The sequence below is a fragment of the Alosa sapidissima genome, chromosome 14, assembly GCF_018492685.1.
Source record: "Alosa sapidissima isolate fAloSap1 chromosome 14, fAloSap1.pri, whole genome shotgun sequence".
NCBI lineage: Eukaryota > Metazoa > Chordata > Actinopteri > Clupeiformes > Clupeidae > Alosa > Alosa sapidissima.
Genome location: NC_055970.1, coordinates 34,616,429 through 34,733,096, shown reverse-complemented (window position 1 = coordinate 34,733,096; position 116,668 = coordinate 34,616,429). Strand labels below are relative to the sequence as shown.

General features: G+C 39.3%; 1 protein-coding gene and 1 long non-coding RNA gene across 4 annotated transcripts; one reads left to right on the top strand and one right to left on the bottom strand.

Annotated features, from left to right (window-relative positions):
* Positions 1 to 18,447: 18,447 nt before the first annotated feature.
* Positions 18,448 to 110,068, top strand: gnao1b (guanine nucleotide binding protein (G protein), alpha activating activity polypeptide O, b). Of its 3 annotated transcripts, none has more exons than XM_042061068.1 (8): positions 18,448 to 19,107; positions 19,217 to 19,259; positions 38,593 to 38,734; positions 38,884 to 39,044; positions 44,645 to 44,770; positions 66,092 to 66,224; positions 66,374 to 66,527; positions 108,950 to 110,068. In XM_042061068.1, the coding sequence occupies exons 1-8, from the start codon at positions 18,990 to 18,992 to the stop codon at positions 109,135 to 109,137; spliced, it is 1,065 nt and encodes a 354-aa protein (XP_041917002.1). In that variant the 5' UTR covers positions 18,448 to 18,989; the 3' UTR covers positions 109,138 to 110,068. The 3 variants fall into 3 exon arrangements, with proteins under 3 accessions (XP_041917002.1, XP_041917001.1, XP_041917003.1); XM_042061067.1 differs by having other exon boundaries at positions 44,645 to 44,773; positions 66,095 to 66,224; XM_042061069.1 differs by lacking the exon at positions 108,950 to 110,068 and adding an exon at positions 68,085 to 68,201 and having other exon boundaries at positions 44,645 to 44,773; positions 66,095 to 66,224.
* LOC121681373 lies at positions 64,974 to 83,228 on the bottom strand. Its single transcript, XR_006022094.1, has 3 exons — positions 83,218 to 83,228; positions 80,821 to 80,824; positions 64,974 to 65,103 (listed from the first exon to the last, which is right to left on the bottom strand). It is a non-coding gene; the product is annotated as an uncharacterized LOC121681373 (long non-coding RNA).
* Positions 110,069 to 116,668: the final 6,600 nt, after the last annotated feature.

The following is a 116,668-nucleotide window of genomic DNA, read 5'->3' as shown; positions in this document are numbered from 1 at the left end:
CTTGAAATAGATGGGGGGGGGGGAAGAGACAGCTGTTAGATAAATATGTTCAACTGAGCAACAAACTAACAGCTAAGCCTACAATCAAGTAATTTTACGCCAGTGGTTCTCAAACTTTTTCTTTCATTCCCCACTTTGATCAAGGGGGCATTTTCGAGCCCCACCTGTCCCTCATCGCCCTCAATGTAAGTCGCCACACCAACTTAGAAAAACCTTAAAGGAACACGCCACCCAATGTCAGTAGTAATATATGTTCTTACTTTAACTTTTACGAGTTGAGTCATACCTCTCCCGTGTCGGTACGTGCACTCAAACGCTCTGGTGCGCGGCGCGAATGTGTTAGCATGTTGCTATGCTAGCGGGCTCAGACGTAGCCATAGATAGAAGTAATCAAAAACATCCACGTTTTCCCTACTTAAATACAGTTGCACGAGTAGTTGATAAAAATGTGTACGGTCACACAACATGAAACGTGGCGATTTTCCAAGCGAATAAACAGGAGAACTACAATGTGTGGCACAATAGCACTTGGGAGTACTTCGACCTAGCGTAGTAATATTAATTCATTTAGCTAAAAATGTGGAGAATGCAATGCAATCAAGCATTTTGGACGATATATTGGCACAAGCTGGCAGAATAGGTAACAGGCCGATGTGCATTTTATTTGGAGACTGTTTTGCGAGACAGAGACTGAGTTTGCTGCTGATATTCTGGGGATAGGCTACAACATAGCCAATGTAGGACTTTAGCCTTTTAATATATTTGCTGCATTGGATCAGTCTTTCTAGAACAGGCAAGAGCTTTCTAGCCTCACGTCAGCAGCGCTGCATCACCCATATACATTAAAACAACCAGCGGATGGTGGGCGGGTGCGGTTTTGAAAATTGGTCAAAAAACGTTGGTGCTGATGGATGGCGGATGGATGATAAGTTTTGCTATGCAGTTATGGTTGAAATAATAGCCCATCAGCGCATCTGTAGTGTGTGTGCCTCTCTCTCGCTCAGAGGGGAGGGGGAGGCTGAGGGGTCGATCAAGCATGGATTCTAAACTCTGTGGTGGATAGGATCTACAATTAGGTGTTAATTAATATTACTACGCTAGGTTGAAGTACTCCCAAGTGCTATTGCGCCACACATTGTAGTTCTCCTGTTTATTCGCTTGGAAAATCGCCACAGTTCATGTTGTGTGACCGTACACATTTTTATCAGCTACTCGTGCAACTGTATTTAAGTAGGGAAAACGTGGATGTTTTTGTTTACTTCTATCTGTGGCTACGTCTGAGACCGCTAGCATAGCAACATGCTAACATGCGCACCAGAGCGTTTGAGTGCACGTACTGACACGGGAGAGGTATGACTTAACTTGTGAAAGTTAAGGTAAGAACATATATTACTACTGACATTGGGTGGCGTGTTCCTTTAAATTTTAACCAAAAGCTGAGGCAAATAAATATGTTTTCAGTCTGTTTTTCTGAGGTCACTGATTGAGAAGATCTCAGTTCAGAAGGTAGGGAGTTCCAGAGTGTAGGGCATAGTGACTAAAAGCACCATAAGCGGAACTAGTATTTATTCTCGGGATTAAGAGGAGACCTTTGCTTGAGGACCGTAGGTATCTGGCTGGAGTATATGCAGTGATTATATCAGAGATATATGATGGGGCTAAGCCATTCAATGATTTAAAAACAATAAGAAGTATTTTAAAATCAATTCTTTGTTTTACTGGGAGCCAGTGTAGTGATGTTAGTACTGGCAATATGTGATCATATCTTCTCGTTCCAGTTAGTACTCTGGCAGCTGCATTATGAATTAGCTGGAGTTTGTATAATGTTTGCTTTGTTAGTCCAGCAAAAAGAGCATTACAGTAGTCTAATCGACTTCAGATGAAAGCATGTACTAGAGTCATGTTGAGAAAGGAGGCATCTAACTTTAGAAATGACTCTAAGGTAGTAAAAGGCAGTCTTTGAGATGCTTGATATATGCTTCTAGAAGTTGAGTTCAGCATCTAAAGTTACCCCTAGATTTCTGACATCCTCACGAGAATTTACTGACAGGGAGGTTAACAGAGGATGAAACTTTTGTCTTAGGGCCTTAGGGCCAACTAATAAGATCTCAGTCTTATTGTCGTTGAGTTTTAAAAAGTTCCGGGCCATCCAAGTTTTAATATCCGAAATACATTGGGTAAGATCATTTAAAGGGCTAGGATTATCTGAGGAAATAGAAATGTATAATTGTGTATCATCAGCATATGAGTGATAGGAGATGTTGTACTGCTGAATGATAGACCCAAGTGGAAGCATATATAAATTGAAGAGCAGAGGACCAAGAATTGATCCCTGAGGTACCCCATATAAAATATTAAATTGGAAGAAAAGTTTTCAATAGAGACAGAGAATGTCCAACCAAATGTTCAAGACAATGTAAAAGGATAACATGATCAACAGTATCAAACACTGCCCTGAGATCTTAGAGGACTAGAACTGAAACTTGGTGATTGTCTGTGGCGATTTTAAGATCATTAACAACTCTGATGAGAGCTGTTTCTGTTCTGTGGTTCGACCTAAAACCTGACTGATAGATGTCGAAAAGATTGTTTAGAGACAGAAACCTGAGAAGTTGTTTTTAGGCAACCTTCTCGTGTATTTTGCCTAAAAATAATAAGTTTGAGATTGGCCTATAGCTTTCATAGACAGAAGGATCAAGGTTAGTTTTTTTCAGTAGTGGGGTAACAATAGCATGCTTTAGACTGCTGGGGAAGATTCCAGACTGTAGTGAGGTGTTAACAATACCTAGGATGTCAGCAGCCATGCAGCTGAAGACCTTTTTAAAAAGCATAGTTGGTACGGGGTCAAGAGCACAAGTAGCTGAACTAAGTTGTTGTACAGTTTCTTCCAGCTCACTCAGGTATATAGGAGTAAAACTGCACAGAGTGCCAGTGGGCCTTAATTCACAGGGAGATGTATTGCTAAAATCAACAGATGTTATATTATCCCTAATAGTTGTGATTTTTTCATTAAAATAAGTTGCAAATTCATTACACTTTTCATGCGAGCGGAGTTCTGAAGGAAGCATTCGAGGGGGGTTGACAAGCCTATCAATGGTGTTAAATAATATTTTTGAGTTGTTCGAATGTTCCGCAATGAGCTGAGAGAAGTACTGCTGTCGGGACATTTCTTTATTATATTGACACAGCTGGTTCTTGACATGAATGAAGTCAGCCTGCAATTTGGTTTTACGCCATTTGCGTTCGGCTTTGTGCCAAGTTCTTTTTAATGCTTTAACCCTCTCAGCATTCCTCCAGGGTGCTTCACATTTACTAGAAGTAGACCTGATTCTCATTGGTGCAATATTATCCGTAATATTTGTTAAAGACGAGTTGAAGTACTCAACTAACTTGTTGCAGCAAGAATAGGGTGAATTCAAGTCAGAGACAGAATTAATAGAAAAGTCAGGATAGGAATTAGAATTAAAATTAAGGACAGGGCTCAGGTCAGAGAGTGGCCTAATGTTGGTGTAAGCAGTAATAAACTTGTCAACTGTGTTTTCTCGAATGTTGCGTCTTGTAATTATTTTTGAATCTTGAATTTTGAGTAGTCTTAGTAATCCAAGCAACATTAAAAAATATACAGTGGTGATCTGAGATACCCAAGACCTTTAGAGATGACAAGATCTACAGTAGAGTGTGACCTTGATTGTGAGTAGGTACAGAAATGTGTTGGACAAACTCAAACATTGACAATAAGTCAGTAAACTGACCAGCATAGCAATCTGCGGTAATATCAACATGAATATTAAAATCACCCGATATAAGAATAAAATCATACTTTACTGTAATGTTAGAGCCTTTGTGCTAAAGGCTATGAACTGAATAAAGTTGATGGTTAATTGTTGAGTTCCTTTTTTGTTTGGATGTATACCATCCGCTCTGTACAAACTGGGATTAGTCCAGAAAATATCAAAGTTTGAGATAAAGTCATGTCCAGCAGCATGGCAAAAGTTCTTGAACCAATTATGAAGACTGTAAAGTCTGCTAAATCGTTCAGACTCTCTAGAATTGAACGGAATAGGGCCAGACACGATACAATGTTTCCCCAAGCTTTCAATAGTGCAGCATAGATACTCGAGCTCTGCTTGGAGTCTGATGGAATTTCTGTCCATGACGTCATTCGTTCCCACGTGTGTGTGATGACAATGTTTATAGTCGGATGCCAGTCAAGGAGAGAGGGGATTAGTTTAATTATGTCATTAACTCTACCTCCAGATAGACAATAGGTGATTGCACCCGGTAAAATTCCAATGTCTTACAATGGAATCACCAACAACGAGGATTTCAGGCTTGCAGCGCACTTTACTATCGTAGTAGGTGGCTGTATTTGGTGGAAGTTGCAGGTATTGAGTGCTATCAGAGTTAGCGTAATTGGTGTCGGCGCCTGAGGAGTTTGGCGGTGCAGACCCCGGGCCAGACAGACCAGTGTCGGGAGAGTGATGGACATATAGGGCTGTCGGTGCTGCCGAAATGTTACTGTCAGGAGATGAAGTGCAGATTTGGAGACCACCGACAGCAGCTGAGGGCGAACTGGCGCAGAGTGGTGGATGCAGTGTTTCAGCCCGAGGGCCAGACAGACCATTGCCAGGAGGGTGGCTTCAGGTGAGGCAGCGGCTACTGGTGATTCAGGAGATGAAGAACAGATTCGGGGCCGTTTCTCGAGAGACGAAGGGAAACCACTGGGATCATAGCTCGGAGACCTGATTCTTTTGGAAGTACCTTTATGGCCATTACAGGCTTTATTCACTCGTGGCAGAGGCGATGTTGGATGTAATGCTAGAGGAGCAAAAGAGTTGGACAAGTTCAACTCTGGGCCGTCGCCATCCTGACGGGCAGAGATAGGAAAAGGAGGAGAGGAGCGTCGATTTGTGCCTCGGACCACAGTAGACCATGTGGAACAGCCAGGGAGCAGGGCTGGTGTGTCCGTTGTTGAAGGACTGGAGAGTGGACCCTCTAACGAGGTAAGCCGTGCGCCGAGATCAGATTGCCTTGTCTTTGCCTTATAACTGGAGATTTAACTCACTGAGCTTTCCAAATATATCGCTAAGATAGGCCAGCTTCGTCAAGAAATGTCCATTAGTGAACGTGCTTGCAGATTCAAACATGCGCTCTTCCTCCAAGAAGAGGCGACTCGGAGCTCAAACACGTGCGACAGCACTTTCCTCGGGAAAGCCACCTTGCCTCCCACAGCCTTTTGGTCAGCTACCATCTCTTCGCAAAGTGCGGAGAATAGACGCGCTTTTAAGGGCCGGGTCTTGATGAAATTCACCGCTCTCACAACCTCGTTCAAAATCTCATTCAGGTCGGGACTAACTAAGCTGCCTTGACACGAGCGCTTCCCTATGAATAACACAGTGCGTCCATTGCGCATCAGGTGCTACCTGGGCCTACGCTACAGATAAAAAAAGCAGATTTTAGATAATTAAGCTGCCGATGAGCTGCAGATAAATTTGACATTGCCAAGGTCTCTACTGCTTCGCCTGCTAATTGCCTAAAGGTCTCTACTGCACCACTTGCCCATTGCCCTGTATTTAAGTCGGGAAAACGTGGATGTTTTTGATTACTTCTACGTCTACTTCTACGTCTGATTGTATGCATTAGAAGCTGAAACAGTTGGATCAGAGAATGTCTAATGAAGGGAGAACTGCCACTCTCGGAAAACTTCCGGTTTTCTGAACTAGTTGCAGTTCCTCCTGTGGTTCCACATGAGGGCGCTCGTCCACGAGTGCAGAATGCATGGAGGTCTATGGAGCTGTACCCCTCAAAATCCACTTTTCTCGGGTTATATATTTTCAAGTAATTTGAATATTGTATTCGAAAGAGGGGGGGGCAAAGAAAATACACTTGGTTGAGTATTATATTTTTTAAAGTCACTTAATTGTTCTAAAAAGCCTTTCAAACGCGTCAATGACGTCATTCATTAGCACAATGCTAGCGTGTTATGGGCAACAACGACCCAACCTGTAAGAAATCAAAAGGACATAAGTACTCGTTCATTTAACTTTTGACCTATAACCCATGTTGAAGTTATACAAACTACAATCAAATCTGAGATTTGTCAACAACAATCAGGTGAAAGAGACAAATTTAGCCGTCTAGCTCCATTGACTCCCATTCATGGCAATCGCCCCCCAGTGGAACTCTGGTGGAACTGCAACCAAAATTCGGTACAATGGGACTTAATACGGAGTGGCCAGGCTCTCCGTAGACGGACCATGGTTGGATTCACAGGTGACACCTGTGCCAGTGTTCTGATTAGCCCGGGAACTACTCTGGGAGCTTAAGAAGCGCAGCTGGCTTTAGGCCATTATGACATCACAGCCATTCAAGTCTATGGGGGGAAAATTAGCTTTTTAACATTTTTAATCCCCTATTTAATATTTTTAATCCTACTATATAATCCCCCTCAAAATGTATAAACTTTTTAAAAAATCTGAAAAAAATTACTCTTGTCCAACTCCAGACCTACACAACGGTTATTTCAACATGTCTGTACGTTAAGCGGTTAGAGTCGCATTCATTCTTGAAAAGGTTATAATAAGGAGAAGAAGCCAGGAGATTTCAAGATAGTGGATTCCATCCACTATGAAAAATATGTGCCTATCTTTAATAATGTCTATCTTTTTTGACAAGGAAGATCATAGATTCAAAACAAAACAGCCACACACGAACAATCATAAACAAACATATGAATTAAAATAACATCTGGTCCAGCGGACCGAGATGGGAAATATAACTTGGAACCAAAATGCAAAAAAAAATTGCCTGGTTGATAGGGTCAAGTGGGGCTTGAAAATTCCCCACCTCCAAAGTGGAGAATGACAGAAAAAAGTTTGAGAACCACTGGTTTGGGCGCAGGAAAACTACTGATCCTTAAAGAGCACAGTTTAATGTTGAATTCACAAATACCAACGTATCCAACTTGTTCTAGTGCTCAGTTCAAAACCCAGCATATTAGTGCCTATTGCATAAACATCTTGCACATCTGGCAATGCATAATAAATTCTGTACATTGGTTTTGAACAATATATCGTGCCATCCAGACAATGTCTTTTACAGGGAAGGCCTTGAATATTTTCAGGAAAATAATGCAAAAATTATTTCTGCCCATATTTAGTGTTTCTCCAGAGAGGAAGAGTCCAGGTGCTAAAATGGCCTGTCTACGTCCAGACTTGTCAGATTGGGTGCATCATAGAATGAAAAAAATGATTAAGAAGACCCCAGACTGTTGAGCAGTTGAAATATAATTTTAACAACGTTTTTTGTTTGTGAAGTGATCTTGGGTGTCATGAAAGGCGCTTTAAATGAAATGTGTTGTTGTTATTATTATTATTATTATTATAATTATTAATATTTAAAATGTCATTCCGAAGAATTACCAGTGCATGAAAATGCAAAACATATATTAACATAAAATGCAAAACAAACTTTTATTTAGAAACAGTTGTGGACAGAGGAAACAGTTGGCGGGAGTCATAGGTGATGACAACTGGCATCGCTGGGGGCGCCTCATAGCCATCCCGCGGGCACCGTGTTGGAGACCACTGGAGTAGATAGTTTAAAAGTTGATGTAGATAGTGTAATGGATGTTGATATGCATGGTTTGAAGTAGTTGATAGACAATGGTTTGAAGTAGATGGATGGATAGAAGAGGATGAATGGATAGAAAGTTGGATGGAATGAGCCTTATATCCTTGTAGAATGGAGAGAGACAGCGAGAGTTGGCCTAGTTGAGCAGAAAGCAGTTGATACAGGTGCAGTCAGCTTAATTAGCTCTTTGAGGGGGCCTAGTTGTAGGCTGGGTGAACCTAGCCTGATCTGACGGCGGTTTCTTTTCCGCCCTGCAGCTCAGGCCTATACATCTCTTTCTCCTGCTTCCGTTACACTTTTGCAGGGGCCAATCACAAACTGGCTTATCCACCTGGTGCGCTATTGTCAGGTTTAAAACGATGACGATAGCGGGAGAGCCTGGAGTTTTCGCGTCGCTCTGCAAACATCACCCGGTTCGTTGGTCAGATTAATGAATGGCTATCCAATTGCGTACAGTCATTTGAACTATGCCCATTGATCACGCCTCCAGACTAGCCTAGTTGAGCAGCTGGAAGTTGATACAGGTGCTAAACAGTTTAATTAGCCCTTTATGATTTCATAGTGCCAATGCAAAGTCTATGGAGAAAAATAAGCTTGTTTTTTGTTAATATTTCAAAAAGTATAAAGTTTACAAAAACGAAAAAATACATTGCTCAAGTGTCCTTTTCAAGACCTACGTTACAAAGTTTGAACTAAGTTTCTACATTAAACAGTTGAAGCTGAATTAGACGCAGAAATTGTGGTTAGAAGAATACCTAGAACATGTAATTTCGGGGAAATTACCAGTGCATGAAAATGCAAAACATATTAACATAAAATGCAAAACTATTATTTGGAAACAGTTGTGGGCAGAGGAAACAGTTGTTGGGAGTCATAGTTGATGACAACTGGCATTTGAAATGGCTGAACAGTTAAATAGTTGAGTAGTTTAAATGGTTAAATGATTTAATAGGGAATTATTGTAGTGAGGACTTTTATTTTGAAACAGTTGTGGGCAGAGGAAACAGTTGTTGGGAGTCATAGTTGATGACAACTGGCATTTGAAATGGCTGAACAGTTAAATAGTTGAGTAGTTTAAATGGTTAAATGATTTAATAGGGAATTATTGTAGTGAGGACTTTTATTTTGAAACAGTTGTGGGCAGAGGAAATAGTTGAACAGGACCTGTAGTCTTAAGATAGCCAGATTGTTTGCTTAAAGCCTGAGACGGAGTATAGTTTAAAAGTTGAATGTAGATAGTGTAATGGATTTTGATAGACAGAAAGTTTAATGGATGTTGATAGATGTTGGTTGTTGCCAAATTAAGTGGTTGCTATGCTGGTTGCTTGGGTAATCCTGTTGGTTGCTATGGTGGTTGCTAGGTTGACATTGTGGTGGTTGCTAGGCTGTTGCTAGGGTATTTTGACATGGTTGCTAGGCTGTTGCTAGGGTACTTGAGGTGATTGCTATGCTGTTAATAATAATAATAATAAGCTTTATTTGTATAGCACCTTTCATACACAGAATGCAGCTCAAAGTGCTTTACGATTGAAGCATGTAACACGTTAATAGTCAGTCAGTCATTATCAATCACTTTCACTTTTCTTCATTGCTGTGGCCGTTTATGATCCAATCAGCAACATATCAGAAATATAGAAAATAACATGTAACACAGTTATTAGAGAAGAGTCAGTCGTTCCCCTTTTGCTGCTGTGGCCGTTTATGATCCAATCAGCATCAGAAATACTATTATACTACTATGGATATATTTTATTTTATGTAATGTCATGTTTATTTTTTGTATTGATTTGTCTAGTTAAATGTTTTCTCTCTTTATTTACGTTATTTTTGATAGTTTTCGTGTTATTCTCTTAGTCCTTTTTACTGCTTTCAAGTCGGCTGATGTTGTTAACGTCTGTCCATTGGGAGCTTGCTATGGCTAGCTTTTGCCCTGGGCCTCTTACATCCTTCCCATCCATCTGTGAGCCGGTGCTGCACTTCGCTGTCTGGTCGAGGGGATTTCTCGGGACAGCAGCTGGAGCTACTCTGCGAAAGATCTGCCGAGGCTGCCGAGCTGTTACTGACCTGTGAGCTGCCATGCCAACTGCCTGGAGTCTGGATTAAGCAGACTAACGTTAACGTTGAAGAACTCTGCATTACGGACCAACAAACTGTCGCTGTTATAAGTCCACCGAGTTGCTGATCTACAAGATCGCCCACGACTTTCGGACCGGTATGCTTCCAGTGATCTCCAGACTAACAAGGCCTAACGTTCACGTTATCTCCAGACTGCCAGTGAGTGTAAAGAACTTTGTTGGCGTTGCATCGGTTGTGGAGACACAGCTGTGCGCAGTTTCACGCGAGTCATCATTGCCCTTGGACATTTTCAGCCGGTTGGAAATTGGACTAATTCTATTTTTATTTTTGATTTATTTTATTTATTAATTTGTTTGTTGTCTGTCTTGTATGTCTTGGTGTCACGGGTACGCTGGCGATTACGCCGCTCCTTCAGGCATCTTTTGCGTTTGTTATTTCTTAAATGTTGTTCTATGTCTTGGTGTCACGGGTACGCTGGCGACTACGCCGCTCCGTCCGCTATTGTTTATGTTAGTCTATGTGTCAATGACAATGTCTTATATGTGGAGCGCTTTGGGTTGCACTTTGTGCATGTTAAATGCGCTATACAAATAAAACTGATTTGATTTGATTTGATTTAAAGCCTGAGAAACTGACAGTTGGTGCAGGTGGCCTGGCCACCTGGCCCAAGATTCTAATTGCTTAACGGCCCTATTGTGATGTCATCAGCCCAATGTTAAGTCTATGGGGACATTTTGAATAGTTTTTAATTAATAGTTTAAAAAGTATAAAAGTTACAAAAATAAAAAATACAAAGCACCCATGTCCTAAGTAAGACCTACGCAACACAGTTTGAATGAAGTTTCTATGTTAAACGGTTGAAGCTGCTGCCGTACTTTCTGTAAGTTTTATAGTAATTGTATGGGAGTTCCGTGTTGTTAAGGGAATTGTTTATGTAGTTGTCATAGTTACAAGTTGCTAAACTAGTTATTAGCTGTACTGGGTAGTTGATATTGTTTTCATTACGGTCGTCTGTTTAATTGCGCTTAGACTGGCCTTGGTGTCGTGAGTTTTTAGAGGGGGTGGTTTTCCGCGTGATCAATTAGGACTAGCATTTAAAGTGGTTATTGTACTGGAGCGTCAGCGGAGGCGCCAGCACTCGTGTGCAGCCGTCCTCATGTGAAGACTTACTCGTGTCAAGACGAATCGAGTCTACCTGCGACGAGTCCACCGAGAAAGGACACAAGCAAGGCACCTCTCAGACAAGTTTCACTCTTGTGTCACCTTGTCTTGTTATCTGATAATCCTTCTAATAATGTGCCTTCAACATATCCCTGTATCCGGTCAGGTTAATAAGCGCACTGATGTTGAAAGGCAACAATCAACTCAGCAGGCTCGTCCTACTTTTTCTGTGGGGTTGTGGAATTGCCAATCTGCAGTGAATAAAGCGGACTTCATTCCTGCTCTGGCCTCACAGTTATCGCTTCAATTGCTTGCGCTTACAGAGACGTGGATTAGGCCAGAGAATATTGCCACACCTGCAGCGTTGTCGACCAATTATTTTTTGCATACCAGTCGTTCGTCTGGTAGAGGAGGTGGGACAGGCTTTCTCGTCTCTGATGATTGGAGGTTTACACAGTTGCTGCCTGCTCAGGTCCACAGCTCGTTTGAATATCATACCATCATGATAACTGAGCCATACAAATTAAACTTGGTGGTTATTTATCGATCTCCAGGACAACTTGGGAACTTTGTGAATGAGTTGGACATTCTACTGTCTGCTATTCCAATGGATGCATGCCCATTATTAATACTTATATTAATTTTAATATTCATTTGGATAACTCGTCTTGAATTCTCTTCCTGTCCTTACTCTCCTCATTTAATATCACACGTGTCCACAGTCCTCCTACTCACAAGGCTGGTAAAGATCTTGATTTAATTCTGGTACGTAACTGTAATACAGACAACGTTTTGGTTAATCCATTGCATGTATCCATTACATGTATCGGATCATCACTTTATCAGATTCTCTGTGCGTCTCCTGGATAACCTAGCAGCTTTCGTTCCGGCGTAACCTCAGAAACCTCTCAAGCGACCATTTTGCAACATTAGTAACATCTGCTTTACCTACTCCTAGCTCATTCTCGGCACTTGAGGTTAATGACGCTACAGAGACTCTCTGCTCTACACTGGCATCTTGTCTGAATGCAGCATGTCCTCTTTCCTCAAGACCCACTCGTTCTAAACCTTGTCACCCATGGCTGACGAACAGTATAGTCTCGGTACGAAAGGAACTTAGAGCTGCTGAGAGGAAATGGCGTAAATCTAGAGATGGAAATGATCTTAGTAACTACCAGTTTTTGCCATCATCCTTTTCATGCACTGTTACACTTGCAAAAAAGGCATTCTGTCAAAGCAAGATTGAGAGTGCAATTGACAGTAGAAAACTTTTTTCCACTTTCAAGCCTCTTCTCAATCCTCCACTTCCAATCAACTAGTTCACTGTCAGCAGATGACTTTGCAACATTTTTCACTGAAAAAGTTGCTAAAATAAGTGCTCAGTTTGATGAACCTATAAGGAGGGCTTTGCCTTGTGTTAGTATGACAGCATCATTGGACTCTTTCTCTCGTCTTGATGAGGAAGCAGTCTCTCAATTACTTCAGCGAAGTCATCCAACAACATGCCCATTGGATCCTGTCCCGTCCACTCTTCTACAGTCTATCGCACCCGCTGTTCTACCAGCAGTCACACATGTATTTAATGCTTCACTCAGTTCTGGAATAGTTCCTTATTCTTTTAAACAGGCTACACCTCTGCTAAAGAAAAGTACACTTAATCCAACTGAGGTGAAGAACTACAGACCTGTCTCTCTTCTTCCTTTCTTGTCAAAGGTTTTGGAGAAAGTGGTCTTCAGGCAAGTATGTGACTTTCTTCATCAGAATAATTTACTAGACCCTATGCAGTCTGGTTTCAAGAGTGGTCATTCTACTGAAACTGCTCTTCTGTCTGTGACTGAAGCATTGAGAGTAGCTAAATCCTCTGCTCAGTCATCAGTATTAATTCTACTAGATTTATCTGCAGCCTTTGATACTGTTAACCATGCCATTCTCCTTTCTATACTATCTTAACTGGGGATTTCTGGAAAAGCTCTTGACTGGTTTGAATCTTACCTTAAAGGGCGTTCTTTCAACATGTCTTGGCAGGGACAGGTATCTAAGTCTCATGACCTCACCACAGGTGTGCCTCAGGGATTAGTATTAGGACCCTTGTTTTTCTCTATTTGCACCACTTCCTTAGGTGAGACCATTCGCTCCCATGGATTTGACTATCACTGTTATGCAGTCTTTCCCACCTGATGACTAACGTTTCCCACCGGATTTCTGCATGCCTTAAGGATATTTCAGACTGGATGAAAGATTGGCACCTTCAGCTTAATCTCTCAAAAACTGAGTTTTTGGTGTTTCCAGCTAAAACAGCTATTCCCCAACAGATTAACATCCAGCTTGACTCAACTTCTCTGACCCCAACTAGATCGTAACTCAGACCTTATCTGACACAGGATTCCACACAACTTCTTGTTCAAACCATGGTCATCTCCAAGCTGGACTATTGTAATTTACTATTAGTTGGCTTACCCGCTTGTGTAATAAGATCATTACAGCTGATTCAGAATGCTGGAGCACGCCTGGTCTTCAATCAGCCAAAGAGGACACATGTAACTTCTCTCCTAGTTACTCTCCATTGGCTCCCTATAGTAGCCAGAATTAAATTTAAATCTCTCACTTTGGCCTATAGGACACTGACTGGATCTGCTCCTAGTTATTTTAATTCAATAATCAAGGCATACATCCCCAACTGCCCACTGCGGTCTTCTGATGAGCGTCTGTTATGTTGACACTAGGTCTAATTCAAGACTCTTTTCCTCAGTGGTTCCATGTTGGTGGAATGAGTTGCCTAGTGCTCTCCGTTCCTGTGGTAGTTTTGGGTCGTTTAAGAGGGGTCTAAAGACATTCCTGTTCAACATGCACTTAGTTCTTTAAGCGCTTCTTATGCGTTATGGTTTGTATAATATTGTTTTATTTCCATTAGGCTGTTGATTAATTTGACATTATTGTTTATTATTGATATTCTTCTTAATATCACCATGTCATTGTTTTTTATATTAGTGATCGAATGGACATTATTGTTTATTATTGCTTTTTCTCTCATTTTCATTGCTTATTTTATTAAGCTATTGAACAGGTCTATTAATTCACTACATAGTACATATCTATATCAACTGTGTTGGTACACACTTATTGCTCTTTGATACAGTGGCATAAACCCATTAAAATTAAGTGTACCAGTTAAGTACTTACAATTACATATTACATGTATGTTGTGTCTTTGGTGTCTTGGAACATGTCTGCATGTCTGAACATTACCCTACATACTGTAGTATATGTATCAACTGTGTTGGTACACATTTATTAATCTTTTAATACAGTGGAATAAACCCATTAAAATAAAGTGTACCAGTTAAGTACTTACATGTACATATTATATACATCCTGTCAATGATGTCATGCATCCTGCAATTGATGTGTTGAAACGTGTCTGCTATTACACCACACAGTACATGTGAATTAGTAGACCTGTTCCAAGACATCGAAGACACAACATACATGTCATATGTACATGTAAGTAATTAACTGGTACACTTAATAGGTTTATTCCACTGTATCAAAGAGTAACAAGGTTGTAGCAGCACAGCTGTTACATGTACACTGAAGACAATGAGGCCTTGACTGGAGCTAAGAATGGTTTGTATATCAAATCTATCATGACCAGATTTACCCCATCCAGCAGGTCTCGGGTCAGCTCTTTGCCTCTGATGAAAATTTAGGCAAATTGGCAAAGTTTTGTAAAAGCACTCAGTATTACAATGTAACAACTATGTAGGTACCCATAAATACATAATGCAAGTACAATGATAGTACCTTATAGTACATGTTGTTACACAGGTTGTACACTGTACCTAATTAGGTACGTGTAGGTACACTGTAACAGCGACACATTAAAATAAAGTGTTTACCGAATGTTGTTAAATGAAGAGGTGAAGCAACACAGTGAAAAAATGCCTGTCTCAACTTGTTTGAGACATATTGCTGAAAAATGAACATTTTTTCCAAAAAACAATAACATCTCATTCAACAGTTGATCTATTGTTTTGGAACTATTCTTAATTAAATATAGGGTTGACATCATTTGTAAATCATAGCATTCTTTGAATCATATTTCAACTATCTGCCATTCCCATGAACATGATAACATGGTGCTATGGTGGTTGCTAGATTGACATTATGGTGGTTGTTGCTAGGTTGTTGGTAGGGTTAGGATAATTGAGATGGTTGTTCGGTTGATGCTAGGGTATATATGGTGGTTGCTATGCTAAATATGGAGGTTGCTATGCTGGTTGCTAGGGCAATCATTTTGGTTCCTATGTTGGTTGCTAGGTTGACATTATGATAGTCATTGTCAGGTTGTTGCTAGGGTAATTCAGATGGTTGCCAGGGTGTTGCTAGAGTAGATATGGTGGTTGCTGTGCTAAATAAAGCGGTGGCTATGCTGTAGGGCTGTTGGAATGCATTTCTGTAGTCAAATATAATTCCAATATTAAAAAAACGTTTGCCGTCTGTTTACTCTGGTGCTCTCAAGCTCTTTAGAATCTTTGATCGGAATAGCCATTGTTTTTTGCCTACTTTTCCTTGAGAAGATACAGTAGTCACTCCGAATGACTGTTTACATGGGTGTTCATTCGGAATAGGAGCAAACTACTTCACCTCTTTCATTCTGATTAAAATTCTGATCGGACCAGGGATTTTCATTCCAATTTGAATGTCACAAATGAGTGGTTATGGGAGAGAGAGAGAGAGAGAGAGAGAGAGCTAATGTAAGGTCATGTTTTTAAGAAGCTATTTGAAAGAGCTAAGTATACTGCCATGGCGACTCTTTATATCCACTAAATAAACATCAGTACATAATTGCCTGCAGTTATTACATTTTCAACGTTTTTTTTTTAACCCAGCCAATAATATAATAACTTACATAATAACTTACATTACATTATTGGCAAAAAGTTATTACATAATTGGCTTTAATACATTAAAATTATAACGTTATTGGCCATTATTGCATTATTGGCTGCTAAAGTGTAGACGCATAATCATGATCTCAAATGAAAGATAACACTCTGAAGTTGTATTACTGGTATTTTGATTGTACATTAGGGGTTCTGATATAGAAGGGCTACACAAAATATGGATGGACTATACATCACAACAGTATTATATTGGATTAAACAACATGAATATTCTATTTCTATGGATTCTTGTGGATATTTCAATGCTGCATCTACTTGATTGCCAAGGATATACACTGCAGCTAGAAGGTAGGGAAGGAGGAGGGGGAGGAGAACATTTAAATTAAATTTAATTGAGACATAGTAAGATTAATTTGACAATGTAAAGCACTATACTGATAAAAAAATGTTGTCATGTATGGACTCCCAAGTGTCCAAGCTTTCAAATGGTGTATGATATTGCTATGCTACATAGAAATATTGTGCATACAATTGATTTATTTTTAAGAATGTTGGGGGGAGGTGGGGGAGGTGTACCGTGGGTGGTAAACGATGAGCTTGTTAAATATACACTATATGCATATTATGTGTGCTTAAACATAGATAAATAAAATAGCATAAATAAATAGGCTAAATGAAGAAATATATTACACTTAATACTGATAAAACTATTGAATAATGATAAATAAAAAAATAATAGGCCAAATATTTGTCATCTCATTTGTCATATTCCATTAAATGATTGTTCAGCAATGCTATTGAATAGATTTAACCAAACCTTTCATTAATGAACTTACCTCATATTCTGCCTGTTTGTTTTTACAACAATGTGCGTCTTTACTTTCCATCTGCTGTGTTCACTCTCAAACTATAGGCCTACAGTATGTGTTAAATAAAAAGAACACAGTTTAGCTTTGAATATAGGCTACAAAGAATGTATTTGTGACTTACTGATCATACTGTGCTTTTCCCTGCAGGGGAGGACGCTGACTGATGGTGAACAACTCTCACTATGTCAGTGTCATGATGACAGTTGAGATATTGATCCATCTACTTATGTTATACATTATGTTATTCTTTTGTAGCGTTTGTCCATACAGAGACCAGATGTTGGAAAAGGTGGCATAACAGTAATGTCCAGTTGCACTGGGCATGGCCAAGTCTTGCAGGTGGACAAGTGGAAGCTGTCATCTGTCGTACTCAGCATACCACTTTATTCTTAGAAATGAAATGGAAGCTTAATGGTTTGTGTATACCGTGTGTACAGATTACTGTAATGGAGGAGGCTGCTCCACCATTTGGGGCATTACACTCTGCAGCTGCACCATTAAAGTATTACGCAGATAAGAGATGATTTTAGTTATGGGGATTTACTGGTTTTAAAAACTCGTTTTCTAAAGTGAAATTTAATGCGGAAGACCAAGAGGTAATCATGGGGCTTCTGTTATAGTATCCATCACTAGATTACACAGAATACATATGATGGTATAAATGCTAGAAGTGACATATTTTGGACCAGAATCAAACAAGTTTTTAGGCACTTCCTCTCCGAACACAATTTAATTGTACTGTCTTAAGTATTGTATTATATGGTATGTAGTGTGCTTGAAGTACGATATGTTAACCTAGACATTCCAATGCTGGAAGGGGGTTGGTCAAGTGGTTCGGTGAGGTTGTGCCGGTAATAAAGATAAAAGCGTGTTAAGCCGTGCACTCTACACTGGTTCTGAGCTGAGAGAAATAATCCATTTGTAAAACCTCTTGCTCTGTGCATGTTCTCTTGAAAATGCTCATCCATCAGTGCAGAGAAGCTAGATAGTGGCGCCCATTACTGTATATAGTCAAAAATGCTTTTCTGAGTTACATATGCAGATCTCTGAACTGGATTGGTTTGCCTCATGTGTTTAAAAATGTAGAAGCACTTTGGGCAGATCATGTGACAGAAAAGTGATCCTTAACATCTTCCCTTGACACTGTAGATTTTAACAATTCTAGGGGATTTTCATACATCTTTATATTCACCTTACACTGTCCAAATGCCCAAATGCTTCCAAAGGTTTCATTGTAGTGCTTCACTAATAAGGGGAAGACTCCATATGACTTAAGGACACATAGTCCTATTCTCACTTTCTGTGACTGTTATGCCTATGTTTTTGTAATTTTAGACAACGTTGTCTCATATTCAAATGTAACCAAATATTGTCTTTTCAATACATTCCTTTCAATATAAAAGCTATAAGGTATTCTGCTTGAACAACTAATGGTTCAATTGCAGATCTTTAGTATAGTATGTCTGTTTTGTTCTCATGGATTTATATTCAATTTATACCAACATGTGAAGTTGCACTATAAAAAACTGTAAAACATTAATATCAAGCTAGAGATTCATATATTTGCTGTTAATACAGTGCAGTAAATTAGTACTGACAGCTTAAAGTCATATGTGTTTTAACTGTTTAATTCTCTGAATTATTCATTACCAGGCAACAGCATGTCCCTTTCAATTCTATTAATCAATCTCAGTTTCAATAGCCACACTGATCGAGATTTCACCCTACTTCTAGATAGATTTGGAGTCATATACAACTTTTAGCATTTTGATCAAGTTTGTACAATTTCTATTTAACAAAAAATAACAATTTGAATACTCTCTGTGTCCATGCACAACAATTTAGAATTTCTCCTTTGGCTGAAGACTATGAATTCTTCAAATGCTAAAGCCATGTCACTTACAGTGGGTAAATTATAATGAATCCATTAACATAAGTCTATTAACTTTGACACTTCACTTTGCCAGTTCAATACATATGGAACACTGACCGATGTTTCACATTCATAGTTCAAAAAATGAAAGTGAATCTTGACATTAAAAGTCTTTACCATAAGGACAAAAGGACTATCTTCCTCATTCAGAATTTACCATTGGTAACTGAAAACACTGAAGCATCTAATCCCTCAATACCAAGCCCTGATCATGCCGGACAGCCCATCTGACGTCAGTGTGATATGACTGCCTTGTGGCAAATCCTTGTCACTGCTTGATCTGAGATAGGTGGCTTCAAATACAGTGTAGGGGCATCATCAGCTCTCTTTTCCAATTTCTTGTGTTTAAGGATTAAGAAATCAAGGGAAACGGTGTGGAAGAATACAAGAAGAATCGTTGTATTACATGTTGTCATGGGTTGTACGTTAAGTGCAGAGGAGCGTGCTGCTCTTGACCGAAGTAAAGCAATTGAGAAAAACTTGAAGGAGGACGGACTCACTGCAGCTAAGGAGGTCAAATTACTACTGCTTGGTGAGGACGAGACGATGAAAGGACATGTGTGATTCTGTGTCTATGGGGACTAGTGTGTGAACGCACCCCACTTTATCACTTCCACTCTCATGACTCTTCTTTTTTATAGGTGGTGGTGAATCCGGCAAAAGCACCATTGTCAAACAGATGAAGTAAGTGTAAATAAAATGACAATATTAAAATAATTGGTAGATGGTACCTGGAGATGTTGGGGAATGGTAACTAGGATTATTTTGTTGTCTACAATGTATCTTCTTGTGCTGGTGCTGACAATGTCAATTCTCTTTTAAAAATGTATCCATGTATCTGCCTATACAAGAATCCCCACATTAATCTTAATGGGGAGCTTTTAAAGCCTAATCTGCAGCTTGACTTTAAGCAGGCTGTAATGTAGCCATTGCATATACACAACTGCATACTGATTTACTACACATTAACATTTTCACAATAACTGCTATCAAATATACAATTGCACATTATAGCACAGTTATTTCAGCCTTTCACTTTAATAGGTTCCCTTCAAAAATATTTTAGATCATCATAAACTTTTTTGTACTGTAGTTTACACTGCATAGCATATTATGTAACACCTGTTATGGATAGTTATGGAGTTGCTTTTATAGTCAATGTTGTTTTGCTCTACATACTTTATAGCTTAACATAGCTCATTGTTCTCTCAGTTCCAGCATGATTGCTGGGTTTATTTATTTTGCTTTTTGACCATATTAGACCATTTTATTATATGACCAAATTAGTATCTAACTATTGTCTAGGCTAATATCTACAGCTAAAGATTTTTTGTAGATATTAGGTGTGGATGGTGAAAATAAGAGGAATATCTGTATAGGATGTGGGACAATCTGATTGGGTGTCTCTTCATGCATGACTTATGATATGCCCTCTACAGAGCAAGACCTGAACCAAATGTATGTCTTCATGAGTTCCCTTCTAGTGGAAAAACAAAGGTCTAAATAATGCCCTCTATGCCTTCCCTACAAGGCACTGGCATACAAGGCACTGGCACATACTTGGCTACAAATGTGAATTTACATCTGAAACCTTACTTTGTATGGCTGTTTATAGATATTTTCTGCATATTCGCAAGGGCCCAAATTAGTCTTATTTCTAGCTAACATCTAGCATTTTGATGTAATCTTATCTACTACACTGTCCTTTTTTTCATTGTATGTTGTAGGCAAGGGATCATTGTAAGGCCTTGGTACTGTATCCATATTAGGACTTCCTCTAATATCAGAGTCAGATGTCAGATATCAGATGAAAAGGCATCAGGTCGCATACTGTCAAGTTTATGAAATTGCCCAGTCAATTTACACCACAGTCTATGATGGTGTAATACTGTAGCATACCTTACCCTCATACTGTTCCTAGTAGTCTTACTGTACTTCTATAGTATGTCTCTACTACAATATTCCTATAGTTCAGGGGTGGCTAACCAGTCTAGCATGAAGAGCCAAAAAAAAAAAAAAAAAAAAAATCCACACCACTCAAAAGAGCTGCATAACAAAAAGGATGCCTACGCCTAATGAGACATAGGGTTACAGTTTAAATAGCTTGTCTCTTTTTCATTTAAAGTGAGACACTTGGCAGATGCTACAAATTATAATTTTCAGGAATGAGTAGCAAGCAACAAAAATATCTGAGACACATCACCAAATATCACATCGCCAATTCCCCCTCACTGAATGAGAGCGATGCACCAATATAACAACTGATATGATGCCAACGTGACAGTGTTCTGTTAATTTTCAAAATGAAAATGAACAAAAAGAAAACAAGTCTGCTTCTCTGACTGACATTTCAATAGCCTACCTTTACCTTGTCTTTTGGAAAACTCTTGGGACATTTTCAGGTTTAAAGCAAAATGACAAATCCTGCTTTTGAATGTCCTGTGTTCCTCGATTTGCACTTAGCTTCAGGCTACTTTTTCCTGATTGCAACAGTAGCATTAAACCTGGCTAAAGAATCAAATGCATTTGCTTATGTTTCTTTTGGGGCTAGATTTCTATCCATTTCTATCAAAGAGCGATTTTCCACATTGACTCAATGGTATGCTGCTAGCATGTTTCCCCCTCTTGAGGATGGCAAAATGGCGGTAACCTACATGCCGAACTAATCTATTGGGATTTATCTGGCCCTGCCCCCTTTCCACATGCTGCTTACCTGCTACTGGCTGCTGCAGCTCACACTTAAACTAGCTCATCTGTATCTTTATGAAGATTACCTAGGATTGAAAACTTGACAGGGAAACTGTAAATACTTCAATTAATACATTTTCAGTAATATAAGCATAGACCTCAGGTCTACACTCAATTTCTCAACTTCAATTCTCATGGGTTTTCTGGTTGGAACGTGCTGTTACCATTGTGGCTACAATCCAGGTGCAGAGCCAAAAGGGTGTCTGGGGTGGCACTGGACAACCCAGGATTCTGATCAGACACCCAGAAAGTTAATTGATGTTTGAAAGAGCGTATCACAATAGAAAATTCAACCACACAGTGGTATAAGTATGTATAATACACACACACATAATGTGTCAGCACACACATAATGCATCATAAAAGAAACATTTTGAGATATTGGGTTATTTCCTATCTCATGTGGGAGCCCTGTAGTTTGAAATATCAATGCAAGCTTTTTATATATTTATGTAGCACATACTTATGGGTAATTATATGTGCTTTACATAAACAAAAGCAAAAATAGTAAATAATAGTAAATACAATCTTCAAAGTGCAATAGTTTAAAAACTGACAACAGTTGCAGTGGCAGTGCAGGGATGTAGGTATTGGAGTAATATGGTCAGTTATTTGAGTTGTTTGAAAATCCATAACACGAATCAACCCTGCTGGAGATAAATGCATGATTGAGTCTTGCATGAGCACATAATACCTCAAAGTTTGGCAATGTTTTTTTAGGTTGTAAAAACCTCATTAAGTTATTGCTTTCAGGTTGCTATTGACATTTAGATTACACCTAACCTTAACCCTAGCCCTTTTGTGTTAATAACAGTGGTGATTAGTACCAACAAAGTTTTTTTCTTTGTTGAGCAACAGAAAATAAAGAGACATTCAGTTGTTTATTTGGTCAATACATTGACAGAGGGAACCATAGTCATTAGGCGATGGGTTTTGTTAAGCAAATTTGGGTCATAGGGTCCAGGTATACATCCTGATAAAGTTCCCTTGGCCTTTGGAATTAAAATAACCCCACATCATCACATACCCTTCAACATACCTAGAGATTGGGATGGTTTTTATTTCAGTTAACCTAATTTCTGGTTTGATTTGCATTGAGAGATGATCTTATGGAAAGTACCCCATGCCAATCTAGAGATATGGTAAAGAGTATGTGATGATGTGGGGTTATTTTAATTCCAAAGGCCAAGGGAACTTTATCAGGATGTATAGTACCCTGGATCCATGAAATAACTGGCCTTTAAAAATAAAAATTTGCCTGCCTCTATGGGAATTTAACATAGGTTTAACATAGGGGTATGAATACTTATGCACCCTGTATTTTAATGAAGAACATTTATTTATTTACGATACATTATTCATTCACAAAGAAAATTTGTGTCCTTAAATGTTGGATTTTTACTCATTTTTTTTAATTAAGGCATTAAGATCCAAAGATGATATTTTTTTATTCCTCTTTTTAGTCAACTTTAGCATGGGGCTGAAGATTTGTTCAAATGGGAATAATTATGGCCCAAAGGTCAACATCTGGGGAACACCACAGGTCAAGGATGATGGTGCTGAGGTAGAGTTGCCAATAGCAACAAAGAAGCTCCTTTCTCTCCAGATGAAAAAAATATATACTAAATATACTAAATCTTAACATACTTCAGTATACTTGCAGCTACACTAATGTTCATGACTGAGTGAGCTTCAAAGTGTGTTATTTTCGCTTAAATGAAATCATGCTTAGTGCTTAAACTTCTAGTTCACTTCATGCTACAAATGTGTTAAAGTGGAACAACTTCAAATACACTTACAACACTTAGGGCTCTATCGTGCACACCAGCGCAATTGACTTTGTATACTCGCGCATTTGTCTTTCCTATTTTGTAGTCAGCGCATATTGGAATTTTCCCTCCACAGGTACATGTGCGCCCAGGGGGCGTTTCAGCGAAAAGAGGGGGCGTGTTCCGGCGCAAACGGTCCCTGTTGATATTTTGCTGTTTCAGAAAACAATTCCGCCACAGACCAGGAACCTCATGGTCTAAAGTCAGTGGCGCAAATTCAGATGCTATTTTAAGGGCGCATACATGGCCACAGGCCTGCAGAAATGAATGCTATGCACACCGATCTACAGACACCCTGTGCACAGATGGAAACTTTCAAAGCCTTGATAATATTTGTCCATTTCCCGGTTTTGTTCGTGCATTGGTCAACTAAAAATGTATTAGCCTATATAGTTATATAACTTTATACAGCCCTATAAAGGCTAAAGTTACCTTTAGTTTTGTTCCAATTTACCGTTGTGTATGGCTTTAAACATCGTGTGCGCTTTAACATCAGCCTATAAGCATTATTCCAGCTGCGCTAAGGTCACAAAGCATCACAATTTTGCCTACCTTGTTGTAGCCCATCTAAAATAACTCCAAACTTTGGAACTTTGTTCCCTCCATCCTTTCGTTGTTTTCAAAAAACGTTTTATATCCATGATGGCCTTGAAGTCTTGAGTTTGTGAATTCGCTTAATTAAGCTTATTATGTGTTGTTAACCAGCAACCATAGACAGTAAAAGAAAGCAGCAAGTAGCCTTGGCTACAATTTCTGTAGTTGCTGCGTCCATTCATTGTTATTCTCTCTCCTGCTCAAACTAAAGTTGTGCGTGCATTAAGTTGATGATAACGTGTTTACAAACTCTACTTTACATAAAATATTGTAAATAGCCTATTGTCATGCAGTTAATGGGATACTGTGCACTGTGCAGAGTTGGAAAGGTCAACTTAGACTGTCAACTGTTTCTGTTGCCTGATGGTAAGGTACAGCTGTAGCTTACATCTGCAGGAGCGCTTGCTTGGGCGCCTGTGTTGCGCTCTCATCTATACGACGCCGTTCCCATTTCTCCAAACCATACATAATTACAAGGACACATATTGCTACACGAGGGAAATCAGTGTGGTGTCCGATGTGAAAAAATAGGTATAAATCTAGCGTACATTTCCACGAATCACGGATGTGTTGATGACATAAATTAGGAAATATTAGAGGACTTAATGAGACGTGATGTTGAACTGCATGCCAATGCCATTTAACCCAAATGCCCCAGCAGCAGCACGGGAGAGGAGAGCTTATCTGACAGATCTGCATTGTCTATACTCTATAGTGAGGTAGATTACATCATTACATCAATATCACCATGCATTCATAACCTCGTGATTCAGTGAGAGTGATCCCAAAACATCGGAAAGTGACATTTCTGTATTACATTTTGTCAAGAGGAAAAATCAATAGCAAACTGTTCCCAACTGACTATAGCGCTGTGAACCATTCCTGGCTGTGCCTGGCAATTCCGCCATCATAATAGCAATCCGCTATAGAACAAGCGTGCCTGTTGTTAAAGGGAATGTGAGATGACGCTCTGATTGGTTTATTGCACGTTACGCCCAAACCACACCCATGATTAATGTAGCTACTTCAGGCCACCCCATTTTAGATTTGCGTCGGGCGCAACAGTCATGATCCCGCCGGTAAAATAGAAACAGCGCCCAAGATCCGCCCACAAAGCAATTTGCGCGAAGTCAATTGCGCTAAAGTGCAAGATATAGCCCTTAAACTTATTTCACCTAATGCTGCTGCATACATTCTTAAATAGTGGCATTAAAGTGTATTTTGAATATGTTACCAGTAGATATGCGTTGTCAGTGTCACGCAGTTACACAAGAAAATGACATGGAGTATGTCGATATTTAAAGAAAGTATACTGTAACATAATGCAATTATTTATTCACTAAGCAGACACTTTCATCCAAAGTGTGCCTGTAAGCCCAGCTCTTTAGCCACTATGCCACCACCGCCTGTTTATTCATTTGGCTACTACATGCTAGCCCAGCTCCTAACCCACGCTTTTATTACAACTTGCCAATTATTACAACTTTTACTTTTACAAAAGTGCAGTTAGAGAGAGAGAGAGAGAGAGAGTGAGTGAGAGAGTATTGACAGACACTACTGGGCAATCTAAATCCTTGTCCAATTTATTATAATTGAACTCTGTGTGTTAGAGCTGCGAGCGTCTGTCTGTGAGAGTGATCAGACTTTCAGTTGTGGGTAATTAACACCCTTTTGAAAAATCGAAGCTGTGCTCACCGTTATCTGTTATCACCGACCATCACAGAAAACGCCATTATGGAAATTAGCAGAAATCTGGCTAACCTCCACTCATTATTACAGTCCTCACCTACAGAGCCTCCTTCTCCATGGGTTTGTGGAACTGCTAATCCGCCATAAACAAAACTGATTACAACTGCATATGCCAACCACTTTTCTTTGGAACTCCTTGCCCAAACCCAAAAGGGCACAAGCTACCCCGCTGCTCACCCAGCTACACAGGCTATCTATAGCCGCCCGCGTCAAATTCAAATCACTAACACTTGCCTAGTCTCCGGGTCTACTCCCACTTATTTGAATGTCCTCATACAGGCATATGTTACCTCCTGACCGTTGTGCTCCTAACCCGTACGCTCAGGGCAATCAAAACTTTTCTTATCTGTTGTGGGTGGAACACACTACTAGTTCCTACCAGAGCAGGAGCGACCGGCTGCTATGTATTTTTCATTTTTATAAAAGTCATACTTTTTTTAATATTAACAAAACAAAAAAAAATCCCATAGACTTTCTATTGGGCATTATGACATCATAAAGGATCTTTTAAACTGATTCGCACCTGTTCCAACTGCTTAACTAGGCCCCCCTGTTTGTATCTCTCTCTATTAACGTTTTTCATGTGACGTATTCTAGGTTCTATAGCTTTGTTTACATCCACCTGGTAGGCAAGGGACAAGTTGAACCTATTGAACGTCGTTGTCTGCAACAAAAACTTTACACAATGAAAGTATCCATGAAAAGTAACATTTTTTGTATTACAAGTTTCTTTGAAAATGAATTTGAATATGCAAATGAGCTATACACGAATCGAATATAGGCTGAATATACCCGCATAGGCTTAATTTTTTCCTTTACTCCTACCACAATAAAACTTTACACAATGTAAGTCTACATGAAAAGTAAAACATTTTGTATTAAAAGTTTGTTTGAAAATTAATTTGAATATGCAAATAAGCAACATACTAATCGCATATGCCCAAAATACACCCTAACGGGCTTATTTTTTTCTTTACTCCTATCACAATCAAACCTCGCAGTGAAAATATACATGGAAGGTAAAACATTTTTTTTACAAATTTCTTGGAAAAATCAATTTTAAATTAGCTCAACACTAGGCGTAATTGACTTATGGCCAAGAAGCCATAAAGTCACAAGTAGAAAAAACAGGGACCAAATAACTAACATATTCTTGTCCATTCAGTAAGTTAACGTATTGCATGAACGCGATAATTTGCCACACTTACCACCTGGGTCACTTGCCACAAAAAGACTTATGACATTCCCCCACAGATAACATCAGAAGAAAGTCAGAATAGCCATCTTAGTCATTACAAACTCACAGTTGCCTGATTTATCAGATGAATATGACCCAGAGGGGAAGAACTAAGCAAAGAACAAACCAGGAAGTGAGGGGTGCCAGAACCAAGAGCCACAGAGAAGGGCTCCAGGATCCAGGCTGGATTTTTAAAAGAAAAATATAAAAAAAACTAAAAAAAAGAAAAGAAAACTCCCCTGTTGTTGCTACCTTGTCGTGGTGGGGAGGCTTGTGTGTGTGCGCCTCAGTGACCCTGAAGACTATACTGGCGGGGGATATACCCCTGGCAGGTACTACCAAGCCAGGCACTTTTCAGGTTAGAGGCCAGTCTAAAAGCAGCATTGCCATCACCCATTGGCAGTAGGATGTAGGATGATTGGGGAAGATTGCTGCCCCCCCCCCCCCCCACACACACACACCCACACACACCCACACACACACACACTACTAGACTGGTATTTTCTTGTAGCCCTGGTCCCAGAGTTTAAGAAAAAACATGTTTCAACATGTTTCAACAAGAAATAAACTCATTCCCACTGTACCTGGTAGACCACTAAGTAAATTTCCCATTGAAATGAATGGGATTTTATGGATTTAGGTGAAGAGAGTGTACACATAATACATTTTGGTTTGTACCATGAAGGGAAAACTGATTCAACTACTGTATATACCATATATTTTCAGGATGTGATCTAACCCTCAGGATGTGATCTAACATGAGATGAGACATGTCCCACCCTCCTCATTAGTATGCTGTCCATGCATAATACATTGGGTATTGGTAAATAGTGTATATGGCTAATACCTTTTTGGGCTGTCATGTCATGAGGAGGGTGACAAATGTCAAAACCCATGTTAGTTCACATCTTGAGGGTATATGCTTTCAGACAATATATGGTTTAGGTGGTTTAATTAGTTTTCTCTTTATGGTACAGCTCAAAATGTATCAGAACACACTTAATTTACCAATACCCCATGTGTTATGCATGGGCAGCATACTAATGAGGAGGATGGGACATGTTTCATGTCATGTAAGATCACATCCTGAGGGTATAAGCTTTCAGAAAATATATGGTTTATATGGTTGAAACAGTTTTTCCTAAATGGCACAGACCCAAAGGTATGAGCCATATAAATAATAATAATAATAATAATAATAATAAGCTTTATTTGTATAGCACCTTTCATACACAGAATGCAGCTCAAAGTGCTTTACATTTGAAGCATGTAACACAATAATAGTCAGTCAGTCATTATCAATCACTTTTCTTCATTGCTGGGGCCGTTTATGATCCACTCAGCAACATATCAAAAATATAGAAAATAACGTCATAAGACTGGCAGCCTTAACCCTCTTACCTCCCACAAGCACGCCATATGGCAACTGTGGCAAGGAAAAACTCCCATATTCCAGGAAGAAACCTTGAGCAGAACCTGACTTAATAGGGGGAGCCCATCTGCTTCTGGCTGGCTGCGCCCTCCAATGGCAGCAGATGTAGAACTAGACTGCATTTCCGGCGGGAACTGCGAAAGTGTGCTTGCCCTGGTCCGGTCAGCAACGTGAGCAGACAGTGGCATACGCTATGCTGAACCTGGCTTGATCCAGGCATTGTAACAGTGCCTTTCAGTGTTGGAGCAGTGGCAATATCTCAAAAGCTCTAGGAGAGGGCTATTCAACTATTGGCTTGCGGGTTGAATGTGATTCGTTGGATTTTACCTTTGGCCTGCCTTCGAACTTAGCTTCTATGACTGAGATCAAATCAATAAAATAAAATGACAGCAATGATTGGCTGCAAAAATAAATAATGTCACGCGTCTTGTGCCTCTCAAACTGGGCTATCAGGTAACCTACAGAGGAATTGAAATTATGAAATATGACCAAGGCATTAAAAAGCTGTTTGTTTGTCAGGATACTTTTTCACTGATTTATTTAAAAAAAATATGAGCTATGAGTGTGAATGTTATATATTCCATCCCACAAATTATGTTTTACTGGTTTATTTGACAAATAATCTATATGGATTTGCTCTATAAAGACCTTATGTCTGTTTGGGATTTATGAGCCTGGGGTTGTTTTGAGAGCCTATTGATGTAGCCTATCTCAGAATAAAGGAATACTTCATATTACTCTAAACCACCGTCTGTAAATCAACTGTATACTACTGTCTACATTGCACTATATTTCTTGACCTGTCTCTGTATGTTTCATCACCTTTCTATACTTTGCCTCACATTGCAACACAGCTCAGATCTTTGGTTGCTATGAAGGCCAGTCGTTCTAAATGGATGGTTGCTATGGCCAAAGGCCAGTTCTATCTCTGCCGTTGTTAAGCGGGCATATCGTAGAATTCTGATTAACCTTATCTTATTTAAAACATCTCTATTTTACTTAGCCCACTTCCATACAGTGGGTCCCATTAAGAAGTGGCCACTTCATTCGCGCTTACCGTGATTCACACAGCAGCATTATTAAATTAATCTGTCACCATATGCCTATGCTTACGTTTGCAAAGAAAACATTTTAATTTGATTCACATGAAACGTTACATTTCATGTACATGTTGACAATGAGTAGCCTAGTTTTGGTTGTTGGTGGTGTTATTGCATCCCTTAGTTATGCCTACAATGCAAGTTCCCTCGCGATTGGAAGCTCCTGTAGACAATAGTAGACGCATTTCAAAACATCGGGTTAGGAGTCCTTGCAACTTCTTTTAAGCCGTCACAGACTTAGGTGCTACTTTTAGGGCTAAAGTGCTTCGTGAATTACTGTTAGTAAAAAAAACAGCAGTCCTAAAGTTACAAGTGATGAAGTTACGAGTGCAAGCATCTCATATCAAACTAGAAATGCAATTCCGAGGAATTACACGAGGGGATGCAATCTGCTGGTTAGGGTGTTGGTGGGGCTGTTGACCTTGTGATACCTGCAAAGGTGCTTTTGGAGTAACCAAATTTGAATCTTGTGTGACATGGCATTCTTGAGATATAACATTCAAGGTGTTTTTGACCTTGACATTTGACCTTCAACCTCCAACATCAACTCACTTCATCTTTGAGTCCATAAAAACACTCGTATCAAATTTGAAGCATGTACGTCAAGCCGTTCTGGAGATATAATGCTGAATGCATGAGATATGTCTGGGACTTTTATTTTGACACACAGGAAACACTTTAACAGGATGTGTTCAGGTAGAGCTAGATTGTATGCTTAGAGGCTGAGACAGTTGAATTCCTCACAGGTGACACCTGTGCCAGTGTTCTGATTAGCCTGGGAACTGCTCTGAGAGCTACTTAACGAGCGCAGCTGGCTCTATTATGACATCACAGCCCCCATTCAAGTCTATGGGGGAAAAATACACTTTTAATTACAAATATCTCAAAAAGTATAAACTTCTCAAAAATGAAAAACCGATAGGACGGTAAAGCCTTGGAAGATCTACGGAACGGTGTTTGAACCAAATTTGTACGTTAAGCGGTTTGGGCTGAATAGCGCGCACAAAAAGGTAAAAAGAAAAATAATAATAAGAAGAAGAAGTTTTCGGATTTCAATAGAGGGGATGCATCCCCTCTAATGACCATGGCATTACGCTAAACAACATAAATCCCAATTAGCAACATACATCTCCTCCCTATAGCTAGCCACACAAGAAATTAATGATACTAAATCTCTGCTTAGCATGTGGCAGGCTAGCACATACCGTTGACTTGCGCTAGCCTAGCACCTGTGAACTCTGCAATTAGAAGGACTGGATGAAACGTGCTGAAAACGGTCTCCACTGATAACTATCACACTTGCTTACTTGGAAATAAGGTCTTATGTCCAAAATCCTGAACCACCCCTTTAATGGAGGTTAGGCATGCAGTGAGGGAGCAAAGGCCATCTGGGTTAGTTGGCTCCACAGAAATATACAATTGGGTATCATCTGCGTAGCTATGGAAGTTTACATTATGCTGACTATTGACATTTCCCAACGGAAGCTTATATAGGGAAAATAGCAGGGGACCAAGGCAGCTCCCCTGGGCCACACCAAAAGGCAAGTCATGTTTTTCAGACACATGATCTCCTAGACTGATTTAAAAATGTCTGCCAGTAATGTAGGTTTGAAACCAGTTTAGAGCATTATCAGAGAGACCCACCCACTTCGCAAGGCGGTGAATTAGGATGCTATGATCAATGGTGTCAAATGCCGCACTCAAATCCAGAGGAATAAGGATTGAGACTTTGTTTGAGTCAGTAGCCAGTCTAAGATCATTGACTATTTTTACTAGAGCCGTTTCTGTGCTGTGATTTGATCTAAAACCTGATTGGAATTTTTCAAGGATACTGTTTTTGTTGAGGAAGGTATTTAACTGATTACAAACAACTTTTTCAAGTACTTTGCTCAGGAACGGTAGATATACCCAATTTACTCATATGTATTATGAACGGGCAGCAAAGTAAAGGGGAGGGTGAGAAAGGTCAAAACCTATGTTAGATCACATCCTGAGGGTCTAAGCTTTCAGAAAATATATGGTTTATATAGTTAAATCAGTTTTCCCTTCATGGTACAGACCAAAATGCATTATGCATACACTCTCTTCACTTAAATCCATAACATCCCATTCATTTCAATGGGAAATTTACTTAGTGGTCTACCAGGTACAGTGGGAATGAGTTTATTTCTTGTTAACATGTTTTTTCTTAAACTCTGGGACCAGGGCTACAAGAAAATACCACTTAAGTCTAGTAGTGTGGGGGGGGGGGGGGGGGAGGAAAAATTAAGCCTATTTGGGTGTATTTTGGGCATATTCGATTATTGAGCTAAAAAATATGCTCATTTGCATATTCAAATTAATTTTCAAAGAAACTTGTAATACAAAAAATTTTACTTTTCATGGGTACTTTCATTGTGTAAAGTTTAATTTTGATAGGAGTAAAGGAAAAAAATAGCCCCAGGCAGGGGGTGTATTGTTGCCTGGCCTTCTTGGCACACATCTTGGATTGATGAGAATTTAACATATTTCCTCAACTAGGATTTCTTAGGACTTTTAGTATGTTGTTCTGGACACCTCATAGAAATGATCTAAGCTGCAAAAATTTATTTTACAATTAGTCTGTCGTAAAACGCTACTTTGCCTGGACTAGGAGCCATAGATGTCTTCCCTCTGAAAGTTGACATAAAATCAAACAATATTTGATAATTTAACTTCAACTGAGGTTTTGGTAGGCAGTAGACTCAGCAGATGTTTAACCGGTACAGTTTAAAAACCCAGAAAAACTCAGAATGTGAGATTGTTAAAGTTCATTAATTGTATGAAACGATTTATTAGTTAGCCATTGCAGCATCGGCTATTAGGCTGTTATGCTAGCTCAACAGCTTTCAAATATGCTGTTATTTTGGTCATGTGGACTTGATCAAACGGGTAAGGATAATTCATAAACTGCTTATTTCTTACATGACTGAAGCAGTAGCTTAGGTTCAACAGTGGTGTTTGAGGTTGCTGTGTTAAGTTCAGTTGTGTGTGATCGCGAAACAATTCATAGGATCAAATCAGTTTATTTTGACATACGGGAGTTAGCCTAACTGACATGTACAGCACATAAGCCTATTTTTAAGCATATAAGCCTGTTTTTATTTATTAGCATATTACTTGTGATTATGTCATCAAATGACACTCATGATAACTTGAAAGAGAAGGACAGAAGAACAAGCACGAATTTCACAACAACATATTCATAACAAATTAGAACAAACTGTTCCGGTAAAAAATATTCTTGCCATGTTTAAAATGCTGCACCTTTTCCCTTAATAGCCTATCTCTGGCAATTCATTTTTGGATGACTGTAGATAGTTGTATTTTAGCCTACGTCTTAGTAGACAGTAGCCTAGGCTACACCATTAGGCCATCTTAATAAAACACTTCACAGCTGTTAACGATCATCCTCCACAACCATGAGGATACGTAAACGGTCATTCGTCGCCTTTTTGCTTCTTATTGTAAAACCAACTGTTAGGGCCTACCTACAAGTGGTCGGCATCTCGGTCAATATTTGATATTAAAATTTCAATTTTGAAGCTATTTGTAACTATGTGTAGCCTATGCAACCCGACTGTTGTAGGCTTGCCTACCACTCTGCAGTACCTTGCCTATTCTGCCTACCACTCTAGTTGTAAACAAACGTTGACGTAACATTAGAACAGAGGTGCAAAACCTTAATATAACATGAGTACAAGGTACCACCCATTCAACTGTCTCTTGTTCATCCACTTCAAAGCATTCATTCATCCATTAAACTATCTATCAACATCCATTAAACTATCTACCTACACATCCATTAAACAATTTGTCTATCAACATCCATTAAACTATCTGTCTATCAACATCTATTAAACCATGTCAACCTAGCAACCACCATAGCAACCAACATGATTACCATAGCAACCAGCATAGCATCTGCTTTATTTGGCATAGCAACCTTATGTACCTTAGTAACACCCTAGCAACCATCACAATTACCCTAGTAATATTGATACAAACCACTTTTCATTCAACTTTGTCTCCATCCATCTACTTCCAACCATTCATTCACCCATTAAACTATAGCCTATCAGCATCCATTAAACTACTATACTACCCTACAAAGGCAAAAGGCAGTAACTGACCAGAGTGTCAAACTGAGAAAAGTTTTTTGTTTTGTCTACACAAATGTATTATAGGTAGAGCAATGAAAATCTGGTGACTTGTTATCCTGATGAAGACATGTGTGTATATAAAAACAAACCTTGTGCTCAAAGTTGACCTTTGACCCTTATTCACCTGTCAGATACTGTACTCTGCCTTGCTGAACAAAACAGCCTGGCCAGCTTAAGGTGGTTTGCTGGTTGACCAGCTTGTTAACCAGCTTGTTTGACCACCCTATATGATGGTTGACCTGCTAGACCAGCAAAACTCTTGCGAAAACATACCTTCAGCTGGTTTACCCAGCTCACGATGGTAATTCAGCTGGTTTTGCTTGTTGTACCATCTCAAGTTGGTAATTTTAGCTGCTGTTGCTGGTCTACACTGCTGGTTTTACTGGCCATGCCAGTTTATGTTGGTCATTCTAGCAAACCAGCTTGACCATCTTACACCAACAATGTCAAGCTTGACAGGCTGGTCACCAGCATGACCATCTTGCACCAGCTGTATCCCACACGACAGGCTGGTCAAACCAGCATGACCAGCTTCCTCAGATGGTCATGCCAGCATATCCAGCTGGTGGCCTAACCAGCTACTGTACACCAGCAAAGACCAGCAAGAGCTGGAAGAAAACCAGCAAAGACCAGCTAAAACCAGCTAAAATCAGCTACCAGTATAAGCTAACTGTTTTTTTCAGCAGGGATGTACTAAAAATAAGGAGTCGTGCAAAGGCAAAAGGCAGTAACTGACATATAATCAATATTTGCTACCAAAGGCAGAGTATGGTAACTGGACTTGTGCGTCGAAGATCAAAGCCAAAGAACGGTAACTGCAGTTGCAGCTTCCTGCCATGGTTGCTTGTATGGTTGTGGGAGTTACAGTGAACCCAACCCTCTATTTTTTCCGGAAAAAAAAACGGTCAAATTGAGTATAGATATGTATGGAAGCCCATTTTCACCATTTAAAAAAAAAAAAAAAAAAAAAAAACGGTCAGATTCTAAATCAAAATTAAGATTAAGAAAAGAGATTTTAAGTGATAATTATGAGATATAAAGTCATAATTATTATGAGTTTTAAAGTCGAAATTACGACTTTAAATCTCAAAATTTACGACTTTATTTCTCATAATTAAGAGATATAAAGTTGAAATTTCGAGATTATTAACCCAGGAAGTAAACCCAAAAGGAAATGAGCTGTTGCTGTTCTGCTCAGTTTAGCTAGTTGTAGTTTAGACATAAAACTGTTAGGCTACTGTTTGCACACTGTAGCCTAAGAAATAATAGTAATGATAATTATAAACTGATTGCGATTGTAGATAAAAGAAGAAACGGTTACTAAAACTAGGCCAAGAGCAAAGTAAAGTTAAAGATGGCAGTTAATATAATGCTGAAAAGAAATACAAATAAGATAAATAAACAAACTAAGGGAGAATTAATGGACATTGAAGGCCAAAGAAAATAGATACATCTTTAAATTTGATTTAAAGCTACTGATAGTGGGACAGGACTTAATTTGTAGGGTACACTTTACTTGACAGTATTTACAAAAGAGTGACATGCCACTGTCATGAACGTGTCATAAACATTATTAACAAGTCATAAACGTTTATGACAGGGGTGTCAAACTCATATTAGGCAGTGGGCCAGATTTGTTGGAATGAGATTTCGTGGGTGCCGTCACTGTCATGGTCATTATTATTTCTCTGCACTGATATCAGTGTTGTTTGGTGATACTCCTTTACTTTACACACTTGAGAGCAAACAAGTACAAATCATCTACTGCCATCATATCCTGCTCTTTCTCTCTTGAAACACCCTACTTCCATGTCAGTTTTTTTGGCCTCTTCCTCCTGACGATGGTTTGTAGGTTTAATCAATTTATCACAGAACTTTTTCCTCCCTTCCTACCTAAAACATCTGGTGGGCCGTATGAAACCTGCTGGCGGGCCTGATGTGGCCCCCGGGCCTTATGTTTGACACCTCTGGTTTATGACATAACGCTTCTGTTATTAAGTGTCATTCAGTTTTTGTCATGACAAGTTAGGTTTAGGGTTAGAGTTAAGGTTGAGGTTAGGGTTCATGTGTCATGACAGTATCATGTTTTCCTGACAGTGTCATGTCACTCTTATGTAGATACTGTCAAGTGAAGAATTACCAATTTCTATAGGGTGATTATTCCAGAGTCGAGAGGGGCTGCAACAGAAAAAACGCTATGACCTTTCGTTTTTAGGATTGCTTTGGGGACTGAAAGAAGATGTTGCAAGGAAAACCTTAGTGGCCTAGAAGGACAGTAGGGACTTAAAAGGTCACAGATACACAGATTGTAGTGCCATCCCATTTAGGGCTTTGAAAACAAAAAGCAAAACTTAAACTAAAATGAATTCTGTATTTGACAGGTAACCAGTGAAGTTGGGCCACCACAGGACTTATGTGCATATGTTTCTTAGTTCCAGTAAGAAGCCTAGCTGCTGCATTACGGACTAATCGAAGTCTAGCAAGGGTAGATTGGTTCAGCCCTAAATACAGAGAGTTACAATAGTCCAGCCTACAGTAGATGTAACAAATGCATGGATTATAGTTTCTAAGTCAGTATATGAGAGCCAGGGCTTTAATTTAGCTATTGTTCTCAGTTGAAAAAAGCTTCCCTTAATCACACTACTGACTTGCTTATTGAAATTGAACGAGGAATAAACACTTCTGACCGCAATTTACAGCCAGTGCATTTTTTAGCTTAGCAACAGAGCTGAGTGGATCAGAAAGAATTACCACCCCTTGCAGACCAACTTCAACCTCCAGACGTTTTAAAAGGATGCTCTGGTCAATAATGTCAAAAGCTGCTCTAAGGTCAAGAAGTGCTAAGAGGGCACAAGAGCTAAGAACTAACTACCCTATATCTACTGAGCAAAGAACTAGCACTACTATATTGACTGTCTATGCACAATTGCACAATTTCAACCCAATTTTGCCGCTCTTATTTATTCATTGTATGTGCCTTCTTATTTACTTTTTATTGTTTACTTGAATGTTATGTTTGTCTGTGGACTTAATTGGTAAAATGATGTCTTGTCTCCACCGTGGGATAGTGAGAAACGTAATTTCGATCTCTTTGTATGTCTTGGCATGTGAAGAAATTGACAATAAAGCAGACTTTGACTTTGAATATCATTGTGCACCTTAAGTAGAGCAGATTCAGTGCTATGAAGTGTTCTAAAACCAGATTGAAATGTATCTAGGATATTGAAAGCATTCAAATAAGAGGTAACCTGAGAGAGAACAAGCTTTTCCAGGATCTTTGAAACAAAAGGTAATTTGGAAATAGGCTGATAGTTTTTCAGGTCACTGTAATCAAGACTGGGCTTCTTTAGTAAAGGTTGGACATGCTTAAAACTGGAGGGGACCACTGCAGTAGATAGAGAGCTATTAATAATGGCCAAAACATCAGGGCAAATTATGTTAACCCTCCTGTTATCCTTGGGGTCAATTTGACCCCAAGCAACATTTAACATCATAAAATATATGGTTCACTTTTTTTTTTTGCTTCATGTTTCATGACTTTTCCTCAATTGAAGGGTACTAATTGAAGGGAGTTAGCATGAATTTTTTTCAATAGTATGTTTTCAATGTCCTGTACAAATATTTTGTACATTGATGTTCCTTGGGGTCAGTTTGACCCCAGCTGTATGAAACATAAGATACATGAATATTTGACACATTATGGATATTATTATTTGAATAGTATGGGAACATATTGTTATTATCATTATTACATACACAAGTACTTATTACATATAAGTCATTTTGGCAGGACTGTAAAAGTCAAAAGGGGAAGCAACAGCAAGCCTTTGGGCTGCTGACACTGGATGGGCAATACTGCCAGCCAGGGTTCCAAGGTTCATAAAGGGGTGTGGGGGGGTGGGATTGTTTTGTAGGGCTTTTGATGGTGGTTATTACACTCTTGTTAAGTACCTGTCACAAAACAACTGGGTAACAATATGAATTATAATCATTTTCTGAGGGTTTATTTAGCTGTGGTCAAATTGACCCCAAGGATAAAGTGTCGGTAAGATTTGAGGATAACACAAGGGTTAAAGACTTCCTTAAACAGGTGTGAAGATAAAACATCTGAGTGGCAAGAGGAGGATTTGAGAGACCACCTCAAATCATCAACTTAGAGTAATACTCTGTTCTAGCTGACTTAACAGAGTTTTGGTACGTCTTTGGTACATAAAATACCACTGTAGTTTTAGTAGCATGTGTAACGCATCTCCTCTCAGATCCATTTGTTGCCGTTTAATGTCCTCTGCTTGTCTGACCATATTAATTATCATCATAAATACAGTAAAAAATAAAAATAAATACAATACAAATAGACCATAAATACAGTACAATAAAAAAATGTACGTTTAAAGTGCTTGTTGTGCTGTCTGATAGCTTGAGGTATAAAAGAGCATACCGCTTAATTCGTTTCACAGGAGGCCTTAGCCTACCACTATGTTCCATAACCCTACCAGTCAAATTGCCATGGAGAGGGTGATCAGGGTCCCTCGTTATTTTCTGTGTCATTTTTGACAGGCGGTCATCATATACTTTATCCACTGCATTTAACTCACTAGTCACTCAGTCCTGGCTTTCTCAGTTGCCCCAGCATTCCCACCCCAACCCACCACACGGTAACTCCAAACACTACATATCACTGACATAAAAAAACATTCTCACCACATCAGTATTTACCTTAAAAGACGGCAAAACGTGGACTTAATTTTTCCATCAATAAGTTAACATGATCAGACCAAGTTAACATGATCAGACCATCTGACACCTGACGAAGACCTGAGTGGTCGAAACATTTGTATTATAATAAGTACATTTCCTTTCACTTCTTTGGTTCACCCTGCATTTGTACCTGTTTAACAATGAATAGCATTTCAAAATGAGATCTCTCCTTTGTCTTTTTTTATCTCCTAGACATAGCCTCGTTGCACTCTGTAACATCAATATGAGGTTTTAACCATTTTCTCATATTTATTCAATCTCCTGAGAAATAGCCCTCCTGTTGTCTCAGCCCAAGTGTAATAATATAAGTTCACATTTATGTTTGCTAGCTAGCTGTAATTAATCCGTTAATAAACATTTGTTGAAATTCTCTTTCTGTGTGTTTGTAGGATCATCCACGAAGATGGATTCAGTGGTGATGATGTAAAACAGTTTAAGCCAGTTGTTTATAGCAACACCATTCAAAGTCTGGCAACTATCCTACGTGCCATGGAAACACTCAATATTGAGTACTCTGACAAGGACCGTACTGTAAGTGCAAACGTGTAATGTGTTATTACCTGTAAAATATTTTATAAGTGGCATTATTGTCTCCTGTGGTAGTTGAATAACTTTAATGGACCAGGCAGTCAATTCTGCACCACGTCCCAACTTTTTCTGATTTGACTGACTTGTTACAGAGTGATTGCAAGCTGGTCTTCGATGTGGTGAGTCGTATGGAGGACACTGAACCATTTTCAACTGAGTTGTTGGGAGCTATGACACGCCTATGGAGTGATGCTGGAACTCAGACATGCTTCAGCCGTTCAAACGAGTTTCAGCTTAATGACTCAGCACAGTAGTAAGAAAACCTATATTCTCATTTTAATAGGCCACCTAGTTATGAAGACAATGGTGGTGATTGGTGGTCGTTGGTGAATGATGTTTATTGGTCACGATGATTGTTTAACAGTACAAAACAAATATATGAAAAGAATAAACAGCTTACGATATAGATGTAGACTATTCAAAATTCTGCTGCTTGTTTGTTCAGCCATACTAGGTCATGGGATCACATCACCCCCATCCTCCACCAACTACTGCCTCCTAGTTCAATATCACATCCATTACAAAATAATTTTGCTTGTACAAAATAAGGGTGCATGATTCAGAAAATGTCACGATTCAATATTGATTTTTAAGCTCATTTTTGATTCAAAAACTATTCTCGATTCAAAAAACGATTTGCAGTATACGGTTATTTTTCCCATATGATTGCTGTAGACATAAAATTTTCAAAACCCAATGTGGCCCTTGAGCCAAAGAGTGCCCACCCCTGATGTAGACTGCCCCCTAACAGTCCCAAAAGCTAAAATAATTTCAGGACAATAGTTTAAACGGCGTTACAAAACGTATGAATCGCTTTTGAATCGGTAGAGCTTCAATCGCGATATGATTGTGAACCGTTTATTTTGCTCACCCCTACTTCAAAGGCTGTCATTTGACAGCAGGCTGTAGCAGCACTAGCACATGTGAAATGTGAGTTCTACTAGCTAACGATTTGATGTAACACATCCTAGCCTGCATGTGTCTGTGAAGTCTGAAAGAATATATAAGCACACATCCTGAATGCTATACCAGTTTCACTTGGCAAATCCAATTATGAAGGCTATAGCAAAGCATTCACTTTTTTAATTCTTACAAAACAACATCCAATATCACATTACAATCATGACAATCAGTCAAAATCTATGGAGTTTTAGTGGTTCAGTGGCTACGTTGTTTGTTGCTGCTACCCACGTTATCTCCAGTGGTTCCACTGTTTAACTTGCACAGATGCACACACACAAGAATGAGCGCTCACACCACTACCCCCTAAGGCTCTGCCTCTTTATTTGATAACAATAAATTAAGAAATGTTTCCTATTCTGGGAAATGTTTAGTTTCTATTTTTTTCGGTCCGTGGTTCAATGATACCGTTTAATTGTGCCGGAAATTATCCGCGGACCAGCAATCTCCTCGTCGAGGAGGTCCTAACCCTGCAGGTCATAGACAGAGAAAGCATAGGCCTACTCGCTTTGGGTACAGACCACAGTTGCATGTCCAGTGTACACAGAGAATGACAGTGTCTTGGAGCGGCTGCACCCCCTGCAACTCCACTTCGTCACTGATTCAGATAGATACGCCCGACACTTCTGCTTTTTATCTGGTGGTGGTGGAGTTGACCGGACATCTGAGGCTTCAGACGTTACCAATTTATCAGCATCCATTGCGCCTGGCCTCTGAAAAAACTTTTAAGGCTAGTCTGCCTGGGCCTGGCCATGTTTGAACCGCCTCACTCATTTGTTCGTTGTTTAACATGGATGTTTTAAGCGTGCGCTTCCTATTTGAAATGCAGCATACTGTAGGCTATGTGTGTTGTTTAATAACTTTCAAACGGTAGAGCCTGTTCATTTAAAAACATAGCCAGAGGACGTATTGCTTTAATATAGGCTTACATTTTAAGGCTTATTCTCAAATTCAGATTGCGTTAGGGGGACGGGATGATAAGCCAACTTCAATCGGACAATTTGACCAGAGAGATTTAATTTTGTTGGACATTTCATTTTTTTTACGGCCAATGTCCGGTAATTATCGGACAACGGAAACCCTGAACTACACCATCTAAGTACCTACATAAAAAGAGTGGATAGAGCACTATCACATTTAAGATGCATGCATTGTCTGATGGGCATACCAGAAAACTAGCATTCCAAGTATATATCTTGGGACCCCTCTATAAAGCAGTTTGAAAAATATTTTTTCATGATTTATTCTTTCACAAGCCTTATGGTGGGCTTACACCATAGAATTTTCAAGCAATTTCACAGTCGGCGACTAAATTTCCAAAGTCGGAATGAAATCATGGGAGTTTTACATAAAATCATCTTTAAACCAGGACTCTGCAATAGGACCACTGTCCCCATCCACAATCAGACACATCTTGCCCACCATCTGAGTCACCGAGGGGGGTCTCACATATTCCAAATGAAAATTAGTCGTTTGATTGAAGAGGTATTTTTTTTTTTTAAATTGCATGCTTTAGGGGATGGGCATTTTTAGCCCCACCCCTCCCGAAATTGTACTGTTCCGTACTTCAGAGGCCACTGTTCCCACCTAGTCTGGCCTACCTTAAAATGCTTGGTCTCTTTAGAAAGCTGAAACCTTGTAGTTTCACAGGGAACAATCTGGAATCTCCCCATAGGACTTTTGGGCTCCCAAAATAGATACTGACAATAAAAGCCTTACTGTATGGCAACCTCTTGGTATAGAAGCATTATCCTGGTCTCAAATGAAAGGTAACACTCTGAGGTTTCTTGTAGACTATTTGGATTGTATGTCAGAGGTTCTGATATAGACCGACTACACAAAATATGTAGGGAAGCACCAAAAGCGGAGGAGGGGGAGGAGAGCATTTTTTATCAAATTTAATTGAGACATAGTGAGATTAATCTGACAATGTAAAGCACCATACAGATTGTACATGAAAAAGGTTGTCATATATGTATTCCCAAATGTCCAAGCTTTCAAATGGTGTATAATATTACTATGCTACATAACAATATGGTGCATAAAATTGATTTAGAATGTTGGGGGGAGGAGGGTAGGTGTGCCGTGGAAGGCACACTGTTCCATAATAATAGCTACATTCAGAAATGTAAGTAATGCTGACCCAGTGTAAAGCAGAAATAGTCTAAATTCTGTCATTTGAGATTTTCCTTTACTAGGTAAGTTGCTGCCTTTCGTGTTGTGCTTGTGGCTGCCGGGAAACCCCTAACGTTGAATCACCTGATGGTCTCTGACTCTTCGTATGGAGATAGAAGACCACGTTAGTGTTATCTTCAACTAGATAGATAGATAGATAGATAGATAGATACTTTATTGATCCCCAAGGGGAAATTCAAGAACTACATATCTTGTACAGTATTGTCGAATAACGTTAACACTGGAAACAAAGTGTAAAGGTACCAAGTTTATCAAAGTTGTTCATTTATGGCATGACGTTTATGGTGCAGGTTCTGTAGCTAGTAAATTACGCTTGGAGTAGGGGAGCTGGAGTCTGTTGCAATATACCATCTCACCACTAGATGGGAGAATTTCCCCCAAGAATTAACCCAAGAACTACACAATGTAGCTTTACGTCTACAAACAGCCTGCGACACTACAGTTAATAAATAAATCGCCCTGTCGTTCCACTTTCTGTATGCCATTTTGTCGGTCACCTGCCATAAATCACCGTCCCGTTGCCGGCTGTATGCATAGGCCTTTAGCCAGCTATTTATAAAAAAGTATTTTCCTCACACGTATTGCAAAATAATTCCATCCACACGTTATGCAGAAACAGCTGTTGTGGGCTGTCAAGAACACATCAATCAAACAGATGGCGAAATTGGCCAACTTGAGAATTGACAACATTTTAAAGAAAATTTTCCCGTCATCACACGAACACTGAAACAGAGAGAAAATCTTAATCTAAATATTATTTTTATATTATATAATGTTATTATTAATGTAAGAACTAATGTTAACCCTTAGAACCCAATTGACGCAAAGAGCGTCAAAAAACACACCCTTTCTTCTCTGTTATGTTGCTCTGGAACTGATCATCACAGCGAGATGAAACTTTATTGCGTGACAGAGCAGAAGTGGGGCTTTCCAATGAGGCATGTGTCTGTACAATCAAGTATAAAAATAAAAAAAATCATGAAATTACATCTAATTGCATCATATTCAGTCTATACTTCTCTGCGTTCCCCTGCACACCCATTACTCTTGTTTGAATTACTTGCGAACCCGTGATCGCATAGATATGGCAAGCATATCAGACGAATGAGGAGACACAGGGCTATCCATTGGTACCAAGTATATCGATCCTTCTGGGTTATAAAAACAGACGAAGTGACTGCAAAATAACAATATCATGTACACAAACCAACACTGCACACCCATTACTCTCGTTTGAATTACTCGCAAACCAGTGACCGGATAGATATGCCACGCATGTCAGATGAAAGAGGAGTCACAGAGCTATCATGTGATACCAAGTACAAGACAGTATATAACAGACAAAGTGACAGCAAAATAATAACTTCATATAGCTCGACTTAGCCCATGTTTTTGTGTGTTTTTGTGGCAATGCATGTTTATAAAACAACGCTATCATGTGTTTCTCTATGGCAAAGCATGTTCATAATCTGTTTTTGAGATCCTAGCAAATTCCTACATGGCATCCAATTCAAGGCTCACATTGTATCTCAATTTGTTCTACAAAGAAACACCTTTTTGCCTTTACTTTGTTTATGGCAATGCAGTAAAAAGTTGTTGTAGAGAATCATCATGAGTGCACACGCAGGCTAACACGCAAACTCGGGTTAAGTCAGGTCAGATCAGTTTGTGTCACAGATATGGAGTGCAAAAAGTCATTTTTCGTCACTAAATAAAAAAAAATGGCATTTATTTCTGTAAGGCGCACACCACATATGTCTGTAAATTGCTCAGCCCCAACGCCCCCTTCCACCATGGTTCTTATATTGCCAGATTCAGGACAGTCTGGCCTACATATACATGAAAGTCATGTCCAGCTGGCAGCTTGCTGTGGTGAGATGCATTTCAAAATGTAAGAATTGTGCAATACGCTTTTTGTCTTTATATTATTTAAAAATCAAAATCAAATCAATGTAAGTACTAATATATGAAATGGTGGCAGATCTGGTTAGCCTAGACTGTGCTGAAAAAAAACCCAGCATGTGTAAATTACATTTACAATGACCAGGATAAATGCTTATAACTAAAGGTACAGTAGTGAGAATGGCCAAACATAGAGTAGGGCTCATAGGGCTAAATTAAAAATGGCATTTATTTCTGTAAGGCACACACCACATATTTTTCACATTTGCTCAGCCCCAGAGAATCCTTCCACCATGGCAATGATATTGCAAGATTCAGGACAGTCTGCCCTACACACACATGAAAGTCGAGCTGCCAGCTTGCAGTGGTGAGATTTTATAATACACTTTTTGTATTTGTATTATTTAAAAATCAAAATTAAATCAATGCAAGTATTAATACATGAAATTGTGGCAGATTTGGGTAGCCTAGACTCTGCAGGAAAAAAACAACAATATATAGCATGTGTGTATGGCACTTACAATGACCAGGATAAATGCTTCTAACTAAAGGTAGTGAAAATGCCCTTAAAACAGTCTAGGGTTGTCCAGAGTGTAGCAGTAGAGTGTAGAAGACTTAAGGTAAGGGGGTAATGCACTTAGATTTTTTACCTTTTTTTAAAGAATATGGCCTCTATTTATTGAAAAAAATTGGCAAAATATCTGTATGCAATTACACGTACACAATGTACTGTACAAAGATTTGCTATGCTATGCAGTTCATGACCCCACTAAATACATTTTGTTCATGTTGCAGTTATCTGGACAGCTTACAGCGGATTAGCTCCTCTGACTACCTGCCAACAGAACAGGACATTCTACGTACTCGTGTGAAGACTACTGGTATTGTGGAGACACACTTCACATTCAAGAATCTCAATTTTCGGTGAGCAAAATCAGTTTGTTCAGAGAAGAGAAGTTGTATGCACACTGCCAAAATATTCACACTAAGATATGACATAATAATGAACTGTGTAACGAACTTTTAGACATTTCACAAAAAAGTAGGCTGATTCATGAGAAATGGGACAATACATGTCCAGCAGTTGTAATCAAGATTTTAGAGCGGAGCAAGATAGCTGTTACATCATGGCCATGAAGTACACCCTGAACCAGAGTGGACACCATTCTGATAAACCAATTCAGACAGATTCTGTGAGCCTGCATTAGTATTAGCCTGTGATTGTCTTTCAAGAGGGGTTTAAAGATGTATCTGTTCAGCTTGCATTAATTTAGTAGTTGTTATGAGTTATGGTTTGTATATTTATGATATTTTTTTTTTTTTTCATTATTGATCGTTGATATTGTATTGGCATTATTGTTATCATTACTATCCTTAATGTAGCCTTACTAATTTTATATAACTGTTTACTGTTAATTTTAACTATTGTATTGGTTAACGCTTTAGAATAACATGTGCTTATTAGGTTTAAACAGTGCATAATAAGCAGTTAACAAATCATTACTAACAGTTAGTTAACTGTTGTTTTCCTTTAATAACATTAACTAACTGTTAACATGCAGCTTGTAAGTGTTAATAAGCAGCCTTTTAAGTTACAAGCATATTTGTTAACAGTTGTAAGTGTTAACAAGCATTATAAGACAAAAAGGTGGATAACTAATACGCTTATAAGACCTTTCTTACCTATTTGTAGTAAATTTTGCAGCCCCCCAATCTAAAGCGAGGACCATGTAGCCTATAGCTCCACGAGCCCAACCTTCTATCTCTACAGTATATGTCTACTGTATCTATCTAGCTTGGTTTAGCTGTGAGAAATGCACCTACAAAATTGGGTAACACTTTATTTTAATGTGTCGCTGTTACAGTGTACTTACCTAATTAGGTACAGTGGTACAACCTGTGTAACAACATGTACTATCAGGTACTATCATTGTACTTGCATAATGTATTTGTGGGTACCTACATATAGTTGTTACAATGTAATACTGAGTGCTTTTACAAAACTTTGCCAATTTGCCTAAATTTTCATCAGAGGCAAAGAGCTGACCTGAGACATGCTGGATGGGGTAAATCGGATCATGATAGATTTGATATACAAAGCATGCTTAGCTCCAGTCAAGGCCTCATTGTCTTCAGTGTACATGTAACAGCTGTGCTGCTACAACCTTGTTACTCTTTGATACAGTGGAATAAACTGGAACAGGTCTTGTCTTGGAACAGGTCTACTAATTCACATGTACTGTGTGGTGTAACAGCAGACACGTTTCAACACATCAATTACAGGATGCATAACATCATTGACAGGATGTATATATGTAGATGTAAGTACTTAACTGGTACTTTATTTTAATCGGTTTATTCCACTGTATCAAAAGAGTAATAAATGTGTACCAACACAGTTGATACATGTACTACAGTATGTAGGGTAATGGCAGACATGTTCCAAGACACCAACGACACAACATACATGTAATATGTAATTGTAAGTACTTAACTGGTACACTTCATTTTAATGGGTTTATGCCACTGTATCAAAGAGCAATAAGTGTGTACCAACACAGTTGATATATGTACTATGTAGTGAATTAGTAGACCTGTTCCAAGACATCGAAGACATAACATACATGTCATATGTACATGTAAGTAATTAACTGGTACACTTAATAGGTGTATTCACTGTATCAAAGAGTAACAAGGTTGTAGCAGCACAGCTGTTACATGTACTGAAGACAATGATGCCTTGACTGGAGCTAAGAATGCTTTGTATATCAAATCTATCATGACCAGATTTACCCCATCCAGCAGGTCTCAGGTCAGCTCTTTGCCTCTGATGAAAATTTAGGCAAATTGGCAAAGTTTTGTAAAAGCACTCAGTATTACAATGTAACAACTATATGTAGGTAGCCACAAATACATAATGCAAGTACAATGATAGTACCTGATAGTACATGTTGTTACACAGGTTGTACCACTGTACCTAATTAGGTAAGTACACTGTAACAGCGACACATTAAAATAAAGTGTTACCCAAAATTGCTACAGTGACCAGGAATTGAACCCAGGTCTCCTGCATCATAGAGTGACCTCTTACTTACTGAGCTACTTTCCTATTAATACCTAAGAAGCAAATGTTATTCTAAAGCGTTACCTTGTATTGTTATATTTGTTAGTCGCTTTGGACAAAAAAACATCGGTAACACTCCATAATAAGGTGCCATAATAAATAGCAAACTAGTAATTACCTAACCCTTTGTTAATATTTGTTAATTGTTACTAACATATCTATTTGGCACAAGTTAATAGTTTTTTAATCATTAATTAAATATTAGTTGTTTGCATAAAATCTGTATGTTAATGTTTTAGCAAATCTATTAACTAATATTGTATTAATATGTGTTAATAGTTAACTAAATGTCTTTTTGGCACTAATTAACAGTTATGTCTTGCATCATTTAAATGTAAATGTTTATTTGCAAACTATATGTTAATAGAAAAGTTAATGACTTATTATTATTTAACTAATTGTTATTAAACTGTGCTTCTGCCTATCCAAATATGAACCGCTCTCGGTAACACTCCAAAATAAGGTGCCATAATAAATAGCAAACTAGTAATTACCTAACCCTTTGTTAATATTTGTTAATTGTTACTAAAATATCTATTTGGCACAAGTTAATAGTTTTTTCATCATTAATTAAATATGAGTTGTTTGCATAAAATCTGTATGTTAATGTTTTAACAGATCTATTAACTAATATTGTATTAATATATGTTAATAGTTAACTAAATATATTTTTGGCACTAATTAACAGTTATTTCTTACATCATTTAAATGTTAAACGTTTATTTACAAACTATATGCTAATATAAAAGTTAATAACATTATTATTTATCTAGCTTTTCTGATTAGCTTTGTGGATAATTTATGGCTTTATGATCTTGTGGGGTGTATAAGGCACCCTACTGCCAGTGGTTGGTTGTGTGAGAGTTTGCGCTCCTCTTCTTCCACTTCTTCCTTATTGGATACCTCTGTGGTTGGCTGACCTGTAATTGGTGACAAATAGTACTTTGCCTTTGGAAGTACTATTTGGTTGCTGCTTGAATTTGGTGAAATTCAGGGGAGGGGGTGTAACAGAGTTAGAAATGTAGTTTAGTGTTTGTATGTGATTTTTGCCGTAATTAAGCATCTTTATTGAGATTGGTGTTTTGGAGCCCTCTTTAGAGAAACGCTATACTGCATCTCTGCTGCGTTTTGTCCTTGTATTGTTGCCATAGCCGATCAGAAGCGGTATGCTTTGCATTGTATAGGTTGACTGTATAAAGCTCTCCCCACTTTGTTTTAATTTTGTAACTGTAAAATGTTGTTTAAGTTGAAAACTTTGATATACCACCTGTATTATATTACTTTACATGTATTGTTAGGATTTGGGTGCAATTCTAGCAACTTAGAGAACGTTTAGTAATGTTTTCATTATGACCACGAGTTCATACACACTGAGTCTAACGTGACTAGCTGTAAATTCCGCTAGCAACTTTCCATGCATTCAGTGTAGTTTAGCTTAGTGTGCATGGAAAGTGCAATTCAGTCTAGCAGGAAATGAATGTACATTTAGTTTAGCATTGTGTTTATGCATTACCTCCGTATGGTCTACGTCTGTGAGTGTTTAGTGAGTCTCAGAATATTAATAAACTGTCGTTCTGTGCACCTGAACATTCCATGTCGTATGTCTCCCTTGGGCTGACAGTGATGGTATAGGAATGATGCATGTAATATAGCCCATTCAACTACTTGCTGTTTTGTTTTAACTTTTCCTAAAGGAATAAATGTGATAAGCCAGTTTTGGTCTCAGTCCCTTCACCGTCTGACTAGTTATATATTACTAATATATTAATAAAGCTTAACCAACTTTATTATAAGGGGCTCCACACTGATAGCTATATACTACTAATATATTAATTAAGCTTAACCAACTTTATTATAAGGGGCCCCACGCTTATAGCTATATACTACTAATATATTAATTAAGCTTAACCAACTTTATTATAAGGGGCCCCACGCTTATAGCTATATACTACTAATATATTAATTAAACTTAACCAACTTTATTGCAAGCGGTTCCGGCGCCGACAACAGTGGCAGCATGTCAAGGTAGCTCCGTGTTTTTTTCTTGAATTTCCCCTTGGGGATCAATAAAGTATCTATCTATCTATCTATCTATTGTAAGGGTCCTATGGAGAGCGGGGTAACACTCCATAATAAGGTGCCATAACAAATAGCAAACTAGTAATTACATAACCCTTTATTAATATTTGTTAATTGTTACTAAAATATCTATTTGCCACAAGTTAATCGTTTTTTCATCATTAATTAAATATTGTTGTTTGCATAAAATCTGTATGTTAATGTTTTAACAAATATATTAACTAATATTGTATTAATATGTGTTAATAGTTAACTAAATGTCTTTTTGGCACTAATTAACAGTTATTTCTTACATCATTTAAATGTTAAATGTTTATTTACAAACTATATGTTAATAGAAAAGTTAATGACTTATTATTATTTAACTAATTGTTATTTAACTGTGCTTCTGCCTATACAAATATGAACCACTCCCCATAGGACCCTTACAATAGATAAATAGGTACTTTATTGATCCCCAAGGGGAAATTCAGGGGGGAAAAACACAGAGCTACCTTGACATGCTGCCACTCTTGTCAGCGCCAGAACCGCTTGCAATAAAGTTGGTTAAGCTTAATTAATATATTAGTAGTATATAGCTATCAGTGTGGGGCCCCTTATAATAAAGTTGGTTAAGCTTAATTAATATTAGTAATATATAACTATTAGTCAGACGGTGAAGCGACTGAGACCAAAACTGGCTTATCACATTTATTCCTTTAGGAAAAGTTAAAACAAAACATGCCTTCAGGCACTGGCTTACATAAAACAGCATCTGCACAAGCAAAATAAAAAGAAGTAGTTGAATGGGCTATATTACATGCATCATTCCTATACCATCACTGTCAGCCCTACTAGCAAGGGAGACATGCAACATGGAATGTTCAGGTGCACAGAACGACAGTTAATTTATATTCTGAGACTCACTAAACATTCACAGACGTAGACCATACGGAGGTAATGCATAAACATAATGCTAAACTAAATGTACATTCATTTCCTACTAGACTAAATTGCACTTTCCATGCACACTAAGCTAAACTAGCCTACACTAAATGCCTGGAAAGTTGCTAGCGGAGTTTACAGCTAGTCACGTAAGACTCGTGGTCATAATAAAAACATTAATAAACGTTCTATAAGTTGCTAGAATTGCACCCAAATCCTAACAATACATGTAAAGTAATATAATACAGGTGGTATATCGAAGTTTTCAACTTAAACAACATTTTACAGTTACAAAATGAAAACAAAGTGGGGAGTGCTTTATACAGTCAACCTACCCAATGATCGGCTATGGCAACAATACAAGGACAAAACACAGCAGAGCTGCAGTATACCGTTTCTCCAAAGGGGGCTCTAAAACACCAATCTCAATAAAGCTGCTTAATTACGGCGAAAATCACATACAAACACTAAACTACATTTCTAACTCTGTTACACCCACCTCCCCTGAATTTCACCAACCAAAAGCAGCAACCAAATAGTACTTCCAAAGGCAAAGAGTAAACTACTTTCAAACACTAGACATAGGGTCACCAATTACAGGACAGCCAACCACGAAGGTATCCAATAAGGATGAAGTGGAAGAAGAGGTGCGCACACTCTCACACAACCAACCACTGGCAGTAGGGTGCCTTTTACACCCCACAAGACCATAAAGCCATAAACCATAAATTCCATAAACTCTCCACAAAGCTAATCATAAAAGCTTGATAAATAATTATATGTCATTAACTTTTATATTAGCATATAGTTTGTAAATAAACATTTAACATTTAAATTATGTAAAAATAACTGTTAATTAGTGCCAAAAAGACATTTAGTTAACTATTAACAAATATTAATACAATATTAGTTAATAGATTTGTTAAAACATGCAGATTTTGTGCAAACAACTAATATTTAATTAATGATGAAAAAACTATTAACTTGTGCCAAATAGATATTTTAGTAACAATTAACAAATAACAAATATTAACAAAGGGTTAGGTAATTACTAGTTTGCTATTTATTGTGGCACCTTATTATGGAGTGTTACCAAAAAAAATAATTTCTTTTTTATATTTTAAATTAGGCTACTTGTTGTCCTGATTCTTCCTGTGGATCTTAGTGGGCACTGAGGAAGCAATAATTTCATCGCTAGTTTTTCATGATCACTATTTCAATTTTTTCATATCAAAATTCACTACTTAATTATGTGTTTTATGTAGTTTGTCGAGGACTGGTTCAGACACGTCACATCCATAATGTGAAACCGTCACATCCATAACGCCAGTTTTTCCTACATAATGCATTACGAAAATGACGCATAGTTTCAAAAACACACTTTTTGTGTTCATTCAAGTCTCCTTCATGCTACATATATCATAGTTTCGGCAGTTTCCTTCAAAATTCACAGAATTTGTAGAAAACCTGTAATCTCTCACAAAAGTGTGTCCATTTCATGTCACATCCATAACTCTGATAAAATGCCTTGTATTCTTAGGATGAAATTGATTATATGAAATTTGAGGATTTCTCAGTTTTCAGAGGACAGCGGTTACATTCAAATTTATGCAAATTAATTCACTGATACTAATTTTGCCCCCACTTTAAGGCATTTTGTTTACCAATATGAGTCCAATTGTCACCCATAACGCTGGAACTGCCCCTATATTTAATTGAGAATTGTTCGGACAACATATCAACTGTTGAAGGAGAGAAATTTGACTATTTCATGGAAAATATAAGCACATTTTGAATTTGATGCCAGCAAAACGTCTCAAAAAAGTTGGGACGGGGGAAAATGATAAAGACAACAAAAGGAGGAACATTTCATAGCTAATTACATGAACTGGAACCATGAATGGGGATCAAAAAGAGCATCCCAGAAAGGCTGAGTCTCTCAGAAGTAAAGATTTGGAGGTATTCATCACTCTTTGTAAACCTGTGTGGGCAAATGATGAAACAATATATGGGTAATATTTATTTTCATGGAACTAAGGATTTGATGATTGTATCATCCCAGTAAACAAAATAAAGTCCTGGCGACGTCCCCTAAAGGTCCCCTGACGAACGTCACCTCCTCAACATTGTGTAGGGTTCCCTTTACGTCCCGCGGACCTCTGTTCGGGAGGTCTAAAAGACGTCCACGAGACTTTGAGAGGACGTCCTGTAATGGTCACCGCGACGTTATATTTCCGCGATGGTAAAAAAAAAAAAACATGAAGCGCGATTTGGTATGGTATTACATCCTGTAAGTCTCAGCGTTGCTAGGAGAGAGGTAGACGGATCATGAACACGCATTAATGACTTGATCTACAACTACACAATCAACTTCACTCACCTCATATTTTCACGCATGTGAATCCTCCGAATGCATTACACTAGTGATGAGTAGACATGGACATTTATACCGGGCTAGGATGTGCTGCTTTCACATCTACGGTGTCATTTTCTTAACAAACTAATACGACGTTTTAATGGGCATATCCCGTAGCATATTGTTCAAAACATCATCAGAGTAGGCCTAGGCTAGCCTAAGATAAATTGTTCAAACTATATTGTTTCAAAATATTAAAAGCTAATAATAGCCAAAAATACAAAAAATATGCAATGCATGCTGGGAAGCAAAACTCAACATGAAATAAAGTACATTAAACATAACTAGAATGCATTGACGTTATATCCACTCGTTTTCTTGGACCTGTGATCAAACAAGGACAGCCTATAAATGTAAGCCTCCTGGAACATTGCAGATAAAGAAAAATGTATTGTTTTCTCTAGGCTATGAATACTCTTTGTAGCCAACTTTAAGATGAAATAAATAGATTCCAGATGTTTCTATTCTATATCATTGTTTTATTAATAAACAGTAAGGCTCTGGTGAGGCAGGGAGCTTCTGCTCCTCGTCAGAAGTCTCATCGAATATGTGCACTCTTTGCTGTTTCCACAAGGAGCTGCTGTAACATCGGGGACAGCTATGCGTGACACTTAAACGCGAGCATGCGTCAAATAAATTACAATGACATTTAAACAAGTCATGAAGAAGCAGTATCCTTAATTCTTCTGCAATGTAGAGCTGGATCGTTTTGCTTTGCAAATTAAATAGTCACTTCTGTTGCTAGACAACCCTAAACAAATGCTACGTGGTCTGTTTTTAACATTTCTCTAGTTTTATTGCATCGTATTCAGCTACAAAAGTTGGCTTAGTCCCAATTCGGCTGTGTGTGTGTTTCTAAAAATAAAACAGATAATAAGTATGTGACTACGTTAAATAAACCACTGCCTATTTAGAGCATGTTACATGCATCACGTAATGACAGTTTTCTGAAGAAATGCGCATTGTAGGCTATGCTAGAAGCTAAGAACCGCGACTTTGCTAACGTTACACCAAGCATCACATCAGCTAACATGATATGCAGACATGCTGAATTATGTAGCACATACATTTTGAGTTTAACGTTAACAACCTTTTTCCCAGTTTATGAAGTTGTGCGTCTATGAGCAAAGTAGACATATGGTTCTACTTTGCTCATAGATGCACAACTTCATAAACTATAGCCTATGATATGTTGCCTTAGACTACGGTAGGCTAATGCAGCTACTGCTAGAGACTAGATAGATACTTTAGTCATCCCCAGACGTGTAACATGAACTCGTGCCTGGATGTGATGTCTCCGTCCTGCAGGCGGTAGCCAGAGCGCTCTCAACTCCGCTGCCATGTGTGAATAAACAAATGCCCCCCCATGTCCCCGGTATAACGTTATTGTCGGGTCCTTAGGAGGTATTTGAAATGACCAAATGCAAATGTCATCCGAGGGACCTGACGGTGACGTCCCCAGAAAGTCCTGCACCGGACGTCACGCAATAACCAAACGATCAATAACCGGACGTCAATAAGGTCACCGGAACGTCCGCTAGAGAACATCACGTTCGGGACCAATCGGGGACGTATGACCAGAGTTGAATGATCCATTCACAGATGCTAGTGTAAACTCTACCATGCAAAGAAGAAATTTTATTTATACATGAGCCTGATAATCTGAGCCTGCCTCGAGTGTAGCGCTGTAGCTGCCTGGCTGCTTTAGCTGTTGAAACTAGCAACTCAAGCTAGGTAAAAGCGATAGTTTTCGTGTTTTTACGTACCGACAGTGCATGAAGACACTAGTTGGCTCAGTGGGGATTTGTTCCTAATGTCTACAGAGCCGTTACTGAGCTATCATGCTAGTTGCCTTGACAAACAACAAAGGCTTGCCAGCCTACTGTTGTTGGACATTCAAGAACATCTGACCCCATGCTACAACAATTGGACTGTTCAAGAACACCATGTTGCTGTTTAGCCTAAGTAATTCAATGCCAGGACAATGCTCCGTCCAGCATACTACTGTCTATGTATGTCGTGTGTTTTATGTAGCCTATAAAGATTGCCTAGTAACGGGTACACTGGCGTCTTTCGTCGCTCCATTGCTGGCATGCTGTTTGTGTGTGGAACGCTTTGAGGAGCATTTTGTGCATGAAAAATGTGCTATTTAAATAAAATACCTACTTACTGACTTACTTAGAGGACACTTGTGAGTAAGCCCGGAATGAATGGAAGCCTATGAAGCTTCTGACTAACTGACTAACTAAGCTAAACTGACTAATCAGCAGTGGCGGTTCTAGGATTTTTCTGAGAAAGGGGCCACATCATACACTGAGGGGCCAAGAACAGGTCAACATCCATACACAGAAAATCTCTTGTTCAGTAAGGCAGAGGCACGTTGTCTATGTGATATGCAGGACTATACGCGGTATACCCAAAGTCCTTTTAGGCAAGTCCCTCCACTCGACGGCCATATTGCAACGCTTTTTGGTCACTCATCGGGCATCCTATTCGGCAGAAATATGCGTGCGCAAGGCTTCACGACACCAATCTTGCTCCAGTGGCAAGTTCACAACACATGATTGGCACGATATCTTCACAACACACCATATGATTGGCTCAATGTATTCACATCACACCACATGACTGGCTCAATGTATTCACATGTTGACGTTTTGCCGAGGAAGGGGTGGGATATGTGTAGACAACGCCATTGGCGTTACAAACTAGAAATGTCTGGAGAGAAGAAAATGAAACAAGTTTGAGTAACTTAATTGTTATTAACTTGCATAACCCACTATCAACCTGGCGTTTCTACAATGAATGACAAAATATGCTCACTGTAGTGGCAATAGGAAATAGCATCATACCATTAGGAGCAGCTATGCTTGGTGACTGGTGGTTCTGAAGACTGTGGGTTGAAGTCACCAGCTCCTGCGCCATCCCAGTCTGTAGGTGAAACACAAATACGTGTTTCACAAAATCCATGCTTGTATTCAGCATGTCGTCTGGCAACTGTAAAACCAGTTATTATTATTTTAAATCATATAAAGCTTGAGTGAGTAGAACATTTAACCAATTTATCTCAATGAAACTCTCCTTGTCCTAACACTTTGAGACAGAATTCATGCGAAGCCCATGAATCAAATAAACTCAGAATAGTGGTTAATAACTTTGCAATGATAGCTCAAATTAACTACAAAAACTTAGCGTTAGCTATTAGGCATGTATTCTAATGTTCATGTTAGCAGCTGCCAAACTTTTTCCTCAAGGAAAAAAAAATCGAACGTCATTTACATTTGGTAAGGCGCACTAGCGCATGTAATATTATTCATTTCGGACCCCAAACAAACAGGATGTCCATTTCTCTGCATTTCATATAACACCATTTCAAACACTTCATACATTACCTTTCCATACATGAAATCTATCAGCATGCTAACAAACAATCAAACCTCAACTCAAGTAATAACGTTAATTTAATGTTAACAGTTCAATGACAAAGTCAGTTAACAGTTCACTGCAAGCTTGCTGCTGCTTCGTAATTTAATTGACAAACTTAACATATTGTGACAGCAACAAATAAACGTCCCTTTCACATAATGATGATAACCAACATAGAGATTTGTGACTCACCAAGAAACTTCTGTGGAGGATGAAACGCTGCAATCGGTTCTTCACGTTAGAATTCTAGCTGATGCCAGAGCCCGTCTACGGAGAGCCTGGCCACTCCGTATTAAAGGAGAATTCCGGTGTGATATTGACCTAAAGTGTATTGAAACATGATACCGAGTGTGAACGTATGTCTCATAGCCCATCTCGGCTTGTCCCCTGCACTCCAAAATCTGGCGCTAGTTAGCCGATGCTACCAACAGCTTTTTCAATAGTGGTGCTTCGGCATCGGGCTAGCCATGCAAATAAATCACTGTTTACACCCATTTACGAGGCTCAATGTATCTCCACACTTCATTGGTAGACTTCCGAGGGCCCTGACATTTAAAACGAGACATTGAGAACTTTGAAAAAGCACTGGTAGTTTACTTACAAGACGATTTATACAGGCAGTATCTTCACGAAGTTTAGCGTTTGCAGCCATCTTGAATTTAGTCACGATAAGTCGAGCAATGAGTAAGAATGAACAGGTATGATAAGGGATCAGATTCCAAAAATAATTCAGTGAAAATGCATGGATTCCAGTTTCTTCCAGTAGCAGCAACTGCATTTCCACTGAATTATTTTTGGATTGTTTCAATACACTTTAGGTCAATATCACATCGGAATTCCCATTGTCCCATTGTACCGAATTTTGGTTGCAGTTCCACCAGATTTCCACTGGGGGCGATCGCCATGAGTGCAGAATGAATGGGAGTCAATGGAGCTAGACGGCTAAATTTATCTCTTTTACCTGATTGTCGTTGACAAATCTCAGATTTGATTGTAGTTTGTATAACTTCAACATGGATTATAGGTCAAAAGTTGAATGAACGAGTACTTATGTCCTTTTGATTTCTTACAGTTTGGGTCGTTGTTGCCCATAACACGCTAGCATTGTGCTAATGAGTGACATCATTGACACGTTTGAAAGGCTTTTTAGAACAATTAAGTGACTTTAAAAAATATAATACTCCACCAAGTGTATTTTCTTTGCCTCCCCTTTCGAATACAATATTCAAATTACTTGAAAAAAAAAAATATCCCGAGAAAAGTGGATTTTGAGGGTACAGCTCCATAGACCTCCATGCATTCTGCACTCGTGGACGAGCGCCCTCATGTGGAACCACAGAAGGAACTGCAACCAGTTCAAAAACCGGAAGTTTTCCGAGAGTGGCAGTTCTCCCCTTATTAGACATTCTCTGCTGATACTTTCGTTAGCCAAATGTATCGGTTCTGAACGTTAGCTGATACTTCCATGAGCCAAATGTATCGTTTCTTCACATTAGCAGAGACATTTCTGGTTAGCCAAATGTATTGTTTCTTTTACAGTTCACTGTTTGCTTTAGCTTTCAAGCTTCATAGGTGCATTACTGCCACCAGTTGTTTGGGAATGGAATTGCATCTCTGATCGTCGTTCTCAACAAGTTTGACACTTATTGATGATTGACGGTACAGGGGCCAGTCAGGGGCCAATGAGATTTCAGATGGGGCCCGGGCCCCTGTGGCCCCGCCCCTAGAACCGCCCCTGCTAATCAGCATTCATTAGCAGAAAACTAGCGTGTTAAGAGCAAAACCGGCCCACCCTGTAAAATACCAAAAGGACATGGGTATTTGTTTGTTTCAGTTTTGATGGAAAACCCATACTGTAGTTGTGAAAACTATGATAAAATGTGAGTTATTTTGGCGATAAGCAAGTGAAAAAAGTAGCCTTCTACCCTTGTAGACTCATTCATTTTGCACCCACCCCTAGTGGAACTATGGGTGAACTGAAACTAGTTTTGATAAAATGGGAGTTAGAGGAAGTGATCAGGTTCTCTGTTAACAGGCTCTAATACATGCAAGCCCTTCATGAATATGCAATACCACACTTGTATCACATCAGTTGTTACATTAAAATGCAGATATATTCATTTATTATACGGCTCTTCACAATGCTAGTAGAATGCTCCATTGACTTGAATGGGATTTCCCAACGTTCTACGGTAAAATAAATTCATGTAATTGCCGCTGCAAACATATAATTACCGCTGTTTTGTGCTGCTGATCATATCACTCCGCAAGTATTCCGGTCACTTCTTGCATTGGAACTTCATTCAAAAGTGAAAGCAGACGGTTGATCAGCTGTGTTCTAAAGAATGTTTGATTCAAGTTCAGCGTGTGTTGCGAACTATTTGTTTCTCAGCAAAAGCCACGACAAAACGGTAACAAATAAGTGTAAAGAGACATATCATGGAGTTTTTTGTTTTGGCAAGTAGCCGTATAATAAGTGGGATAATGTATAGAACGCCGGTCATTATGGGAAAATAAGTCCCTTCAGGGCTAAACAAGACGAGTCCGGTTCGCCCTGTCAGGACTTATTTTCCCCATAATGACCGGCGTTCTATACATTATCCCTTACATAGGCTACATGTTTACTGATTAGATGTAAGATGTCAGGATGTATACCAGGGATGGAAATTAGCACCATCTACCCACCAAATGCGGGTGAATTTGTGTACTAGCGGGTGTACTGGCCTGCAACACCTTCACGGAAAACTATGACACGCTGCTATTTAGACCTATGATGCAGACAGACGCACATCTCCACACCCATTCGTTATGGTGGAAGCAAAAAGATGCCTTCTATGAACAACTACAAGCTGAACTGGAAGTGTCATCACGACACAATCTAAAAATCTTTATGGATGACCTGAATGCAAAAGTTGGGAGCGACAAAAACAAACTACGACCGAGCAATGGGGAGTGAAGGATGTGGATCCATGAACGAGCTCCTATGACCTCATCATCGGAGGAACTCTCTTCCCGCACCATGACATACACAAACTAACCTGGTGTTCCCCCAATGGAAGAGACAAGAACCAGATAGACCGCCTTATGATAAATGGCACCTGGAGACGACCACTTCTGAATGTCAGAATAAGGAGGGGAGCGGATGCCAACAGTGACCACCACCTGGTAACAGCAGTCCTGAAGCTCAAATTAAGGAGATCAGGGCAAAAAGAAATGGCCCAACAATGTCTCAACATTGGGAGACTATGTGACCCCAACATTAAAACTGCCTTCATCCTGAAGTTGAAGAATAGGTTCCAAGCTCTGACCGACATGAATGAGGCCCACACACAACCAGATACTAATGAAATCAATAAAAAGTGTGAACAAATCAAGAAAACATATTCAGAAACCAGGAAAGCTTGTCTGGGAACAACAAAACATAAAAGAGACCTTAAGAAAAAGGTACTTGAAGGTACATGTAAAAAAGATGATTTGTACAGGTCCACAATAAACCATCTACCCAGACTATGGTAAAATATGGAGTGCCTTAAGGCTCAGTACTAGGGCCCCTGTTATTTTCTCTTTATATGCTTCCCCTAGGCTCCAAAATTAGGAAACATGGCATTAATTTCCATTCTTATGCAGATGATGCATAATACCTCTCCATAAAACCTGATGAATTAACCCCGCTAGCCAAACTTGACACATAAGAGACATAAAGACATGGATGACAAACAATTTCCTGCTTTTGAACTCAGATACAACAGAAGTCATGGTTTTAGGTCCTAAAAAGATGAGGGATATCCTATCCTCATCACAGGCTACATATAGTGATCTTCCACTGACCTCATCCACAAGTGTTAAAAACCTAGAAGTTATAATTGACCAGGACCTATCACTAAATAATCACATAAAACAGATCACCAAAACTTCATTTTACCATTTAAGGAACATTTCAAAGATAAGGAAGTCCTTATCCTTACCAGACACAGATAAATTAATCCATGCTTTTGTCACCTCAAGGATTGATTATTGCAATGATCTATATGCTGGCTGCAATAATACCTGTCTAAAGAGCTTACAGCTTATACAAAATGCAGCTGCTCACACACTCACTAGGACTAAAAAATATGAACATATTTACCCCATCCTGGCATCTCTACACTGGCTACCTGTTAAAAGTCGCATTGACTTCAAAATATTACCATTACCAATATATTACCAAAATATTACCAATATAAAGCCATAAAAGGCCAGGCACCTGAATATATATAACCCACCTAGATCGCTACGATCACAGAATACTGGACTTCTTGTAATCCCAAGAATCTCAAAAACTACAGTAGGAGGCAGAGCTTTCTGCTACCACGCACCCCTCCTCTGGAATAATCTCCCACCCTCAATTCGATTAGCAGACACCCTCCCTATTTTTAAGTCTAGACTTAAAACATACCTCTTTATTGCCTCCCATAGTTAGGTATGGTGCAGTGTGGAACTTCAACCACCTCAGGGTTTTTTGGAATGGACCACCCTGCTGTGTCCTCGTGTGACTGGCACCCCTGTCATGTGTGCGATGGTGGTCACTGACCATACCTGCACTGGTGTCGACTACCCTTCACCATGCTATAGTTTTGCTGCTATAGCACAGTGCTGTCATGGACTTTTCATGTGTCACACCATACAACCCCTCCTCTCTACTCTTCCCTCACTCTCTCTCAACTCTCCCTCTCTTGCCTATTCTCACTATGGTATAACACTATATAGTACCACTGATATACTTATTGATATTAACCATTTTGATTTATAGTAATACTAACCCCCTTACCTCACTTGTGAGGTATACCATTACCAGTCATCAGCCATCCTTGTATTTGGCCCTCATCTCACCTGAATTCCCATCCCTACGACTGCCCTATCATCGCCTATTGCTGTCCCCCTGCCCGGATTCTTGGCCTGCGCAACCTAGCAACCCACTACTTGCCCTATGACAACTCCTAATCCCCCTGGACAATTCCATTTCCTAAACTGGACTATTTGAACTTTCTGACACTAAATAGGATTCATGCATTATCATACTGGATATGTAACCATCCCACCTCTTGTAACATACACTGGGGATCAATAAAGTATCTATCTATCTATCTACACCTCAGGTGGCTTTAAACACCATGTTCTATTCTCTACATCTAACTAACTTATGCATTTATCATGTATACAGACCTTACTGTTCTGTAACTGACCCTAGGCAGATGGGTCAGGCTAGAGGTCTGCACTCCCGCGGTAGACCCGGATCCCGACGCAAAAGAGTGCGGCGCGGGTCAACTTTAGAAAGCTCTTTGCGGGAGCGGGCGAGGTGAGAGAGGTGCGTTCGCGGGTGCGGGACAAACCGATGATTCACTGCACTCCCGCAAATTAAATATGTGCGGAAAAATAAATATGGAAATGATTAAAGTAGTGTTCCTAACTATAGTTCAGCTGGATGTTCTGTTAGGCAGCATTAAAAAACGGGGTTTAAGCATAACTGACGGATAGCAGGCCTATAGCCTATATTGTACTTTACGTGGGTTCAATTTGTTCCTGCTGCTCATTGTCAAAACTCGAAATCGAAAGCATGACAGGAAGAGGGCACCAGACTAGGCCTACTTCAGTTGTTAGCCTACATTCAGAACCAAGAAACTGACATCTGGAGTCTTTCTCAGGTGTGTGGGCTCCTTTCGTGAGACAGAAAGAAAAACTGAATAGGCTATCCCTCCTGCATGCAGGCTTTAGCGGGACATCATGTTACAGATGCGGGTGGGAGGGGCACTAAAAATGACACATTAATGCGGGAGTGGGACAGAATATTGCGGGAGCGGGCGGAAAAATCAGTCCTGTGCAGACCTCTAGGTCAGGCCCTTGAGTCATGGATCTGATCGAGGTTTCTTCCTATATGTATCTCCAATTCTAGGGAGTTTTTCCTCGCCCCTGTTACCCATGGGCCTTCTTTTCTTTTCTCTGACTGTCTAACATTCTGTAAAGCACCATGACACATATGTAATGTTTTGGCGCACTATTAGTGAAATTAAATTGAAATTGAAAATTGAAATACACAAATCTATTTATTTCAACAATTCGTTTTAATCAGGCTTTGCCACAAAGGTAAAAGGTGCATTCCATGCAAACATCACAGTCTCCTAGAGCTCAACCACTGTGCATAGTGGCATGACTGTGACCTTTTCTTTGGTCTTGCTTAAATGCACAGTTTATGTGTTAACCACACGACTCCCAGCAATACGCTCAACAGGCAGAAATTATGCTGGGTATGACATGTCTGTTCCCTGCAAGCTCCAATAATGTAACCCAATTTAAAACAGTCGATAGACTCAAGTTTAGATTCGGATTTCCCATTCACACCAACACAATATTGTTGAATTTTAGAGGCAAATATATAAATGATTGTCTTTACCACTACTTTCATTTAATAAAAATATGCAGTTCAATAAATATGTATAAAAATAGATATTTTCCAAGGTAGTAGGCTATTTACACAGTCCAAAACAGTCTCAGTCCATATGCCACAGGAGAGAGAACGTCACTTCAATAAGCTAAGTCCAACCGTTACACCCCCACGCCAGCAGGGGAGACAATTCCTCTGGTAAACAGTGGAAGACCCGCCCGTCGCTTCCGCCAGTAGAACAGCTGATAGGGTAAACAAACAGTTAGTGTGCAGCTTGCCGGTGTTATACGGTAACTGGCTTTCATGTTAACTGGCTGGACTGCTTACTTTGCCTCTGGAGTTAACGTAACCGCCCCCTTCTCTTGCAGGTGTGTTCAGCTGATGACTTAGCCTCTGATAGCTGGTCGCAGATTCGTCTGTTTAACTCAAGTTCAAATAGAAATGTTTGTGATGCTCCACTTTGTTGTTTAATAAACAGTGTCAGTTCAAGACAAGACAGGTGGTAAGTGCTAGGATCAGCAAGACTTGTTGTAAGTAGTGCTATGAGAGGAGATGTTCTCTAAAGAGCTGGGTCTTCAGGAGTTTTTTTTTAAAATGGAGAGGGATGTCCCTGCCCTTGTAGGAACTGGCAGTGTGTTCCACCAACTAGGAACAACAGATGAGAAAAGTTTGGATTGGCCTGAGCGTACCGGTGGTAGAGCTAGACGTCGTTTGTCTGAGGAGCGTGACGGTCTGGAGGTAGCGTATGTCTGTATGAGGGCATTCAAGTAGGTGGGAGCAGAACCAGAGACTACTTTGTAGGCAAGCGTTAGAGCCTTGAATTTGATGCGGGTAGCCAGTGTAGTGGATGAGCAGCGGGGTAACATGTGCCCTTTTGGGTTGGTTGTAGACCAGGCGCGCCGCCGCGTTCTGGATCATCTGAAGGGGTTTCACTGTGCAGGCTGGGAAACATTGGGTTTCATCCAATACTGAGTAAGGAAATTCAAGCCAGGCGCAGTTTTGCTGCTATTCATATGCTAGCACTCCGCGAGCTCTCCACATACGTCATAGTTTGTTTCCGACAGTATGTGGCACAGACAAACGCGACGTTCGTCGCGACGTTCGTTCGTAAATTGTTGTTAACTGACGAAAATTAGGGAGATTTCCGGGCGTTTACGGGCAGCTTAAGATGGCTGCAGGCGGCTACATGAAGTTCTATTGTTTTGAAATCGAAAGTGGGATGAACGCACTCTATTGCATTAGAATGTATCGCTGCTTGCAACGTAAAAGATAGTCTGAGCAAGTAGAAAAGTTTGTGAACCGATTCGTAACAATTAAATCAGGGATACGACCGGTTCATGGCAGTTTTATTCCGATACGGGGCTTCACATACCGATGTAGCCATATCTTACACGTTAAAAACGGATAACGATATGTATAGGTTCATTTAATCTTTACACCCCTAGTAGCCATACTGATAGTCCATTCCCACTGGAGCTTGTTTGGTATATCCAAGCATAACCAAACTGAGATTAGCCACACTGTTGTCAGTTAGAGTAACAACTGCCATACTAGGACTCCGGCACTAGGCAGGTATTTAGTAATATGCTGTACTACACTGTGATGTGCCTGTGAAACCACCTTTAAATTTCCTTTGTCAGCTGGGGCTGCAAGAAACCGCCTTATTCACCTGGCGGCCAGAACGAGGCTAAAGGGTACCAGTGTTGCCAGATGTACGATAATGATCGTATTTGTACGATAATGTTGACCTCTGTACGATGTACGATCAATAATGAAAAAAAATCCCATAATGTACGTTAATTTCAGTTTTCAGTCGTTCGTCCAAACACACATCCTACCGCTTCTCTCTCTGACCCCGAATCATTTCTCAGCTCACCAAAAAAAAGCTCACCGAAAAGGAAGAAGGGTTCACTGGACTGTTCTTCTTCTTCAGTGAGTTTTTTTTAGCAGTTTGCAAACTGAGTCTATTACCACCACCATCTGCTGGACGTCGTATAATGGCAAGTGTACCCTTTAGCCTCGTCTGGTATTTCCTGAAATTTTTGTACAGCGAATTTGGGCTTGAATCGAAGCCCTGGATGTCTAGCAACTAGTGGAGGAGAGTACAAATGAGATTTGTCACCATACTTGGATCTATCGTCTATTTTAATCAGTGTTGTTGTTTGTCGCAATTAAAAATACCCTGAAGGACCGAATTACATTATTATTTTGGAATTGGCCCGCGGGCCAGGAGTTTGAGACCCCTGCTCTAGAGGCTTGAAATGTGCTCTGGAGTGAACTTTGAACATCACTGTGAGGTTCAACGGTAGTACTGATGTAATGGACGGTGGCCGAAGGTGTCGTGCGCTGCAGGAACTCGGGATGTCCCGAGTTCCTGCAGCCAACAGTCTGGGGTCATGAACATGGGGGCTCATAAACATGCCCCCAGAGTGTAGCACTGTAGCTGCCTGCCTGCAACTCCCACACCTAACTCCCCATTAATCCCCCCAACAATTGCACCCACCCACCAGTACACCCCATTACACTATACCCCCCTACACTATAACACACACACACCATATCCCCCCATACACACATTTTTAACAAAAATCATGAAATTAAATGAATATAATAACGTCATGTACAAAAACCAACGCTGAACATGAAAGGCAGAAGATACATGTCAAAATATAAGAATTTTAATAATACACTTTTTGTATTTTTTATTATTTAAACATCAAAATTAAATAAATGCAAGTATTAATACATGAAATTGTGACAGATTTGGGTAACCTAGACTCTGCTGAAAAAACAATATATAGCATGTGTGTATGCCACTTACAATGACCAGGATAAATGCTTCTAACTAAAGGTAGTAAAAAAATGCCCTTAACTCATTGAATGCCAAGCTGTTTTTGGGAGCTTTGTCCTAGAGGGCCAGCAATCTAGACCATTGTTGATGATTTTTGTACAGCCACAGCATATTCTGTGTTATAGCTATGAACACATACAATGGCTTGATTAAACTTTAGACTTTAAGCTCTCGGTGGGTGCAAACCGTGTATTTCTACATGCTTCTGTTCCTGAGAAATCCCAAGCTAAACAGTGGCTAGTTTTCATCAAAATCGCTGTTTTTTTCTAGAAATGGAGATATAACGTCTTTCATGTTTCATATGAAGTGTTGCCTGTTACTTACTTGTGTAAACTTTCCAGGAAGTGATCAGCGAGACCTAGCGAGACTGCCACCTAGTGATAGACCCACGAAAATGGCCTGGTTTTGACCTGACGTGCATGCGTCACTGATTCGACCCAAAGCGGCAACCGAGTTATGATAAAATGTCCAGATAAAATGTCCAAATGCGTGTGCGTTTTCATGAGTTTTCGATCGTCATGTATTTCATTTCCATTCATCACAGAGTTCCCAAAATCACATATAAGGTGTGTTAGAGTGTCTAGTTTCGTAATTAAAAAAAAAGCTAAAAACATAATATTACATTTTTGGCACTCAACGCATGGGAAGGAAAAACGTAATATTACGTTTTTGGCACTCAATGAGTTAAAACAGTCTAGGGTTCTAAGGGTTAATTTATTCTTTAAAGTTGAACTGGTTCTTGAGCAAAATAATTTCATTAGGCCTACTTATAATTCATTTTATGAGTACATGACAATAAACTACTTGAACTTGAACACACAGACAAACACACATTTCTGTCATTAATAGATAGATTCTTTGCTTTTGTTTATGTAAAGCACATAAATTACCCCTGTGCATGAAATGCGCTACATAAATAAACTTGCCTTGTATCTATAAAGTGCTGTCTAATGCAGGTTTTGAAATCCTTCTACATGAATTTACGATTTTGGTGCCTTGTTTACCAGGTTGTTTGATGTGGGGGGACAGCGTTCAGAACGTAAGAAGTGGATCCACTGCTTTGAGGATGTAACTGCTATTATCTTCTGTGTAGCCCTTAGTGGGTATGACCAAGTGCTTCATGAAGATGAGACAACGGTAAGTGAAGATTCTACATAATCAGACACATAATATGGCATGACAGAAATGGGGTAATCCTAAAATAATAACATCAGTGTGCTAACCATCACTCATCTCTCCATCTTCCATCTCTCTCTCTCCCATATTCTTTCATCTTTCTGTAATAGAACCGAATGCACGAGTCACTCACGTTGTTTGACTCCATCTGTAACAACAAGTTTTTTGTTGATACCTCTATAATCCTCTTCCTTAACAAGAAGGATCTATTTGCTGAGAAGATCCAGAAATCACCGCTCACCATCTGCTTTCCTGAGTACACAGGTAACACTCATATACTCTCAAGCACTAAATGCACACAAATACAGGGTGGCTTCAGTTGCTGGTGCTGATGTTTAGCAGATACAGTGGCAAGACAAAGTATGTGAACCCCATGCTAAAGTTGACTAAAAAGAGGAATAAAAAATCTTGCCTTGGTAACACTCTATTTTAAGGTTCACATGTCGCTAATACATAATGCCTGTATAGTGACTTGTAAGGCATGTGTTAGGCAACATTAATCATTTGTTAGGCGTGTATTCACAAATTTCTTGTTCATGACAAATTAGGCCTTTATTCAATGTATGTAGGGTAAAGAATGTCTGTATTTATCAGGGGTTATAGTCTCTAGACTGTTCCTACCATGTAATTTTTATCAGAGGGAGAGTAATGCCTGACTTTAGAATATGGAACATACTGTACTGCATAGGTATTACTGATGATACTGTAATGTGCTTGCTGCTAAGAAACCAGTTTCCACTTTAGAATGGGAGCCAATCTTATGTGCTGTTTGACACAGCAACCTGGGCAGTGAAATACAGCAATGAGGTTGAGCCATATACTTGCTTATTCTACAACTGTTCTCCCACTATTCGGGATTTATTCAGACAGTATACTAGTGGGTTATACATATTTTCTTTTGGTACTTACTACTAATTAGTAAGTAGAGATCAAGGCTTACTAGGTCATTATTAAGATTATATCAAAAATAAAGGCCTAATTCATCATGAACAAGAAATTTGTGAATACACGACTAACAAATGATTAATGTTGCCTAACACATGCCTTACAAATCCCTAATACAGGCAATTATTAGGTATGTATTAGTGGCTAACATGTGAACCTTAAAATAGAGTGTTGCCAAGGCATTAAGATCAATTTCCAAAAGATGATTTTTTATTCCTCTTTTTAGTCAACTTTAGCATGGGGTTCACATACTTTGTCTTGCCACTGTATCTGCTAAACATCAGCACCAGCAACTGAAGCCACCGTGTTACCGATTTGTATTTTTAAAGATCAGTTATTTCATGGATCCAGGATACTATGCATCCTGATAAAGTTCCCTTGGCCTTTGGAATTAAAATAGCCCCACATCATCACATACCCTTCACTTTTCGTAGAGATTGGCATGGTTTTATTTCAGTTAGCCCTATTAGCTGGTTTGATTGGCATTGAGCTCAAATTTTTATTCCTCTTTTTAATCCTTACTTTAGCATGGGGTTCACATACTTCTTCTTGCCACTCTATACATAAATACAATGTGTACATGCAAGGGTATACATTTGGGAACTACCATTTTTCAGAATGGCACCTTTTTAAAGGTCCCATATAATACTTATTATTCAACAAGTCAAAATAGACCTAAGGGTTGCAGAAAACATGACCCTGTAGCTGTTTCCGCAAAATTCCTCTCAGATTACACATTATCAGCAGCTCCATTCTCGCCAGTTTCAGTCCCTTTCAGAATAGGCCGTTTCTGGAGCCTGTTGTCTTAAATGCAAATGAGCTGTGGTTTGCCAAGCCTCACTCTGGAACTGATTCCATGTTTACGTCAATGGGCAGCATGGTTGAAAGCCAGGGAATATTAATCGGTGACAAGGCGATGAAGGATTCTCCACCAGAAAGCCTCCGACTGCCAGTGATAAAATGCAATCTGTTATGCAGTAATAGTAAAGAATGTGTGACAAAAGTCATTGCCGGTTCTGTTTGAATTTCCGTAGTAAAGTAGCCTAATAGTCTGCTAAATACAATAACCATAGCAGAATCAATTCAGACACCTGCATGTATTCAGTGTTTCCCACAGAATTGGATTCAATTTGTGGTGGTAGCTGACTGTGGTGGTAGGCGGGGGGGTCTATGGGGTCTTGGTAGTGTGTAGGTTTAATTGAGTGCCTGTCACTTTCAGATGTTTGTGAGGGAGGAACACAGTTAAAAGGTTATTGATATGTGTGGATGCAATTCATAATGTTTTCTATGTAGTTAGTAGGGCTGTCAATTGATTAAAAAAAATCTAATTAATTACATACTCTGTGATTAATTAATCTAAATTAATCACATATATAATTTTTGCTGTGAAAGTATTTTAAATATTTTAATTCAAATGAATCATTGAATAATCAGCATTAGTGACATTAAAGTTCAAAAACTCTTTTATTATTATTTTAATAATGGCCATAATAATCTATGATATGACCTAATATGCTGAGGAAATAAATTCAAAAGTGCTTCGGGAAGACGTTGTTTTTCACATACAAGGTATTTCAGGCCACAGATATAACCTAGGGGACACAATGAAAATAAATTAACACTCCCCTCAATGTTAACACTATTTCTTTGCAATGTGCGACTTTAGAGTTGATGAACTCCAGTGATATGCAAATTCCTTGCTGCATACATTGCAGAGGACTTTATTTTAATCAACCCTTTATTTTTATCAACACATCAGGCCGTTTTTTAAAAGTAAATGTTCCAATCAATGATCTAGGCAGGACATTTTCTTCTCTCTCCTTCATTTTACAGTCTAATGGTTACTGACTACAACGGCTCGGGGTCAAGTCATACGGAATCGATTAATCTGCGTTATTTTTTTTAATCAGTTATTTTTTCTCAAATTAATTAATCGAAATTAATCAGTTATTTTGACAGCCCTAGTAGTTAGTTAAAATAAAGGTTTGTACTTCTTCTCCTTGGGACAAGCACTTTTGAGTCTTGGAAAACACTTTTTCATTTACATCGGGATTTTGCATAACATTTAGTGTAAGAGTCAACTAGAAAAGCATTTCCTGAAGGAAATACAGTGCATGCAAAGTTGTTGCTTGGTTGGTTGCTAGGGTAATTATACTGGTTGCTAGGCTATAAAGTGGTTGCTAGGCTGTTGCTAGGGTAATTATAGTGGTTGCTATGCTATAAAAGTGGTTGCTAGGTTGTTGCTAGGGTATTTAAGGTGGTTGCTAGGCTGTTGCTAGGATAATGAAAGTGGTTGCTATGCTATAAAAGTGGTTGCTAGGTTGTTGCTAGGGTACTTAAGGTGGTTGCTAGGATGTTGCTAGGGTACTTAAGGTGGTTGCTAGGCTGTTGCTAGGGTAATTATAGTGGTTGCTATGCTAAAATAGTGTAAATAGTAAAAAAAAGTAAAAATAGTTAAAAGTTATTAAAATTTGGAGAAATAGAGAGAGGGATAGAGAAAATGAGGGAAAGTAAATAAAAAGAAGTGAAAGAAAGTTGGGATGAGAAGTGAGCTATTCAGTTGAATGGAGTGGGACACAGAGAAGAGGTTCCATTCAAATCGCTGCAGGCAGTCAGTAAGAGAGCACAGGTGCAGTTGATTGCATTCTATTTCTTAATAGCCTATTATGATGTCATAAAGCCATGTTAAGTCTATGGAGAATTTTAAAATTTAGTTTTTATTTAATATCTCAATCGTAGAAATATGAAAAGTCATAGAACGAAAATTTGGTTCAAGAGCTACGTGTCAAAGTTTGAACTCTACAATAAGCGGTTCGAGTCAAATTAGGGCCTGAAAGAATAATAATAAAAACTAGAAAATGTAATTTCGAGGAAATTACCAGTGCATATAAATATACTGTATATTAACATGAAATGCAAAACAAACTTTTATTTGGAAACAGTTGGCAGGAGTCATAGTTGATAACAACTGACAGTTGAAATGTCTAAACAGTTAAATAGTTGAGTAGTTTAAATAGTTAAATTATTTAATAGTGAATTATTGTAGTGTAGTGAGGACATTTATTTTGAAACAGTTGTGGGCAGAGGAAATAGGAACAGAATCTGTAGTCTTAATAGAGCCAGATTGTATGCTTAAAGCCTGAGACAGAGTATATAGTTTAAAAGTTGAATTTAGATAGTGTAATGGATGTTGATAGACAGAAAGTTGAATGGATGTTGATAGGCAGATTGCTTAATGGATGTTGGTGGATAGTTTAATAGGTGGATGAGTGAATGGTTTGAAAAGGATGAATGGATAGAAAGTTGGATGGAATGTGCCTTATATCCTTGTAGAATGGAGAGACACAGAGAGAGTTGGCCTAGTTAAGCAGAAAGCAGTTGATACCAGGGCTTGAAAACAAAATTATTTTTCAAACGTTCCGTTCCGAACGGTTCAGGTAGGCCTATGTTTAACGTTTTCGTTCTTGCATGCGTTCCGCCACCAACATATCGGTCCTGAACCGGTTCGGAACGCAAAATATCGTTCGTTCTTAAAGTTCCGGCAGTGTTTGGCGGGCCTATCAAGTCTATTTTTGTGGACTTTACCTTAGAATAGACATACTCATTATTTCCCCTTGATTTAGCCTATACCGTAGCTATGCCCAAAAATAATAAATCACAGGCGGCATCCAAAAACATTCAGATGGGCTATCCATCCCATAGCCTACAGACTTACTGTAGGCCTAACCTATGCCTATAAATAATTTCTTATCAAAAGTATTTCTGGATACGTGCTAAACTCCTTACCTGGTTGTATTATGTTAAGTTAAGTTTTATCCATATGGAGATTATTACGTTTTATCCATATGGAGATCTTCAAAGGCTTGCGCTATAATTCCAACCCTGTTTATAAACGGACCTGTCTGTTGCTGACAAGGCCTATCTCAAATTTCCTGTTTAACTCTTCTACATAGAATAGGCTATAATTGCGCAAACATTTCAAATCCCGACTTTAAAACGACAAGGCGTGGACAGGCAAAATAGACTATTACGCATAGGCTACAAACAATTTCCAAATCAGTTTCAGTAGCCTATGCTACGAGCTGGCCTAAGATCCGAAGTGGCAGACGGATAGGTTACATTACAACAGCAAGACAAAATATACACATTTGGACCAAAGGTCCATTTATTCGTTTTTTTTTTTTCAAACTGCAGAAATCAAATTATTAGGCTGTTCGCCTACAGTAGTTGGCTACATAGCGGCTTGATAGCTCACATTAACAGTGTAGATGCGGGCTTGTTTTTTCGCACAACCGGAAATAGTCTCCCTGACGTAGGATATGCTTTTGTGAAATTTTATGCAATTTATAGAGAACGAAAAAAAAAACGTTATTAACCGGTTTTGTGGATTTCAGAATAACGTTTCTGTTCCGGAACAGTTGAAGACCATTTTGTTTTCGTTTCCGCTCCTCGTAAAATTCCGTAAAATTCTGTTCGTTTTCGGTTTTCGTTTTCGTTCCTTGAACCGGTTCGGAGCTCTGGTTGATACAGGTGCAATCAGTTGAACTGATTCTTTGATGGGGCCTAGATGAGCAGCTGGAAGTTGATACAGGTGCAAATCAAGTAAATTAGTCCATTGTGATGTCATCAGCCTAATGTTAAGTCTATGGGGATTTTATAAAAGTTAATAATTAATAGTTTAAAAAGTATAAAAGTTACAAAGATGAAAAATACAAAGCCCCCATGTCCTAAGTAAGACCTACGCAACATAGTTTGAATGAAGTTTCTACGTTAAACGGTTGAAGCTGCATTAACTGCGTTAGAAGAAGACGAATAATAAGAAGAAGAAGAAGAAGAAGAAGCCTAGGAAGAACAGTACAGTGCATTTTCATGCACTGTAACTAGAGAATGTAATTCCAGGGAATTACGAGTGCATGAAAATTAAGCTAGGACAGGCATAGCATAGCTTAACCCTTTGCAGACCGCGCCGAACATTCCATTTTTTCATACTCGATGGCCTTATGGCACAAAAAGGCTTATTGTGTGGTTATGCTACATGCCACCATTATAATCAGGAGAAATAGCCCTTCCAAATGGTATAAAATATAATTAATAATTTTGAGGAGAACACACATATTATTTTAAAAATATCTTTAAAATTCAACCCCAAAAAACACAAAACTATCAGTTTGTCAAGATTAATCTCATTTTTCCCCCAATTTCTGTTGTAGATAGAGAAAAACTTAGAGTGTATGGGAGATTCACAATTTTGTCCTCTACTCAGTGATAAAAACAGAATCAATGTATCACCTTTTGTTCAAATATGATAAATTTATTAGACCTTTGCAGACGGCACAAAACATTCCGTTTTTTCATACTTGATGCCCTTGTGAGACAAAAAGGCTTATTGTGTGGCCATGCTACATGACAGAGATAAGATATACCCACCATTGTAATCAGGAGAACTAGCCCTTTAAAATGGTACATATCATAGTTAATAAGTTTGAGGGTAACACACATTGTTTTTAAACAATACCTTCAAAATTCAACATCAAAAAACACGAAAATATCAATTTTTCAAGATGAATCTTACTTTTCACCTAATGTCTATTGTAGATATAGTGTGTGAAAGATAGACAGTGTTGTGTTCTCCTCAGTGAAAAAAAACAGAATCAATTTATCACCTTTGGTTCAGAGGTTATGATTAATTTACTCATAACTGCAAGTCGCAGTAACAAGTAGAATTTTTAAAGAGTAGGATGTTTTCCTTTCCTGGTTTGACATCTGACCAAAAATACACAGATATAATGGTCATGTAACAAATATAAGATGTTTTACCATAAAAACAAGATGCATAGCTAAATATAGGATGTCTTACTGTACTCTGAGGAGGCAAAATCAATTGTGGGGAGGAAAGATAAAGGCTGAAATAAAGACTAGGCAGGTGGTAACTGCTTCTCCGTGTGCTTCATTCTACTATGAAAACAAGAATAAGAGACACTGGCACACAAGGATTAAAGTTCTCCGTCGTAGGACGGATTTCCGTCAATTTGATTTTAGAAATGTCATATTGAGATCGATGCAGATCCGATGAGAAAAAAAATAGGAGGGGGGGGGGGACCTTTTTGCTATCACCTTTGCTTTTCCTTTTTTAAGGCAACTACAAATATTAGGTCCGATGAATTAATGTGTGTGATGGTAAAGACCTAATAGTGTTCTTGAGAACTTTCTGTGTCTCAATCAGTGGCCGATCAAGAAGATAGCCTACGTCAGCCATGAATTTCGCTTTGTTTATGTTGTAGCTACACACTTGTCTCGGGCGTTTGCTTAAAAAAAAAAGAACACGTATGGAGGACTATAACGGTCTAAAAGTTGGAATATAGTGACACATTAGAGACAGCTGATGAGGTTGGCCAATCCGTTTAACTTTTTTGGATATGATATTGTGAGCTCTATGTGCGAATTCGGAGAAGAAGCGTAGGCTGTGTTCTTTCCGTGCATCAATGTAGACAATTTCTTACTATCGTGAACTCTTGTCAGTGGAGGTCATTAATTTTGGGTGTCACCTATGACTTGAACAGATAGCCTGCTATGCCACCCGATGTAGGCTACTATTATTGTTACAGTTTTTAATCAATGCAACTAACATTATGTGTAAAGCGACGGAAGGTTTTGACTGAGCGTGTTAGCATAAAAAATAATAATATCACTGTCATCATCGCAAACTGTTGAGTAAGGGGGTCAGTCTGTTTGTGACGCAGACAGCCTTGTAGCCTATTTTGCTTAGGCCTCACTTTTAACGACAGTAGGTTGTGAGTGTATGTTGACAAAAAATAACCATACAATTAAAATAGTCAACTTAAAACATATTATTAATTTATAGCACAAAACCATAACCAGTAGGCCTACCAGAACGACTAATTTTCTAACGACTAATCTTTCGACTAATTTTTCGATTAGTCGACTAATCTAAACGACTAATTTTTTTTTTTTAAATCAAGTGTTTGTTATTTCGTTGTCCATTTTATTTTGAACTTAACTGAAGGGAAAACATAAAATATAGATCACCCTACTTTTGTTAGAAACATATTAAGTGAACTGTTCAAAAACGTTATGTGTAAAAAAAAAAATCACCCATTTAAAATGATACCATCAGATCTAATGTCAGACCTTTGATATACTTTATTTGTATGCCAGTGTTGTCATGGACATAGACAATGTTCAATGTTTGTCAAACTTCTTTGACCTGAGGGCCAATCATGGCACCTACATGAACCCACCCCCCATCAAATTATCATTATATCACATCACAATTATAATTGTTATGCTATATTGTTATACATGCACTTCAAAGCATCCAATGTTTGAAGTGCAAAACGTTTGTGAAAACAGAGGACTGCTTTACCAATGTAAAATATAATTACAATAGTTGCATTGCTTTTGCATGGTTGCATGATAAATACTTCTCAAAACAACAGCAATTATATGGGTGCCATTGTTTTGGGATGTTTCCCTCATGCAAGTATCATACACTGGTAGGCAAATGGAAAGAATATTGACATGATATTTAATTATGCCACAATAGCTTTTGGCCATGTTATGCAAATCTGACTATACAATACAATGCTAGATAGTGTATTAGTCTGTGCTCTGTTTTTATGGAAGTTGCATAAATCCACATCGTTCTATTAAATGTTGTTTCATAATTAAATAACCTTCCAATAGGTGAATCGGAGCTTTGCTACCAACGTTATCGAGTGGTTTCAGTTTCGCTCGCGCACACGCATGCATTGAATGAACGCTCATAACACCATTTAATTGTATGCCTCTATGTTTGATGACACTGATTGCAGAAACGTTTGTTTTCTTTTTCTGTCGGTCCGCGGTTCCTTGATCAATTGCGCAGCAAATTATCAGACGAAGCCCCGGGAATAATTTCACTCCACCAGCAGTGTCCACGTTGTGGCCGGTGCTCGTCCGCGGCCCAAAGTTTGAGAAACGATGGTCTAGCCAACTTTGAAAGGCGACAGGAGTTGAGGACTTTGCAGATGTCAGCATGTTCAAAACAAGTACAAGTAGGCTACATGCACTTTGTGCGTCTTAAAACATAGGTTAGGCTACCTCACTTTATCAGTTGGCTTGAACGCTAAAAAAAATATGCGTCGTGACTTATTGAACATGGGAAATAACGCGCACCTTAATTGTTGATATCACGGGCAGCGGCATATTCATTTTAACGTGTTTTTTTGTATGAATGAATAAATGACACGCCGTTGCGTTGTCAACGTGAGCCACTCTCTTCACTTCATTTATTGCAATTTCCACAATACTATATAGTCAGAGTCTAGACTAGCGTACTAGCTTAGCTCCCCCGCTTAACTGCCTAATAATGAATCGCGCTGAAAGCAGGCAGGCACGCAGCTTTGCTACATTTCCACTTGCGACCTTAGCAGGGTTTAAAACATGACTGCCAAAGTCTAAGTAGCCTGTTTAACATCCAAAGACAGTCGTCCTTTTCAAGAGTTAATAACATACAGTGAGCCATTTGAGACGGGAGACCAAAAATAAATAGGTGGTCAATAGTAAAACGACTCTTCGACTAAAAAAATTGCCGTCGACTAATTTTCATGGTCGATTAGGTCGATTAAGTACAGCAATGGCTAATCAGCAATGGTCAGGGATGGTAGCCTACTAAAATATATTTTTGTTCATCAGGAAAACTCAATTTCAATCAAGAACACTCAATTCGCCTTATTCACATGGCGGCCATTGGCGGCTAAAACGAGGCTACAGGGTACACAAACCATAGGATTGTTATGTTCTATGCATTCACCTGTAGGTGGCATTAATTATATAGTAAGTGCACCCCTCGTTTTGGTTTAAACAATGGCTGCCATGTGAATAAGGCGAATACTCCCTTTACTTTGCTGTTTGCATCTTTTTGTACATTAAAAACCAATAGGTCGCGACCGCAAAAGGGGTGCTATCTCTATAGGTAGATATGAACAACGTATCACTTATGGCCTGAAAAAAGTTCAGTCAAACGATTTTTTTTTTTCACTTTAATCCCTGGGCACATGTTAGGTTTACGAAAGAGGAAATAAATCATTTTATTTAGATAAGTCTAACAATTTCACTAAATAATCAGGAACAACAACTTCAGGTAAATAACATAAACATATGTTTACAAACAAGCAGTAACTATTAGAACTACAAGAATGACAAGACAGTATAACAAAGATCAACAAAATACTTTAACATGATGAACAAAGCATCAATTCATATTATAGCATAACAAAGCATCAATTCACATTCACACATATAAACAATTAAAACATTAGAAGAAATTCAATACATTTAACAACCATACAGCATATATTTCGATACAATATATAATTATCGATATCATTTGCCCTACACATAAGGTGATACACTAACGCCGCATTCACACCAGATCTGTGGTGTGTGTGTGTGTGTGTGTCCATCTAAGCCTAGCAGGCGATGAGGTGTAAATGCTACTGGAGTTGGTGTCCCTGTCTGTGTTAGAAGGATAGGCAAAGTGTATGCTTTCTACCTGACATGGGACTTGACCAAGCTCAAAATAAAGAAATTGTCAGATAAGAAAATTAGAAATTGAATTACAAATCTAAGCAAACTATTATCACTATAATCCCTGTCATTATTGTTATAAGCAACACTCTTATCACAACCAGAAATGTGCATACGCCCAGTTGGGCGAACACACACACACACACACAAACATGCTTACCCATCTGAGGATGATGGGAGATTACTCTCCTCCTCTAGCACATCATTGTCTTCCTCTTCATCCAGAAACTACCCGTCCATGCCATCGTGCCATCGTGGTCCTTGGGGTCATGTTTGCCATCAGCAGTCGGCTGCTTTCACCTCAGTTGCACGTACTTCTCTCCCTCCATCTAAAATAACAAAATAATCACAGGTCTGATAGTGAATAGGTTGTTTAGTTTTATTTTACATTACTTCCACATAATCTTAATCACCACCAACCATGACTCTTTTCACTTAAAGTATTTTTGTCACTAAAGGACTCCAATATTGCTTGGAGAGGTAACATTAGTCTCAGAGCTCACTATAAGTGTTATTGCCTTGACTAAACTATACATAGCATACCAGCTTACAAGCAAACATTGATTCATGAACATGAGTCAGGAGATATGACAGAAAACATCTAAACAGCGTATGCATACACATACACACCGTACATAGGCTACTGCAGTTGCGTAAAGACAAAACACCCCCTTAGAAAATGATATGTCGATGAGTAGGCTTGGGTGTATGAGCTCCCATCATAGTTAGCCAACCAAAAACCTCATAATCGTAGCAGCAAACCTTACAGCCTAAAAGTTAAACAATACTAAGACACATTTCTAACAAATCTTCAGTCATGTATTGATGAAAACAGCAGTCAATGAATCAAATCCTTACATTACACCATCGGTGATCAACACACTCACGTCGGTAACATAACATTAACGTTGTCATTCATGTCAGATGTTTCTATCTAAGTAAGCTAAGCAACTTGGCTACAAACAACTGTAAATTGTGCTATACATATTACGAAGGAATGAAAGGTTTATTTGACAATAAAATACCGATTAGGTGTACTTGACATAAAGTTGCCAGTCATGAAGCAGGGGAGTGAACTTTATCGCGACTACGCGTCAAGGACATGTTGCAGCCTCTCCTGATGCTAACGTTACCTAACTTAGCTAGTTTTCTGTATCATCAGATGACAAGCAAGCAATCGTTCAAAATAGAACAAATCGTTAAAGTTTCAGTCCTAGTAGGTCTGTAACCTTGGTTGACATATAGTAACCCCCAAAAATGACTGAAAATAATGAGTTTACTAAAGATTACGGTGTGCTAAAATACAAGCGGTCATATCAGCTGAAGTGAACACACACACACATTATGTTACGGCCATGCATACAAGGTGTAATTACCAGGAAAAATAACTTTTAAAAACGATTTTGAAGTAATAACATGGATAACAAGTAGTAATAACATAAAAAGACTTGTTTTTACCTCAGATGATCCAGTAGTTTCTCCTTTGGACGACGTGAAGATCAACGATGCATAGTGCTTCCTGCTGTTTTTCCTCTAGTGGAGGGAGACGTCAACTCTTGATTTTTCCTTCACGTAGTAAAAGTAATTCGCGCCACAAATCCCTTAACTAATCATATCGCCAGAAAGCCTATGATGTGACGTTTTTGAGGAAGTTTTCATTGATAAAATTGGTTGGGGTATGGCGGAGTTATTAGACTGAACGTCATCGGTACTGGGGTACCGAAATTACAACGTGCGGTCTGCAAAGGGTTAATAAAAGTTGATAGTTTAGAAGTAGACAGTTTAAAAGTTGAATGTAGATAGTTTAACAGTTGTTAATAGACATATAGTTCAATAGACAGATAGTTTATTGAATGTAGATAGTTTAAAAGTTGTTGACAGACTGAAAGCTTAATGCGTGTTGATAGACAAATAGTTTAAAGACTCTATATAGGTAGATAGTTGAAGATAACTGACAGTTGGAATGGCTCTAATGTTTGCTAGCAGTTATGCTAACAAAGCTAATTATTTTGACCATATTACTTAGTTAACTTAGCTCATGTTTTCTAGTAGTTTAAGAAAACATGCTAACTATGTTAACAATGTTAGCATGCTAACTATGCTATCCATGTGACTTAGCTAATCATTTGTAGCAGTTTTACTTAAAATGCTAACATGCTAACTATGTTAACCATGTGACTCAGCTAACTTAGCTAATCATTTTAGCAGTTCTGCTAAAATGCTAACAATGCTAATTATGCTAACTAGCTAGTGAGGACTTTTATTTTGAAACAGTTGAAGGCAGATGATACAGTTGATGGGAGTCATATTTGACAAACAGTTACAGTAACAGTTGAACGGTTGCTAACAGTTGAACAGTTGATAACAGTTGAACAGTTAAAAAGTTGGATAGTTTAAAGGGACTTTTATTTTGAAACAGTTGTGGGCACAGGAAGCAGTTGAACAGGATCTGCAGTCTTAATACAGCCATATTGTATGCTTAAAGCCTGAGACAGTGGCTCCAGGTGGCCTGAACACCTGGCATAAGATACTAATTGCTCTATTATGATGTCATAATCTAATGTTAAGTCAATGGGGAAATATTAGTAGTTTTTAATTAATAGTTTAAAAAGTATAAAAGTTAAACGGTTGAAGCTGTATTAAACGCACAAAAAGCGTCAGCGGAATAATAATAATAAGAAAAAATCGGATAACAGTAGAGTGCATTTTCATGCACTCTAATAAGAAGAAGAAGCCTAGGAAGAACAGTACAGTGCATTTTCATGCACTGTAATAATAATAATAATAAGAAGAAGAAGAAGACTTCGGATAACAGAACAGTGCATTTTCATGCACTGTAATAAGTCGGAAGAAGTCTAAGGAATAACAATACAGTGCATTTGCATGCACTGTAACTAGAAAAGCATTTCCTGAAGGAAATACAGTGCATGAAAATGCAAAAATATGATGTAAAATATCATACAGAGTAAAAACAAACTATATTGGTTGCTAGGTAGATGAGGTTTAATATAGTTGGAATGACTGAACAGTTAAATAGGTGAATAGTTTAAATGGTTAATTTATTTAGGTAGATAGTTGACGATAACTGACAGTTGGAATGGCTCTAATGTTTGCTAGCAGTTATGCTAACTATGTTGACAAAGATAATAATGCTAACCAAGTTACTTAAAGGAATTATCCGGAGTAAAATGCACTTTAGATCGATTTACAGATGATTGGGAGTACATACGTTGAGTTGACATCCAAGTCATGTCATTCGGATGTGTTTTGAGTGCATAAATCGATCTAAAGTGCATTTTACTCCAGATAATTCCTTTAACTTAGTTAATTTAGCTAATGTTTTCTAGCAGTTTTTTTTAAATGTTAATAATGCTAATGATGTTAACTATGTTAACAATCTTAACTATGTGACTTAGCTAACTTAGCTAATAATTTATAGCAGTTATGCTAAAATACTAAGAATGCTACCATGCTAACCATGTGACTTACAGTGGGCATCGCTTTCAAATGACCACTTCATTCGCGCATTACGCGGCGTGAAGCTGCGTGAAGCTTTAGTACCACTTTCAGCCACTGTGCGTCGCTCTGCCACTGTACATCGCTCTGCCACTGTGCATTGCTCTGCCTGCCGTCCCTTACATAATTGTTGCCGAGAGTAATCCCAGCCTACGAATTCAATAACAAAATAAATCATGCATAATTAAACATTACCTCGATTTAGGCTACTTGGGTATGGCTTAACAATCGCTCACAATCTGTTTGATCTACTGCCCTCTGGGAAGAGGTACAGAAGCCTGCGCTCCCGCACTACCAGACTCACCAACAGCTTCATACACCAAGCTGTAAGGATGCTGAACTCTCTCCCTCCTCTCCCCCCTCCACCCTCAGCTACATAACATCCTGGACATTGGACCCACAATGGCCGCCTGCACTACTCCACTTGCACACTTGCACACTTGCACACTTGTACACTTTACAACTTGGTGTTGTTGTCCTGAAAACACAACACTTCTGCTGCTCTTACATAACTTGCACCACTATGCCACTTTCTTTATTACTTAGGTCAAACAGAACTACCCAAGCCTTTTATTGGCCTGACTTTGCACTAGTATTTCATTGACTGTCCATGCACAATTTCAACCAAATTTTGCTGCTCTTATTTTTTCATTATTATATGGCCCTCTTATTTACTTATTTACTTACTTTTTTGTTTACTTGAATGTTATGTTTGTCTGTGGACTTAAATTGGTAAAATGTTTGTCTTCACCGTGGGATAGTGAGAAACGTAATTTCGATCTCTTTGTATGGCTGGAACATGTGAAGAAATTGACAATAAAGCTGACTTTGACTTTGACTTTGACTTTAAGGCTTGACTACACGAAAATCGAAATCGAAATTTGCTGTCTACATTATTGTCAGTGTTGGGGTTAACGCAACTATGCAAATCAAAACAGTGGTGTGATAATTGAGCCAGTAGAGAAATAACTGTTCAGAATTAATCTGTAGCCTTGGGTAGGCTTCTGCAGAAAACAATGTTGTTGCCGATTTAATACTATCTGGCGACGTTTTTAACAGGCTACGCAATAGAGGCTTAAACAACGATGACCCACGTTTTGGTTTCGTAAATTAATTTGCCCTACTTCTTGACTGCAATGTAGTCAATTGACTGCTTGACATGTCATTTTTATTTTTATGTACGATAAACAATTACATCTGCTTTATGCCGCAGAATTACATTCATATTTGGCTGACTGCAGACGCGCCACTTCCCTCCCCATATTCCAATATTAAGATAGTATGAAGTGCTTTTTGTATAGGCTACTATCATAAAAAAAATAGTTAAAACGAATAGCTATTTGCAATTTGACAAAACACTGGTCCTCATTTTGCGAATGCGAGGACGATATGAGCCTGTTGCATTTAGTTAGATGTCCGAGTCACGCATAATGTTTGAAAACCACTGGCTCGTAATCACAATAATTTAACACACGACAGTTGGATAACCTACTTCATCATGTCCCCATGTCTACATTTTTGTGAGTAGCATAGAGATCGTTAAAAACAATAAAGTATGGCTCTCCGTTTGGGACATCGAAAATTTATATTTTTAATAGACTACCGTCGAAGATGCTGACTTGCAAAAGCCTCGGGATAACACGTTATCTCCACTATCATCAGTCATGCCCCTTGATCAAAGTGGGGAATGAAATAAAAGTTTGATAACCACTGGCTTAACAAGTTACCTGCAGTCCAGAACACAGAATCTATTGCAATATTCTGATGATCGGCGATGATATCGGCAAATGTTTGTTTTCCAAAGTAAGAATTTCACTTCACCATGCACCTTCGACAATACCTGGCCTACCTGGTATCATTACAAACATTATTCTGTGTCCTAAAACTGGCATATTTTATGGCATTGTGTCATGTAAGTTCGTTGCAAAATCTAGAGAAATGTGTGAGGTGGTCAGCGGGGGACAATTGAGACACACATTGGATTGTGTTATTACTTGAACATTCCACACTATCCACAGCTGTGGTAGGCCTATCAGGGGCAGGAGGATTACTGTCAGCGCAGGCTTTATATAAAATTCTTCAACAGAAGGCCTCGAATGTTGTCTTGTTTGTGGAGCGCTTTGCTTCGCTTCTGTAATTTCGGCTTCATTGAAAATGAGGGCTTCCCTCAATGACCCTCCGAGAATAAATAAAGGTTGAATGAATGAATGAATGAATGCAGGCTTGCCCAAAATAAAGGCATGTGGTTTGCGCAGCCTACAGTGAATAACAGACCCGCCAGAATGTGCGTTATGATGCTTTTTTACGAGCAAGATGTTTTTGGTACCCTACGCACACTGCATGTTCTTAAATAACAATGATCATCAGTAATATTCGACCATTAATTTGGGTAAATGGGCAAGCGTGACCACCTTGATTGGCTGATTGGCTGATGATTGTAACGCGGGCATGATTCCAAACACCTCCCTTACGATGATGAGTGACAGGTCTCAGAATGCGTGCGCTACACAAGGACGGAAGATGATGAATAACTGGGGCCGTAGGCTATTCACAAAGGCTTTTATCTTACTACTAGGAGTAGGCTACTCCTAAATCGCACTTAAAGATTTTAGATTGGAGTTTTCTCTTAAAAGTTATTCACAAAGCCTTTCAGACAACTCCTAAACTAGGAGTGAGTCTTCGTGGCTATGGATGACGTCATTACTCATGCACGAGCTTGACTGAAGTGACCACCTTGATTGGCTGACGATTATAACGCGGGAATTCCAAACACCTCTCTTCCGATGATGACTGACAGGTGACAGGTCGGAGAATGCGTGCGCTACACAAGTAGTGCGAAGGACGGAAGATGATTAATAACTGAATAAAAAGGCCTAGCCTAAATGAATAAAGAGTAAGGCAAAACAAATAGCTTAGTAGCCTAATGAAATATAGGCCTATGGATTGATGCAGTAGCCTACCTTTGCAACATTATTAAATGAATCTGTCACCATATCCCTAGGCTACTTTTGCAAAGAGGAGAACATTTTAATTTGATTCACAATGAAACGTTACATTTCATTTACATGTTAACAATGAGTAGTTTGTGTTGTTGTTGGTGGCGTTATTGCATCCCTTTTATGAATGCAAAATTGTTCCCTCGCGATTGGAAGCTCCTGTTGCGCATAGGCTATTTCAAAACATCGCAACGTAAAATGCCACAAAAAAGCTGTTTATGAATAGGTCTTAGTGAGTTAGGAGTCCTCTCGACTTAAGCTGTCCCAGACTTAGGTGCTACTTTTAGGTCTAAAATGCTTCGTGAATTACTTTTTGGGAAAAAATTAGGAGTCCTAAAGTTAGGAGTGACACGCCCATTATTTTTAGGAGTTGCTCCTAAATTCGCCAGTTAGGAGCTACTTTTAGCCTTAAAATTCTTTGTGAATATGGCCCCTGAATAAAAAGGCCTAGCCTAAATGAATCAAGGCAAAACAAATAGCCTAGTAGCCCAATGAAACATACGGATTGATGTAGTATCTTGTAACATTATTAAATTATTCTGTTACTATGCCTACGTTTGCAAAAGAGAACATTTTAATTTGATTCACAATAATGTTACATTTAATTTACATGTTGACAATGATTAGCCTAGTTTTGGTTGTTGTTGGCGGCGTTATTGCATGTTAGTTATGCCTACAATGCAAAATTGCTTCCTCGCGATTGGAAGCTCCTGTAGCTGCATAGGATTTCAAAACCGCAGGTTTGTGAATAGGTCTGTGAGTAAGGAGTCCTCTTGACTTCTTTTAAGCTGTGGGAAGGGGTGATTTTTTGGGGGAAGGGCCGGATTAACTGGGCACAATTGTCTGATGGCCCCCCTTCCCCCCAGCCAACGTGAATCGGGTGGTTAGTTAATAGGCCTATCGTGAAGATTTTTCCTGCCATCTAAGGCACGAGCGCATCTGTGAGGCCAAGCCTCACCAAGTAGCTTGTTTGTTTACAACTAACATTCCATTTAATTAAACTGCTTTATAGGCTATGCCGAAATAGTTTTCAACATTTTGAATATTAGTGTCGGGTGAATTGAAATGTTCTCAAAGTAGCCTTATGGCTGAAAGCTGCTTGGGACCCCCAGGTCAAGCAATATAACCATACAAACGTGCTTCCTGCACTCATTGTTTCAAAAGGAGTAATTTTGGCTTTGTCAGAACTAAAGAGCTGTGGATGGCATGGCACGGTATGCCCAATGAAAATAAATTAACGCAACGCAACACAACACAGACCCCGCTTCTCTCGCGTCAGTCACTGACATGAACGAAACACAGAACCCGCTTCTCTCACGGCAGTCACTGACAGTAACCTAGAATAAATGCATGGGGAAAAACACTTCCCCATGACAAAGACATCGTAAAACACTGAAAGTTAATATTTTGTCACTAGCAACATTCATCTGTCCTTTGTCAAATGTATTATGTTCCAAGTACCCTATGCGTAATTCTGCTTCATAAAGTTGAACAAATACATTTGCTTATTTCACAGAAAAATATAAATAGCCAGTCTACAGTGCAGAGTTGGTAAGTTATGGTAGGCCAACTTGCAGTGAACATACAAAGAGGGGAATTATTTATCTTGCAGCTGAGTAGCCTCAGGTGCGCACGTAGACATAAGGCCGAACATGCAAGCGCCAATGAATCGTGCTCTCACGGCAATCGCGCCGTTAAACTTAAATAGGTTAACATCACTCTAAGTTCGCCTTCAAGCAAGGAAAACGATGATTTGAAGACATCTGTTTCGTTGGAAGGGCAAGGGGTAGCAACAGGGCAACACAGAGACAGGCCCGATGGCAGGGCTGTTATGAGAGTATTAAAATATGGGATATTCTACGGGAAAACATTAAAACGGCAAGACAGCGGGGAAAGTTAAAATACGTGATAAACACGGAAAAAGTTGGCATGCATTGTTTCGGTCCCCGTGCACAGGGATTATTTGTCATACTATTAATCACATATGATTATTTGTGAAATTGTGCAAACAGGCGCAACACATTTGAAAAGTAAAGACTGGTAGCATGCAAGCTCACGGGAAAGATTGATTTAAGAATGTTATCACAAAGTGTGTGGCTGTGGCGCGGCCGGAAGACAATTGGCAGGGGAGGGTCATGTCTTTTTTTAACAATTCTGTCGGAGGGTCATTGAACAATTTCTAGCAGGCAAGAGAGGGTCATGCAACTTCCAACTGAAGCACTCAAAATTCCTCCGGTGGCCCCTTCAATAAATAACGATCAGTCCCTAGATTGCTCCTGGGCTTGGTTCTGTTAACAACTTATTGTCAAACGCATAGCCTATCTCGCGGTTGCATCCATTACAAACAAACATGCAATGTGAACGTCTGGGATTGGGGAGAGCACTAAATGCTCTACTGAATAAGCACGAAGTCAAACCTTTAAATGAAAAACACTCTTTAATAATCCAAAAAAATAAACCGCTAATGAAGTAAACTTGTGACCATCAAAAATCGTTTATCGCTCGTAACTCCGTGATACCAGGACGTAACAGGAAGGCATTTGGCTGAGCAACGGAGGTTAATATGCTCCATGTTTTGTCCAAATGATGACTGTCTATCATCGTTGCACTCGGAGAAAACCGGAATGTTTCATTCGTCCCCGTTTCAATCGTCCCGGTTGTAACTACTCAAAACGCAGATAGAACCTTATTATTCTAAGGTAGCGAAATAGCGTTCAGCATGATTCATGCCCAATTAATTCCCCCTGTTAAAGTGTTCGCCTTTGTAGTTTGGTTTCGTGATAGCCTATGATAAACGGCTTATGGCCAAATATGTGAAAACGTTAAAATACAGTAGGCGATAAACCCGGAAAAAGTTGACAGTGATTTTTGCATAATCACTTTGGAGGGTCCTAGAAAAATGTATTGCTGGCAAGGGAGGGTCACGTCTTTTTGGACTAATGCTCCCCAAACTCCTCCGGTAGCCCCTTAAATAAATAACGAACAGTCCCTAATGAAGTAAACTTGTGACCATCAAAAATCGTTTATCGCCTCTAGGCCTAACTCCGTGATAACAGGACGTAACAGGAAGGCATTTGGCTGAGCAACGGAGGTTAATACTCTATATTTTGTCCAAATGATGTCTGTCTATCATCGTTGCACTCGGAGAAAACCAGAATGTTTAATTTGTCCTGCGTCTCTACGGCTGCAAACGGGATTCACTCGCAGTTAACCAAATATTTCTTTATTAGGGCAGGCATATTTCTGGCTATTACATTATTTCTAAACCAGTCTGCTAAAGTCTGTAGTGAAGTCTGTGTAGGGTTTTCCAGGCTCCATTTCATTTTACGAGACACCCTGCTCACTTGAGCCATCTACCGGTTGTTTGGGTTGTTGCAGCGTCTCACTGGAAAAATACAAATTAAAGTCGCGTGATACCGCATGATCCCACGCGCGGACCGCGAGTGAAGCTGGCCAATTCGAAGCACTGCCCACTGTAGCTAACTTAACTATTCATTTTTAGCAGTTATGCTAACAATGCTAACTATGCTAATCATGTTACTTAGCTAACTTAGCTAATGTTTTCTAATAGTTTTGTCAAAAATGATAACTATGCTAACAATGCTAACCATGTGATTTAGCTTATCATTTTTAGTAGTTATACTAACTATGCTAACTAGCATGCTAACAATGTTAAAATGCTAACTAAGCTAACCATGTGACTTAGCTAACCTAGCTAATCATTTTAGTAGTCATGCTAACTATGTTAACTATGTGACTTAGCTAACCTAGCTAATCATTTTTAGCAGTTATGCTAACTAACATGTTAGCAATGCTAACTATGCTAACCATGTTACTTAGCTAACAGCTAATCATTTTTAGCAGTTATGCTAACTATACTAACTAGCATGTTAGCAATGCTAACATGTTAATTATGTTAACCATGTTACTTAGCTAACTTAGCTAATGTTTTCTAATAGTTTTGTCAAAAATTATAACTATGCTAACAATGCTAACTAGCATGCTAACAATGATAACTATGCTAACCATGTGACTTAGCTAACTTAGCTCATCATTTTTAGTAGTTATACTAACTATGCTAACTAGAATGCTAACAATATTAAAATCGATTATTTTATTGATTAGTCGACTAATCTAACGACTAATTAGACGATTAATCTAACGATTATTTTTCTGTTGCTTGATTAAAGCTGCAGTTGGCAAGATTTTTTGATTTTTTGATCATATTCACTGAAACTGACACTATGCTCTGACAGAACAACATAAATCAGCCAGTTTTAGAAAGAAAAAAAAAACACACTTCTATCTCCACTTAGAGCCTGTTATTTGTTTTTCAAAAATCCACAGCTCCCGGTTCTTCTGGTCCAATCAGAGCAGGGCTGTGTAAGATCTGATTGTCAATCACAGTCTGGTGCAGTCTGGTGCGCACTGACGAGCACAGTTGTAAACATTCAAAATGTTGGCTAAGTCCCCTTAATCTGTCAGACTTGCCAACTGCAGCTTTAAGAAAAACCATAATGTATCTCAAATAAATACCACTGTCCTGTTATACAAAATGAAAGGCCAGCCTGTTTACTCTTTTACAGTTCCAACATAACTCTTGTTCAAAAAAGTTCTAGTGCAAAAAAAAACCACTGTGCAGTGCACTATAACAAATCAACCCTTATGTTCATAAAATAAAAGATGTGTTATACTCAAAAAACAGGTTCTTTGCAAATTAATAATTTCTTTACTTCTTTAAGTTAAACAGAATAATCTCCTTGAAAGGACGTTGTCTATATAGATCTCTAATTATGGTAACCACGTTTAACGCACAATCACATGAACACAGAAATAGTTGATTTATCACGTGTTGTATTGTAACAATTGCACCACATCACATTTCTCCCGTATTGCATTTCATATCACATAATCGCACAATAAACATCACAACATTTCCCCCGTATTGTATTTCATATATGACACAATAAACATCACAATATTTCCCCCCTATGTAATGTGGAAGTGTCCCCGTCGTGAACAGTTCGCTTAATTGCTCGGTTTCCAAACAATCCAAACAATCCCGCTCAGCGTGCACTAAAATAAAAAAACAAAAAACTCCGCAACTCAAACGGCAATCTTATGCTTGATCACCCTCAAGCACATTGGACTTTTTAAATTTAATTTATATAGTGTATTTAGTTTTGTTAGTACAGTATCTTCTACTGTCTTTATTGTACAGTGGAGTTTAGTTATATGTTTATACTTATACTTATGTTTACCATTTCTGCTGTAAGTGCATGTTGTGTGTGATGTCTGTATGCTACTGAGATCCTTGAATTTCCCCTTGGGGATCAATAAAGTATCTATCTATCTATCTATCTATCTATCTATCACAGTGTCTACATTATTAGACTGGTCTTCCCATCTAACCTTGTTGTTAATAGGGCCTAATTTTCTCAGTACTACAGCTGGACCTGACCAACGGGGCGCTAGCTTGGCTGAGAATTTGTCTATGGCGCTAGACTGCGGGTGTGCCCTGACCCAGACCAAGTCTCCCACTAGGAACTGCGCAGACCTCCTGTGGGCATTGTAATGCTTGTCTTTGCCTAGCCACTCCCATTCTGTGTCTAACTTCTTGGCTCAGTTGAGCTTGTCTCTCCAGTGCTGTATACTGAGGCTGCTGAGGTGATGGTGCGATATGGATCAAGCGCTCAAGAGGTCCTTTAAGGTTTCTTCCCAAGGCTAGTTCCGCTGGTGTCCTTCCTGTTGACTCCTGCTTGGCAGTGTTGATGGCATAACGGAATTCAGACAGCCATTTTTCCCAGGTATTGTGGTGGTCAGCTACATAAGATGCGATCATTGTCTTCAAGACTGTTCACTCTTTCCGTCAAATAAGTCTGGGGATGGTAATTCGTTGTCAGTTTTTGAGTGACACCCCAGGTCTTACAAAGACCTTGCAAGAGCTGGCTGGTAAATTGGGGCCCACGATCAGACAACAAATATCTGGGAACACCCCATCTTGTAAAGATCTCGTCTTTGAGTATCTTGCAGAGCTTGGGAGTTTTGCTGTCCCGCAAGGGAAAGAGCTCCACCCACTTGGTGTAGTAATCAACAACCACAAAGAGGAATAGATGACCAGCCTTACTGCAAGGGAATGGGCCCATTAGATCCACCCCTAGCATTTCCGCTGCACTCTCTACCATAGTCTGCTGGATCAAACCAGCAGGCTTTTTATTGTCTGGTTTATACTTCTGGCATATTGCACATGTCTTGACATACTGCCACACATCATGCTGGATAGTAGGCCACCAGGCAACTTCAAGCAACCTCAATAGTGTCTTCAGTCTACCCAAATAAGCCCCCAATGGATTGTCATGGCTCTACTGCATAAATGACACCACCAAACTCTTGGGCACCACCAGCTGGTATTTCATGCCATCATTTTTGGTTGGAACATGTCTGTAAAGGACATCTTGCAGCACTTCAAAGCCAATCCGGTCAGAGTGGTCATCATGTGGATCCATCTCAGCCATCAACTTTTGGACTTCCTTATCGCTCCTCTGGGCGCGCGCGATTTCTTCCAGAGATGATGGTCGGGATGAAGTCGGGATTAAAGCTGGAATGGCATGCCAAAGCTAAGACGGCAGTTTCAGATGTTACAGACCGGGGCAAAGCATCTGGAACAAAGTTAAGACAGCCTTTCCTGTATTAAACTTTAAAAGTAAATTGCTGTAGACATAAGGTCCACCGTGTCAGTCTGGAGGAAGTCTTCGGGCTGTTAAAAGCCCATGTAAGAGCAGCGTGGTCAGTGAACTGATCAAACTGAACTCCCTCTAGGAAGTGCCGCCATTTTTTTAACGGCCCATACGACCGCCAGACACTCCTTCTCAGATACAAAGTAGTTTAGCTCTGCACCTCTCAATGGTCTTGAAGCATACCCAATTACCTTCTCTCCTTCTTCTGTTTGCTGTGCCAGGACAGCTCCCAACCCAACAGCACTAGCATCAGTCTGGACCTGAAATGGCAAAGACAGATCGGGCTGTGCCAGCACTGGTGCCGTTTGTAGGGCTGTCTTGAGCTGATCGACACTGTCCTGACACTCCTTCGTCCAGCACCAGTCAACCCCTTTCTTCTTCAAACGGTTGAGCGGGGTCGCCAAGTCAGCAAATCGGGGAATGGGAATGAACTTATGATACCACCCCACCATGCCCATAAAGCGCTGCAACAACTTCACGTCATGTGGTGTGGGGTAGTCCGAGATGGCACTGGTTTTATCGAGATCAACTGCCACGCCTTCACCCGTCACAATGTGCCCAAGAAACTTCAACTGTTGTTTGAAAAAGTGACATTTCTTGAGGTTGAGTGACAAATTGGCTGCGTGTAACTTGGAAAAGACTAAGGCAATATCTTTAAGGTGTTGGGCGGTATCAGACGAATAGATAATTATATCGTCTATGTACACAAAGCATACGTTTCCAACAAGCTCCCCCAACACCTTTTCCATCAACTGCTGGAAGGTGGCGCTAGCGTTTTTAAGCCCAAATGGCATTGCATTGAAGTTAAATAAGCCAAAAGGTGTGGCCACAGCATCCAGCAAAGTTTTACCATTGACCGGCCTGTAGTCAACACAACACCGATAGCTGCCATCAGGTTTCTTAACCAACACCACAGGAGAAGCCCATGGAGATGAAGAGGGTTCGATGATTCCCTCAATCAGCATAGAGTCAAACTGCTCTTTAATTATCTGCTTTTTAAAAGGAGAGGTGCGATAAGCCTTGCACCTAATTGGCACCTCATCGGTGGTCTCAATTGAATGAGTGAAGACAGTGGTCCTCCCTAGTTTATCTGAGCACACCGTCTGCCATTCTTTGAAGAGGGGATGTACCAAACTGGGATGGTCTTTCCACACATCAGGGAACTCTAAACCAGGTTCCAGGAGAGGGCAAGGACCTTTTACTGCCATGTACAAAGTCACAGGCCTTCCACACCACTCTCGCCCCTCTGGCATCTGCTTTAGGAAGGGAAAGTAGGTGACACCATGTTTTTGTTTGACCCCATACGTCATATCTCCCATCTTTATTTGGGTTGCTGTCTTGGCCAGAAAATCTAACCCAAGAATCACTGGAAAAGCTAAGTCACTTTTTTTCATTGCATAAGTATCCATAGTCCAGAACATGTCATGCCAGTCATACAAAAGCTTGGTTTTTCCCAAAGCATTGTGGATCTTTCCATCAGCTAATATGAAATTCTGCTGGCTACAGGGTTGTAGGTTCTCAATCTCTCTTGCCACTTCAGCCCATACAGCCTGTTGCATTAAAGTGTATGTACACCCTGTGTCCAACACAGCTTTTACTGGCACACCTCTAATCTTCCTCTACACCTCTATTTCCCAGTTTCCACTTCCAAAGAAATCGCAGGCCCCGCACAAACAAATAAAGGACACAGTCAGCTGGCTCACCGATACCAAAGTTACTCCAGGACGGGAAAGTAATCCAAAAAAAGGTTGCGTGTATCACGATAGTCCATATAATCCAAAAGAAACAAACTTCCTGTAGCTTCTGTTAGACCCAAGCAATAGTTTTCTCTAACAGTGATTTTCTACGCGAAATTCATCCAGATCAGCCTCACGGCGCTCACTCTCACGGATTACAATAGTAGCCTCTCCCAGGCCTCCTTCGTTCATTCATAAAAAGACGGCGTCATTTGCCCACGTGACCATTCACATTTTACAAACACGCACATTCGGCAAACCATTGACTAATGACATAAGCCACAAACCATGCAAAAAGTAAAAGATAAACTAAAAATAAAACATTTTTAACATTCAAACGACCCCAATCTACATTTAGTTAGAGGGAAACATTTCTTATTTGCATTAATGCACTCTTCACCATACATAATAATGCAAAGTATAAATTTTACAGAACAATTCCCTTTCTATTTATGAGCACACATTTGTGTAACCAGTAGTGTTACAAGAGTGCTAAGAGTGTTTAACACAATATAAAATTCCTGTTTTCAGTTTTACAGTCCCTTCATTCATTCATCAAAGTCAAAGTCAAAGTCAGCTTTATTGTCAATTTCTTCACATGTTCCAGACATACAAAGAGATCAAAATTACGTTTCTCACTATCCCACGGTGAAGACAAGACATATTTTACCAATTTAAGTCCACAGACAAACATAACATTCAAGTAAACAAAAAAGTAAGTAAATAAGAGGGCACATATAATAATGAAAAAAATAAGAGCAGCAAAATTTGGTTGAAATTGTGCATAGACAGTCAATAAAATACTAGTGCAAAGTCAGGCCAATAAAAGGCTTGGGTAGTTCTGTTTGACCTAAGTAAGAAAGAAAGTGACATAGTGGTGCAAGTTATGTAAGAGCAGCAGAAGTGTTGTGTTTTCAGGACAACAACAACAAGTTCTAAAGTGTACAAGTGTGCAAGTGGAGTAGTGCACGCGGCCATTGTGGGTCCAATGTCCAGGATGTTATGTAGCTGAGGGTGGAGGGGGGAGAGGAGGGAGAGAGTTCAGCATCCTTACAGCTTGGTGTATGAAGATGTTGGTGAGTCTGGTAGTGCGGGAGCGCAGGCTTCTGTACCTCTTCCCAGAGGGCAGTAGATCGAACAGATTGTGAGCGGGGTGACTTGCATCACTCACAATTTTGGTCGCCTTGCGGGTGAGGTGGGTGGTGTAAATGTCCTTCAGGGAGGGGAGTGAAGCACCAATAATCCTTCCAGCTGTGTTCACTATGCGCTGCAGGGCTTTCCTGTTGTATTCAGTGCAGCTTCCGCCCCACACAGCGATACAGCTGGAGAGGATGCTCTCAATGGTGCCTCGGTAGAATGTGGTCATGATGGCTGGTGGAGCACTTGCTCGCCTGAGTTTCCGCAGGAAGTACAGGCGGCGCTGAGCTCTCTTCGCCAGTGATGCAGTGTTGGTGGTCCAGGAGAGGTCTTCGCTGATGTGCACCCCCAGGAATTTGGTGCTGCTCGCTCTCTCCACCACAGCACCGTCGATGGTCAGTGGCAGGTGTTGGGTGTGACCTCTCCGGAAGTCAACAACAATCTCTTTGGTCTTGCTGACGTTCAGCAGGAGGTTGTTGTCCCTGCACCACGTGGTCAGATGGTCGACCTCCAACCTGTATTGAGTCTCGTCGCCCTTGGTGATGAGACCCACCAGAGTTGTGTCGTCAGCAAATTTCACTATGTGATTGTTGCTGTAGGTTGCAGTGCAGTCATGCGTCAGCAGGGTGAAGAGCAGCGGACTGAGCACGCAGCCTTGGGGGGCCCCTGTGCTCAGTGTGATGCTGCTTGAGGTATTGTTGCCAACACGTACTACTTGAGGCCTGTGACAGAGGAAGTCCAGTAGCCAGTTGCAGAGGTAGGTACTGAGTCCCAGTTTGTCAAGTTTGCAGATGAGTTGTTGTGGTATTATGGTGTTGAATGCAGAACTGAAGTCTATAAACAGCAATCTCACATATGAGTCTCTTTTTTCCAGGTGGGTGAGGGCTGGGTGGAGGGCAGAGCAGATTGCTGATTTTCATGAGCACTGAGCACCAGTTTATGTGCAGCCCTTGCCTGGACATTGCTTGGCTCCTTTGTGGCCTCCTTACACCAAACAACTTTGACAAGATAGGGGAAAGATTCTTGAAAGATTGGAGTCTTTTGAGTAAAGCTTGAATGGGGGCCTTAAAGACTACAATCTTTCAAGAATCTTTCCCAATTCTTGCCAAAGTTGTTTGGTGTAAGGTGGCCATTAGTTGACACTGGCGAACTAGCGTACATGATACTATAAGCTGCCTAACGTCAGTCTAATGTTATGTATTTGACTCATAAACGACCACAGCATGAGTTAACGCTAAGTAACGTTAAGTCGTGATTTGTGAGTTAGCTAACATTAGACAGATAATGTTCAAATCTGCTTGCTACCGTTAGCTAGATCTAGCAGCTGTTTAGCAGCTGGGGGTGCCCCCATTTCAGATGCTCAGCTGTTGTGGTATGCCAACTCCATTTGGCAAAGAGCGCAAATAATGACACCGTTTGGGACTAAATTAGTATTCCCATACCTTCGATGATGTAGGGCGAGCTGTTTAGGACTTTTTCTTTTATTGGGGCTTTTATTTGGGCTTTTTTGGGAATTCTGTGAGAAGGTTGCTGTTTCGTCCTCGATCCTGCAATGTTTTGGTCTCCCACGTGTGTGTGGCGAGCTGTGGCGAAGCGTCGACGCAAAAGTAACGTCGACGCGACAACGTCATTGACGCGTCACTACAGGCCTAATATTTATCCTTGCTCTGGGATTTGACATATAGACAACAACATTTTGGTTGGGTCTGTAATGCCTTAGAAGCTTCCTAAAAACCTCTGTCAGAAAGTTAGGGTGGGGGATTTTCAATGCGTGGTTTTGCACCTATTTGGCGTCCTTTCAGGCTTAACTGGCAACCATATTACGAAATGCAAGCACTTGACTCTGATTGGCTGCCTTTGCTGCCACTCAAAATTGTTTAACTTTGCCGGCTTCGGAACACAGACAAACCAACTTCTTCTAAGCTAATGCATATGCCCGGAGGCTGTTTGGGTCTTGGGCTAACTTTGGGCTACTTGGTAGCCTACCGTTCGAGCAGAAAGAAAATAGAACCGTTTCAACTAGGCCTATTTGTGATAATATGAGCATCTAAATAGACAGAGGCGGCTCGCTCAAAGGCTGATGCTTAGCATATATGTTTTGTATTAAAAGTCGAAACGTGTATGTAGAGTCTTAAGACAAAAGTTGGAATACAAACGTTACAAATGTTTCCCACTACCAAATATCTCGAAGACAGCTAGGTAGGCTACTTTCATGTTTTCGCACCAGGTGAAACATATTCACAAACTAAAGGCACAGATGCTGACGTGCCATCGTCTTAACGTGAGCATGGCAACAACTTGGCAACAACTAATTCAGCTAAAGCTTGCCCAAGGGCGTAATCTCTCATCGAAGTTTGATGCCAAGAGTTCTAAACATGCCTCTACATTTGACTAGTTCGAAGTGACACACAATCGAGAAAGGAACTACATACACTTGACCATCATTGAACTTTCTCACCCAATAAAAGCTTAGACCTACTATATATTGCTACTGTAAGACCGACAATGCAATCACTTTAGACCAACCTTCTTAGTGTAGGCTAGGTGTTGAAATTAGATTGACCACTATTAATTCCTCACTCACCAGGTGCTTATGTGGAAACTGTGTTCGCATGCTCATAGAGAGAGAAAGTGTAGTATGCTGCCAGGAAATACAACCAGTGCTTAACACTTTATACAATTCCATACAGATGTACAAATACATCTGTACTTACCATAGTTTCAGTATGGCCTATCTTAATGTAGTGGGAATCCGATTAAAAATGAACAGCATCTTGTGCATTTCTTTCAGTAATGAGTTTGCACACCGCTTGCACAGCCTGAAAGGGCACACCTCCCTCACACTGCTGCAATCTGCTTGCCGTATATGGGGGTGGGAGGGCGGCTGTGTGAAAAGGAGGAAATAGAATGAGAGTGGGGGGGGGCAGTGAGATACATTTTACGTAATATGTATCTGTTGTTCAGATTGGCCCAATTTCTGGCATACATTTCTAAAAGAGGAATTTCTATGAAACGGAGATGTTCAGAACGTCTAGCTATTTTTGTATGTTCTTGAATAATGATATACTACCGCGAGTATATTCCCAACTTTGCACTCTGACGTTCTTCCCGCAATAGGAAGTGCTACAGCCATTCTGATTGGCTGATACAATGGCTGTACCTTAAAGTACCAGGATACTTTTTAACATGACAAAAGAAATAGGATGTATAATCTCTAGCTCATTATGAATTCAACATGAGTTCAATATGTACACATTGGGAATTCATCATTTAGAACAAAAAAAACATACTGATAACACCTACTAAATAAGACTCTATTAATGAGGAAAAAGATATTTGTTAATCCTTAAGTAATGTTGAAAACATACTTAATAATGATGAATTAAGTGTTTGTTAATGCTTAACTAATACTTAACTAATGCTTAATTGTGTACCCTTATTGTAAAGTGTTACCGTTAAGGGATACTACAATAGTACAACAGTTATGTGATATATTTGTAAAACTAGGCTTTCAGCTCAGATCTGTGCGCATTCTCAGTGTTAGGATGATGTTGGCCAATCGTGAAACGTGGACGCGCACAAGACCACCTACATTAAAAAAAACGGTTACTTCCGCATTTATGAGCGATAGCGTAACCTAGACTGCGGTCATTTTTAGTGTCTAGCCTATAACATCAAATAGATTGATTGTCATCAGATGTTGGATTGTATGCACGCCCATAGTGGCATATTTGCACGCACAACACTGTTAAAGCGCCTGCGAGAGAGATATACGACATACTCTTACATGTGAGAACTTCATTCAAGATAATTGATTGGTCAGTAGGCAGTAGTTTTACACGATTTGAGCTATAACTTACCACATAACCTGCTCCCGATCAGGTTTGGTTGGCTGCATAAGACACCATGGTGATACAGTGACGCTAAAACAGAGCCACTTTTGTGTCACAGTATACCCTGGCTTTGAGCGCAATATACCTCGCTAACCTACTAATCAAGCTTCGTAGTATACCCCACTGGAGAAAGAATATACAGTAGCTTTCGCTGGATTTTTTTTGACCCAGGGACATGTCCTGAGATTGGCATAAAAAAGAAGCATTACATCCCAATGTCCATTTCAACTGTGGGGGTGATATTGTTTTTTGGGATGTTTTTTAACCAGGGGGATCTGGTGACCTTCTCAAAGTAAAGTTGTTCAAAACCTTTCTTTTAGTAAACTCTGTACACAGACAATGTTCTCAATGCTTGGGTTCATGTGTAGAAACACTGGTGATACTTTGATCAAAGATTCATGTTGCGTCGAGCCTTCTTAGTGTTTTAAAAATAGCAATTTTGATGCAATCATGCATCAAAATAGTACTGCCCCTACGTCTCCCATTCAAAAGGCCATTTGACCAGAAAAACGACAATACGGTCAAGATTGAAAGTGGCGTTTCCAACATAATTATGCTTTTAAACGAAAGTTTGAGATTCACAAAAAGACCCTAGGTTGCATTTTGGTGAGAGTTAGGCTACGCTTTAATCCGTGGCAAGGGACCTGATGAAACTCATGAATTAGCTACAGCTGTCACCTACTTTGCCCCTCCTGTTTGGTGTTGGAGCGAGTTCACTATTGGTTTTGATATTGTCGTAACACCAAAACTAGAAAATGACTGACTCCGACTGACTTAAAACCGCTAAGATTGGCACCTTACACTAAACAATCTAGTTGATAGGAGCGCGCCGTGACTCTAGTAGCCTAGGCTACAACTCCCATGATTTCTGTCCGACTTTGAAAATTTAGTCACCGACTGTGAAATCACACCGAAATTGTATAATGAAAGCCCGGCTTTAAGTCCAACTTGAGTCCCCATCTCTGCTCATTTCCCATGTGTGTTACATTAATGTTCATACCTCTAGTCATTTAATTCTGCTAGTTGACACCACTGTATATCTCATAATTTCCAAACTGGTTAATGGATCCCATTTCTACATGGCCCTTGTGTAAATATTGATTTATTATGAAGATGATGGGCCTATTGCTTTGTCGGTTAGCATTGCGCTAGCTGGGCTGCGCTTTACAACCATAGCCTACTACTTTAAACGGAAGTTTTGGAGTTTAACGCGCAGCTGAGATCAAAGTTAAACGTGATTGCTCTGTAAGGAGTGTAACAGGATCAGTTGATTTGGAGTGAAACTGCCTGGAATCCGGAACCACAAAATTCTGGCCATAATAGTACAAGAATGCGTATTAGATACTGACAAATATTTGATTTTTAAAGCCAAACACAGACTTCAAAACACAGGCAATCAAATTATGCAATCAACATTAAATCCGGCAAAAGGATGTTTTTCATAAATAAATAATGATACACTGTCAATGCCTGTTCTGGGGCTCGTTTCTAGAAAGCATCGTTTGCTAACTTGCGTCGCAACCTTTGTAGTTCGGTCCATCGTTCCTGGATTTGGTGTTTCTAGAAAAGTAAGTTCGAACTCTCAATCGCAAACAAGGAAGCGAAGTTTGGTCTTTTGAACTACTGCCCCTGGGCAGTCACACTTGTGCCGTTCCTTGGTAGTTCCAGTAGGTGTCCGGGGCACCTAACCAAAAATCACAAAAATCCCCGCCCCGCCCTTGCACGCACACACAACCCAAGATTGGCTGAGTTACAAGGTCAAGTTTCACATAAAAACATAACTGATTTTGTGGGGCTGATGTCACAAGGTTGGTTCGTTCGCCGCTCACGGGCCTCGAACCCTCCACCTTGACACACACACCGGCATGGGAGACGAACGCTCTAACCACTGAGCTAAAAGCCCAGGCTTCCAACTCAGCAGTTAGAAGCGTTCTTAAGGTTAGGGCTGTGAGGATTTACACGGGCAACTAGCACGCTAGCTCAGTCTGCCTCCGTTACACTTAACCAGGGCTGAGTGTTGCCGCCCCCTCCCCCAGCCAGCCCGCCCCCCAATAATCGCCCCTGCCTGTCCCTCCCCGCCCCGCCCTTGCAAGCACGCATTAAAATGAACTGGATGGAACTTGCTGTCATCAGTTTCACATCAAAAATAAAAGATCGATTGAGATATGATCACACTTGCTGTGATTTAGACATAGAGGTCAAAATATACAGGGTGCGTTGAACACACGTCCAACTTTGGCCTGTTGGTGGCGCTAGAGCGCTCGAGGTGCCGGCATGAAACTTTGTGAAATTAATTATTGGACTGTCCCCAATCAGTGTGCCAAATTGTACAACTTTTTAGCATACGGTTCTATGGCCTACCTTCCATTGCAGAATAATACACAGCAACTACAGGCCAAAATGCATTTTTGCCAATTACAGAGCTCCCTAGAGGTCAAAGGTCACCACATTTCTTGAGTGTCCTCCCGATGGGGTCTGAGGAACATGTACTAAGTTTGGTTTTGATACATGAAAGCGTTGCTGAGATATGAGCTCACTTCCTGTTTGGCGGCTTCGGCGCAAATTTCGATTGGCTGTTACAGGCGAACGCTTCTGTCAATGTAAGGTAGGCCTATCTCTTAATAAAAGCCGAATTGTTGCATTATTGACAATCGCTGCAGTTGCAAACAGTCGGTGGACTGACATGGGCGTGACAGTGTTTCAACTTTGTAAATCCTCTTACTATAAGAGACAATACAAAGTGTCCAACTTTGACAAACTATACATTCAGACATTGCTTTAATGTTTTTTGAAACGCTGTTGCACATACCTCATGTAATAATTGTATTTCCATTCAGTATAAAAATCCAGCTGTAATGCTAGTGAATTGAAAAGCACAAACATTTTCCCTACCTTCCTGCCCATCTGAAATAACTCCTAGCTGTACTGCCTCCATCCTTTCTGCTTTCGTTATACAAAAATCGTTTTATATCCATGATGGCCGGAAGTCTTGAGTAGCCTTAACATTGTGTGCTGATAACCAATTATAAGTGTGCGCTGTCATTCTCTCTCCTGCTCAACCAAAAGGTGTGCGTGCCTATAGGTCTGCATTAAGTTGATTTTAAGAACCTGTTTAGGCCAAGTTGGTGTGAATACACACAGGGGAAATTCTCTCTCGTTGTTGAGTAGCCTGATGGTAGGCTATGCACAGTACGTACCAGTGGCGGCTGGTGGTTATAAAAATGACGGAGGAAGGGAGGTGCGCTTGATTGGTGTTGGTGGCAAATGTGAGGTTCTGATGGTGTTGGTGGCATATGCGAACAATTGAGTACCTACCCAGACACATTTACAGCAGCAGTATGTATCATTTTAACTGGCAATGGTGTGCTATAAAAGCTGTTCTGACATTAGGAGCTAGGCTAGCATGCAGTAGCCAGAAAAATTGTGGGTTAAATTCTTGGCTTCCACTGTTGAGCAAGGCACTTAACCCCGAATTGCTCCAGGGACAATGGACTTTGTAATATGATTGACATATGTAAGTCACTTTGGATAAAAGTGTCTGCTAAATTAATACATGTAAATAAATGTAAATTTAGGTCTTGGAAGTCAGGAAACATATGCAGGCCTAATTATTAAATACTGTTTTCCAGATGAGCAAAATTATGGAAACTGAAGGTTTTGCTCAATGTAAGACATTATCAGAGAAGGCTAAAATACTAAAATTGGACACTTGTTTTAAAACTAAAGTAACTTATGAATGATTGATCAGTTTGAGGAAACAGTGGGATTTATTTTTTTGGACTCTGTAACTTACCATTTAAAAAAAGACCTTAAATGTGGTTATTTGTAACATGCTATTGTTTTAAAGCCAAATCACTATAATTTAAGACAGGTTGTAGGCTAATAGCTATCCAAATGGGAATTTATAGTCAAAAGTTGTAGCCTAGGCTAAAAGGCAAACATCATTGAAGACATCAGAGCGGCCAGAAAAGGAATGCATCAGTCTGAAACATTCATCAACAATGTAACCATCCAAAGATACAGTTAGAACGTTGAAAACAAGAACATATTGGTAAGAACAAGAACATTATTTAACAATTGTTTAGGCATAACATGGATGATTATAACAAGGCATAACTTGGATGTTAATGGATGATTCCGAATTTTAGACGCTTCCATCACTCAGCCAGAGGCTATTGCAGGCGTTTATTTGAATATCAAGTCAACTCTCCTAGCTGTTTGCGTAGCAAATACATCTGTGACCTGATCATACCACTGAGGATTTTTTTGAAGAGACTTGACAATTTTCTTTTCAATTGAAATAATGGCCAGATTTTTCAATGGATTCTCAAAGTAAAGTTGTTGGATTTCATGAAGCTGAGACTGTCACACAGCTTTCGTGACGAATTGATCTCTGCATTGCGATAGAAATGCTGCAGTTCTATTTTCAATTTTACCTCGTCAAAGAGATGGGCATATGTCTCTGACAAGTTTGCCATTGCGTGCGTTGGGAAATCTGATTTGAAAGACTCCCGTTTTTCCGGATTTAAAAGCTCCATAAAATGCAAGCGGTCAAGATGTTGGAAGCGCTGGGTGATTTGGGTCCTGATGCTGTCATGAATGAAATCATACAGCGCTCTATAAACCTGACGCTGATCCTGCTGACCCTGCCTTCTTTTTCTCCTATGGTGAGCTAATTCTGGGTCCTCTGTCAGTGTGGCAGCTCTGTCGTAAATTTTGTCAAAGGCCCTCTCTGATTTCATCTCATCTAGGATTTGCATGAGGTTTTCTATGCGCCTTTTGCAATAGGAAACGTCCATGGACTTGTGTTGCAAGATTTCAAACACAACATCAGTGTGTGTGAACAGTTCCTCGAAAGTAAACAGTAAAAACACAAAATCAAAGTCCTCTAATTTGACCCTCAATCCATCAGCTGAACATATGGTTTCATCATCCATAGACAGATGGTCAGCTATACGAGTGAACGTCGCCATCAGTTTATCGTAATTAGAGGCCACTGCATTCACGACCCGAAATTCCAATTCGTTGGAGCGCTCCTAGGCATTCTAGCGCAACCAAATTCCTCAAGCAACGCTCTTGCTGGATTTGGAGAAAAAGGATGTGAAGCCACCCAGGTGAGCAAATACGTTTTTTGCCTTTGGAATGTCCCTAACGCCTTGACTCAAGACCAGATTTAGGTGATGGGCATAGTAATGGACAAATGTTGCACTGGGAGCCACTTGTCTCACTTTAGACTGCAAGCCATTAAGATCTGAAGCCATGACTGCAGCACCTGCCAGCTCTCTATAATTGCCCTTGTTGTCTGAATCAGCCCCCTCGTCATGCCCCCTGAAAGAAAGCTCTTGCATGCCCAGATAGGCAGTAGCATCAAGCAAACGCTTCACAATCTCCCTTCACAATCTGGCGCACTTTTGTATTATGTTGTGCTGTCTGCAACCGCACACCTTCATCCACAACCTGATCAATTGGCATTCTCCCCAGCAATGGCAATCGGATTGCAGCCCCAACATGGTCATTACACAAATCGTGGCGTTTTGTTGCCCTATCCAATTTTTTTGTATCAGCAAATCCCTGAACTGTCCACATTTGTGACTTCCCCATTAGCAGGCAAGGCCAGCAGTATAGCCGATTGCTTTCTGTGCTACCAGTTAGCCATGAGTATTTGTCATACTATGTAGCATTCAGTACACTAGCCTTACCATCTTTTTTTGGAATGTAAATTTTTGGCACTGGTCTTCCTGCTGCTTTGATCCTAACATTTGCACTGTAGTTGAATGTATAGAATGGTTTGTTCAATAAAACATGGACAGTGTCCTGTGAATCCATTGTACTTTATTTCACAAGCAAGATTTCGCAATGTAAAACAGGCCTCGCATTCAACACAAGATTCTTCACTGTATGACCGCAGATACGTTTTTGAACGGTGTACTAATAACTGATAGCCGCCCCCTCCAGAGCAGCTAGCTGCTTATTGGTTCACCGTTAGCGCTAATTTCCAGAGGATCTGGCTAGACCCGCCCACTCAAACGGAGGAGCTTCCTCCCTTGGCCATTGAAAACGACGGGATTCACGAGCCGCTGTGGTCTGAGACGATTATAATGGGCATCAATGAGGGGTTTGAGGAGGAAGATCCTCCATACAGTAATTTTCAATTGCGATAGGGGGTGCTGTTGACATTTTGACCCAGGGGAAGGATTTTCGTTTGTTCAAAGTGTTCAAATAGGAATATTAACAGTGATTTACCAGATTAGCAATTCACTTTATATATTTTTTATTTTTCTCTGAAGTTTTAGGGAGGTTGTTCCTCCCTTTTCTCAATGGAGGAGCCTCCTCTGGTGCGTACGGCTGTAGGCCAGCTGTAGTCAGGTTCACTGTATATTTTTGTGGGAATTTTTGGGGGATTTGCTAAACTATACATGTTTGGAAAGGTTATTGCATAAGGAATCAGAGAATCAATGTTTGCATTTGCCCAGATGTCTATGTGGCCAGTATTGACAGTATTGTCATAAGAGTGACATGACACTGTCATGAACCTGTCATAAACAAGTCAAAAATGTTTATGACATAACGCTTTTGTTATTGACATTCGGTTTTTATCATAACAAGTTAGGATTAGAGGTTAGGGTTACGATTCATATGTCATGACAGTGTCATGTCACTCTTATGTCGATACTGTCAAGTAAAGTGTTACCAAAATAACTTTAATTTGTAATATCTTGGCTACTGAATAAGCTGGAATGTTGATTTTACCCCATTAATCCATAGATGCAATATCATTGTAATGAAAAGTTCTTAACATTTATTATTCCATGTTTTTTTATCATCCCATTGAAATACATCCATAAAATGGGTAGAAAAAAACTACATATGATAACACTAGCAATTCTAAGGGCTTAATAGAAGTCAGTGGTGCCAAATATACTAGAAGGTCCACAAAGGTAATTTGGTATTGGTATTGTAAAATGTCAACCAAATTTCTGGCATGTTTCCACACCACTGATGCCGAAATAAAATAAAAAAGATTTCCCACAGTGCTCTACAAAAAGAACAGAAGAGTCATTTGTCAAGACTGCATGTGCACGATAGCTGACTGCCAACCTTTAACACAAGGCTCTTTCAGAGATATGTATCATGCATAATATGACCCCCAAATATGCATGCATTGTCAAGGTGACAAGTTTTTCATAACAGTTGTCGACTAGTCATAATGTACTGTACCAGTACAGTGCTGGTAATCACTGATAGTGCTAGCCGTTGGCAGCAAATATTTCATTTCTTTAGATGGTTATCGGCAGCATACAGTACATGTTCTTATTATACTTACAGCTAGCTGCACAAAAATCACATGCCATTGTGGAACAGGTCTCATTTTCTGGTGAAATACTTCCATACATACAAATGGTATCACCAGACTCACTCACTTCAGACAAGAGTATGAGTCCTCTCAATGGACCTTTCCGGCCTTCTGGCCTGTCAATCATGTATAGACTGTTTCCCACAAACAAATGGTGGCTCTGGTGTGACAATATGTCAGTCATCGTGTGATAACGAAAATATGACTAGGCTACTTGTTCTGAGCAAGTGTTGTCAGTGAACAGGCTGTAAAACTGTTGGCTAAGTTACAGACACTCACGAACAACTGATGTTAATTATCTGGGAAACATTCTCTAGCAGCAGTCATGTTGTTGTTTGTGTCAAACAAGTTGTGGATTTGTTGTAACATTAAAAGATGACTTACTCTGTGCTCAAACTGATGCTCGAAGCTCCAGTGGTTTGAGATGAAGATGAACGAAACTTTGGAAAATGTAGCAGATTCACGTGAACAACTCCAGGATACGTTTTTTTTCACTGGCTGTTGCGTTAAATCTTACCCAGATACAATAGTGCTATTTTCTGATTGGCTATTGTGTAGCCCCTTTCGTTATTTTTGATTGGCTAATAAGTGGCAGGCTCGACTAAGAACTCCAGGGGAGACGTGTTTGATTCCTACCGGTTCCATAGTGAGAGCGGCGTGGCCAGAGATATTTTGGGCGCTGCAGCATATTAAATATATTATAAATAGTTTTTCTGCGTGAGAAATACAATGTGTGGCGGGAGTGACAAAAGACCGAAATGAGTGACTGTCACGCTCAATGCGTGACACTTGAGAGCCCTGTATTCCTTGTATCTCCTGTATTTTGGGCAGCCGTGGCCTACTGGTTAGCGCTTCGGACTTGTAACCGGAGGGTTGCCGGTTCGAACCCCGACCAGAAGGAAGTGCCCTTGAGCAAGGCACCTAACCCCTCACTGCTCCCCGAGCGCAGCGGGCAACTCACTGCGTCGGGATTAGTGTGTGCTTCACCTCACTGTGTGTTCACTGTGCTGAGTGTGTTTCACTAATTAACATATTGGGATAAATGCAGAGACCAAATTTCCCTCATGGGATCAAAATACTTACTTATACTATTCAAATGTATATATATATATATATATATATACATATATATATACATATACATATACACACCATGGCGGTTGCTGCTCTTTGGAAGAGGGGAAGCTCTGATAAAAATTGTCAATTATTAAATTAATATTATTAAGGTGCTATATTGTTGTTTAAGGGCAAAAGTTATCCCAAAACCCAGATTAGACCAAACAGTATAGAGTTCTGAGACATTGCAGCTGGCTTGGCTATTTTACCAGTTCACTTTGTGGGAAGTTTAAATAGGCTATTTGGGAGCCTACAGTTATTTCTCTGTGACTATTCTGTATGTTCAACTGCCTTGCTGTTTTATTTTGAATCTCCCCTGGTAGGGAAGACTCAAATTAGTTTAAAAATTCAAATAAACATTAGCATAATGTAGCCAGGCTACTTTGTGTGTGGATCACTCTCAGCACCCATTCTAGTAGGTTTGCAATGTGCATGTCTTTGAAATCATTCTCACAATAAATATTATGTTTTAACTCATTGAATGCCAAGCTGTTTTCGGGAGCTTTGTCCTAGAGTGCCAGCAATCTAGACCATTGTTGATGATTTTTGTACAGCCACAGCATATTTGTGAAACCTTTACTTAAAAAGTCAAATCTTGACCATACCAATCTGAGCAACTACAGGCCTATATCAAATCTATCGTTTTTGAGCAAAGTACTTGAAAAAGTTGTTTGTAATCAGTTAAATACCTTCCTCAACGAAAGCAGTATCCTTGAAAAATTCCAATCAGGTTTTAGATCAAATCACAGCACAGAAACGGCTCTAGTAAAAATAGTCAATGATCTCAGACTAGCTACTGACTCAAACAAAGTCTCAATCCTTATTCTTCTGGATTTGAGTGCGTCATTTGACACCATTGATCATAGCATCCTAATTCACCGCCTAGCAAAGTGGGTGGGTCTCTCTGATAATGCTCTAAACTGGTTTCAAACCTACATTACTGGCAGAGATTTTTATATCAGTCTTGGAGATCATGTATCTGAAAAACATGACTTGCCTTTTGGTGTGGCCCAGGGGAGCTGCCTTGGTCCCCTGCTATTTTCTCTATATATGCTTCCATTGGGAAACGTCATAAGTCAGCATAATGTAAACTTCCACAGCTACGCAGATGATACCCAATTGTATATTTCTGTGGAGCCAACTAACCCAGATGGCCTTTGCTCCCTCACTGCATGCCTAACCTCCATTAATCAGTGGATGAGCAAAAACTTTTTGAAACTAAATGATGACAAAACAGAGGTACTTCTGGTTGGACCAAAACTAAAGCGAGATATTATTCTTAGTAATCTGGGGAACTTGGCACACCAGGTTAAACCAAAAGTAACAAGCCTCGGTGTCATCTTAGATGCAGAGTTAAGTTTTAAGCCCCATATCAGTAAAGTTACTCAGACAGCCTATTTCCACTTGAGAAACATTGCCAAAGTGCGGCCCTTTTTAACTCAACAAGATGCAGAAAAACTAATTCATGCCTTTATCACTAGCAGGTTAGACTACTGCAATGCACTTTTCACTGGTCTTCCCAAAAAACATCTAAAGAAATTGGCACTCATACAGAACTCTGCGGCTAGACTTTTAACTAAGACTAAGAAGAGAGAACACATCACCCCTGTGTTGGCTGAACTGCACTGGCTCCCTATTTCCTATAGAATTGATTTTAAGGTTATGTTAATTACTTACAAAGCTCTGAATGGCATAGCACCTTCATATATCTCTGAGCTTTTAATATCTTATCAACCACAAAGGAAACTTAGATCATCCAATTCTAATCTTTTAATCATACCCAAAGTGCTCCACAAACAAAGTGGAGAAGCTGCGTTTATCCATTATGCCCCCAAACTATGGAACACCCTGCCTCTGTACATCAAGCAGGCGAGTTCAGTAAATATTTTTAAAAAAGATCTGAAAACATACCTGTACAGGAAAGCTTTTAGTTAACTCATCTTATCCTGTAGACTACATTTTCAGATTATTCTACATCTGCTACTATTGGAGGGCGCAGCCAGCCAGAAGCAGATGGGCTCCCCCTATTAAGTCAGGTTCTGCTCAAGGTTTCTTCCTGGAATATGGGAGTTTTTCCTTGCCACAGTTGCCATATGGCGTGCTTATGGGGGGTAAGAGGGTTAAGGCTGCCAGTCTTATGACGTCATTTTCTATATTTTTGATATGTTGGTGAGTAGATCATAAACAGCAAAGAAAAGTGATTGATAATGACTGACTGACTATCATTGTGTTACATGCTTCAAATGTAAAGCTGCATTCTGTGTATGAAAGGTGCTATACAAATAAAGCTTATTATTATTATTATTATATTATATTCTGTGTTATAGCTATGAACACATACAATGGCTCGAAATCCCAAGCTAAACAGTGGCTAGTTTTCATCAAAATCGCTGTTTTTTTTTTCTAGAAATGGAGATATAACGTCTTTCAAGTGTTGCCTGTTACTTACTTGTGTAAACTTTCCGGGAAGTGATCAGTGAGACCTGGCGAGACTGCCACCTAGTGATAGACCCACGAAAATGGCCTGGTTTTGACCTGACATGCATGCGATCGTCATATTTCATTTCCATTAATCACAGAGTTCCCAAAATCACATATAAGGTGTGTTAAAGTGCCTAGTTTCGTAATTTAAAAAAAAAAGCTAAAAATGTAATATTACGTTTTTGGCACTCAACGCATGGGAAGGAAAAACGTAATATTACGTTTTTGGCACTCAATGAGTTAATGAGTGATAACTTGTTGACAAAGTGAGTAACTTTTCATTACAAAGATATTGCAAAAAAACAACCACACGGAGTCATTTTTTACCTATTCATGCATCGAAGGGTTAATATGGTAAAGTGTAACTAGGACCATTGGATTCCTTGACCCTTACAGTTTAGCAGTAAAAATCCACATTCCAGTTTATTCAGAAGTCGAGATATTACAATTTTAAATTTTACGGCGGCCATTTTTTAAACTTCAATATGGCCGCCATATAGACATGTGAGCAAATGCAAACATTGATTTTCTGACTCCTTATACAATAACCTTTCCAAAAATGTAGGCTAGTTTAGCAAATCCCCCAAAAATCCCTCAAAGGTTAAAATCTGAATATAATGAACCTGACTAATAGATCTATCTCTGTCTGCATGATAGCTCTATGGCCTATAGTGGAGATTGCTGGCGTCTTTTTTATGACAACGGAAAACAGACACTTTAGCCTGTAGACATTAGCCTCCACAGTTCCCCATTTTGTACATAACATAATTTTAGCATTTAATTCACACATTCAAATAAATCACACATTCAAATAAAGGAAATGAATAGCATTCAAGTTTGCCAGTTGTGTAGAAGGGATAATATTGGTATATTTCAGGGATAAAACAGCTTTGATCTTTCCTTAAACTTCATCTATGTCAAAACTAAACTAATAGAGCACATACAGGTGTCCTCTAGTGGCTGATACGAAACTTTTGAAGTCACAGCATTGAGATCAAGGTAAAACGCTGCAGCAGATTAAACCAGAGGTGCAATGGGGAGTAAGAAGTCACGTGACGTATTAGTCTAACGCGAATTTAAAACAGTATTAAACTCTAAAAAGCGGCTAAGCTAGTGACAGCAATTGCCCTAATCTGTTTCAAGTTTATTTATGTGCTTTGACCTTTGTGCTCTTACCTTTCTCTTAGGATCAAACTCATATGATGATGCTTCAGCTTATATCCAGGGTCAATTTGAGGGAAAGAGCCGATCACCTAACAAAGAAATCTACTGTCACCTGACCTGTGCCACTGATACAGGTAATGTCCAGGTGGTGTTCGAGGCGGTCACAGACATCATTATCGCCAACAATCTGAGAGGATGTGGCTTATACTGAGTCTGCCTTTTCATCCATTTGGTCTGAGCCAGAAACAGCTGACCACATACAGTAGCTGGACTGGTGGAGGATGATGAGACAGAACTTATCTCCTTTGGAGTCAGCTCCCATGTCTGGGTGTGCCATACTGTACACTCAATTATTATCCTTATTCATTCATTTGTTCTTTTTTAATATTCTGTAAATAGTCTTTGTAGGAAAAACATTGTGTATGTGGGGGCTATGGGTCTATGTAGGCATCCTTTGTTCTTTATAAATGACTTGCTCAGCTCCTCATGTTCAGTTCTTTTGATCCAAGGTAGTTTTTTTTTATTATTTATTGAATGCTCTCAGTATGTTTACCTTCAGTCCATACACTTTTATGTTGGTGATCCATACCTTTGTTGCACAATAAAAGAATTCAAGACTAATTGTATATTAAACTCTTGATATGATCACACACTACTGCTGAAATTTGAATTAATGCAATACAATTGCAATATCATCCTTGTTTATCTCATTTTTGTAGGAATATCTTATTAACAGTTCAGTCCTGATATCATATAATTACCCTGTAAAATAAGCCATAAGGCCATCAGGGGAAAAACTTAGGAAAGTGTTGATAGTGGGAAACCTTTTTGGTTTCATTTTTGTTGTCAGTTGAATAAAGCCGATGTTTTGAGTTTGTAAATTTGGTACAGCCAGACACTAACAAAGCTTTTTTAAAAATCAAATTATTGTCCTTTTTACCAGTTTGTTAACATATACCTCATAACTCATAACTTGTTTAATTGTATTCTCCTGTATTTCACAATGCTTCTTCCACTGTCTAGTATTTATTATTTTATTTGTCCTTGTAGATGCATCAATATTTAAGTTTGCATAAAAATAAAGGCAAGAAAGGCATGTGTGTGTGTGTGTGTGTGGGTGTGGTATTGGTGCTGTTGTATGTTCTGTTTAACTTCACTGTCTGTAATTATTTATAATAAACAGAACTCTCAAAGGAATTGCACTTTGTTTGAAACACCAAAGTCTCTGAAGGAAACACTTATGATGAATGATAGTGTGAGAAGACTCAGTAAACACAGTTATTAGCAATGTCTAAATTCAACTTCTTGACTTCTTGGGGCAATTGTTCTGTCAGTTAGCATTTGGTTAGTTAAGCTGCACTTTAGAACTGTAAAACTAGCCTTTTGGAGTGTGACAGTGACTGTGGCTGTTTCGGTGTTACAGTTTTTTTCTGAATGCTTAAACACAACTGTGATTCTTATAGCACAATTTCTAAAACTATTAATACTTATAGCAAAATCACTCACTGAGTTCGCAAAACTAAAAGCACAAACACTGAGAAAACAAAAGCCAGATGTGTTTTTTATTCAGACCATCAGTGTGTAGTTGGCACATTGTGTGCTTATTATTCTGATGGCTTGTGTTTACTGTTTGATACGAAAACATAATTTTTACGAAGGTGTGAAGAGTTAAGCAAGGTGTGTTAGCTTTTGCAAGAGAACTACATGTAAAAGGACTATTTCTTTCTCTTCTAACCCATCCTCTTCCCCCTCCTCTTGCTCCTCCTTGTCCTCGCCATCCTCTTCCTCTCACTACCGTTCCTGAGCAAAGTACTTGAAAAAGTTGTTTGTAATCAGTTAAATACTTTCCTCAACGAAAACAGTATCCTTGAAAAATTCCAATCAGGTTTTAGATCAAATCACAGCACAGAAACGGCTCTAGTAAAAATAGTCAATGATCTCAGACTGGCTACTGACTCAAACAAAGTCTCAATCCTTATTCTTCTGGATTTGAGTGCGGCATTTGACACCATTGATCATAGCATCCTAATTCACCGCCTTGCGAAGTGGGTGGGTCTCTCTGATAATGCTCTAAACTGGTTTCCAACCTACATTACTGGTAGAGATTTTTATATCAGTCTAGGAGATCATGTATCTGAAAAACATGACTTGCCTTTTGGTGTGGCCAAGGGGAGCTGCCTTTGTCCCCTGCTATTTTCCCTATATATGCTTCCATTGGGAAACGCCATAAGTCAGCATAATGTAAACTTCCACAGCTACGCAGATGATACCAAATTGTATATTTCTGTGGAGCCAACTAACCCAGATGGCCTTTGCTCCCTCACTGCATGCCTAACCTCCATTAATCAGTGGATGAGCAAAAACTTTTTGAAACTAAATGATGACAAAACAGAGGTACTTCTGGTTGGACCAAAACTAAAGCGAGATATTGTTCTTAGTAATCTGGGGAACTTGGCGCACCAGGTCAAACCAAAAGTAACAAGCCTCGGTGTCATCTTAGATGCAGTTAAGTTTTAAGCCCCATATCAGTAAAGTTACTCAGACAGCCTATTTCCACTTGAGAAACATTGCCGAAGTGCGCCCCTTTTTAACTCAACAAGATGCAGAAAAACTAATTCACGCCTTTATCACTAGCAGGTTAGACTACTGCAATGCACTTTTCACTGGTCTTCCCAAAAAACATCTAAAGAAATTGGCACTCATACAGAACTCTGCGGCTAGACTTTTAACTAAGACTAAGAAGAGAGAACACATCACCCCTGTGTTTGCTGAACTGCACTGGCTCCCTATTTCCTATAGAATTGATTTTAAGGTTATGTTAATTACTTACAAAGCTCTGAATGGCATAGCACCTTCATATATCTCTGAGCTTTTAATATCTTATCAACCACAAAGGAAACTTAGATCATCCAATTCTAATCTTTTAATCGTACCCAAAGTGCTCCACAAACAAAGTGGAGAAGCTGCTTTTATCCATTATGCCCCCAAACTATGGAACACCCTGCCTCTGTACATCAAGCAGGCGAGTTCAGTAAATATTTTTAAAAAAGATCTGAAAACATACCTGTACAGGAAAGCTTTTAGTTAACTCATCTTATCCTGTAGACTACTTTTTCAGATTATTCTACATCTGCTGCTATTGGAGGGCGCAGCCAGCCAGAAGCAGATGGGCTCCCCCTATTAAGTCAGGTTCTGCTCAAGGTTTCTTCCTGGAATATGGGAGTTTTTCCTTGCCACAGTTGCCATATGGCGTGCTTATGGGGGGTAAGAGGGTTAAGGCTGCCAGTCTTATGACATGTCATTTTCTATATTTTTGATATGTTGCTGAGTGGATCATAAACAGCCCCTAGCAATGAAGAAAAGTGATTGATAATGACTGACTGACTATTATTGTGTTACATGCTTCAAATGTAAAGCACTTTGAGCTGCATTCTGTGTATGAAAGGTGCTATACAAATAAAGCTTATTATTATTATTATTATTATAGCTAAAATACATAGTAAGTTGAATTATGTCATTTTTATTTTTATTTTGACTTACACTGATTTTACACAATTATCTTATTGACTTACATTTATCTTGTCATTACACTGTGGGCCAGGGGTCAGCAACTAAGGCCAATATTTTTCATGGCGGCGGGGTGCAGGCCAGTAGGCTACAAGGCTAATAGCGCCGGTCTATAGGCTAGGCCTACTCCACACACATCTACACGGAGAATGGATGAAAATAACTTGTGAAACAAATAAACCATGGATGGGCCCATTGATGGCCTACTTGAGTAATCAAATGGTCTTGATGAACTCTGTTCTATCTCCCCTGTCAATATTGGTAATAGTAAATACCCTAAATTAGGCTAGGCTACAATAATTTTGACGATGGACTGTTAAATGGGGACTGCCCATTTCTCCGACGCTCCATTGTTCTGACCTCTCAATAACTTGTTCCCGAAAAATTCCCGTTGGTCCTAAAGCCCACTAGTCCGACGTCCCTTTGTTTAGAAAAAAATAAACCCCATAGGCTTTTGTGATTTTTGGCGGAAAATAGTGTTTTTAAAAATAGGTTTTGCAGCCTTATTTTAGGCCTACCACATAGGCTATAGGGCCTATCTTAAACAGATGTTTGTGGGAAAGCCTGATTGGACATCTAGTTTTCAAGTCTCATTAGAAAGCATGGTGGATTCAAACAATTCCGAAAAGTCAATGTATTGACTCACAAAATGATTTTGAAATTCTAAACAGACTTTAAAGTAAATGAAATCTATAAGAAAAGATCTATGTATAGTCTAAAGGTGAAAAACAAACCATCAGTCACTGGACCGACATTTGACTTTATTGAGACTGCATTCTACAGAATATTTCAAGTTTAATATGTGTGACAGACTATTGTTTAGTTGAGGCAGGGAATGGTAAGAAATTGACTAAATTCTAGGCTACAAACATCACACAAAGACCCATTTCGCTGGATTCAAAGTGATAGCTTATTTTTGGCAAGGTGACACACACTGATCTGCACATCTTTGTGCGTGCGCTCTCCCAGTGTGCATGTAAACTGTTTAAATATGGATGCAGACTTATTAGGCCTACTTTATATGACTAAAAGTAGCCTATATAACACTCTCTGGACTATTAGTCTACCAGCAGTAAGCTAAACAAGGACTGCCTGCAAATCGCTGATAGACTATTCTCTTCTGCTCAAGAACTGCCGAACAGGGGAGCAGCGTGCTAGTAGCCTAATTGCAAAACATGGATTCCCATAGCCTAAAATGTCCATGCTTATTCTTGGTTGGGAAACAGCATGATTTGGATATAACAGCATATGGATTAGATTATTTGTTCTTACTTCATGCTTAAACTACATCTGTTGTTTGGTTAACATTAAAAGTCTCCTAATGTTGGCTTCAAAAGGCCTAAAGATTTGTTGATCAGATCATCTAAATTGCGAGGCTACAGGAGTCCTTGAAGTGCTGTGCAATGCGGTGGTATGGAAGGCGTAAGGAATATTTTAACATTTTAAGCACTGCAATATGCTGCAGAAGGCTTTTTTTTTCGCTCTAAGCAAACCTGGATTTTCAAAAAACTCCCACCCTAGAGCCTGTTTTCAAAAAATATAGTTTTTTGTCAGCTAAAACGCTGTGGTCATGTGGAAACAAGGCCAAAACTATATAAAAAAAAACTTTACCGTTTTCACAAAAACTGGCTATGTGTAGACATGGCCTTAACATGGTAACTCTAAAACATTTAATGAAAATTATATTAATATTGTACTAAAACATTTCCTGGCCTACTACTGTAGGTGGCGCTGTGCAACCCACTATAATGGGCCCTGGCCCAGTGGTTAAGAAACACTGATCTAGATTATTATATATGTCATTTAAAACACAGCACCAAGATATGCCATTTCTAGCTTGACCCTGGATTTTGATTCCTGGATTTTAAGATTTTTTTTCTTGGATCAACAAATAGAATGTTTTTATTATCCTCATTTAGTAACAAGACATTATTACACATCTATACACATATGGGTCCAATAAATAAACACAACAAAGCAATACACTACAAAAGGCATTTGAAATAAATACATAATAAATATTATAAATAAATGTATAATAGATACAATACATGTAAAATGATACATTAGACAATAGAACAATAGAAAAAGCTTAACACAGGACATCATGCATCTAACCCTTGTATACCAATGTTTATGATTCATGCCTTTGTTTTATACGCCACTATGTGGTTGTTTGAAGTATGAAGTTGATGTTGCTTAGGTCATTAATGTGCATATGTATTAGTGCTCAACAAGGTCTGTATGCATCACTGCACATTAATTAGGTCTTTATTGATCAATTTATTATTCTTACTTAATAGATCATTAATAAGTGGGTCTTGATCTAAGGCAGTGGTTCTCAAACTTTTTCTTTCATTCCCCACTTTGATCAAGAGGGCATTCTCGAGCCCCACCTGTCCCTCATCGCTCTAAGAAAGTGGTAGGTCAAGTTTAAAATAGTCAAATTTATTGAAATAATGACAAGTTCTAAATATATCCTCTTCAACAGAGTTCAACAGAATCAGCTGGTGCTGCAGATATAATAAATACATAAATACATAACACACATATTTCTGTTTTCCAGCAACATATTAGGAAGCATAGGCCATTTTACAGCATTGTACAATATATTCAATGAAATACCAACATGCTGCATTAAATGGATCCATAATCCAGTCATACTGAGCACTGCTGGTTGGGAAATATTTTTGAAATAAACTTTGCAGGGATGTGATGTAGGCCTACTGTTTAATACATGGGATCACAAGAGTAGCTCCCAATCAGACGTTTCAGCGATTTCGCTCAGAAATCTCAAAGGCATAATACTGTCGCGATCGAGGCGCCTGTCCCATACTTAAGTGTTTTTGGTGAATGCAGTAATCTTATTTGCTAGGTGAGGTAGGTGCTTGTCTTTGCCTTGTAACTGGACATTTAACTCAAATGTATCGCTAAGATATATCAAATATATCGCTAAGATAGGCCAGCTTCGTCAAGAAATGTTCATTAGTGAACGTGCTTGCAGATTCAAACATGCGCTCTTCCTCCAAGAAGAGGCGACTCGGAGCTCAAACACGCGCGACAGCACTTTACCTCGGGAAAGCCACCTTGCCTCGCTGTGAAACAGTACAGCCTTTTGGTCAGCTACCATCTCTTCGCAAAGTGCGGAGAATAGACGCGCTTTTAAGGGCCGGGTTTTGATGAAATTCACCACTCTCACAACAACATCCAAAATCTCATGTAGGTCGGGACTAACTAAGCTGCCTTGACACAAGCGCTTCCCTGTGAATAACACAATGCGTCCATTGCGCATCGGGTGCTACCTGGGCCCAGGCTACAGATAAAGAATTAAATAAAAAAACTCCTGTGTTTCACGTCAGTTCGCGCCCCACCTATATCTTGATTTATACGGTCCATCTTTAAATACAGCCCAAGTTTCTATTTTCAAGGATTTGCAAAGAAAAATCACATATTCAGTGACAATAGAAAATGATTGAATAAAGACCTAATACATGGGTAATTACGTTAAATAGAGACATTATTGAGCACTAACAGACACATATATTAGCTACGGTGCATACGGAAAGTATTCACAGCACTTCACTTTTTCCACATTTTGTTATGTTTCAGACTCACACCCCACAAAAAAGCAAGCGTTTGGAGTGTTTTGTAAAAAAAAAATAAAAGACTGAAATATTTAATTTACATAAGTATTCACACCTTTTGTTATGACCCTTGCCATTGAGCTCTGGTGCATCCTACTGCTATTAATGGTCCTTGAGATGCTTCTACAACTTGATTGGAGTCCACCTGTGCCTAAATTAATTCACTGGACATTATTAGGAGTGGCACACATCTCTTTATATAAGGTCTCACAGTTGATGGTGTATGTCAGAGTGAAAACCAAGCCACAAGGTCGAGAGAATTGTCTGTAGACCTGGGAGACAGGGTTGTGGTAACCAAGGACCCAATGGCCACTATGATTGAGATCTAGAGTTCCTTTGAGAAGATGAGAGAAGCGTAAAGAAGGACAAAACAAAGACCAAACTATTTGGCCACAATTCCCAATGGAAGAAACCAGGCACTGAGCTGCACTGATGTTTGTCCTGAGAAAAAAATAAATAATTGAATCCATTTTAAGATGAGTCTGAAACATAACAAAATGTGGAAAAAGTGAAGCACTGTGAATACTTTCC

Excerpts from the sequence above, each read along its gene's own strand:
- gnao1b (XM_042061068.1), top strand. The coding sequence starts at position 18,990 with ATGGGTTGTACGTTAAGTGCAGAGGAGCGTGCTGCTCTTGACCGAAGT. Across the intron at positions 38,735-38,883 it reads ACTCTGACAAGGACCGTACT|AGTGATTGCAAGCTGGTCTT; the intron begins GTAAGTGCAAAC and ends GACTTGTTACAG. Across the intron at positions 66,528-108,949 it reads CTGCTTTCCTGAGTACACAG|GATCAAACTCATATGATGAT; the intron begins GTAACACTCATA and ends CCTTTCTCTTAG.